Raw genomic sequence first — 117,781 nt, forward strand, 5'->3', positions numbered from 1 at the left:
TTCTTTGGCCAATCCTCGCCTACCAGGGAGCCCAGTTTGGGCCACAAGGCCATTTTCCCTAAAGCCATGCCCATTTCCTGCTACCACTGTGTGGGAGGATGGGGTTAAATCCTGCATTGGTCACATACTCCTGTTTCCAGCAGGGAACAGGCCTGCACAGCCAAGGCAGCAGGATCCAATCTCTGTTCATCAGCTGATGAGTGGGGCTGAAATTCTGATCAGTCTGGGATTTCAGAGGTTCAACCATGAGCAAGGGGCTGCCCAAAAGCCCTCTGCAAGAGCGCTTTCAAGAGGATTGTGCACGGACCCCTGTGCAGCCCACAGAGGAGTCAATCAGAGCTCCATGCTCTGGGTCAGAGAGAAGAGAACATTTTCGCATGCAGCCCTCAGGGGCTTTGATGCTGCAGGGAACTGCTTTTCAAGAGCCTTCCTGAAGACCCTGGACAAGCAGGACCTGCAGCAGCAAGCCCTCTGTTCTCAGCTGGAGTGTTTCCACACAACTGCCATTCCTTCTTCCTCCCTGCTCCCACCCCCCTGATTAAACATGTGATCAGGAAGGGCATGGTGCAAGAAAGGAGACTACTTTACAGAATCGTTTCCACCATTTTTTGATGGAGGCCACTGTTTCCCCACCCCAGTGCCCCAGAACAATGCCAGAGTTCAGGCCATTTCAGAAGATACAAAATGGGGGCCAGGCTGCCAACACAATCACTGACTGCCACTTGCCAGAGGTGTCATGTTACCTGCAGTGGCAGCAATCCCTCAACCCCCCCCCCCCACTAAAAAAACCCCACTTAGGAGGCACAAAAGAAAAGAGCTATGCTCCTGTCACTTCTAACGGTAAGCCTTAACACTGGGAAATGGTAGGATAATTTATCCTTCCCCTGAAGAAATCAGGTCTCCCTGATGTCTCTATCCTCAAGTAGGAGACTCTTGAGAAGCCATTTGTGCCCAGTGTATAGAGGGGTGTGCACATCAAAAGCATTGCATGTGGCATCCAAGTTTGGTAGAGGAAAGGTGCATGGGGGCCACCACTGATAAGCCTCTTATAGATAAATCTGCTAGAAAGGGTTCAGAGGGATCTGCATATGCTTCCGCACTCACATATTATCTGGTTGATATGTGGATAATATGTAATAAAGAGAATGCCCCCCCCAAATATACAACACCTAAAACTGATATGACATGCTAATGTGATATTCTGGACAGTGGAAATTTTTAAAAGGTAGCAGTAGATGGTATGGAACTTCAGAGGAGCTCACGTGTTGCAAGGGTCTATATTTGGCTGAGGTCCAATTGCCCACTCAGCCTTACTGCTAATGTTGGCCTACAAATACTTACAAGAAACTGATAGTAGTGGATGTTATATGGCTTTCGGAAATATTTCTCATCATCCCCGTAATAGAGACGTTCACATGCCGCATCATACTTCAATTCTCGCCATTCTCCGTTATAGACAGATTCACACTGGCCTCCATAGAATGCAGGATCGTACACTATCTGTGCCTCTTTTTGTGTAAGGATATTGTATCTTTCAGGAGCAAAAGAGACAGGAGCAGGAATGTAAGGAGAGTTTGCTAGTGCTCTTACACACACACACACACACACACACACAGAGAGAGAGAGAGAGAGAGAGAGAGAGAGAGAGACTCTCACTTTCATTCCATACAATCCTTCTTGTTTCCTTCTAGGCTCATCAATTGTAGTTTGAATATAACAAACCACAATTCCTGATCTGAATTTAATGCAGAGTGAGGGATCGTGGTTTGTTTTCTGCCAGCGCTCATGTGGAAGAGCAAAACAGGCACAATTTGCTCATGAGTTATAAGACAAAGTCCATGAAAATAAATAAACACATGGACTCCTATTTCTCTCCTTTATTTAAGAAGTTTTAAAACTTGGGAATTCTCTAAATTACACAACATAGCAAGTTAAAATTAAAGAGAACATTTTCCCAATGCTTAAATCATGTGTAAGAACCATAGTACTTGGGTATGGCAACTCACCCCTGTGCAACTTTACTGATCCCGGGGACTGGATCCAGATCATCGCAGAATCTTTCAGCATCCTCACAACTTGCCTCATCAGATTGATCTCTGCAGTCCGGTTCTCCATTGCATACAAGGTGGCGTTTAATGCAGCGACCTGCAGCGCAGATAAAGATTTGTTATCCATTTCTAGAATCCATGTTTGCTCTAGCTAGATAAGGCTGGACTTAATGGTTCACTTAAACCAAATCACAAAGATAATGTAGGACCTTGCTCAGGTTGTGCTGTTGTCACTTTCTGACTGGGCAGGAGGTCTTTGTGGAGAATACTCAAAGAGAAATACGTTTAGAACAGGAGTGGCTTTGTGCGTGTGGCATGGAATTTCCTTTCCTATTCAGACTTCCCAGTCAAATGCAACAAGATATCATGTACAAAATTGCACACGACTCCAGGTGTCTTTTTATATTGACAGCGAAAAGCACTTAGAATTTGAATTGTTATGTCTTTACAAGCTACAGTGGTACCTCGGGTTAAGTACTTAATTCGTTCCGGAGGTCCGTACTTAACCTGAAACTGTTCTTAACCTGAAGCACCACTTTAGCTAATGGGGCCTCCTGCTGCTGCCGCGCTGCCGGAGCATGATTTCTGTTCTCATCCTGAAGCAAAGTTCTTAATCTGAAGCACTATTTCTGGGTTAGCGGAGTCTGTAACCTGAAGCGTATGTAACCTGAAGCGTATGTAACCTGAGGTACCAGTGTACTCTGAAGTTAATGGGTTTTGTTTTGCAACCAGTTGCCAGTACCTCTCAAGGCTGGTCTCCTGACGGCAACAGAATGGTTAATCCATACCCAAACAACAGATGTTGCTTTTCAGGGAATAATAATAATAATAATAATATATTATTTAGATATATATTATTTATACCCCGCCCATCTGCCTGGGCTTACCCAGCTACTCTGGGCGGCTTCCAACAAAATATTTAAATACAGTAATGCATCAAACATTAAAAGCTTCCCTAAACAGGGCTGCCTTCAGATATCTTCTAAAAGTCTGGTAGTTGTTGTTCTCTTTGACATCTGGTGGGAGGGTGTTCCACAGGGCAGGTGCCACTACCAAGAAGGCCCTCTGCCTGGTTCCCTGTAACTTGGCTTCTCACAGTAAGTATAGGGTAAGGTTACCAGATTTTTTTTCAATGAATCCAGGGACACTTTCCAACTTCAGTCGGAATGGATGGATTTTGTCAAGGGACTGATTTGTAAATCTGGGGACTGTCCCTGGGAAACGGGAACGTCTGGTAACCTTACTATAGGAGCCCTTGTGCTACCTGATTATTTCTGGGCTAGAAGCTGCTGTAACACCTTTTAACCATACCTGCAAGGTATCACTGGGAGGAAGCAATGGGCAGAACACACCTTGCCATGCTGCAGGATGAAGCAACCATGAGAAGATAGGTGAAGTAGGAATGTGTGTTTGCAGCAAGGTTTTGAAAAGTGTTGGTCCTAGCAGAGGGGCAAATGTTTGGGCTCAGTTTCAGGCCTGCATTGGCAACTGGGCCTCACTTATTGGAGGCTGAGAGAGAGAGAGACCAGCCAGGAAACTAGACAATAACTTTCTTGTCTCCCTTAAACAAGAACAAAACAGCAACAGGAAACTTTAGACTCCATCCATAAACAAAGTACATATGAATGCAGGAAACTGCCTGATAAGGAACCAGGCCATTGCTTCATCCTGCTCAGTATGGTCTACATCAGCTTTTCTCAACCTTGGGTTCCCAGATGTTTTTGAACTACACCTCCCATCATCCCTGACCACTGGCCATGCTGGTTAAGAATGATGGTGGTTGTAGTCCAACAACATCTATGGAACCAATGTTGAGAGAGGTCTATACTAATTAACAGCATCAGGGTTTCAGGCAGGGTCCTCTCCCAACTCTACCAGGAGTTGCCAGAGATTGAACCTGTGATGTCCTGCATTCAAAAAAGATGCTCTACCACTGAACTACAGCCCCTCACCTGTGCCACCTAGGGAATAAACTATATAGTGACTGAATTTGTTGAGATTCCTGCATTGCAGGAATCTTTAGGATCCCTTCCAACTCTATGATTCAGTGAACTACACACTCATTACAAGAATCTCCTGTTCAAGACTCTGGTGCCCTTTACTGTATTCTTTATCATTCCAGACTTTGGAGATCTCTCTTTGTATGAATGAAGGAAAGCACATTGCTTCAAGGGTGATCCCAAAACTAGTTGCAGAAAGAATCCTGAAACTTTTCTTGTTCTCTGCCACTGCGGTAAGACAGGAAAAGCTTTAGCTGGGCACCTTTTCAGTTCTAAATAATGGATTATGAATAGACCGTGTGCTTCTCCTTGTCAGGTTCACTTTGTCAAAGCTCCCAGGATGCATTTGTTATCCCTGCTTATGGTTTTTAAAAGCAACTATAAGCCTAAAAGTCTCCTGCTGCTACTTTTTGGAGAAATGAACACTGTCAGCTTAAAGAATGGGCTGGCGCTGTGATGTTGCAGAATGTGCTCGAGAAATTTGTTTCAATAATGATGGCTAAGGCACGAACACTCAAGGAACATCCTTAAGAGTAGATTCCTGCCTTCTCCTGCTTTAACCAGCAGTGTGGGGAGTGTTCCTGAATAAAAAGGCAGGTGTGGCTTTTCACACTATAACAACAGCTTTGCCATACAGCACTCAACCTGAGTGAGGAGCAGACAAGAAAGTGAGGGCACCATTTGGGCCAAAGTCCAGGGTTAGCTTGGCCCTGCAGCTGCAGATTTGCAGATCTATTGTTGCAAGCACAAAATGTTACACATGTGGAGATTGGCACAAATGAGGATACAGTGCAGCTGGTCAGGCAGTCATTCCAGAATCTGCATGTGCAGCAGAGCACTCTCTGCACACATTGTCCTTTTGAACGCATGCAGGTAGGTACCTTTGGATCAAGCTCACCTCACGCTACTACATGATAGGGCTGGCTTTGGCAGATCCTTAGGTGATTCTTTCTTTCCCTAGATGTCACTGTGCCCCACTTTAACTTTATTGCATGGAACAGTAGATCAGTACCTTTTCCGCATTCATGAAATGGGTTAATGGTGTGAAGGAGTATCACTGCATCAGTTAATGGATCTGTAATGGCATCATACTCACCAGTCTCCTCACACCGAAAATCAGCTCCACAGTCTTGGCTCACAATACATTCTCCTGCTGACTGGCACGCAGCTTCATCCCAAAGGTGGCCGGTACATATGCTCCCCTTGTATTTGGCTGGCTGTTGCAAAGTTCGATATCTGTGCTATAATATGCATTTTTTAAAAAATAAAAATGGATATCTGCCATAAATTATATATATATACAAAACGATAAAATTTGAATTAAACATCAGGAGGCAATAAAAACAGATCTATACAATATTTTAACCTAGCAAGAGCAAGCATTAATTATTTAAGTATTAAAAATGTAAAACAAATTAAGGCTTTATCAGTACAGCTATGCCTGCCAAAACCAAAAAAATACTTAAAACACAATTTGAAGTTCATAGGGAAGAAATGTGAAGGGATGAAAAGGTTAACAACACAGCAGAAGTATTTGCAATTGACTTTTTCCATGCCTGTCAAATCATTCCCAATATCTTAAATGGAAGAGTCACTTCATTGGCTGATTGAAAGCTAATCCAGTCATGATAGAATGTCACATGACTGAGAGTTCTACTGTATGTGTCTACAGACTACTTGTCTGTGCAAGAGGCTTGCCCCGTGCACTCCATGTGTTTGTTGCCTTGCATATACGAAACTGTCTCCATTCTATCAGGGCTCTTCTTATATTCTTCATGGGCATCCTGCTTTGTTGAACTGCTGGTCACATAGGCCACACTCCATCTCTCAGCTTAGGCCCATTGGTTTTAATGGGCTTGGGTAAACATGCATCTGTTTTCAACTGTAAACCACTGGCTTGTATTCAGTATAGTGCTAAGTCACCATTCTACCAATGCAATGATTTTCACTTATGCAATGGGACACACTTCCCCTGATGAACCCCCCTCTCAAATCTGTTCCAGGGGTTCCCTAACCCTCTGGAGAAGATTTGGGGAAGGCATGAGTTGTACAAGGAAGAAGAGGTGGGAGGTCCCATTGTGCCTCTGGAAATTCTTGTGCCGATGGGACAGAGGTTGGATACTGCCCTTTGTGTTCAAAGTTTGTGTCTATTTTCACTACAGGCAGCTATAAAGAACGCTTGGATATATTTGAGTGGAGCCTTACTTTTCTTCCTTGACAAGGGAAACATTCGGTCCATCCTGACCACTGACTTAGGCGGCAATCGATGGGAGCAGGTGTTCCAGCTTGTCTTCTTGCTCTCCTGAGGAGAATAAAAGTGATTGGCAATGCTGAAAGTCCCTATATTGCACACTCCCTGTGGAAATCAGTTTCAGCAGGATACGCATGGCTGCAATAGATTTAATATCTACAGCTGAGGGGCCCCAAGATACCTTTTGAAAGGATCTTTCGCTGAGCACCTCTCAGACAGTCCTGCTTTAATACAGGCCTAAGCACTGACTACAGGAAGTGGGGTGGGGGATTTAGACAGGTTCCAGAGTGTGCCTAAGCCTTTTCCTCCTCTTTCCCTTCCCACTGAGAGAGAAAACAAGGAGAAACAGATGGAGAAGTAGAGCATTCCTCCACCCTCACCAGAGCCCAGCAGGATGTCCGGTAAAGAGGTGGTTAAACTAGCTTCAGTCTCTGCAGCCCCTATATCTTAGGACCACAGCCTTATTCTCAAGGCCCCCGGGCAGAGAACAACTTTTAAGAAATTAGACTCAGTTTATACACTTACACACACACACACACACACACACAGAGAGAGAGAGAGAGAGAGAGAGAGAGAGAGTCAATTTTACAGTGATAGAAGTTTATATGTGAGGTTTCAAATGGACTCCCATGACATATTAGTAAAGAAATGGTTGAAGTGTAATTATATGTGTTTTGATGAAAAGCTGTTATTTCTCAGCAGTCATAAGAGAAAGCACCAAATACTTGCAAATACCATATTTCACAATGCATATATGTGGGTGTCCTTTGTTGATGGTCACCAAATGTAAGAAAAATTAAATTCAGTCCCAATCCAGCAGAATAAATCTGTTTATGGAAGTAGACATCTCTTGGGGCAGCCAGTGTGATTGTCCCGCCTCTTAGGTGCATTCCCAACTGGGGCTACCTGGTGATGTACAGAGAAGCCTGATGCAATTAGAATTCTAATGGGAGTCTATTCACTGCCCTCCACCCTGTTGCATCCCCACCATCGAGCCACATTGCCACCCACATGTGGGAAGATGAACATCTGTGGACCTTGCTGTACATAGAGGCTTCTTGGGTGCTTTTGAAACCTGATCATGCAAAATGTTGCAGTGTGGAGTGATGCTGTTCAAGATTCCAGCCACTCCATCCCCCCACCCACACACTCCAAAAACAGCCCATGGACACTGAGCAACCTCGGGTCTCAGTGGGCTGTTTGAGGGTTCCCGTCTTCTTCTCTCCCTTCTGAAAGCCTTTTGAACGTCTGCACACCTTGGGGTTCATCCAAGCCTACTGATGTCACCCTCTAGTGCATGGCTGGTGCCCTTTTGGATATGTAAGGAATGACACACCTCTGAACATCAAAGTCAGATGGAGTGATAAGAAAGCAATGATAAGGTGGAGGCACCCAGTTCAAAAGCCAGCAAGTTCATCAGTACTTCTACAGAGCTCTCTCTAACCCCACTTCTCCTGCTGAAATGATAGTACATGGTAGGGTGATTACACCGTGTCCTCCCATTTCAGAAGGGATGGGTCAATGGATATCTAGACTGGAATGCCACCTTCACGTGTAACCCAAGAGTGAAGATGCAAAAATATTTCACAATACTAGCCCTGGTGTTCATCCAATGTTTATTGGATGGATTTCCCCCCTAAATTGATTTTTGAATTCTGACTTTATTGTTATTCACGTTTTATACTGTATTTTATGCTGTTTTTTGTTGCATCAATTAGGTGTTTTAAATTTGTTATTCACTGCCCTGAGCCCAGTTTTCTGAACCAGGAAGGGTGGGGTATAAATAAAAATTTATTATTATTATTATTATTATTACTGCTTCAAGAGCAACTTAAACTTGCACAGGTGGTAATGGGAGATCAATGTGTGTAAACATGCCTCTGCATGCGGGTTGCCCCTCAGTGGGTCAGAGACTATTATGTGCACAAATACATATGGATGTTACTGTGGGGTCCTATTATGTGTATAAATAATTCTGGATGTTAATTTCCTCCCCAGCACTAAGGGGAAAATATGACTCAGTTGTGTTAGGGGAAAGAGCAGCAAAACAACCTGAAGCACAGTGGAGAGCTGCCAAAAAAATTAGAAGGTTACAATCAAATCCTGTTTTTGGCTTCTTTCACAGCATCTCAGCACCAAAGTGCCAAGATAATGACATTTCCAAGTGCACGGCAGCCACTGCATTACAATAGCAAAATAAAATTAAACAGCAATTCACATTTGGATAATGCTTCAAAACATGTAGGTGAAATGAACACACATCAGTATGTGCATGATTTATGCTTCAAGGGATGAACTGCATGTCTACAATTTGCCTGCACACCTGAAATCAAAAGCAGTTCTTAGTATCGGGTTTGGGGCTGCATTAATTGTTTTGCTGTTAATCCTGCCCTATTGCATTCTCCATTGGTATAACTGGATAAGAGCAGGTGTCATCAGTATACGTATGAGATGCATGTGGTAAGCTGTTTGCTGTGATAAACCTTTAGAAGTTCTGTCAAAACTAGTTCGTTTTTGGTTTTTTCGACAATACACAGCTGGCTATTTGAGATTTTCCTTTTGCACACACTAAGGGTCTTCCCCTTAGTTCGTCTCATTTTGGAGATAGAAGATTACACAGCCCCAGCAATGGCTATATAGTTAAGGCAACTGGTATTTTCTGCATTCAATCATTTTAAAGCCCAGCTATTTTATTCCTTAAAAAATCAAGATGATTTGTCCCATCACAATATGCAATTGTCAAGGAAAAACTATTTAGCGAAAGTTGTAATCTGGTGAAAATTATCATGAGGGTGCTTTCGGTGCAGCAGTTTTAAAAATAGTCCTTTAAAGTGAAGACTTGACATTTTCCTTCTATATTTGTGACCATCCAAGTTTCCCCTTTTTGCCAGTTTATATTATGCCAAATGTCTAAGAGTATTGCTTTGGTCTCCCTTCTACTGGTCAGGTGAAAATACACTATGTATTCCTAAAGTTATGAGTTTTTAAAGTCAAGGCTTAGAAGTATGAATGCTGAAAAATTGTGTGAGGAGCACAAAGCACACAATGGATAGGTGACTTTCATGTTAAAAAAATGGAAGTGGTTTTACTGTGGGTTTCTATTGATGAAAAGATTGGGAAAGGCTGCACTCATCTATGAAAAACAAATGTTAAACTTTAGATTAGATTAGATTATTATATATGTGATGTTACAGAAAGCTGCCATAGTTGAGGTATTATTCCTAATTAAACCTCCAGTAGAGGCATCCCTCATCACAACCGGATCTTATGCAGCCCCCAAACCAAGGGCCTTGTACATCCCTGGGGCTAAGGTGGTGGAGAGACACTCTGCTTTCACCATCTCCATCTCCTCCTCCCTTCCCTTGCTGCCTGATCCTCCCATACCTTTCTGACATCTCCACATTTGCTCCAGGTGAACCCAACCCTATCTGGGGCTGCCTTGACCCAATGCAAGAGTCCTAATTTGGCCCAGATCATGCCCATTTGGTTTAGGATTTGCGATTTGGCCAGATACGTTGCACAGCCCTAGAATACCCTGCAAGTGTCCTGGAAAAACTGGGGCATCCTGTTTTTCCTTACAAGAGGACAGCAGCCATTTGGGGCACCATGATCTCATGTAATTCACGCTTTCTAGGGGGTGAAAGCACGTGAGAATGCAGCACCCAAAATGGCCATCATCCTCTCATGAGAAAAATCAGGAAGATGGCGTCCCAGAAATGGCATCCTGGGTTTTGCCTTTGATGTGTTATCTTTGATGTGTTGAACAACCCTACATCTTATGCCCATAAGATCCCAGTCTATTGCTCACAGATATTGTGATTGTGTATCAAAAGCTGGATTCTGTGTGTGGCAGTATGTGTACATTAGTAGGTGAATGAAGGCTGGGCATACATCGGAGTTTTACATAGCAACTATAGCTGGGAATGGCTGTGTGAATAGGCCCACATAAGCCTGTCCATGTAAAACAAAATTAACTGATTTCGTATTCCCATTGGTGAGGTATAATACAGAGTGCATTACTCACTCTGAATTCCTCCTGATCCTATAACAAATTCCATATAAAACCAGGAAGCATTAGGCATGAGCCCAAATTTAACATTCAGGGCTAAAATGGATAAAAATGCGTCAGAAATTCTCCATGAAAATATACTGTGTCCTGTGGGTTTCCTTTAAAGCTCAACAAAATCAATAATAAATTCCAATGCAAGCAGATTAAATGTGTAGATGCAGATGAATTAATCCATTCCAATCCAAGTAAAATAGGCTTTTAAAAACAGTGCCATCTGCAATACAAACAACTGTTGGGCAGTCTTTGTGGCTTCAAAAGCCAACAGTACAGTACTGTAGCTAGAATGCTGGACTTGGGCCTGAAAAGTTGGCCTGTGAATGGTCTTTGGAAAGTTACTATTTCCTGCCTTCCTCCCTTCTTCCCCTAAAACTGGTGGACTGGCAATCAGCTTCACAGGGCCCATACACAATACATGACATCAGCTGCTTTTGTTACCCACCCTGAGCTGAAAGGTAATTTCTAAGATAATGTTTGAAGCTCATGGATACACTTTTTAGAGTGATCTCTTGAGCCTTTCCATTACACGATAACTGCAACATTCTCCAGAGATATCCGACAGGATTGTGTCGGATCCTGTTCAACTCTGAAAAGGCAGGATGGGTGATTAATCCCCATTCAATCTTTTCAGATGAAGGTGCTCACACGATTCCTTTGAAATGCATGAGCCAAACATGACCCAAGACACAACCATTAATCTGGGCTATGGATTCAGCAAGTTAGATAGATAGCCTGAGAGACAGACAGACAGCATATCTGCTGGAAGGAGGGTGAAAATTTGGGACTTACCCAAATAACAATGCAGCTAGCACCATGAGCTGAGTTTTAATTATTTATTTTAAACATTTATAACCTTCTCTCCCTCATAAAAAAGTAAGGGAAGCTAGCAAAAAAGTCAAACCATAATTCAACTGTTTAAAATATCAGCTGCAAAAAACACTAAAGAGAACCATAAAAATAACAACACAGAAACAGCTGCAGTAAAAGTTATTCCAAAAGATGCAGATAAGAACTAATACAATAAAGCAGCGATCCACCCCAAAGAAGCCTTTAAAAGGATGTGTTTCTTTGGTTTTTTAGTAAGTTCTTGATGGCCATTGAAGGAGGAGTGTGGCTGTGTTTCCCCCAGAAACAACTGCCTGAGTGCAGGTGAAGCCATGGAAAATGCTTTCTCCCAGCCAAGTAAGTACTGGTACATTTCAGGGGATGCTGAAACTAGTGGCATGGGAGAGGTGTCCCCCCCCCCCATATTTCATTTAATGAGCAGCTACCTATTTCACAGTCCTCAAACCAATACATGAACTGAAACCCAAATATCCATTGCAAGTTGCACTTCTCTGAATTTTGTGATTCAGTTATCCAATGTGCACCAATATGCATACAGAAGTGAAAGTAACATGCAACATTGCATTACCTTAGGGGAAAGTGCTTCAAACAATGTGCATACCAGTCAAAAGTGCATACAAAAATGTGTTTATTAGTAGGAATTCACACTAAACTGCTAATGCATTTTTATGAGGAGATGGTAGATGATAGATAGATAGATAGATAGATAGATGATAGAGAATTGAATCTAAGAGTGGAAAAATGAGGAATTGAGAGAACTGAAACTGACAGATTCACCCATAGCTATTTAAGACATAAAGGTGGGCCTCACTGAATGGACTGACCTGAGCAGGTCATCTGTCCATGACCATGGAACTGTATCATGTTCCTCCACCCTCAGATTACCCTCATCCCATCCAGCACAAAGTCCAAATCTTGAGAGGGCACTACTGAAATTATCTGGGATAGACCCATGTTTGCCATGGCAGACATGAACTCCTGAGCTACCCCTGACAGAGAATTTTGGGCATGGAATATCAACATCCCCCAAAACAACCAGCCTGGGATTAGGACTTTGGTCTTGTGTTTCTTGAGCAGGAACAATGGCACTCTTATCTCCCCCTGCCCCTCCCCATGCTGCATCTTTGTATCTTGACAAGACTTAAAAAACACTGTGTGATGGGAGAGGTACATCCTCCATATGCTGCCCTTTACTAAGTCAAACCCACTAGTCCATCTCAGAACCAACCCACCCATGAGGCTGGGTGGGGCAGCCACCTCAGTCGGCATCCCCTCAAGGGGTGGCACACCTGTTCTGCTCCCCAGCTTTGCCACTGGTCTAGCCGACCTCTAAGGGCAGAGAGGGGCTGGTGGCAAAGCTCTGTGGAATGCCTTAGGGCAGAGAGGGGAGGCATTCCACCATCCCGCTTTGCCACTGTCTCTCACATAGAGAGACAGACAGACTGACACACTGGTGTGATGGGGCTTTGCACTGGTTTCTCTTGAAGGGAAGAGCTGGAGCAAAGCCCCGTTCCTGGGCAGGGGTGAGAGAACCTTAAAGGACAACCATCCCAGTGGGGAAGACTTGTTACAGAGTTTGTGCCCCCATCACAGGGTGGCAGTGGGGAGTTTCACCTCAGGTGCCTCTGGTCCATCAAGCTCAATATTGTCTACGTTGGCAGACAGCATCTTTCCAGGGTTTCAGACAGGCAATCTCTCCCAGCCTCTGCTGGAGATCCTGGCAACCAATGGGCTACTGCCCTTCCCCTAAACATCTTGGTTCAGGCCCTGGTGTCTCCATTTAAAAGGATTCAGTATTAGGTGATGGTGTGCCTGGGATCCCCAAGATCCACTGCTAGTCAAATTAGAGCAGGAATGGGGAACCTGTGGTCCTCACATCAGCCCCAGCTGGCAAGGCCAATGGTCACAGCTAATGGGAGTTATAGTCAAACATCATCTGGCTGGCCACAGTTTCTCCATCCCTGTAGTGGACAACATAGGGATGTATGGACAAGTAGTCTGATGTGATATAAGGCAGCTTCCTATGTTCCTATGACATAAGTAGCTTGCTGTTGGAAGGAGGAAGGGAGGGGGAAGAGGGCAAAAGTCCCAGTGAGCACAACTAAAGAAGCTCTTTGTATCTGTGGCCTTTGTGTTTCCTGCATTGAAATTCTGTCAAGTGACTAACAAGAGCCTGCAAGCTACAACAGTGCGAGGATGTGTCCCTTTGGGGTATATCCTCTAAAAGGAGCCTAGACGGAGAACAAAGCAAAATATGTATTTTCCCACTGTGAGACATAGCCATGATTTGCATCCTACATATTCCATAATAAGGAACACATCTAGTTTGATTATTCATTGATGGAGAAGGGGAGGAGATGGTCCCAGAATTACTTGTGATTGTTGAGTTTCTGACTAGAGCTCCATCATTATCGGTTATCATCTGTTAACGCCAACAAGCGGAACAAAACAGCAAAGACTCCTAGGGCACCTTAAAAACTGACACTTTATCCTGGCAGGAGTGAGGTGGTGTAGGCTAGAGCCTGTTTTGTCATGTGACAGACAGGCTGTTTTTTGCTTGAGAGGCTGTGTAATTTTTTTTCTTTTTCTTTTTGCAGGGTTATGGTAATTCTACTGATAATTAGAAGAGAGATTCATCAGAAGCTACAGAAGAAAGAACACTAAATGAAAAACTCAAATGCTCAAGAGATGAGCCTGTGGATACACATCAGTGTGTGTAGGATCAAATTGCAGGGTGTCTGTGGACAAGCAGCAGTCAAACAAAGAGAGAGGGGTGTAGGTGTGTGTGTGTGTGTGTGTACATATATTGTGGTGGTAGAAAGATGTGATGCCTCTATCCTTCAGCTTTCCGAAAAGTATTCAGTGAGTTCACCTTCACCTAGATTTAAAATGTGCCTCTTCATTATCCTGCTTTGTTTGATAACTTCGTCAAACATCAAAAATCTGTTCTTTATTTGGTTTCTGTAAGGATTACTAGAATAAGCCTTCATAATTAAATGTATCTTTTCTTTCCTCTGCCTCCCCCCTCCCTGCGTCTATATCCCAATTATTACTGATGCCACTTTTTGATCTTTCTACATTATATTTCCTTTGGTCCAGTTTGCAATTAGCAGCTTGGGGAAAGCCCCATAGAGCTTCCTTTAATACATGATTTAAATACATACAACCCAAACCCACACACAACATTATTATTTATTATTTATTATCCAATAAGATATTGAAAGAGAAGAAGAAAGAAGAAGCAGCATCTTGACATATTTTTCTCTCACGTTTGTCTGAATTACTTCATTATCACCGAAATAATATGAAATACCGTATCAGCTCATTGTGTTATGAAACAACGGCAGTTTAAAAGCTGCATATCAAATTAGAATATGTGAAAGATGAGAACGGAGGAATGAAATCTTCTTGAAGAAAAAATTGTAGTGCAGAAGGAAATGTATTAAAAAAGGTATAATTATAAGACATCAAAATGGTTCATGTTTCAGCCCTCTCACCATATTGTGATGGGACTATTGTATAAATCGTTTTCTGCTAGCTGCTTAAAAGTAATAGGACCCACATGCCTCATTCTCAGTCTGAATTGATGTACTGACCAGATAGACAGCAATTTCTATATGTAAGGCAGTATCTTAAATTACATGGAGATAGACTTACCTCTGGGATGGCAATCCTGTTAGCTTACTGTGTGCTGCAACTGTATCCTGACATGATAGTAGATAAGCTATCAAGAGAATCATAGGAGGAAAAAGCCTACTCAGATGGAACCACATTTTATTTTAATAAAAACAAATGCTTTTCATTTTTGGTTTGGAAACCTCCAGGTACCTGTTTTGGAGAGTGAGCTGTTTAAAAAAGAAGGTTGCACATTGAGCTCTCATAGTACTGTGAATCATTAACAAAAGGCCCAGACTATAATCTGAAGGACATCACTATTTTGGAAATAGATTCCCAAACATTGGGCAAAGGGGGAAATTGTTGTTTGCATGCTAAAGTCAATGCAAGCACTATCAGTGGAACTGAACTGAAACCCTCTGAGTAGTCATTAGGCAAAAATAGTTTCCTTTATAGAAAACTCCCTCTTGTTAAGGGAGCCACATTAAAAAATAAAGTTTTGGGTGCATGTGGTTAGTTATTGTTTGGTACTTTTTAAGCACACAAAAAAATCTAAAATTAGCAAATATGCTTGTGGGGGTCTGAACTGGTGGTGACTGACCAGGAATGACACCTTGGGGTTGTAGTATTTTTGAATTCAATTTAAGTTTATTGTTCTAGCCAAAGGCCATGACAAACCTGCAGCAACAGTACCAGCCAATAAAACAAGACAGATCACATACACCCATACTTCCATGATGTAAGAGAGCGGTTACCAGAGACGTTGACAAATTCAAATCCAGCTTGATTTCCAATTAAACCTCCAAATACCACCACAATTTATAGTGATTTTAACTCCTTTCTCCTAATTTCTTTTGCAGCCAGTGCATAGAGGGCTGCTCTCTGTGTTGAAATAAAAAAATTAAGGTCATATATATATATATGTCTCTCTCTCTCTCTCTCTCTCTCTCTCTCTCTCTCTCTCTGTGTGTGTGTGTGTGTGTGTGTGTGTGTGATAAATGTTCATAACTGCATATATAAACCACATGTCTGAAACCCCACAGAAAAAGTCCTGAAACCATTTTGTCCCTCCCAAATTGACCTCAAATATTTCTCTGCAAGGTCGAAGGAAAATGGCAAAGCCTCCCCTTTGTCTTTTCGTTCACAAATCCTGTCTTAAGGGTATGTCTGTGTATGAATAGGGTGAGCCTGGAACTAAGTATTTCTCAGGAACTAAGTATTTCTCAGGAACTAGAGTATTTCTCAGGAACTAGGAGCTAGGAACTCGGAGTCTCTAGGAACTAGGAGTATTTCTCAGGAACTAGGAGCTCAGGAACTAAGTATTTCTCATTACAAAAGATTGGCCAGGCTCCCCAGGGTATCCAATCAAGTGACCATTAACAGGTAACCTGCCAGACAGGAGATAAACAATGCGCTCAAATTTCTGTTGTAGACCGCCTTTTCTGTGATGTAGGTATGATGTTTGTGGGGGGTGGTCTTGGGTTACACCCCCTCTGTGATGTATGTATGATGTATGGAGGGGTGGTCTTGGGCTCCAGAGCAAGGAGTTTAAAATGTCTATATAAGGGCAGGCGCACCTTGGTTCTGGGTCCTCCTCCTTTCCTGTCTGTGAGGGGAGCACCCTGTTGCAACAGTTCAATAAAGATCAGGCTTACGAGCTGCTTTGCTTCTCAGTATTCTCTGGTTGGCCTCTGTTCTTTTTTTCTGACTGATGAAGAACCTACAAAGGACTCTACAAGGGCTCTTGTGTCCCCCATAAGAGAATAAGGGCAGATTTTTGTTTATTACAGAGTTAGGAAGCTATTGTTATCACTCAAAAGAAACGATAATTTCTGCTGGGGTCTGTCTGCTTGCTTGTGTGAACAAAGGTTTCAGAAAGCAATCTCTTGGGTAGGGGCAGGCTAACAGGTGACGAGTGATGTCTTCCACCTGAAGTTGACTGTGTACAGGACCTTGTCATAGCAGCCACCCAAGACTGCAGTGGGCGTCACTTGGAAATGCAGCTTTAGTTAAGAGAAAAGGTAAGAGGTGACATGAGTAAGAGATGACAGAGTGGCTGGGAAAACCCAGCCAGATGGGCAGGGTATAAATAATAACATTATTTCTTACTATTATTAGTGATGTTTGTAAACATTTGCATCACATGGAGCAAGTGGACAGAGAAAAGTTTTTTCTCACTCTCTCATAACATCCCATGGACATCCAATAAAGCGGAAAGTTGGAAGATTCGGGACAGATCAAAGAAAGCACTTCATAATGAAATGTACAGTTTAACTGTGGAACTCGCTGCCCCAGGAGGATGGCTTTAAAAGAGGATTAGACCAATTCATGGATGATAAAGGTACCAGATGCTGCTAGCCATGATGACTATGTTCTTCCTTCACAGCTGGAGACAGCAATGCTTTTGAAAAGCCGTTGCTGGAAACCACAGGAGGCAAGAGTGCTCTTGTGTTTGAGTCCTGCTTGTACATTTCCCCACAGGCATCTGACTGGACACTGTGAGAACAGGATTCTGGGCTAGATAGGCCATTGGCCTGATCCAGAAGTCTGTTCTTATGCACTCTGCATGTGTGAGGCTAAGAAAAGAGAAAGCAATGTTACCGTCTTTTGCATCCAGATACTAGAGGATTTGTTCTCATTTTTCTCCTTTCTACACTGAGCTTTTAACACGCTGACCACCTCCAGAGGCAGATGTTGCCTTTAACTATCATTAACTACCCTGAGTTGTCCAGGTTGGTTAGAAAAATCTGGCTGTATGTAGAAATCAATGCATGCAATCTCTACATATGTATGCTTTGGGAGCTTGGTGGAATGCAGTAATTGAGTAGCCTGAGCCATACAATTTAACAGTGCCAAGAGATCTGGTGCTGGTAGCATTGCTTCCTTTTCAGTCAGAAGCACTGAACCTCATCCTTGACACAATATCAAATTTACTCTAGCTTAGGCAGCTGGAGGTAGTTGCAGAGAAGAAAGTATAGCTTGATCTTTTAATGGCTTCGCATTCTGATTTAGGACACTGCCCAGGTTAGTGCTGTGGGCAGGGGGTACTTTTACACAACATAACTTCCCAAGACTGTTCTACAGTGGGTGGGCTGATGATCACGTAATCGCACAGCTGCCCTTGGTACACTCTGAACACTTGGCAGGAGAACGCTAAAGTCTTTCATGAGCTTCAATGAATTGGAATGGATCCTGAGGATCATCTAGTCCAGTGTTTCCCAAACTTGGGTCTCCAGCTGTTTTTGGACTACAGTTCCCATAATCCCTGACCACTAGTCCTGCTAGCTAGGGATGATGGGAGATGTAGTCCAAAAACCACTGGAGACCCAAGTTTGGGAAAGACTGATTTAATCCAACACCCTGAAATGCAGGAATATGCAGCTATCCCTTACGGGGATCAAACATGCAACCTTGGCGTTATCAACACCACGCTCTAGCCAACTGAGCTATCCAGCTGAGTTACCATTTGGCAAAGTTAAAGGTAAAGGGACCCCTGACCATTAGGTCCAGTCATGGCTGACTCTGGGGCTGTGGTGCTCATCTCTCTTTATTGGCCGAGGGAGCCGGCATACAGCTTCCGGGTCATGTGGCCAGCATGACTAAGCCGCTTCTGGTGAACTAGAGCGCACGGAAATGTCGTTTATCTTCCCGCTGGAGTGGTACCTATTTATCTACTTGCACTTTGATGTGCTTTTGAACTGCTAGGTTGGCAGGAGCAGGGACCGAGCAACGGGAGCTCACCCCGTCGCAGGGATTCGAACCGCCGACCTTCTGATTGGCAAGTCCTAGGCTCTGTGGTTTAACCCACAGTGCCACCCGCGTTACCCTTTGGTAAATGGCTGTCTGCTCATGTCATGGGAGCTGCTAACCAAGTATCAGGACACATGTCCACTGACTGATTAAAAAGTAGGGTGTGAGGGTCCAGTCTATGTCCACATCATTCCTGCTAAACCAGGAGGCTTGTCCTGTTTAAGCTCAGATGAGTCAGGAATGGAGAGTGATAAATAAGTTGCTGAGGTTGTCCTTTTTATTCCTTTGCAGCCAAGTCCTGACATTCAAACCGGTTCAGTGCTCAAGCCCTGGTGAAACCTGACTCATATGAAGCCAAGAATGTATTAAAATGCCAGTTTGTTGGCACTGGACATGGGTCATCCTGCTACAAAAATACAAAATGATTGCACACACCTTTAACACTTTAAACTAATCTAGGCCTCGTTGGACCTCTGCAAAGTCACCCACACTTACCACCTGGCAACCCAGGGATTGTCATGCGGGAGAGCTTTGCAAAATGGTGCACTGCATCTTACGGAAGAATTCACTTAGGAAAAACAAAATGTACACAGTACAGGGCCCTAAAGGAAATGGCAATTCATTTTTCCCCCATTGCCTGTCTCAATAAAAGAGTTTCTAGCATCCGAGGCAGAGTGAGTTATTGCTCAGCTCATAACAGCTGTCATGTTTGCCTACTCAGTCACTGCATCACTGGGATCTAAATCTTTGTTTTCTAAAGCAATTTGAGAGAAGAAAGCGGCAACTTAAAATATGAAATTCACCTTTAATTCTATATGCTGAGTGAACCCCAGCCGCTGAGAATCTCTCAAGTCCAAAGCCTGACCGACCTTTAATATAAATGGCTGCTTTGCGCAGTCAAATGCCTCCCTTCTCAGCATCTAGAGATATTATAGAAGCATTATATCCATTTTCCGCCTCCTGATAGCAGCATCAGAAACATACCACATGTGATTAAAGTTATTTGTGGATCTTCTTCTAGAAATAAGGCTGCGGACAGCCTTGTGCAATCAAGCACATCTCCAATTTCAGAGTGCTGGTAGGTAGGTCATTGTAGTGTGTGTGTGTTGCAGGGGGCAGGAGAGGGTTAGAGCGATTTAAGCAGCGGAGCAAATTGCGGGTAAAATATAACAAGTCTCCCCATTGCAAGGTGTTCCATATTGAAAATGATAGTTAAAAGTTATACTTCCACATACGTAGAAGAAAATGAGGAGCTGAACTAGCCTGAAATACTGGTTGGATATCCTGCTATCAATCTGGCTGGCTGGCTGGCACAATGACCTTCAAGAGACTGTCCTCCTAGCTCAGTTTCCCACACCAAATCCAAAAGGCATAAAAAGAATCCATGCATGGTCACAGATCACAAAATTGCCCCCATCTCGGAACAGAATGTCATAAAATAAGACCCGTACCTGGATGAAACTTCAGATGTATGAAAGGAACAAAAAGAGAGAAGGGTGCTAATTCTGTCACACTGGGCAGAGATCACGAGTCTCAGCACAATCCTGGTAGCCCTCTTACTGCAACCCTTTATTTGCAATAAGCATAAAAGGCAAACAACAGCTTTCAGTGGTAGCCATCAGTCACTAGTGGCACAGCCATAAAGAGCCTTATAGGATGGCAGGCAAGAGAAACAAATGGGCAATGACTGAGATGTGAGGCAGAAGGCTTGAAGCTACCTCCAGTGACTCATCAGAAATCTTGCATCCAAATGGCCCAGTTCTAATGCTGAATCCTGGGAACCAAATATCACACACACACACACACACACACACACACACACACACACACTTTGCTGTAGTTTGTGGAAATGCAATTCCTTTTGTTCAATGTGTGGATAAATGCTATTAGACAGGACTCATCCAGACTTCCTTTTGTGCTGCACTTTCCATTTACAGGTTTAAAGCTCTGTGTCTGAGCAGGGTCCCCTGCCCCCATGCTTTCCCTGGGGAAAAAAACAAACCATGGTTTACCACTGAATTGGAGCAAGTGGTGATCCATGGAAAACTCATTTGCCATTTGCTCCGATGTAGTGGTAAAACACGGGTTTTCGCAGGGGAAGCACCAGTACTATCCTCTATCTATCTATCTATCTATCTATCTATCTATCTAAATCTATCGTCTCACTCAGACACACAGCTTTAAAGCTCAGAGCTGTGCCTAGAAACAGAGTACAAAAGGAAGTCTGGATGAGCCCATCGTTATGTCATAAGAACACAGGAAGCCAATTTATATACTACATCAAACTCTTCATCCCTATAGTCCACATGGTCTACACTGACTGGCAAGGGCTCTCCAGATCCTAAGGCAGAGGTCATTCCTGGCATCTACTGCCCAATCCTTTGAGCCAGAAATGGCAGGAATTGAAACTTGGACCTTCTGCATGCACAACACGGGCTCTACAGCAGAGCAATGGACCCTTTCTCACAACCACAACTACCCATGTAACTGGGTGGTTCCACATGCTAGGCATGTTAGGCACACACCTAACCCTTGTGCTCATATTGTTCTCATTTGCAGGTTGACACTCTTGATTGACCTGGGTTGTGAAACTAAATGGTACAACAATGTCAAACTGCAGGAGAGATAGTTATTAAAAGTGGTGCGGGGAGAAGGGTCCTGCTTTTTTACCACCCCCCCCCCCATGGTTTATAGAGTATACTGGCACCTTTAGTGACACCTTTAGTTATCAGGTAGCAGAGGTGGGACTGTACCTTGAACCCATCAGGAGGCATTGCTAATCCGAACAGACAATACAAGGCTGGGTGAATCAGTAGGATGACTCATCAGAAGTTGCATTCCATTATGGAGAGTGGTATGACTCAGAGGAGCCAGATTCAAATGCTTCCTTTGCCTCTCCCCTCTGGCCTGTTCAGGAGACAAGAGAGGAAATAAAACCAGGATATTTAGGATTTGAGGTGCCTATTATAAAAATTGTGGGGTGGCTCAAGTTCATTGAGATTGTCCAGGGCAAACTTGGGAAAGGTTGTTATCTCAAGGACAGCCCCATCTATGGACACGGCGAGTGGCATATCAGAAGCATTTGGTCAGACATAGGGGAAATTCAGTGCAATTGACAGCCCAGAAAACACATTGCCATTTGTTTTGGTTTTTTCATTGTCCTGTTTGGCTAGAGCTCTCTTAAAAATTGCTGAGGGGAAAAATAATAGATGTGCAATAAATTTTATTGGTCTGGCAAATAATTTATAAGTTGGCCCAGTAAAAGTTTTCATTACCCACCTTGTCTGTGTTTAACTTAAGGATCAATAAGTGCTGCGGATATTCTCTCTCCCCCCCCCCCCTTCCTTCTTCAAATGCTGGAGGAATTACATCAAAGAAACCCAATATGGGTATCGCTAGCTTAGCTCACCCTCTAGTGGAGATTTGCAGCCAAACCCTTTTCAGACAACAATTTGAACATGACTGGCCATACCAAACTGGGATGAAAGGCACCTGCGGAAGGTTGGTGGAAAGCTGCAAGCGGGTCATAGGAGCCTGGTGTCCAATCCTGTGCCCCCTTCGGCAGCCATTCCCACTGAGCTCAATGAAACTTTCACTCAATAAAATATGCATATGATTAGACTGTAAAGGCCCTGACACTCACACAAAATAAAACAGTTCTTGCTTCAATGAGGTTTGTTATGTCCACATAAAATTTACATTCAACAAAACACTCATTCACTTGGTTTATTTATTGAGGGAACTCATAAAACTGCTTGATCAAAAGAAATTCTCCAAGCGGTGTGCAGACAGCATTATAAATAAATGAATGAAATGGCTAAAATACCTAAACCAATTAAATACAAATATGCCTAAAATCATCATTTATCACTAAAAGCAAAGGTAGAATCATCATTTATCATTTATCATTAAAAGCAAAGGTAGAATCAATAAGACATTGAGACAAATGCAAGTAACAAAATTAAACATCTGGATAGGCTTGCTGGAACAGACAGGTTTTCAGCAGGTGTCTAAAACAGAGCAAGCAAGCAAAAGGTGGCATGTTCAATTCCTGGCATATCCAGGTAGGGCTGGAAATGTTCCACACCTGAAGCCTTGGAGAGCCACTGCAGTCAGTGTAGACAATGCTAAAGGAAATGGGACAATGGTCTAATTTGGTATAAAACAGCTGGAGGGGTAATAGCGTGCCACCACACACGCCCTGTGTTCCTAGGATAAATCCAGGTGGATCTGTAATGCTTGTCTCAAAATAAAAGCAAATACTGCAAGAGCTAATCCCTTTCTCCAGTTAGGATTAAAGTGTCCCTCATCTCATTCCCCACATCAAATTATATATTGTGGGCTTTTGCCACTCTCATGAGATCGCTGTGTTTCAGGAATGACATTGATTGCTATTTTCAAAGGAGCACACAGCCTTGCTGAATCTTGTAGTAAGTCAGGCCTCAACAAGCTGATAAGTCAGTTTAGGAGTCCTTCCATAAAGCGAGAGGACAGAGCCATAGTTCAGCAGCAAACCATCTCAGAAGGTCCCAAGTATTATCTCCAGGTAGGGTGGGAAATGTCCCCTGTTTGAAATGCTGGAGAGCATCTGACAGTCAGGGTAGACAATCTTGAGCCAGAAGAGCCAATAGTCTGACTCAGTATGAGGCAACTTCCTATGCTACTCCCTTTCTTGAATTATGGGTCCTACTTTCCTTCCTTGACATTTCACATTCATTTCCTTGACATTTCAAGGTTGGATTGCTTTGACCGTTTGTTGGGGACTGGGCCATTCCAGCAGGGCAGGGGGGGGGGAGAGAATGTTTTAGAGGGTGGGGGTGATTAAAAAAACCCCAATCCTGCTGTCAGGCTAGGAATACGCCCCCCCAGTTTAGGATATTCCATCATTCTTTAGCAGAGTTTATTTTCTTTCAGCAAAGTAAGTGGCTCATGTATATGTCAAACAAAGCTTCAGTAATAATAAAACATTGTAACACAATTACATACTGTCTGAGAGAAACTAAAACAACATGAGGCATGAATGGCAGTTGGCCTCTCTAACTGAACTTAATTGAATACCCAAAGGGAGGAGCCAATTCCAGAGCACAACACAAAGCCCCGCCCACCAGATGCCAGACATTCTACTATTCAAATTAGGCCCCAGTGTTTTTCTAAGAGAATAGGTCTGTTTTTCAGAGAGAAGCAGAGCTGCAATCAGGTGATGAACCAGCTCCAGAATTTCAGATTAAAGTAACAAATGACTTTCCACGGCTGGGTTTCACTCTTCAAAGAGTTGGGCATCAGCACTATGAAATAAACTGCACAGCTCAGGTGATGATGGAACAGAAACATATTGTTGCATACCACCCTAATCTCCAAGCAGTGCGAGATTCCAGGGGTTCCAGGCACTTACCCAGGATTCAGTTTCCTGGGAACAAGGGACAGTGGAGACTTTATGATATATGGTTTATTTACACATATATACAACCTAAGTCTGTGATAGAAGGACTCACAGCATTAACACCCCAAGAGGGTCTTGCTTCTCTGATAGCCACAGCCTTGGATTCAAGCAGAAAGCAAGCATGGTTCTCATGCCCTGACCTCTTCCAATGGCCTACTTGCAGTTCAGCTCACACAAACAACTCAGCTCTGGTTATTGTCACTACCAGCCAAGTGAGGGAGGGGGCCCATCCATGGCCCTCCAGCACAAAGCAACTTCCTTTCTTTAGACTAATGACCCATCCACTAGGGCTCTTTAACTAGAAGCTGGCCTGGCTACTTCAACAATGGGATCCTCCATTAGATTTTAACCTTTGCTGGATCCAGAAATTAGAAGGGGTTTAGACATCATACAGCCTAATGCCTCCCCCCACAAAAAAAAACCCTTCGCACTCTATGGTTTCACTTCCCTTTCTCCAGCACAATTGTGATTGTGAAAACTCATTCTCAGATTTGCTGAATTCACAGCCCTGTGCTTATAAAGAATTATCCACTAGAGAGATATAAAGTAATTGCTATGTCCTGTCCTGGGGGGGGAAAGTGATAGGTCAGATTCCAACAAGCAGCTCACTAAAAAGCAGAAATGAGCAGCTTAATAGATTTTTTTTTTTTTAATAAGGCACCTTTCAGTGTACAAAGTGCTTTACAGTTCTATAGTTATTTACCCTTCCAATAATAACCCAGAAATGACTGTTTGGAACCCGACTCTGGGTCTCCCATTGTCCTGGCTCCCACTTTCAGACACAGGCTCTCGACTCAAGGATTCCCAAAGGCTTTATTCCAAAAGTCAGCACACAGTTCAAACACAGATCAAGATACAGGTTACGCAGCCTATATAGTTCAGAAGCAAGGTTTTGAGATACGCCGCTAGGAGTAAGCTAAGGCGTTGACTCCACACCTGACATGCCCACTTTGCTCACCTTTAGAAGAGTGGGATAGGCACAGTCATTCACGCGATTCTCATCTCGAGAAATGGAGCTGGTCAAGCAGGCAGGCACTCCTGCAAATAGCATGGGCCAGGTTGTGTTGGTGCATCCAACAGTGGGTCGTGGGAGGTGGGACCTGGGTCTGCTAGGCCAGCTCAGTGTCCTACTCAGGCTCCTGTACTTCCTCGGTTGCCAGGGCAACCTCACTCTCAGGAGGCAGGGGGATGACTTGCTTCCACAGTCCTCCCTCCTCTTCTGGAACATTCTTCAGCAGCAGGGAGGCGATATTTCCAAGCACACTGCTCTGACCTCCCCACCCCTCAGCCATCTCATCCCGTTCCTCCTCTCCCCTTGCCAGGATAGACCTTCCTTGCTTGCTGCCTCAGGACTCATGACACACATAACCAAACTTTGCTCTCTACCCACAACACCACACTGTGAAGTGTTGGGGGAGGGCTGTGTGTGGGAAGGAACGTACCGATCTCTGTTACCTGGCAATAAAAGCACAGCTCTTTTGCTCTGGGGAAGTGTCTCTTCCCATATCTTAACTTTGCATTTAGGCTTCAGGAAACCTGGTTGTACGGCGAGATTTATAGCAGAGAAAGCACTGCTTGTATGATGAAAGATGATAGCTGTCCCTCCTCAGGCTTACTGCTGGTAAAGAAGAAGAGAATGGCATTTAAAAAGACAGCCGCACATCAAGGGTCAGCGTAAGGATGGGGTGTTGACTTGGGGCTGAGTTATACGTTGCTGCCGCGTCGAGGCTGCTTTAAATTGCTCCATGTGGTAATTGTCAGCACGTGGTCTGCCATACACGAAACAAGGAAGGCCATTTTCACCCCAGGCATTCTGATTCCCCACCACCACCACAATAAAAGAACCTGGGACAATGTAGAAAAATCTCCCCATTCTCCTTGCATACAGAGTGGCTTAAAACTCCCTGCACTTGGAAGCTATAATGCAGGGATGGGAAACTTGTGGCCTCCAGGTGTTGTTGGATTACGACTGCCATCATACCTGGCCACAGACTATGCTGGCTGGGGCTGATGGGAGATTGATTATTTAATTTCCATAAAGCTTATTATATTTAAAAATAAGTGGTGTACAGAAAACCGAAACAACTGACAACTTACAAAAATTCACAATTACATTTAAAAATGCTGCATGAATGCAAAGTTACTAATCTATATAAATCAATATAAATTCATTTTCCTTCTGACACACCCTCCCTCCTGGCCTCTGGATTCTCACCCAGGGTCCAAACAAACTCTCAGCTCACCCACAAAAGTCTCACAATGAGAAGAGTTCCTGGAAATAGCAGCCATCACCCTAGTCTCTCACTGTGGACTTGATTTTTATGGGCGGGCCCAAGGTAGATGGTTCTTCCTCAGTCTGCCCTCACCTGTGTCCCATTCAGCTGCACTCTAGACACCCAGTTCCAAGTACAGCAGGTATGCAGTTTCCCAGGGGGTCCAAAGGGAGAGATAAGGGCCCCCCTCCATTCACAGTCCATCCTTCTTCATCTGCAGAGCTACAGGTTGGTTCCCCATTCCTGCTGCAATGCACAAACTAGCCTAGCCAACATTCATTTTTATCCTTTAATATACCTGTTGAATTATGTTAAGGATAGGTTTGTACCCTATTTCCCTGCTCAAATTGCTTGCTTCTTTCACACCTTTCCCTTTTCATCATTACTTCTTTTTCATCTAACTGATTTCCTCTCTTCTCTCCTTACTTTGTATCCCCAGTGGCTATAATTAGGTTTTTTTTATTTAATTTATTTTGTATCTCTTTAATGTCTTACAATGACTTCTCTGGCCTTTCCCCCTCAAAGTATGAAGACCTCTCTTCCTGAACATTTCTGTCTCCCAGCCATCTTTTCTCAACATGGAGAGGCTCACTGGTGCTAGCATCGGTTCAACAACAAAAAAATATCTATGGCTACATCAAGGCGGGGACATGTAAGTGAGGATGCACTTGATCGGCTTTGGAACTGAGGCCCACATGAAAGTAGCCCATGCTCCCTACTGCATTTCAGAGAAGCAGCATCTGAATTTTGTGTGAGTGTTTAGTTTGATTTCTTGCATCTCCACAGAGAGATATATAACCCAAACGACACCCAAATTATTGGCATAATTTATTTAGTCACAGAATCTGGGCTACATGAGTGCAAAACTAGTTTATGCAGCTGTGTGTATAGTGTGATCTCTGTTCCGAAATGCACAGCCTGCTCTGTACAGCCTTCCCCTCAAAATTCAAGGCCATGCAGCCGCAACCCACGATGACTATAGCATACCTTTGCTAGACTAACAGTTCTAGAAAGACTGACATTTCCTCCATGGGCATGCCTGGTTCTTGTGCAACAAAGGGGGAGATCTGTTTGCAGGTGAAGCAAGTCTGCCTTCTCTCTCTCTCTCTCTCTCTCTCTCTCTCTCTCTCCCGCTCACTGTGGGTTGGGTTAGGGAGGAGCCAAGTCCTTCAGCTCAGGTGTGATCCTTCTGTATATGCTCCACCTTAAACCCACTGGCTCTTGCTGCAGGATTACTCTGAGCTGCCAGGAAGGAAGTTCCTTAAACTCCTCTGCTCTGGGAGCAGACTACCCACACGCTCAAAAATGGGCTGCAACACTGAGCCACGTCAGAAGGAGGTATGAAAGCAAGAGAAAACATGGAAATGGTAACTACAAATGCTGCTCTGCTGCTTTTTTATGTGTCTTTCTGGGGCATTGCCTCTGTTTGCTGTTCAAACAGTTCTTCTTTAGCTTATCTTGTAACGTGGTGTGTAGCTCTACATGGATCACTGCAAAGAACAGGGAGCCGCTTCAACGCTGGGGGAGGTTACCTGATAGGGAGGCATAAATGCTTTCAGGATTTAGCTCCCTATTACTACTTTTGCTGGAAACTTCTTGTGCTGGTCTTGTGGGGCTAAGTTCCACCCCACCCTGTCCAGAGAAAAAAGCAACTTTTTGGAGATACCACGGTTGTGCTATAACGTTATGGGAATGTTCAGGGTTAAAAACCAAGGCAAGGGGACATCAGTGGTCCTTAGTTGCCATCAGCCCCAACCAGCATGGCCCGTGGGTCAGGTTTGATGGGAGCTGTAGTCCGGGAACCACTGGAGGTTCCCAATCAGTGGCTTAACCTGGCCACAAACACACCTCTTTACTTTCTAGTGTTATCCTTCTGAGGGAAACATGGGGTGCACAAAGTGCAGGATGATTTCTTGATGAAAGGTCATGGTTCTCACATGCCTGAAACTACCTGAAGTGCTTATAAAAGAGTAGCCGAGTGCAGCATGGAGCTGCCCCTTTCAGTAGTTCAGTAGTGTGTGTGTGTGTGTGTGTGTGTGTGTGTGTGTGTGTAAAAGAGAGAGACTGACTGACACACAGAGCGAAACTATACCTGTTGAACTCTTTCTTCTGCACATCTCTGCACTGCAGGAGCCCAGTCTTCCTCCTGTCAGTTTTACTTCTGTTTCTTGGTTTTTCCAATCTCCATGTTTCTGCAGCAGTTTGCAATTTGTTTATTTATTTTAAAATTCTTCTGCATTTTAGTACACATTTTTCCTAGTAAGTGCGATTTGTGCGCAGTTTTGACTAATGCACACATCTTTGCAAGCAATTTCTCCTAATATTATGCATTTTAGTGTGCTATTTTCGGGAATGTAATTCATTTTTATGCACCCTTTCGCCTTATCATATGCATTTTTTGTCAACATTGGTTGGTTGGAGAACTGCATTGTAACCTTCGGAGGAGCGTGAATTTCAAAGGATGGCAGGGTTTCAGCTTCGGAAACTATGAATTTGATAAATCTGACTTTAAATGCATCTAAATTGAACTTTCCCCCCATCCTTATTTCTGGATGCCTCCTTTTAAAGCCTTTCAGGGGGAGGGGGAGCAGAACATAACTTTTAATGATTCTTTGTAACCATTGAACCATTTGTAAACACCATAGTCCCTTTCTTATTTTAAGAGTTCGGGCTGCAATCCTTAATCTACTCACTGAGAAGTACACTGAACACAGTGGGATTAACTGCTGCGTAAATATGCCTAGGTTTGTACTGCTAAACTAACAGCCCCGATACACTCTTCTCTTTTCCCTCCCAAAGTCATTCTAGTGTCTTTGATTTGGCTATGAAACTACCTGGCTAACCTCTTTACATTTTAGTCTTTTGAGAAACTGTGGGTGGATTTGCAGGAAAACTTCCCTGAGTTTATACTTTCTGGATGTCATCAAACTTGATTGATGGTACCTGGAGCATGTGGCAAAATTCCAGCAATTGTGGCTGCTGTGGGTCAGAGTACTGTCTTGAGTAAACAAATGATATCTGCAGAATGTTCCTGTTGAGATTTACAAAGCCAATCAGTTCCATAAATAGGAACCATAAGAGATTCCTGTAAATGGCGCTTTGTGGAACTGGCAGATTACAGTCTTGTGCAAAGTATTAAAAAAAAAACCTAAAAAAAAACTGGGGAAGCTGATTTGTATCCTCCAAATAGTATCTGGTATGCCCATCCCACCATTAAGCTCACTGAGCAAACTTGAGCAAATCTCACCTACCTCACAGGGTTGCATATTGAGCATAATATAGACCTGGGCAAGCAGGGGTGGGGATGGGGGTGAGGTGCATGCTGCCTAGGCCTCTTTGGAAGGATGTGTGAAGAGTTGTTGCAAATGGAATCCCTGATCTGCATCCTTGATAGTGCAGAGTCAAAATTAATGCTCTCCACCACAAGTTTCAAAGAGCTTTTCTGCAGTCTTAAACCAGTTACAAAACAAACATTGCAAAATACAAAGTAACACATTGCTCTTAAACTAGCAATACAGTCCAGTCTTCCTAAAGACCTTAACTTTCCTCTCTCTATTCCCAGAGAGAAATCCTGTACAAGTAACCTGCTTGCTCCAGATCACTGAGCTCCTGCTGCTGCAGGCTCTATTTTCTGCTAAGAAGCTGAGTTCTCAGGTGCTCCAGAGATTAGTCATCACTTAGCTGGAACAGAAATTTCTAGTGCCTCCTTCCGCATTTCCTAGATGCTGCCTAATGCAAACCTCTTTTTTATTTCCGTGCATACGATCATCACATTTTATGCTCATTAAAGTTACATTGTTAACAGGAAAAATGAGATTAAAATGTAATAAATAATCTGGGAACTCATTCCAGAGCATACAAACCCAGCATTGAGTCCTTCATGCCTTTTAGAGCTGAAGTGGCAAGTTTATTGCTGTACAGACTTTTTCCCACTTACATGTAAACCGGGGACAGTGATCTGCCTGAGTGGCATAGCTTATGCCGCATAGGAGCCAACTTCTAGGGCCCAAGTTCCCTTTGGTCCCCCCCCCCCCATTGATGGGCATTGACATTCAAATGGTGTGCATGTACCACACATTTTGATAGATTATGCCGGGTGAGGCTTCCCTCCCCCAATTTTATTCAAGTTGCCATCCCTGCTGAGTGGTGATCTGCAAACTTGACATAAGCATGTGGCTTTTTTAAATGTTGGTAGCCCTGTTAATAGCTCCTACTTCCTGTTCTCTTCCCCTTTTTTTCCTGGGTGAGTTGTGGTTACAGCTGGTCAAGTGATCTGCTAGGAGCACACCACAGCACACCATTCAACCTCACAGCCATCCCAGATTATTGAATTCATTATTCCATTTCTTTGCAAGCCAGATTTAATGCTAAACTAGATGCCCCCTGACTTCTCAAGGCCTATTGTTTTCTCCCTCCCTCCCTCATCTGTAACATGAAAACACAGGGGGAGAAATGAATTAATGTTGGTTAGTGGATTTTAGTGGTGCCCAAATGGTAGACTGGCAGCTTATTTCACCCTTTTCATCATCAGCAGGCTCTGTGTTAAAAAGCAAACCACACTTCTTTGAGAGTTAGGTTATGTACACACCATCCCTTTAAAGCACATCCTGCTCTGCTCTGGGACCTGTACTTCACAGAGCTACAATTTGCAGCAACTACAGTTTGCAGCCTTCTTTGGGGGGTGAGTATGTGGGTTAGGTTCAGCAGCTGCATGGGGTTCAGCAAACTGAGCCTCAGCGTTGGCACAATCCCTAGTTTACTCTCTGTGCTACTCTCCACCCAGGCAGAAATAACTGGTAAATGATAAGTTGGAACAAATGAACTGAGAATGTCAAGGGCTTGGGTAGAACAGGACATTTTCAATGTTAAAATAATTAAATGGAACAGAGCAAAAACATCTGTCCTTGTTGTAAGTAAAAATAGTGAACTGAGGGAGATTGGAAACTTGAGCTTAAACTGCTACCAGTGGTAATATGTCCACATTATGGAAATGCTTCCATGGAAACAGTCAAGCACTTAATGCTTCTGGCATTCGGGGGTGAAGTACCCCAGCGAGCTCCTGGATGCACTGCCTGGGAAAGCAATAGCACCTGTGTTGCCGTTTCAGAAACAGGAAGAGCTCTCCAGGATTCAACTCTGTAGTTTTCAGCTGTGCTTTTAATGCATAATAAAATCACAAAGCAATTGTTACTTTAAAAGAAGAAGAAGCTTATCTCTAGTTAGGGGGTGGCAACCTGGCAAAGGTTTCGTTTTTCGTGGTGGCTTCTCTCTGCAGCTCTGACGAGGAATTCGGTAATAAAAGAAGCACCTGGTTTGCAGTAAAGCACCGTAAACAGTGCTGTGCATTTGAGCAGATCTTAAAGTCCGCCTGCAGATATTGCACCCATGCTGAAGGAACAATGGCATTTATTTTGCCTTGGCTTCCATTGGTTGTAGTCATAACTCAGTGTGACGTTTTGGATGAAGATCAGAGGGGTTTTGGTCTGTCTTTTCCTTTACGGAAATGTTAATTGCATATACATTCCAGACTGGGCTTGGGCATAGTACTGAGTTGTATCATACAGCTGGCTGCTCCAGTACAATTGGAGCAATTGAAACATCTCCTAGGTGCTTTGCATCATGCTGTGTAATGTGAAAATAATAGTGTTGACTAAAAGGGGTTATTCAGGAGAAACTGTTTTGTATTTAATAAGTTGGATGCAATTACGCAAAATTCAATAAAATCTCAGGACAAGGCTCTGCTGTGTTGCCTTCTCATTAAAGGCATCTGTGTCTCTTTTTCAGCATAATGGCGCTTCTGTCCAAGGTTGTCTTGTTTCACCTAATTTTCTGATCCAACAAGCTGTTGCAGGCGAGCACAGTTCTTTGCACAAGGCTGATCTGCATGGCTGCTGTTCCTCCTGCCGAGCAAGCACATTCAGATTTTTATAAGGCAGCTCACAATATACAGGTAGCTCCAAAAAGAGAGCGAGTAGGAAATGGCCACATTTCATGAACCGTGGAATTTGACATCCAGTGTCTAGTTTCTGAGGCTCCCAAGGTGTGCTGCGACATTTTAGATATGGGTGGGGTCACTATAGAGTAAACACTGTAGATGACGACGATCTTATATTCCAATAAATCACATCTGGACACTGGCTGGGGATGCTAAGCCCCTGAGATGGGCATCTGGACATGAAGCACCCCCCCCCCCCAAATTCTAGAAATTAAGCTTTGGTCCAATCTCATCCCACAGACACAGCTTCCTTGCGAAGTTGTCAGTACCCCAGCAGTGCCCATCACTCGCAATGTCCTGTGCTCCTCTTTGGGGGGGAAAGCGTCTGGGTCCATTTAAATTGCCCACACTGTCCCTGCGTGATGGAACCAGATGCTTGGCAATGAATTGGACAGATATGCCTAAATCTATTTTGTGTCATTTTCAATAGCAGTCAGTTTGTCTCATTTTTTGCAGCCTTAAGAAAGGGGCAGGCATGGAAAAATCTGCATGTAAACTGTATGCATTTTGTACACACATATCCTATAAAATACATACATTCAATGCATTTTCAACATAGGGAATATATATTTTATGTGCGCAACTTCAGCACAAAATCCACCGTGCATAATCTGGCAGTCATATTCCAATCCACAAGCACATTTGGGAACATTAAATAAGGCCAGCCCACTGTGAAAAGAGGACGAACCAATTCCTCTCTGTATCTAGTTGTGCACTGTCATCAGGTAAGCTACAAGAGGCCCACTGACATCAGAGGGGCCCCATCAGAATATACTTTTCACACAAACCTCCTCTATCCTGAATCCAGACTTGATTGCATAACCATCTCACCCAGTACTACACCAGTCTGGGTTCTTTCTCAATTTGGTTTAGAACTGCTTTGTTAAAAATATGATTGATAGTTGTCTCTTGTATTCTTGGCTATTTTAGGAAAGAGCTGGAGACTTCCGAGCACTTAGAGCAAAATTTCAGAATGATTCCAATTTTTCCAGTGCATTGCTCCAGCCTGTAAAGAGCCTTCCTGCAGAAACCCCCCCTCGGCAAAATACCGATGGCAGTCCCGCATCCCATCCTAAACCCAAGCCATTGTGCCGACGACAAATTCCAGATCCTGAGCAAAAGACAGTGCCCTTCAGTTATTTATCGCAGAAGTCTGAAATAGTACAAATCAAGCCTGTCGTGCTACCAAGGGCCCGGCTTCACGAACTGCCTGAAGTCAGGAAGAATGAAGACAGAAAAAGCAAAGACATTACGGAGACAGTTTGTGCAAGAGTTGTACTGGTGGAAGATTCACCAAAGCAACGTCCGGCATCTTATCATTGCCTTCAAGACACTGCACTGGCAAGCAATTCTTTCCGCAATACTCTGAACATCTGGGAAAGTGCTTTGTTGCAGAGTGACAAAAAGGGGTCCGAGACCCCTCCTCAGCGTTCCAACAGAACAACGTCTCTTCCCCAGCCCAAAACTGCGAATGTTGCTGTCACTCCAGAGGTTCCAGCAAAAGCAGCTGAAAATGAGCAAGCAGTAGTGCTTTCTGCACCAAGCACCCCTTCTCGCCTACAGGTCGAACCTGCTCCATTTCCCACAGTCTCGCCACCTGTTCCACCAAGAAATCATGCAAGCTCAGAGACACTGGCCCACGGTGCCATTAAAGTTGCTGATTCCACCCAAGACGCTAATGACTTAGACAGGCCAAGCAAGACCTCACAATGCTCAAACGGTAAGCCATGTTACCTGACTATACCGTATTTTTCGCACGATTGGACGCACCGGACCATAGGACGCACCTAGTTTTTTGGGGGGGAAATAAAGGAAAAAAATTTCCCCTTTATTTCCCCCCCAAAAGCAGGTCAGGGAAACCGAACCAGGTCGAGGAACAGCGGGATAGTGGCGCTGCGCCTCCCTGCTGTCCCCCGAGCTTGTGGGGCTGGCTGATGTCTGCCTAGCGCGCGGGGCGCTCTGCTTCAGGGCGCCCCACCCGCCGGGCGGCAGGCTGCTATCCGCAGCTTGGGGAGCCTTGCGGGGAACTGCTGCAGGGCTCCCCACGCTGCGGATGTATGCCTGGCGTGAGAGGCGCTCTGCTTCAGGGCGCCCCTCGCGCCGGGCGGCAGGCTGCTATCCGCAGCGTGGGGAGCCTTGCGGGGAACTCCTGCAAGGCTCTCCACGCAGCGGATGTGTTCCCGAAGCGCCGGGCGCTCTGCTTTCAGGGCGCCTGACGCTCCGGGAAGCAGGCTGCTATCCGCAGCTTGGGGAGCCTTGCGGGGAACTGCTGCAGGGCTCCCCAAGCTGCGGGTGTATGCCTGGCGCGAGGGGCGCTCTGCTTCAGGGCGCCCCACCCGCCGGGCGGCAGGCTGCTATCCGCCGCGTGGGGAGCCTTGTGGGGAACTCCTGCAAGGCTCTCCACGCAGCGGATGTGTTCCCGAAGCGCCGGGCGCTCTGCTTTCAGGGCGCCTGACGCTCCAGGAAGCAGGCTGCTATCCGCAGCTTGGGGAGCCTTGCGGGGAACTGCTGCAGGGCTCCCCAAGCTGCGGGTGTATGCCTGGCGCGAGGGGCGCTCTGCTTCAGGGCGCCCCACCCGCCGGGCGGCAGGCTGCTATCCGCAGCGTGGGGAGCCTTGCGGGGAACTCCTGCAAGGGTCCCCACGCTGCGGATGTGTTCCCGAAGCGCTGGGAGCTCTGCTTTCAGGGCGCCCGACGCTCCGGGAAGCAGGCTGCTATCCGCAGCTTGGGGAGCCTTGCGGGGAACTGCTGCAGGGCTCCCCAAGCTGCGGGTGTATGCCTGGCGCGAGGGGCGCTCTGCTTCAGGGCGCCCCACCCGCCGGGCGGCAGGCTGCTATCTGCAGCGTGGGGAGCCTTGCGGGGAACTCCTGCAAGGGTCCCCACGCTGCGGATGTGTTCCCGAAGCGCTGGGAGCTCTGCTTTCAGGGCGCCCGACGCTCCGGGAAGCAGGCTGCTATCCGCAGCTTGGGGAGCCTTGCGGGGAACTGCTGCAGGGCTCCCCAAGCTGCGGGTGTATGCCTGGCGCGAGGGGCGCTCTGCTTCAGGGCGCCCCACCCGCCGGGCGGCAGGCTGCTATCCGCCGCGTGGGGAGCCTTGCGGGGAACTCCTGCAAGGGTCCCCACGCTGTGGATGTGTTCCCGAAGCGCCGGGAGCTCTGCTTTCAGGGCGCCCGACGCTCCGGGAAGCAGGCTGCTATCCGCAGCCTAGACACGGCTAGCGGAGCGCTAATCCCGAAGCTTGGGGCGTGCGGAGCTCAGTGCGCCCCAAGCTTCTGGGTGCCGGCAAGGTCTCCGCTAGACGGCTAGCGGAGACCTTGCCGGCGCCCAGAAGCTTGGGGCACGCTGAGCTCCGCACGCCCCAAGCTTCGGGATTAGCGCAGTGGTCCGCTAGCCCTGGGAGAGCCGTGCGACGTCGCGGGGCTCTCCCAGGGCTAGCGGAGACCTTGCCGGCACCCAGAAGCTTGGGGCGCGCTGAGCTCTGCACGCCCCAAGCTTCGGGATTAATGCAGCGCTCCGCTAGCGGTGGGAGAGCTGGGTCTCCCACTGCTAGCGGATAGCTTCCTGAAGCCTGGAGAGCGAGAGGGGTCGGTGCGCACCGACCCCTCTCACTCTCCAGGCTTCAGCGAAAGCCTGCATTCGCTCCATAGGACGCACACACATTTTCCCTTGCTTTTTAGGAGGGAAAAAGTGCGTCCTATGGTGCGAAAAATACGGTATTTTGTAGCCTTAAGTCAGTAGTGGACAGCAATACTTTTGTGTTAAAGAACTTGCTTATGATGTTTCTAGTATCTAGCTAAAAGCCAGTCAGTTCAGGATAATGTGAGTAGGTTTTATATGCTTCCTAGACTTTCAGAACAGAACATGAAATGCACATGGGTAGTTCCTACGTTGTTTTGAGGAAAAAATACCCTCGCCGCTTAATTTTTCAGAAGGTGTGGCATGAAGAAGGGTAGTTGTCCAGCTGTGTTGTTTCAAAAAAACTCTGGAGAAATGTTTAAAATGTATTTTTGATCAATCTTCACAGCTGGAGAGGGTTTGCAGTAAAATAAACTGAGACGCTGCTAGGTTATTTTAATCAGTAGCCCCTCTTATAATTGCACAATAAGGGCAATGATAAGTGACCTCTTTCTTCCTCCTAATAATCAACTTATACTTGCAGGCACTGTGTAAACAATAGGCAATCTGAATGCATTCCTTATTTCTGCAATTTGACCAGTTCCCTGAAGTGAATGTACCTAGCTGCTAATCAATGTCCATTCTTTATAAATATTAACACTTGTCTGCTGTCATGGTAACTTTGGAGTAGACGTTTTGGGCCAGACCAGTACTTGGGAGTCCAAAATTGAGGCTGAAACTAATCTTTGCATTGCCTTTTTGCTAATTGAAGAAGAAGAAAAAACCTCCAGCCAGGAAGCTTCTGGTTTGACATGCTGTCTTTACAAAATCCAGGACCAATGCCAACTACAAAAAACATCTTTTTTTCTTTCTTTACTGGAACAAGCTGCCTTACAGGAACTTAGCATTCAGCAGCTGTTTTGCCAACTTACAATGAATTGCAGGTGACTAATAAGATAAGGTGTGTGTGTGTGTTCCATGATGCTGCTCTGGCTAACCTTTCTGTGCACTTTGCCAGCTTTGTACCATGCCAAAGGGCTCTTCCTATTAGTCATGAGTGCAGTTTAAATTGTTGCTATGTGACAGAACAGTATATTTGCCAATATGCACAGGTTTCCTTTTCTGATGGCTTTGACATGTAGAGCAAGGTGGTCCACAGAGACCCCCAGGAAGCCTATTACTTACACAGCCCTACTCTATTGGACTCCTATAGGTCAGTGAATGACAAACTCTGTAATTACTCTTGCCTACTGGGTTACAACTCTGCCAAGCATGCTCTGACAGGTGGGAAGGAAGTTCAGGCTTGTGGTTAGAATCCCTGTAGCTGGTTAAATTTTTTCTTTCTTTCTCAAAAGAGCAATTAATTTTGTGAATGCCGTGTCTTGCATCCAGGTTGTCGGTTCCCCCACTTGAGAAAAATAATAATAATAATCCAATATCTGCTGTGTGTGCACCTAAGCAATCAAGAACCCATTTCGACAGCCAAAGTGTCAATGTATGTCAATTCCATCATTTGGAAAGGGGCAACTGTATCTGCCAAAACTTGAAAAAAGGAACACCATGATTTTTGTTTGGTCTGTTTCACTCGGTACTTTTTTCTGGGGGGTATGCAGGGGTACACATACCCTTAACATTTTATGAACCTAAGTTTGACCTCATTGAGGGGCAGTATTTCAATATGAATAGGGGGAAAAGAGTACCTCTAAACATTTTTTTTAGAAGAAGAAAAAAGCACTAGTTTCACCCATTGCAAAATTCCAGCATGGAAGTTCATTTTCCCTACCAAAGGATTAATATGGTTTCTTCCCTCTGTTACAGAAAGATGGCATGAGGTTGAAAAAAGCCCAAAGCCCAAACCACTTCCTTCCATTATTTCACTTGGTCCTCCTCCAAAGAAACCACCAAGGCCTCCGAACGTCGACCTTGGTCCCTTCCAGAAGAACATTCCAGGTAAGGCATTCTCTGTTTGGATTTTAGGCATTGTTAAAGCAATGGCTGGTGGATGCTGACAAGAAATTGAGATAATTTCCAGTCAAGAACAGGAAGGAGCACTTATCTCAAATGCATGTCTTGGTGACTGAGAGGGAGTGTGTACATGGTTGGGTGGGCTACTTTGAAGAAGAAGAGGCATGATTTTTGTGTACATGCATCCCATCACTTGGTGGCTCTTGGTGGGAGTCAACCTAACCTACCCCTAGGTATGTCCTTGGGGACAAACGGAAGTGTAGACAAGCTCGAAGTCTGAAATCAGTCCTGTCCATTTACTGCCTGGGTTGTCTTCTCCACTGCAACAGGCTTGTTTGAATTCAACTTCTTCTGGGACTCTTGCTAGGATCAAGGAATGGAACCACCAGGACACTACATCACTAAATTTCACTCTGGCATACTGTGTGGTTGCAGTTATTGTTTCCTTTACATTACAAAAATTTGTTTTCAGATGCTGTGGATGATGCCTACATGACTCCTGAAACGTAAGTGCACCTCTCTTTATATTGCCTGAAAATCTAGACTCTTAAGCAGGTCACGCGGTCTCTTAGAACTTGCTTGGAAGTTTCTGGGAACCATGGCTCTCTAGATGTTGTTAGACTCCAACTTCCAGCAGCTCCAGTCTGTGTGATCAGTGATCAGGGGTGGTGGGAGTTATAGTCCAACCGCATCGGAAAGGCCACAGTTTCCCCATCCCTGCTTCAAGAAAGAATCACTAACTCTCTGGAAACCAGGAATGCAAGTTGTTTCATATTCAAAACCAAATAGCTAACACAGGAATCCGGCAAAAGAGACTTCATTTCATGTACTTTCTTCACTTTTCCTATTACAAGACTACAGACCCAGTTCTGCCTCATTCTCTTTTACATCTAGCTGTCTTTTGCTGGTACTCCTTTGAACCTGTGGTGAACATAAACGTATGTCTCTGTGCAGCGATGTACTTGCTTTTCCTCCCTCTTTAAAGAGATCTGCTCCCACACAGTGTTTTCCCTATCTCTTCCTTCTCTCTGGCTTGACATTTCTGAAGTTTGAAGCTTTGAGGCCTGTTCCTGTAAACACACACAAGCTAGTTTAATCCGCAGGTGCTGAGCACTAACTTTTATTGTTATCACTGGCTGTCAGCAGGCGAGAGTTTTGATTGCATTTGCTAATGTTTAGGCAGCAAGCGTGGGCTTAAGCTGCATAAGTTGTTGTCTGGTGGCCTTTGTTTAGACAGCCTTTCGAGAACGGCTTGTGTTTTTGGACCTTTCTCTCTGTGTGTATGTGTGTCTTGGATATCTGGTGCTGTGGGGAGCAGATAAAATGTGCCAAAACTAAATCTATACTGCTTGTATCAGTTCGGCAAGATGTGTAAGCTGGTGAATAAACTGGGGGATTGACTGCAGTGACATCTTGCAGCTTTGCTGAGGTTGGGGAGATGTGCTTCAACTTAGCCGGACTAAGCTTGGAGGAAAGACAAGTACCCAAGACCTAATAGTTGCATTCACACACCACACATTGCTTCTCTGTACAGTGGTACTTCTGGATACACACACCTCCGGTTGCGTATACTTCAAGATGTGAATGTGGCAAACCCGGAAGTATTTTCCCGGGTTTCACCGCTCTCGCATGCGCAGAAGTGCTCTACCACCGTGCGCGCATGCGCAGAAGCAGTCCCTCCAGTTGCAGAGACCTCGGGAGCTCTGGAACAGATCCTGTCTGCAACCGGAGATACTATTGTATACGATCCTGGGAACTGTAGCCTATGGCTCACAAAGCTACAATTCCCAGCACCCTTAACAAAATGCTGTTCCTATGGTTCTTTGGAGAATGGTGTGGACTTTAAATGTAAGATGTATATGCAAAGGTGCTGGGATGAGTGTACGTTAGTCCCAGGCAAGTTGCCATTTAGCAGCTGGTTCAGTTTCCATAGAAGCCTGGTTTTATTAGTTGGGTTAATGTATACATCAGAAACGCTGTCCTGGGCAACAAAAGTATCTTTTAAAAAAGACAAATGTTGGATGTAAGATTGCAAGCATTCCTGGCACCTGGTTGAATATTTGGCAGCTTCTTGTCTTTGGCCCAGCTGACCATCTGCAAACCTAACACTGTAATACTTACACACAACAAGATCATGTTGGCAATGCTACTTCATTGATAAACAAACTGAGCCGCCTGCTTTGGGACCTGCGCACGACACATTTGGCTCTGTCGAGTCCATCTTTTGAGATGATTTATGGAGAAATCAGTCAACAAATGTGCTCCTGGCTTGATGAGATAGAGGCGGGGATTTTTACCCCTTGGGTAGCTGGCAGATTCACTCATTTGCTTGCTTCAGTTTAATAGCATGCTCTTTAAAAATATGCCACTAAATGTGGTTTATTGTTGTTTGTTAGCATTTGTTAACAGTATGTTGGGAAAATAGCTCTTAGCAGGAGACAGGAGGCTGACTTGCCCCATTGGCACTGAACCACAGGAGATGCTCCCTAGTCATTGATGTCATCCTGCTTGCACCTTTCATGAAGCAGCCCCAGAAACTTCTCTAAGGCTGCCCTTTGGGCCAGTTTTCTCTCCAATGCCTTCTGCTGCACTTACCCCTTTTTAATGTCCCAACAGTGCTCCAAATGTCTGGCAAACAAAGTTTAGTCTTTATATGCAGGGCTGTATAGGCAGCCAGTAAGTAAGGTCCAGGGCCCAGTCTCTTAATAGATATGTGTTTTAGAAGTTTTTTGCTGTGTTGTGCATGCAGTTCTTAATATTTCAGAACTTACAGGGCAGTCATCCGCTGTTGTTACATATTCTCTCTCTCTCTCTCCCCCCCCCCTCTCTCCCTCTCTCCCTCTCTCCCTCTCCCTCCCTCCCTCGCTAAGCTTGTATGGTTCTGGTCAGTATCTGGATAGGAACTTTAAAGTCTGTCACTCTTTGAGGAAGGCACCTCTTCAGAGAGATTTTAATCCTTTCATCTCCCCCAAGAGAGTCTCCAAAACAATAATGCTTTCCCCTCATTTCTCTTAGTCCTGAAACAGAGGAACTAGGCACTTATGAAGAAACAATGTCCTACCTGAAGCTGCCAGAGAGTTCCACCAATGCTGCTCAAGAAATTACACATCGTAAGTCTATTAACAGTTGGTATGCTTATGCCATGCATGCTGTGTGGGCAGGCTTGGTACTGATGGCTGGCCAGGTCAGGCACCAGCTGGACCTTGCTGCACTGATATTCCCCATCTTCCTCTTCAAGTTCCCAGACACTTTTAAGGAGTGGGAGGGAGTGCCACTTTTGAATGGGAGCCAAGTTGGGTTCTGAACTGTGGTGGCCATATGCCATTTAAAGTTACTCAAAAGTCATTGCTTCTGTTTGTTGTTGTTGTTTGTTATTATTTTATTAATACCCTGCCCATATGGACGGCATCCGCCATACATAAAAACATAATAAAACATCAAACAATAACAACTTTTCAATAGCTGCCTTCAGATGTCTTCTGAAAGTTGTGTAGCATCCAGTTTGGTTAGTGTTGCAGTGAACCACCTTTGAAAAGTTAGCTATCCTCACACAACAAAAAACTCCTGGCTCTCTGCTTTGTCTGGAAGTCTTTGGTCTCTTGCTTTTGCGTAACTGGTGTCACAGTTCTTTATCCCTTGCTTGTTAACCTTTAACCCGTCTTTCTAGCTTTCTTCCCCCCCCCCCCCTTTTAACCTTTTATCTTTGTACCTGTATGGGAAATCTCAAACACTTCACTTGCGTAATTATCAGGATTTGAATGCAGGTGACAATAAACTATATCTCTAATTATACAAATAATGCATGGAGTCTTGCATGTGTAGCTGTCATTTAACAATAAATAAAGCTAGGACGCCTTTTGGTATACTAGGCTGGAGTTATATTGTGGGATGGTTCCATAGCTTATAGCAGCCCAGGTGAGAAATGTTGGGTAACCTACCATTGCAGCTTAAACTCCATATTATGATTAGTGGCTTTAATAATATTAAATGAAATGAAGATGGAACATACTAATCTTTACAAAAATATTTACTCTAGCTTCCAAGGCTGGGAAAAATGAGAATATCGAGGTATGTACTGTATTACCAAGTCTACTTAAATGGGCATAGTCACAACATAGGAGGTTTGGTACAGAGCTGAAGCTGCCTGTGACATTTTTTAAATCTTTTGCTAAGAGACCTGGCGACATGCTTCATCTATGTAAATGAAGAACACTGCCTGGGATCCAAAGGCCCACACACTGCCTTGCACATGGGGGCTTTTCAGCCATGCATTTCTCACCAGCTGACTGCCTCCCTCTGTGCAGACCCTTCAGAGTGGCAGACCCTTTGGAATGCTCATCAGTTTGTTCTCAGGGACTTAGTCCAGAAGGGGAAATTGGCAGGCATGCACACCTCTGTACGCACATGGAAACACACTGTTATTTAGTGTCGTCTTTGGATTCTGGCCATGTTTCATATTAAGTACGTGAAAGAACAGACGTAGATCAAGATATTTCTTGAGTAGACATGTTGCTTCAAGACAAACAACGCTGCATTGTTGCCTGATTGACCTGACTTTTCAGGCTGTGAAAGCTGAAGTTCTCTTCTTTGTGTTTTGCACAGAAACAAAGTTTTCTCCTTGCCACACCTAGGTAAGTGTACTTTCTGGAGTTTCATTTTATATTTTTGCCCTTGCTTTCTTAAAGTAAGATACCTGGAGCAACTGGATTTTAATTATTGATTTATTTGACTTAAAAGTGAAACTGAATAAGGAAGGTCTATCTGTAAATGTGTGTGAATTTAGAACCTAGGCCTACATACCACCAAGCATTCTGTAGTGTATCCAGGAAGGTAAAGGAGTTAGGCAGTGACCTTGGTGTAACACTACATTTCATCTTTTATTTCCTGACAGGAACCATTGTATGTTTGTTGCCTGACCAGCCCATCTAAACATTTTCCTGATCTCTGTGCCAAGTAGTGCTAGTCATAGAATCATAGAATTGTGGAGTTGGAAGGGACCCTGGGGGTCATTTAGTCCAGCCCCCTGGAATGCAGGAATCTCAAGTAAAGCACCCCTGACAGACCTCTGCTTTAAAACTTCCAAAGAATGAGAGTCCACCACCTTCTGAGGGAGTCCGTTCCACTGTCCGTTCCACTGTCAAGCAGCTCTTACTGTCAGAAAGTTATTCCTGTTGTTTAATCAGAGTCTTTTATTTTGTACCTTGAATCCATTGGTTCAAGTCCTACCCTCCAGAGCAGAAGAAAACAAGCTTGCTCCATCTTCCACGTGACAGTCCTTTAGATATTTGAAGATGGCTATCATATCTCCTCTTGGTTGTCTCTTTACCAGGCTAAACATACCCAGTTCCCTCAACCGTTCCTCATAAGGCTCGGTTTCCAGACCCTTCACCATCTTGGTTGCCCTCCTCTGCACATGTTCCAGCTTGTCAATAGCCTTATATTGTGGCACCCAATATCATTCCAATAACAGCCTCATTATAACAATGCTAATTTTACCCAATTAATACAATTATTAAAACCAATTATTTATATACTGAATTATACAATTAAGTTAAAGTGGCCTCCTCATGTGCTAGATTTGATGGGTTCCTTTTTTTATTATTTTCTGTGTTCCAAAATCTTAATAATTTCCATTACATCCCCTTCAAGATAATAATCCCTTATACAACAGCTACAATCTTATGGTTTCACTTCATATTGATTTATTAAGTAATTTATAAAGTTTCAAGTGAGTTACTCAGTCTGTAATCATTGTTCTTTCCTGTGTGTGGTATTCCCCAACTCCACCCTGTGATGTTGTCCCAACCATATATGGTGTTGTGTCCTTCATTCTTCCAACTGTTGATATTTCCTATCATGACTCGGGGGAAGCAGTTATCTCAGTTTTCCAAAAGCCTCTGTGTCACTTCATCCCATGATTCAAGAGCTTGTTAGAGATCCCTCTGTTCCAACAAATAAACTGTCCTTGCCATTTTTTTCAACCTAGGAAGAATGGTCTGATTCCAAACTCCAATGATTAATATGGAAACCTCTGACCTTGCAGCTGGCAGACTCCTTTCCTTCTTTCAGCTGAACATTTATAGCCAGTTATCCTTCCAGTTAGATTACATTCAAAATTGTCTCAGTCTCCTTCCCTTCCCTTTGAAAATAATGGAGAGCAGGGGTGTTTTCTTTCTATATTCCAACATAGTCCTTTCAAAGAGTGAAACTTCCCTCCCTTTCTCTCTCCCTCCATTCCACTCATACACGCAGTTCCAGTTTGATGCTAAATTCCATGATATTAATCCAGTTCCTTCCAACCTCACATTTTGTATTATATTTTAATGTTGCAATCCAAAGAGGGTTGCCAAATCAGAAATGTAGAAGAAAAACTTTGAAAAAACAACCGTGGAGTTCCCTCCCCCCCACTGTCTCTGGCACCGAATGAAACCTTATCTCAATTCCAACCTTTAAATCCTTGCAGCAGAAATGTTCTGCAGTTTGTCATATCACCACTCCTAGCATGCGCCTGTACTTTACTCCAATTAAAGCCCAGTTAGCAGGATTCCCTCTGTTTCCAGGAACGGATGGGGGGGGGGTCACAGCAGTCGGAGTGCTCCATGCACCCAGTGCCTTTGACTGCCCTCACATTCCATAGGGAGTGCCAGACTGCAGGGCAATCCACAGGTGAAAGCCCATACCTCTCCCACCTAGTGAAGAATTCAAAGAATGAGTTTTCCCCATCATTCTTTGTTTATCTCTGTCTGTATCTCCCTGAGATGTCAAGGAAGACCTCCATTCCCGGCACAGGCAGAAACAGGAAGCCTGGGTCGTAGTATTCAAATTATCCTTTTCTAAGTGCTCACAGACCAACTGTTCTAGGACCTTTCCTGGAATCAATGTCAAGCTCTCCGGTCAGTAGTTACCTGGGCCTTCTTTCCCCCCTTTTTGAAGAAAGGGACAATATTTGCCTGCCTCCAGACTGTTCTCCAAGAATTCTCAAAGATTATAGACAGAGGCTCTGAGATTACACCCACAAGCTCCTTTAGTACCCTTGGGTACCCTTTAGTACCCATCAGGCCCTGGAAATTTGAATTTAAAGGAGCTAGGTGTTCCCTAACCACCTCCTTTCATATCTTGGGCTGCAGCTCCTTCCTTGCATCATTTATTCAGTTACCTCTAGGTCGGGCACTGCATGTTCTTTCTCTTGTTTCAAATCTAGCCAAAGAAACCGTTATTATTATTTTTAACCTCTTTTGCAAGCCTAAGATCATTCTGAGCTTTGGTCTGCCCAACCATCTCCCTGCAACTGTTGGCTACTTATGCATACTCTTCCTTCATGGTTTTCCCTTTCTTCTATTTCTTATACATTCCTTTCTTACATCTCAGCTCATCTGGATGCTCCTTATGCAGCCACACGTTGCTTTAGGTGTCTCTCATTTTTCTTTCTTGTTGGAATTCTGAAGGCCCTTGTGCCTTCAATATTTCACCTTTAAGAATCTTCCATCCATTTTGGACTCCTTCTCTTTGAGCATTTCTGACCATGGGACTTCGATCCGTAGTTACTTAAGCTCTTAAAGTCCATAGTGCCTTCTTAAAGTCCATAGTGCATGTCCAACTACATTCAACTTTCTCTTATCTGTGTATAATGAAACCCAAGAGATCACTATCATTTTCTCCCAATGTTCCCTGTAGTTTCACCATCAATCAGTTCCTCCCTGTTGGTGAGGACCAGATCCAAGAGAGGTGGTCCCCTTGATGCTTTTTCCACCTTCTGTGGAATGTTATTGTCAGTGAGGCTATTGAGGAATTTGTTGGACTTTATATTATTGGCAAAGTTTGAGTTTCAATAGATATCAAGGTAGCTGATCAATAGAAATCAATAGATATCAATAGATATCAGGGCCCTGTGACTACTACATCTTTCCTTTTGGAATGTTTGGTAAACTGCTCTAGACATACTTGCATGGCACAAAAATAACAGTGGTGCCAAATCACTGTAAAAATGATCCTCCCAAATTTAAGCACATTTGGTGGTATTCAGGCAAGTTTTAATTAGAGTAGCAACATTGATATAGATTAACATGACTAAGTTAGATCCATTAATTTCAGTTCTACTACTCTGAGTAAAACTTGGTTTACTATCGCTCATTAATTTCCATCACTTTTGAACAAGTGAACTTGATTGTCAGCAATAGACATAAGTGAGATCAACAAAGGCAGAACTGGCTTGACTGCGTCCACTGATGATGGTGGGCTTGCTGGTTCCTTTTTGGGTGTGTGGCAGATGTTGCTGGGGACATTTAGAAGCCTCTTGCTGAGCCCCTGATAAAATCTGTTGCCATGAGGGAGTGCTGCCACGAGGGAGGCAGATCAAAGGAGTAATCTACAGGTATCTTCTGAGTTTGTTGGAGAACTGAATAGATTTCACCCTCATTCTGTCAAAGAACTAGTTCACCTAATGCAAATCTGGAGCATTATAAATTAAAATAGGTTCTGTGAGTCAAAATACACTGGTTAACAGCATGCGGGAACAAACCGCCTGTAGGCAAAAGTTTCTGGTTTTGCCCTCTATGAGATGCTGCTATTTCAGTGCTAGAGCATATAGCCTAGAACAGGGGTTGGCAAGGTTTACCTCACCTGGGCTGGTTCACTCCAGCAGAGATCCTTCTGTGGGCCGGATCACGCATGAGGACACACGACCGCGATTTCTGGCATCTGCGCAGACACGATTTCCAGAGTCTGAGCATGCACAGACACGATTTCCGGCACTACGGAAGCGAGTCCCCGTGCCACGCTGCGCTGGTTTAGTGCAGCGTGTGGGGACTCACTGAGCGGGCAGCTTGGTTTGGGGATGGCTCAGGGGCCAGTTAAATGACCCCCATGGGGTTGCCTACCCCATGGCTATGCTACATAATGGTGTGCATGCAACCTTATTGAACTGTCAATGAGTTTTGTCTCCTAATAATGGACAAAGCAGAATGAAACTACTGTGGAACACGTTACAGAGTTAGTCCACTTGATTACTCATCAGACTTTGTATTTTCATATATTTTTGTGCTTCAACTCATTACCACCTGTTTTTATCAATACTAATTTTTACAGCTGAAACCCTAGAAAAATGGTATTCTATATCAACTTAACCTGGGTGTTTCAGAGGCTAATGCCTTTGTGAGGAAAAGACAGTGGTGGCTTTGACAGGTCACTGAAGGAGGTGTGTACGTGTGAGCAAGGGCCAACAGGAAAAGGAGTAGCTGCCACAAGAAGGCCCAGTGGGGTATTGGCCGAATAGCAGGTGATAAGACAGCACCGCAGTTCAAACAAACTATATGAATTGTTTTGAAAGTTGCAAGATAAATGTAAACTCCAATACACAGCTGCTCTGAGGAATATGTATGTCTCTTGATCACTCCCACCATTTTGCAGTCCAGACAAAATTCCCAAACAGGAATGTGTATCTGTTGTACTGAATAGGATTGAAGATATATGTATAGTCTTATTCTAAGGCTACCTTAGATGTCCACTGAAATATATTTTGCATCTGTGTTAATGCAGACCTCCATATTATATTTATAATATTGTGGCATGAGTTAAAATATATGTTCAAATTTCAGCTCTAAAACAGAGGATACAGAAGAGAGAGGACCACCCTGGAATCATGAAACGACAAAACGCCAACAAGCTAAAGAATCAGCCAAGGTATATTTAAATAGAAGTACATAAGGGAATACCCTGTGGTGGTGCTACTCTTTTAGGCCTTAAAGTACATGTGCATAGCAAACATCAAGTATGACTCTTAAAAATTAGTCAGTGGAAATGCTAATGATCTTTCGTTAGCTCAGGAATAACCATAGTGGACCCCAACCTTTTCCATATTCCCTTTATGTTGGTCTGTAGAGCAACCACCACCATCAGATGATTTCTCAAACCTTCTCACAGCCTTGATTTTGAAGCTGGAAGAAAGGTGGGATGCAAACAAGCACAGATAATGACTGCCATGTCATTGTTTGATATAGCAAGAATCGGGGAAGGAATGTCTTGAAAAGGCTATAACCTGAGTTTCACAATGTTTGCTGTTAGATTTGTGCCCCAGGAGCTATGCTCGCTAAACCAAAAATCACTGGAGAATATAGAGGTGAGAAGGGCATACTTCAAGAGGAGACAACACCATCTTTCCCTAGGGTACAGCTGGCAAAAGATGGAAACGGTGAGTTACTTCTTGCTACTACTTTAATTTAATCTGAGTTCAGTACAGTTTACACTGTGCAGTTACAGCCCCCTGGGAAATATGGAGAGGATGATTCTGATTTTGTCTTATGGGGTTGTTGTAACAATCACAGCTAGATAATTCATGCTTTAATTGCTCCATAAGGTGCAATATATATTTTTTCCATGAGAACAGTTGGAGAAGAACCCAGAACTTGTATTAAATAGATAAATGGGGTACATGGCTGTAATTCCCCCCCCCCCCTCCATCAGGTTTGTCTGATCAGCTAAGAATAGAACAAGACCTTGTTTTCTAAATTATTCCAGTCCTGCTGTGCAATGACTTTAGTTTGAGCTTGTCTTGTCACTCAAACAATGAGCCCCCTCTCTCTTATGCATGCGGATTCTCTTGGCAAAAAGTTGGTGCTGCCTTTAAATGTTGTGATGACACGTGTGCTGTTTGTGAATCTTCTCTGACAGCTTCCCTAATGTAACCTGTTCTGCTTTCAAATATAAAAGAGCCTCGCCACAGTGTTTGTGAGCTGGAAGCTGGGCTCGTTTCATGCTGTTACATCTTTTCCAAGTATAAACACTGCTGTGTTAAAGCTTAATCCAGCCGTTAGATGCATTTGCGACTCCCACAGAAAGCCATTAGCCTGCCTCAGCAGGGTTTGTATGATAGCAGAGAGAAAACAGAATGGAATAGTTTGGGTGGGTGTGGGTAGGGTTTGAATGCTCAAGGGCCAAATGTGGCTCTACCTGAAGAAGATGAATGGAGAAGCGCTTTAAATTATGTTTCGCTCCCTTTCAAGGAAAATATGAAACATATCCTTTTTTCCAGTTTGTTATCATCATTTCTATTCTTTTCAAGTTGCTGTCTTCCAGAGAACAACATATTCGGATTAAAAACTTGGAAACTAAAGAATGCACTTTTTCTTTCTTTTCATAATAAATGACCTCTTGTTGAGTATTATCTGCCCCAGTAGTTCTCCACCTTTGCAAGTATTGAATATGCCCTCCATGCTAATTGTCACCATTTTAGGCTCTTTTAATTGAAAAAACACATAATGGCAAACAACTATTATGACCTCAATAATGCTTTTCAATTAATTTGTAAATGTGCCAAAATCAAAGGAGGTGGCAAAAAATATTTATTTATTCCCCCAATGTACCCCACCAATTAGCAATTCAAGCAATTAATTCTAAGAGGTATTCAATATAAACTTGTTCATAACTATAAATTCATTCATTTCCCCAATGTACCCACCAATCAACCCTATCAGTCAATTGCTAAATGTATAGAATATATTTTTATTTATAATTGGAAATTTATTCATTTCCCCAGTACACCCAATGATAAACAACCCAACTAATCAATCAAATTGCAACTAAATACAAATTTATTTATATCCAACTGAACTTAAATGCAATCCATTTGAAGTAATCCTCAAATGAATTCAAATGCAAACTTTCATAGTTACAAATGTAGCATATTCTGTACAGAATCAGAACCATCACTTGTATACTCCAGTGAAATCCCTAATCTCTGTAAATAAAGCTATTTATATATACAGTTCATTTAATAATCTGTTATATATATTTATTATTTTATTTATTTTCATTTTTTAAATAAGCTAGTGGGCATGAGTAGCAAATCCTAAAACAGTCTCCAAAGATCTGCCCCTAAAACTTACCTAATCCAGTCCCCCACCCAAAAATTAGGCAACCCTCGTCCACAGAATTTATTCCCACAGAGTACTAGAAATACTCCCTGATAATGTCAAAACTCAGGCGCCCGAATGAAATCAGTAATTAGGATGAATGAAGCCCATCAATGGTCCACAGTATGTAGTCCGCTAAAATCCAATGAAGGGCCTTCAATCCACCATGCCATGTATTCTACCTCCCGCCAATAAGTCCTATGTGTAGTGCAGTATCAAAGTCCAGAAAAACCTAGGCACAACATACCTCTGCAGACAAACCAGCAGAAGCATGGAGGGCAAGGTCAAAACTTGCTGTTTCCATGCCTTGCCACCACTTGTTCTTTTAAATGCACCTCACACTAACTACCAACCAAGAAATAACAGCAGGGAAACCAGGCAAAAGCCACTCAGTGGCAATCTTGTGCTTGCCAATGGTCATAAATGCCTCAGCGATAACACAGCGCTCCTAGAGATGTGAAGCAGAAGAGGACAGCAGAGGAAATGATCGAGCCATTTAGAGGAACATTCTTTGTGGACGGACCCCATGGGTAACTCCACATCCCTTCCCAGTGGCCAGTGTCTCCTAGGTTGGGAACCACTGCTCTACACATCCATCCTCAAGGTTGTGCTTTTGTTGTTGTTGTTGTTACCACAGATCCCACCCAAAGTCACCCTTTTGATTAGCTACTGTAACATTATGGTCAAACCTTAGGAGAGAAATGAGATACAAAACTGGATGTTGTTAAACATCAGTATGCTGTAGCTTCTCAAACACTATTGAGTCCTAAGAAGGCTGGAAGCATAGCAGGCAGTAAGGACTGAGAATGTTGGTTGGCTGTAGATTTTTGAGGAGGCATGCATGGAGAGGTTGATACACTCATGATAGTCCTACCTGAGAAACGCAGGATTCTGCTTTGCGATTGCAGCATTAAGAAGTTTAGGTAATGCATCAATTTTGTATAGGCTCGGGAAAGCTTGTAAGCAGGAATTTTGCTCTAGTTTCAGATGATTATGTGTGCCTGGAAGCCTTGAAAACAGATGAAGAGAATTCAAGTCTGGCTCCAAGGACTCCCAAAGTGGTGCAAGTTCATGAGGAAGTGTATGATGACGTGGAAGGAATACAGAGAGAATTGTGAGTACTAACAGAGTGTCCAGGTGTAGATGTAAGTTTTGGAAATGTCTTTCGAAATCTGAAGCACATATTCATCACAACTCTTTTTAAAATTGTTTCTGTTGCAGTCAAACTTCTGATGCCCACAGCTCACTGACTTCAGATACCTGTAAGTGTGAAAGTAACACTATCCTTTTTCTTTAAAAAAAAAAAGTTATTAAACAAGTATAACAAGGGTTATAATAGATAGGTGGAAATAGCATGTATAGAATGCTTTTTTAAAAGCATTATAATCCTAGTTCAGAACACCTTTGCCAATCCAAATTTGTGGTCTCCTGATAACCTCTGGTTGATGAGTAATGTACAAAATAGGAATTGGTGTTCAGTCTATTTTCTTATTGTACAGGATAAAACCTTCTAGGAATCAGAAATAACGCTTTCTTCTCCATCCATTAAATCTCTTGAGGCTGCATGGCAGGAACAAGGGCCTTGTAGCCCTCCAGATGTTGCTGGGACTACAACTCCCACTATTCCTGACTATCAGCTATGCTGGCTACGGCTCATGGGAGTTTAATCCAGCAACATCTAGGAGGACACAAGTTCTGCATCCATGCTGTATGGAGTTGTTATGATGTGACTTCCGAGTCTGAAGCATGTCTAGTCCCCGCTAATATGATGCACACTACATTCTGCCAGATCCCTTTGGGGCTGTCTTCAATGTTTTCTTAATCTGCTTATGCACATGTTCAGTGATTTGAGAGGTTCTTGTTCACCGTTATTTTGATGGGACCTTTATTATATAGCTTTTTGTATTACTACAGTTTTTTACTGAAAGAGCTCAAGGCAGCATACCCCCTACCCTTGCTTTCCTAAGTTAGGCCAAGTGATCATATGGATCCATCACAAAAGTTTACTGAGTGACTTTGGGTCAGTTATTATCATACTTTGAACAGGCCCACTGAAATCAATGGGGCTTAAAGTTAGTGGCTAACTATCTCCAACTATGCATGAGTCAAACCCCTTGTGAGTGAGCAGATTCAATTTGCCTGCTTAACTATATTTGAAGCAACTGCATTTAAAATGTTCAGGGGTTATAATCGTACTGTCAGGGACAAAAATGGCCCTTTTATGAGAGACTGATTAGCCCACAATAATACTTAACAGCAGCCATTCCGTGTGTGATGGTGGAAGTCATAGTTATCCCTGTTTTTTAAATGTGTCTTTATGTTGAGGTTTAGTTGAGGGGAAAGTGCTAGTTTCTAATCTGGTCTTCTGGTTCAGTTATTTTATAGACTTCTCTTTTTTTGCTCTGGGAGTATATGGGCTGTATAGTATTAGCAAAGCTTATTAAAATAAGTTGGTATTTTAAAGACACTAGTTAAAGCACCATATAGGTATAGCTCATTTAACATGTCCTCATGTAGAGGTTTATAGGTTGAATAATTCAATGCTTATTGACCTTCCAATAGTGCCTTTCTTTTATGTGGAAGTAGTCCTGTGGGTTATTCCCCTTGTAAGATGTGCTGAATTTGAAATTCACTTGACCCTTCCTTCTCCTTCACAACAATTTACAAGGCAATCCATACACACAGACCAATCTGCCATGCTGGAAGGGGTTTGGATGAGGCAGAGGTATCCCTCCGTCCAGCCCTGCTCTGTCACTGCTTCTGAGGAGTGTCCCACTTCTCCATACCCAAACAGTAGGCCAGCAGAAGCTACCACAGGTGGTAGATAGTGGACTCCCCACCCCCATGCCCAAACAGGGCATTTCAGGGGAGAGGATGGAGCTAGGCACTGTTGGAACAGAGATGTCCCTGTGCCATCATGTGATGGCAACAGGTCTGATCCAAGTGTCTTTCCTTTACCAGTTGGGGAGCTGGTGCAGGGAAGAGGCATTTTTCTTGCCCTCCATCTGCCCTGGCCAGCTTGAGCACCGTACAGGCAGCAACCATTTTGCACAGGTGTCCCCCCACATAAGCCCCCCTATTCTGCTCTCCCCACCCCATTCTGCCCTCTCCCAGGCCCCAAAGGACCTGCAAATCAGCAATTGTGTATCAGTTGGACATGCAGAAAATTGTTGCCATCTATAGTACTGTAGTAGCAATGTGGATGCAGCGGTGGCTGGCCACCGAGTTTGGATTGCAGAGGGGGTTTCTGCTTAAGGCTTCAAAGAAATGCTTGTGCTATGTTAATAAGGTATAATAAAAGGTCTGTTGTACATTAAACTTCGTTGCTACATCCCTTAACATCTCCGAGCATTTGACTTTATGTTCAGATAATAATTCACTGCTGGGAATTGTGGTATTAAAGAGATCTAAATGTATATCAAGTTTCAGAGTATGCCTGTGAAGAAACCTATGAGGATGTTCGAAGTGAAGGCTATAGTTCAACCAAGTCAGAGTGAGTGCTTTGTTTCCTGTCTTTTACCTCAGAACTGGCAGCTTAAGTAGGTTTTCACACACTATGAAGGCAAAAACCTATGAATTTTCACTTTTGAACACCATTGGTGAAAAGGAAAGATACTCATTTAAATAAATAAACAGTATCTAGTAGTCCCTCAGAACACCCATGTTCCATTTAGACCTCTATACCATGGATTTGTCTAATCCCTTTCAAATACCTCTTAGGTTAGTAGAAATGACTACTGTCAGGGGTTCAGGGAGAGAGGCACAGATGAGGGAGGAGACTGAGAGCGAGGGGGAAGAATCCAGGAACGAGGAGGAGGAGGATGACAATGACTTGAGGGCTTCCATGAGTCTCTCAAGTGAATCGGAGGATTCCCAAAAGGGGGCGCCCCTGGTCAGGCCAAGGGGAGCCACAGGGGGGACTCGTCAGGAGCAGGGGAGCAGCAGGGAAACCCCGAGTGGGAGTGGGAGATCGGGGCCGGCTTCCCAGCCGGAACGGAGTGAAGAGGGTGGAGTTCCCAGTGTGACACACGGAGCAGAGCAGGAAGCAGAGAGGGGAAGGAGATCGGGGCAAGGCGTCCTGCCGGAAGGGGCGGAGAGTAGTACAGAGAGTAGTATAACTGTCAAGAGGAAGGTCAGGGGTAGCGAACGCGCGCCAAGTTCAAATGTGGAGGCGCGCGGAAATGCGGAGAGCCCGGAGGAGGAGCCTGGTCCCAAAGCACGGAGGAGGGGGGAGCAGGCGTCTGGGGACTCAGCGTCAGGGGAAAGCAGGAGGGAAGGAACCCAGGGGGGCAGAAAGACCCTGCGGAAAAGGAAGGACAGGAAGAGGTGGACCAGCACAAGCCTCTTAAACTGGTGTAGAGGCGGGACTGATTCAGAGGGGACTTCAGCGGTCTAAGCGTAACAGACGTGGGGCTGCGCGCCTCGGCTGTGGAACAAACAATGTACTTCAATAAAGACTTTTGTAAATAAAGTGGACTTGGCGTTGGTCTCTTGTGAGCTGGGACCTGAGGCGGCCCTGACAACTACATATTGTGGTATTGAATTCCAGACATTAATTACGAATCTGCCGTGCTCAGAATGATTGCCTTTTGCTAGTCTTAACCTTATTGCCAATCAACTTCACATTCATAAATGGTGATAAAGGATGAATGTGCATAACTTCCCAGTTAATCTGATGTTTTAATCTGATGGTTTAATCTGATGTTTTTAACCTTCTCTTTACCTAGTGATGTCAAAGAAAAGTTAAAGGGACTTGGGAAATTTTTCAAAAAAGGAAAATTCAAAATGAAGAATTCACACTTAAAAGAGAATTCGCGGTATGTAGTCGTAATTTAAATCAACAGCTGCCCTTTATCCTGAAAACAAAGTAATTTTCCTTGATTTACTAGCGGGCTTCATGTGCATGTGACTATAAAGCTGCCTGGAGCCCAGGACTGTGTCTGTACTGAAAAGGTGTCAGCCCCCAATTCTGGCATTTGGAGAGAGGAAAGGGCAGCTGATAATGTCAAATGCTTGCCAATACTCAACAGATAATTACATTTTATCTATTTTTGTATCTCTTTGGGATCAAAACACGGGGGAATATAGGAAGCTGGCTGAGAGAGACCATTACTCTATCTAGTTCAGTATTGCCTATACAAGTGTTTCCCAAACTTGGGCCTCCAGCTGGTTTTGGACTACAACTCCCATCAGCTCTAGCCATCAGGACCAGTGGTCGGGGATGATGGGAGTTGTAGTCCAAAAACAGTTGGAAACCCATGTATGGGAAACACTAGTCTATACTGATTGGCAGTAGCTCTCCAAGGCTTCAGACCAGAATCTGTCCCAGCCCTACCGCAACATGCTGGGGACTGAACCAGGGACCTTCTGCACATAGGGCAAATGCTCTAGCTACAGACCTTCCCTCTCCCCACCCTTGCCAGGATTCTCAAGAAAATGATTATGTAACTTGTAATTCCAGGATCTGTTGTGCAACCTGCCAAAGGAATTCTAACACCTTGAACAGTTGTTTCATGCTCAGCTGCTCACTAGTGCTTGCATACATTTCAGCTGGCTTCCTTCTGCATCAGCCTCTCTGCATAGCTGGCTCACCTTAGAATAGTGTAGTCATGTTAGGCTCTCTTCTTTGCCCACTCTTCTTCCACTGGTCCTATGATCTTGTTGCTGCTCAAGTCAGTAGGAGCTCTATTGGACAAAACACCCCCAGGACTTTACAAATGTAACTCTTATAATTACGTACCTGCTGTTAGTTACAAAATGGTGTTTGCCATGATGGATATATGGATACGTAAGGATCCCCAGTAGTGATATATGGAAGTGAGAGCTGGACCATAAAGAAGGCTGATCGCCAAAGAATTGATGCTTTTGAATTATGATGCTGGAAGAGACTCTTGAGAGTCCCATGGACTTCAAGAAGATCAAACCTATCCATTCTGAAGGAAATCAGCCCTCAGTGTTCACTGCAAGGACAGATCCTGAAGCTGAGGCTCCTGAAGATCCTGAAGATTGAGGGCACAAGGAGAAGGGGACAGCAGAGGACGAGATGGTTGGATAGTGTTCTCGAAGCTACCAGCATGAGTTTGACCAAACTGTGGGAGGCAGTGGAAGACAGGAGTGCCTGGCGTGCTCTGGTCCATGGGGTCACAAAGAGTCGGACACAACTAAACGACTAAACAACAACAAAGGATTTTTTAAAATGAGTTTTAAAAGAGTTGGGTTCAAAAGGAGTGTATGGCACAGATGGAGAGACCGCAGCCCTCTGGGTTGGACTCCAACTCCCATAATCTCTGATTAACACTGGTTAAGACTGATAAGAAACAGAGTCCTATGTGTAGAAGTCAAATAGCTCATAAACTCTTGAGGCCACTTTTCTCCTTGTCTTTTCATATATTCTATTCCTCCCTGCAGCATTGATTTATTCTCGGTGTTACTTAGCCATGTTAGCATAATACTGTAAACAGGACTGGATATGGTTAGGTAGCAGATGTCTAACAATTTGTTCTAATGTTCATCCAAAATGTAAGTGTGATGAGAAAGTGGATGTGTGCATGCAAAAGCCTTCTTCAAAGTCTTTAATTGCATACAACCAGTACTGAAATTTATGAACCATGTTGGAAACACACAACTTAGATTTTGCTTTGTTTTTCTCCTCAGCATCCTTTCCAGTTCTGCACCAAATCTGGGTAAGCTGATGTGTCCCATACTGGAAACTGCCTCCCTTTTTGAACACATTGGGGTTGTGGAGGTGAGGTGTCTCTGACACTGAGGATGGAGAAGTAGACAGGTCACGAGATGTAATTGCTGGTTTTTATAACCCAGCCTATAATTTACATCATAACAATTGTTTACAACTAAATGCAGCCCAGACATATTTTCATGCACCTACTGCCACTGATCTTGCAGGATGAATCTGCCTTTGTGTGCACTGAAAACCCACAGAGCTATATTTCATACAAACCAGAATGTTATTTTCAAAGGTTACTGCTTGCTTAGCAATTTTAAGGCTTATTATACAGGTGCTGGGAAGGCAAATGACCCTCATGCCACAAGCAAGTTGCCTAGGATTTGAGAGGGGGCAATTTCCCTGATTTGAAGAGCAGGTTATCCACTTTCTGGATTTTTGAACAATTAGACGCTTTGTGAATTGATTTAGATGTTGAGGCAGGTTTAATTTCCGATGTGTGCATTAAATGGCTTGTAGAAGAGAAACAGGAGCTGGAGTCCAGCAGTGCCCCTGGATTACAGTATTGTTTGTAACTGAGTTAACTGTTGCAATGCTGAAACTTTAATGGACAGTTGCTCATCTGTGTGTGTTTCCCTTTTCTCCCATGTCCTGCTCCAGATCAGAGCCGTAGCTAGGTGATCTTGCGCCCCTGGCAGAACCATCCAGATTGCACCCCATCCATGGACAAATTAGTTCTTCTTTCCCTTCTCCTCAAACCCCTTCCTCCACCCATTCATTTCACCCAATTTTAAAAACCTTTTCTTATGAGGCAATAATCAATATTTTTATTTATAGACATATTTATGGACATATTTTAGCTGATTTGGCACCCCCACTCTCACCTGTGCCCCTGGCGGGGCCCACACCCCCCCCCCCTACCTATGGCCCTGCTCCAGATCACTTTGTCTCCTTTTGTGTCATGTCTATGAGATTATAAACCTGTAGGCAGGGGATGTGGCCTGTTTAAAAATCTTTGTACAGCACTTAGGAAAGTTTAGGTACACTGTAAATGACAGATAATAACATCCACATGTGCTTTTGACAACAGATGTTATGGCCCCAGAAAGCATGGTGTATGACAACATCGACGCAGAACAAAATGATACAAAGTAGGTAAAAACTGTGATAAATGACATTTTGCTCTCATAACCAAAATTCTATTGCCAGCAGTAGTGTTATGTAAATGATTCTGCTGCTCTGAAAATGGACCTCCCGGTATGCTTGCTTAATACATAGTCCACAGTGAATTTATTTGAGCACGAATACCGCCAGTACTCCATTTTGAGCCACACCATCTGCCTCGGAATATGAAGGATATGCATTTGGTTTTATTTATGCTACAGTCTCAGCAGATCTTAAGAGCATCCCCTTTGTGCAAAGGGAGCTAGCGATTTCTGAAAATTATTGGCATTCTCCCCAAGCAACACATTTCTAGCAATCTTTGGAGGGGCCATGATAGCACGACAAAAACAAAACAGGTTTGCAGCATAGATGTACCCCATAGACTGCTTTTCGTGTGGATCCAGGATCACACACACACACACACACACACACACACACACCCAGTTTGTGAATTGTGGCAATGGCTTAACAGATGTGATGACAAGCTTGAGTCTTGAATCCATGGTGGGGTGTGTGTGTGTGTGTGTGTGTGCGCGTGTGTGTGTGCGTGCTGGCTGCTGGCACCTGTGGTCACATCCTGCCTAGGAGGCCTCCCCATGTGGAGCTCTGCAGCCCATCCCCCACAACCTCCCACACCACATGTAAGCTTGAAAAAGCCTCCTATTGAATGCAATAGGAGACTTTTCTCAAGCCTAAATACAGAGCCAGGGGGCATTTTGGAGGGGAAGACTTGCAGCTTGGGAAGGAAGGGTTAACCCTCCTGTCATCATGCACAGTGACACCCCCCCCAAACAAAACCACCCCCTGCCTCAATTAGATTGCAAATAAGCTTCAAGTTTTCAAGTTTAATTACAGTTGGATGAGGTGGGGAGGTTATAGAAAGTGTGTGGATGTGTGTGTGAATGTTAGTGAGAATGAATGGGTGTGTGCACTGCATGTCTATATGAATGTATGTATGTGTGCAGTGTGAGAATGTGTGTCGGAGATAGAGATGGTGCAAATGAGCATGATAAAAACGAATTAGTTTTTCAGCAGCATGAGAATAATTGACTACTAAATGTATAACTGTCTCTTCGTGGGGTAGAAAGCCATGGAGATGAAATTCATGCGGCATTCGAAGGAAATTTTAATTTTTGACATCTGTTCTATGTTTACATTTTTTATATATATAAAAAATCCCTTTCAGCTCTATAGCTGAATAAAACTGCTTGGTTCTCCACTTGCAACCTATTGAACTGCAAGTCTGTGTACTGCTGTAACTACATGATTCCTATTGGAAAATGTTTTTGTGATTCAGTGGTGCATGAAATGAGGCCTGTTTGTGTGGGGTATTGTGGTTGATCTCGCTGATACTCATTGTCTCTCTTTGGAGCATCAGCATTTTTTGCAGCATGTGTGCCATTAGGAAACCTGGTGTTTCCCCTTTTCTCTGGAGAGAAAAATGAGATTCATAAAATGGGAAGTTAAAGTTCTTCAAGTCAAAAGAGAAGGGTTGGTGGAGAAATGTTGACGGCCCCAAAATGCCATGAAAAGGTGTATTTGTCATTATTTCCTATTTGCTTCAGGAAGCTATGGGAATCTATCCTGAAATAAAGCTACTCTCTTTGCTCCTCACTAAATATTAGTAATGGAAAGCCTTGAAGCAACTGTAGTTGATCCCCCGCTCCACAAACTATAATTAGTGAAAATAAATCGGGTTCTGAAACCATGCTTGTTCTCTCACTAATTGTAGTTTAAGCAAACTGGATGTTCCTGTGTTTGGACATCAAGGGAACCATGGTTGGTTTGAAATCATGTTTGATAGAAGAGAGGGAACACAAGCCCAAGGCTCTCCAAGGCTCACTTCTGTAGCAACAAATCATGGTTTCTCATTGCCTCCAAACTAGGCTGTAATTTTTTATTTCTCTAATATTTGCTAGTGTCCTTTTGTTCTTCTGTCCTTTTGGTATTTAAAAAGTTTACGTGCATACGTAGACACAATTCCTGTATTGTAAAGCTAACATTTAGAGATGCAGGATAGAAGTAATTTAAATTGGATATAAAGTCTATGTTGACTAGAAAATACATTTGGCTTAATAAATTTTCTCCCTTAATAACTTTTACAAATGATATCTTCTAGATTAATTGGCATTCTTACAACAGACTCCTATGCATGTTATTCTGAATTATGTTCAGTGAGATTTGTGACATTTTCCTTTTCATGTCTATGCAGAAGTAAGTTCCATTGAGTTCAGTGGGACTTGCTTCCAGATAATTATACTCAACAGGGATGCTTTCTTCTCACTTGTGAAAAGTGCTCTTATATGTCTCCATCTTATTCCAATACCATCCCACTTTTGTTCTGAATTGCTTACATTGAGTTGCTGGTTTATCATATGTATATTCTTTCTTCATAGGCCTTCCTCAAGAAATTTCTTCAAAGTCAAGAAACATGCTTTAGAGAAGAATAGCAAGATGACAAAAGAAGAAAAGCAGTTTAGAGAGAAGTTCATGGTAGGTTTCCTTATTCTGTTTTTGCAAAAAGCTTGGAATATGTTGGCATGGTTACCTGCAATACAGAGTCAACTCTTGCATGTGTATGGTGCATGAAAGTCTATTGCACAATCTGTCACCTCCTGTCATGTACAGAACTGTGAGCTGCAACGTTCCAGAAAACTGTTCTGTTTAAATTATTTTGTCATTAGTTGCATAGGTAATTTTTCAGCAGTTTGCCAAGGATTCTGGGCGTTGGTTCAGATAGAAACCTGCGAGCTGCAAAGTATAGAAGAACCTGAAGAATTGTAGGCTGCAGAACGCAGCAATCATTATGGCACATGTTTGCTAGAAACATACTAAAATAGGGCTCCAATACAAGGAAATGTTTTCTAGATCTGATGCTGATTTTTCAAATCAGCTGCTTGAACCCAGTCAGGAGTATTTCCAGCTACTTATATGATGTCTCTGGTAAGCCAGGACATAAACCTCCTAAGAGGTTATCCCAGTTTTGATGCTTGACACTTTCCAGCAGCTGAACACCGTCAGGAACTGTTTGTATGATCTTTATAGTGTTTTAGGTGGTGATGGTTAGGATTTACGATGCTGGAGACAGCACTTGTTACATGTTTCTAGCTGTCCCCTCCTAATGTTTTCCATAGTTTATTATTTAATGGAGTTGAACTGAAACAGTCTAATTTTTTTTAAAAAATCTAGTGTTCATTTTCATTTTAAATCTGCTTCTGAGACTTTGGGGAAATCAACCTTGCTGCTGCTATATTTTGGGAGCCCTAATACCTGGTAAACGGCATTTCCATGCGCTGCTCTGGTTTCGCCAGAAGCGGCTTAGTCATGCTGGCCACATGACCCAGAAAAACTGTCTGCGGACAAACGCCAGCTCCCTCGGCCAGTAAAGCAAGATGAGCACCGCAACCCCAGAGTCGTTCGCGACTGGTCTTAACCATCAGGGGTCCTTTACCTTTACCTTTAATACCTGGTGGGTTGGATACTAGGATTATTTTTAAACAAACAAAACCAAACAAACCGTAGGCATCATTCATATATTTCAAGGTCTATTCAGAAGGCTGCAGATCCTCTCTAATAGTGATTAGAAATGTTCAAACTCATGATATAGCCTGAAATCCAAATAATAATACAACTAGTTCTTTCTTCTGCATGGCCAATGAAGGTTTGGCCTTGTATTTCTCAAACATTCATCCATATGCTCAGCCATCCCGATGCTGTGTGGCAGCCTACTTCTGAAACATGAGACTTTGCAAAGCAGCTTGCGATGTAAGTTTGTGTATATCTTTTGTTCAAAGAACCATTCAGGTTGCCCAAGCCCTTTTGGCTATCCATGCTTAATTGAAAGTAACCCCATTATTTTCAATGGGTCTTTTTCCAGTAAGTGTACTTTGGATTGCATCTATATTTATTTTCTTATTCCCTTCTCTCAGTATGATAAGGAGATTGGGGTAATCAATACCGCAGTTGCACACTGCTCAAATACTTTGACCAAAGGAAAACTTGACTTGAGGATCACGGCAGGCGAGCAACTTGAAGTCATTGATATTACGGAAGGGAACCAATTGATATGTCGGAATTCTGAAGGCAAATGTAAGTTTTCCGAGTGGTGTTAAATGGAACGGCCACGTTTTAAGCAGAGCGTAAACAAAACAGTTTACAACAAAACAAAACAAAACAGGGACGCGGATGGCACTGTGGGTAAAAGCCTCAGCGCCTAGGGCTTGCCGATCAAAAGGTCGGCGGTTCGAATCCCCGCGGCGGGGTGCGCTCCCACTGCTCGGTCCCAGCGCCTGCCAACCTAGCAGTTCAAAAGCATCCTCGGGTGCAAGTAGATAAATAGGGACTGCTTAATGGCGGGAAGGTAAACGGTGTTTCCGTGTGCTGCGCTGGTGCTGGCTCGCCAGATGCAGCTTTGTCACGCTGGCCACGTGACCCCGAAGTGTCTCCGGACAGCGCTGGCCCCCGGCCTCTTAAGTGAGATGGGCGCACAAGACTGGCCCGTACGGGCAGGGGTACCTTTACCTTTAAACAAAACAGTATGGGTGGGTGAGAGGATAGTTGGCAGTCTCGATTATCACAAACTGGGCATTGGGTATTGCAAGGAAGCAATCTGAATGTGTAAGTAGCTCAAATGAAATTCTGGGCTCCCCAGACCCTTCTACAGCTGAGAACCAGACTCCCTTTTCTCCAGAAACCAAAACTCTGCTACCAATGATGGGCTATGGATTGTTTACTTGGATCAGTATTTGACTCTGGCAGTTTGAATTAGGAAAACTTATTCTTGGCTTATCTTTGACTATTCACCAGTTTTAAGGCATTTACCGTATTTATCCGTGTATGACTAGGTCTTTTTCCTTAAAAATGTCAAAGGTTAGGGGGCATCTTATACACAGATACATCTTCTCCCATTTTCTTAAATCTGAGTCCCCCCAAATAAGGGGCATCATAGATGGAAAAATACGGTATGTTTGGAGGATTTTGCATATGCCTAAAATATTAAGATTTATGAATATAATTTATTTTATTCTTTCCTAGATGGATTTGTGCTACTAGAACACTTGAATTTCAGGTAGGTTTTGTGTATTTTTTATCCCGATGTTAAGAGAACAATTTCATAAGCATTTTTGCTTGAGGTTTAGTGTGGCAGGATCTGGTAGTTTTGTATGTTCTTTGAGACAATTAAAGTAAGAGGCTCCTTTATAATTTTATTTTGGGAATGATTTGTGTTCTTACATAGCTGCATTGTTTTATACTTTCTGGATGCTCCATGATCATATTTTAAAGTTGCTGAGTTCTAAGTCAAACACTAAGGGAGTTGCTTCTTTTGTTTCCCAATGTATTTATCACCGATAAATAAATACCCATGTGCAAAGCTGGGATAAACTTGTGCCTTTTCTTTTGTAGCAGACATTAGTACTGTACATCTGCAGCACAACTGTTTCCTATGAAGTGATGATGTATCGATGGCATCCACCGAAAATAAGCACCAGTAAGAAACTTCTTTGCGTGGGAAGAAATAGAATTGAGTTGTCGATGGCAAACTGAATGCTAAGCTTGAATTCTTCAGTAGCTCACAGTTAACAGCTGCCACTTGCTTGAATGATAGACAAGGAGTTGAGCATGGTTGCTTTCCAATATTGCAAGTTCAAAATTGTTTTTCAAGTTCATGCTGTGCCATTTGTGTGACTTGATAATTTAGATTCTAGCTAACTGCAGGGATCCCAAGACCCTAGCGCACATAGTTAATGAACCTGCATATGTATAGGAGGCTTTCGTCGGATTTTGTTTCCAGCTCCCATCCCCTCCTGAACAAGAGGATTTTCAGTTATGACAGATGGAGAACATGTAAACTTCCTGTGCGTGTGCAGAAATCACCTTGGTTCCTTGGATCATGGCCAGCATACTTACCATTTTGTGTGTGAAACAGCTGGTCTGTGTGTGTGTTGTCAATGATGAAAATGTAAGCCTTGGCATTTGTCCTGTATGCTCCTATATTAAGTCTGCATCAATCCCTGTACATATTAGATGTGCTGTTGGCATACTTGAAACATTCCTTGTAGATGTAAATAAAATGAAGTATGAATTGACATTTAATAGATTGTTTTTGAAGGCGATGCTGCTTAAAACTTGGCTTCCTGTTTTTATTTAACTTAATCTGTAAGTAGCTTAAATAAAAGAAGGAAAGTAGCTTTGAGTTAAGAACAAATGGCCTTGGGGGGGGGGGACCTAGTTCAAAGATGAGAGGCCTTGACACACATGCATGTTGGCCTCTTCTTCTGGTTTTGTGGTAAATGGGCTAGTTTCCCTCTAGATTTACAGTATCATCACAGCCAGGCATCCCTTGGTAAACTGTGCAAAGAAGGGTTGAATGGGAGTATGTGCAATGAGTATCTGAACTTACTGTAGAAGAGGGTCTCCCTTGAAAAGACCCTTTTCCAGGGTCTCCCTGAAAAAGACCCTGATGTTGGGAAAGATGGAGGGCACAAGGAGAAGGGGACGACAGAGGACAAGATGGTTGGACAGTGTTCTTGAAGCTACCAGCATGAGTTTGACCAAACTGCGGGAGGCAGTAGAAGTCAGGAGTGCCTGGCATGCTCTGGTCCATGGGGTCACAAAGAGTTGGACATGACTAAACGACTAAACAACAACAACAACATTCTAGAAGACTCACTAAACAAAGCAAAACTAGTGCAGATTGGTAAAAATAGGCACCTTGTGCACAGAGACCTTGAAAACTGCATTGTTTCAAGTTTGCACAATCAAATTAGAGTTTCTGTTTATTTCAAGATGTTGTTAAGAGATTTTATATCAACTGATTGGCTTTGTTAGAAAACATGATTCATTATGGAAAGCCAATTGTAGAAATGGCACTTGTTACAATGACCAGATAGTACAGCATGGTGGGGGAAATCTGAATAAAAGCCAAATCCCAGTCTCAAGCAAGAACTTCTTTAGAATTTGATACCCTGGAGTTTTGATTTTCTAACATGTGGACAGAATTAAGTGTGCTGACATGCACACTTGCTTTCAAAGTGGCTTAAGCCTACAAAACACAGGTTTGTCAGCACAAAATATTGAACTTCCATAATCTCAGGAGAAAACTCAGAAGAAATGTGGATTTGTGTAAATCAACAGTTTCCACGTTAGATAAACTTATCGTTAATTACTTTGACTTGGCTTGTCAGTCTCTTTGATATGCAACCACCGGAGCTGGATTGTAGGAATGAAAAATTGATTATTTTGATGGCAAAAATTGAGATATTTCCTTGATAGTCATGTCAGTTAGCTGAATTTCCCTACACCGTGCTACAATCTGGGACTTTTTTTTTTTTTTTTTTTAGCAGAAAACCTATTTCAGGCCCTGTACCTTTACATGGGTGCCTGAAGTAGTTGTTGTTGGGGAAAATACCATTAAATAATATGTGGGAACAAATTCTAGCTTTCTGTCCCTATTTCTAGTGGGCAATACTATGTGGGAACAAATTCTAGCTTTCTGTCCTTATTTCTAGTGGGCTTTCCTTAATATTGTGCCTGCCTTTGTGCCACCCCGTGATTATTTTTCACTTTTAATGGCAATTCTCTGGAAGCTCGCGTTTTCTGATAACTTGCTAAGCATTTTCTTCCCCACGCTGCTCCCTGGTAATTCAAGACATACCTCACTTTGCTATAAGCAGACAGAAGGTATCTTAAGTCCTTTGATTTTATCACAAGAACAGCTCAAGCATGTAGCATTTTGTAAGATTCTCATCTCTTTATTAAAGTGCAAATGTCAACCATGGAGTAATAATCACAAACAGTGTGGTACAATAAAAGGGGAGGGGGAAAATCAACACCAAAATAGGTCAGTGAAACTGCAGCCACCCAACCTTCATTTTCTGCTTAAGTTACAAAACTAAATGGGCAGGGAGTAGTGCCTTCCCTGCAACACTGTCATATATGCAAAACACTGATCGGTTTTAAGATCATCCAGACTTGCTTTCCTATCTGAACAGGGATGCCAGCTCAGATTGGATTTGGACATGAATGTCTGAGAAGCAAGTTTGAATTAAAATTTGAGCCATAAGATTCTTAGGCTTCTCACCCAGCTCTTGCAGTCCACAGAAGACCTTTCCCCTAGCTCCTGCTCCCCAAAACTGAATCCTCTCTACTTTTCAGGCAGAAGTGGTAGCGTGCTAGGGCCCTTCCTCCTTTTCCTTTTTCTCTCTATTCCTCCTGTACTGATAAGCAGCATCCTGGAAGCTCCAGGGAAACATGAAATATATTATTTCTCTCAAGGACCAAAAGGAAAGGGGAAGTCAGTTTCAGGAAAGTGGGCTAGCAGGTATGGCATCTGGGAACTCTGAAAACTGGCTGGACTGGGAGCATTCTTTTGAGCCCTCAGACTAGCTCTAAATATAATAATTTGGGACAACAATTGGGAGATCAAAGTTAATCCACAGGTACGTTTGAGAGAGCTTGCCTATCTCCACTTTTGTCAGCTAATGAAGGTTGGGTATCCAGAGTTCTTGGCATTGCTCCATTTTTACATAAGAGAAGCTGCATGACAAAGGCTTCCCTGCTATTACCCAAGTTACAAGTAGTTCAAGGACACAGTTGTCAGGTGGCTTGCAGTTTTGTTGTGCACACCGAAGAAGAAAATGCTGCTAGATTTACAAAATATACATACAAAGGTTTCTTAACACAGAAAAACTGGGTTCACTTCCGAAGAAAGAATAAACACTACTGTATCATTGGTATTCATTTCAGAGCTTTGTGAAAACTACATTCACCACTTAGGGAGAAAAATGCATGAATGAACACGGAGACACCAAATAAATAAATTACATAAATAAGTTTGATCAGTTAAGGCATTTTCAGCAGGAGATTCAAGGCTTTTTGAGGGGAGAATATACTTTATCTGAACCCAAGGGTAATAAAGAATTAGAAGATTTAATATTGTGACCAGGTTTCTTGTCTAGTAAATGTGTGTAAAGAAATATTGCTGTTCAATGCATAGAAGACTGCATTTACTAAGGGTTTAAATGCTTAATTTTACAGTAACTTAGAATTTCCACAACCAGAAAAATCAGCACATTGCAATTTGCCGCATAACTTATGACGTTCTTGAGTCAAAGTCACTTGCGTGCAAGTAAGAGAAATTACATTTGGGATATTAATTCTTCCTGAAAGCAGCTGTTACTCCTGAAGAGAGCAAGATGTTTTGAACTGAGTAATGGCTTGCCTTTTCGGGCATGGGAGCTGCTTTGGAGAAACATCAAGGAAAGGCATAAGAGCATTGACTGTTACTTTTTGCTTGTATGCCGACTTGCTTGTAGTGTAAGCCATAGCCTGGTACCTGATCTAGTGTGCATAGGGGAAGTTCTCCTGCCCACAAACGTTTTCTTGCTCACTTCAATGGAAGGGCAGCCCTACATGTGCAAAGAGCTGTGCCTGTGGACCTGCTGCTTGCTTTGAAGTGAATGGGGCATCCTTCAGAATCTCCTCCTGTACATTGTACGTGGTGGATTGGGACACACTTTAGCTTCCTATAAAAGCATGACAAATCTTAATAGCAAATATGTTAAACATTGGATGGCATGAACTTGAAGCCCAAATAAGTCACGGATAACCTGGGGCTGGAAAAGAAAGGAGTGACAAATTATTTTTAAAAAACGGCTGGATAAAAAAAATGTTAGGGTAGGTGCCACAGCATTCAGCCTCAAGACCTAGGAAGCTGCCTTATACTGAGTCAGAAAATACTGGCTCAAATAACTGTGTATTAACTACACTGAGTGACAGCAGCTCCACAGAGCTTCAGTCAGTCATCTTTCCAAACCCTATGCTGGGGATTGACCTCTGGGCCTTTTGCATATAAAAAGCATGAGCGCAAATACTGACCTATATGGCTCTTCCACAATGGCATCCCAGCTGCTGCTCTACAGGAGGTTTCCAAAAAGAGGTTTTATCCCATGCAAGTGAAAACACTGAGGCAAAGTGAGAACACAGCAAGCACACTTCAAGTATTTTAAAAATCTGCACCTAGGGTACTGAAGGCAGCGCACTAAAATGAGTGGAAATGAATCATTTGTGATTTTTAGCAGCTGATATGAGAAGGCACGGTTTTGTATTCTCTAGCTCAGGCTGATCTTCCTCCTAAAAACAATATACTACCACTGATAATAAACGGCAAATTGCCTAGACTTACTAAGCTACGCCTGTAAATTACGTCATATGACTCAGTATGTGGTGATGCGAAGAAATTGGTGTGATTCTACCACAGGTGCAGCAGGGACCACTGGGGGAAAAATTCGTGCAAGGTTAGTACCCTTACTGGAAACATAAGTTTAAAGACTACAGAATTTATGCTGTATTATATTGTGCTACCTTAAATCCTTACTCATCCCAGTGTTCCTTCTAGAAAATAGCTAGTGGTTTCTTATCTGCAACACGCCATTAAACCAGCAGCTGAAAATTGTGCTTTAGTGCTCAGCTTTGCATAAATGCATCTATTCTGCTTGCTCAAATACATATTTGCACGTGTGTGTTGGCTATCTGCATACATTCCCTTGTCTTACTGGAATTAGGCTTGAAAGAAGTCTTCTCTTGTAGTGTGGTGTGTGGATGGTGCCCACAATGATTTGCCCACATGGCAAGTGTTCACGGACCCCAAAAGGTTAGCACAGCCTTTTTAAGGGCAGAATAGCGATTAGTCTTTAATGTTGGTGATCACTTTGGCAGATGTTTTGAAGCACCTGACACTCAGATGCTTCTAAATTGTAGTTCTAATTCTTGCCACAGTGGAAGTATGACAATGAGGATGTAGCCACACGAGATGTGGCTTTTTACTATTGGCAAGCAACGTCTGTGGTGCCAGATCTGGGCCAATGCTCCCAGATGCGACTGACATTACAAATAATTTATAACCACTCAGAAATACTAATAAAACTATTCTCCGTCTCTAGCCTGTGGTAGTATCAAATTATTTATTTAAAAAGTAGCACTGATTCTCCCCCCCTCCCCCGCTCCCAATATTAGTAGTGTCTTTCTTAAAAGGAGGTAAAGTGCAATAAAAGTGCTAAATTTAAAAGTAGCAATTTAAGAATTTATGTCTGTCATGTAATTAAGGGTTAAGAGTTGGCCAAGGAAACCTGTTCCTATACACTATGCCTGGGAAATATTTTAACAGCCCAGGAAAAGACAATGACATTCCACTCAACTGGTAGTGGAAATAGTTATATTGCTAACTCTTCCCTAATGCTACCTTTCTTCTCCCAACTATTTCCTTCGGCCAAACTGATGGGCTCCCTATATGGAGTGAGCTTCTGCTTTCAGAGCATTTCAAGATGAAGAATTGGGGGGCTAATTCAAAGAAGCAGAATTGCACAGAATATAGCCTGTATTTCATGTATTAGTCATGTGAAGGGGTTCTGTGAGATTAGCCCCTGATACTGCACAGCTTACCCACACTGGCATCCACACACTGAGCACAGGTGGGGTGCTTGGGGGAGCCTACACATGTAGAGATGTACGCACAGAGGCTTCCCCACTTACATGCATGTGTTCAGTGTCTGGGACAGGAAAGCTGTGCAATGTTGGGTGAGTGGGGCCAGCCGTACAGCCTGCTACTCCTTCAGTCAAGGCGAGTCCTTTCCTATGACTGTGTGAAGTAAGCCATAGTGCCTCCTAGGAAAATGAATATCCTGCAGTAGTTCAGAACAAACGGGAAACTGAAAAACAGTTTTGATAAAACGATGCTGTAACAATGATGGAGAAGACTTGTTTGGCAAATGTTTTCCTACAGAGGCTTTTGACTAAAGCTGTGCCAACTGTTCTCCCATTATTATTATTATTATTTATTTATTTTTAATAACTGTTTATGGCCCCAGTGTAGTTTTTTGGCCCACTTGTCTTGACTTGGAGCCTATTCTGCTTCCTTTTATCGGGCAATTGATATCAAGCCCACTATAAAATTAAACAAAAGCAGCTAATACTTATTGAGAGAAAAGGGACATAAAAATCCACACACCCCCAAAATGTTACTGAAACATCCCACACAAGCTATAGCTTTGTCATCCTAAAAGCAAGGTTTTTACCCTTTAAAAATGGCATGTTATTGCAAATTTAGTAAACCTGATTCCTTCAGCTATCCTGCAGAAAAGGAACAATAAAACACAAGTTATTCCTGCTTTATCAGTATATCAGTAGAGGTCACAGTCAATTAAGCTTTGGAGGTACATTGAAGCCCTGAGGTCTGGAACAGTATTGTCAAATTTACATTCCAGCTTTCATGAAACAGCACATGGAAGGGATTCTATCCGCTCTTATATTAGAAAGGTAAATTTGGCTGCTGTCCTGTTTTGGGGGGAATAGCCAGCGTCTTTGTCACTAGGAAGAACATTCAAAATGAAATGCAAAACTCAAACAAACTCCTTAGACCTCAAGGGCACTGGCCTGTACCATGCAGGGAACCCCACATGAGGCTGCCAAAATATATTTTGGTCAACGTAATGACAAGTCTGTCCGGTGCAGCCTCCCTCTGTATTATAAATTCTCATTCAGTTGTGACACAATGACCATGAGCACCTGTGTTTTGTGGAGTATGAAATACCTTTCTTTCTTTTTGCCTAATGAAACAGCACATTATATTATATTTACCACTGTGAAGGGCTACTTCAGGGCCAACCGTACGCCATTTGTGAAGAAAGTGCATCCTGAGATGGCAACCCAATGTTGGGTCAGCATGGCTGATGCACTGCAACATTCAAGACTGATTATCTGCCAGCTGCCCTACTGCAGAATGCACACTACACGCGGTCAGAAAACATTCAAGACACAAAGCTTGTCCCACTGCAGCTCTATGTTGGACTAGCTTTGGCTCAGTCATTAGGAAGAAGGAAAGCGGAAACTGATGTGTTTATAATTCAACAGAAGTCTGAATAGAGGAAAAGGTCACAGAGGGCGAGGTATGGAAACAATGAGACGCATGTCTTATTTTTTGCAGATGTGAAGAGCTGGTTGGAAGCAACAAGGTGAATTGAGAAAGAAGGGGGGAAAGACGATCTAACTGTAGAGAGAAAAGGAGAAGACTGGGAAACACTCCTGACTCCTAGTAAATTTTCAGATCTTGGGGATTACAGAAGCCTGACCCAAGTCCCAAAGTACACACCTTGAGGGGTTGAGTCCACTGTGGATTCCTAGTTATCTCTCTTAGGATATTAACATATTTCAAAAGACAATAGGGCCCGCAAGCAAGTGAGCACTGAATGCTTGGTCTTCATCAGTGGGAAACAGATTGTCTAGCCTTTATGGCAAGCACAATCTGCCCTGCTCTTGCTCCCACAGCTGGCTGTGTAGCGGAATGCCGACTAGCTGGGCCTTGTGACAAGAAATGCACTCCTGTGTCTGAATTTTTAAAAACTTATTTGGTTTGGTTTTTAAAGTCCTGGATTAAACACTTTTAAAGCCCTTTTTTATGATTGTCAGTTATATACATTTCAATAGATTTACAATTATTCTAACATTTCAAAACTCAACTTCCTTCCTCCTCTTTCGGAGATTCCTTAATTTTATTTCTATCATTCCCTGCATATTCTAAGTTAACTTCTTCTTTTACTCATCTACTTTAAATATATACTCTTATGAAACTGCAGGTTATTACAATAATCCTGCCAATGCCCTTATCTGTTTACAATTAAGAAGTCATTTCTTGAAGAGGTTATGCTGATGAAGATCTGTGTTGGAATCAGGATCAAGCAGATATGGTAAAAAAAGAGGAATGAAGCCACAGCAGAAAAAAAAAACCCAGGCTCAGTCCTGAACGGAGGTCCATTCATCTTGCGAGCCAGGATAGTCTTCATTTGATTCTTTACCTTAATGCTCCTAATTTTATCCATTACCTCTTTCCTGCTGTATTGCTGAATACACTCTCTAATTATCTTGCTTTATGCTGGTGAACAAGGGTGTTATCAAAGGACCTCACTCCTGAAGAAAGATATAATTTTTTTCTCCCCCATCCCACTATTATGAGTTTTACATAGATGGTTACAGCAATCTTTATCTGCTCTACAGCTGCCATGGGGTTAATGATTGCTCCTCATTTAAATATACAGGCCTTGCGCTTTGATATTTCTGGTACAAGGCAGGGGCTGCAATGATTGATGGAAGACTAATAATGTGATTAAGAGCAGGCTGCGAGTATTGCGTATGGGATATAGTAGGTGGTCTGAGCTTAACAAGCCCAGGACAATGAACAGCAGTGAGCACAAAACGGTTATGAAAAGCTGTAGTGGAAAGAATTCCTTTGGAGGGAACAGAAACTCCCAAATGCAAAACTTTAATTAAAGCTGTGAAAAAATGTTGCTGTGGGATGTTTACTAAATGAGATGGTAGCCCTGTGCAACCATGTCACAAAAGGCTTTTTCCAGCATTCAAGTGCTGACTGACTTCTGGTGATCTCCAGCTAGGAGATTCAGTATCCGAAGAGGGGAGAGCAAAGGATACATGTACACACATCCATCAGTCACTTCTGGGCAGCAAGAGAGGAGGCGAGGTGGGTCTGGTACATGCACTGCAGGCATATATTATAGGTGTGTGTGTGTGTATACACACACAAAATGGTGTGTCCTTTTGGGCACCTTGTTAGCACTGTTGCTGTATAATTACAGCCTTGCACTCTGCATACTGACCCATCTCTTTCATTCTAACAGATTTGTCTTTTGAGGATGTACAGCAGGGGTGGCTAACCTGTAGTCCTCCACCTTTTGTTTGTTTGTTTGGGTCAACAGGTCTCCCTCATTCCCAGTCACAGCAATTAGGGCTGGAGTCCAACAACATCTGGAAGGCCTCAGGTTAGCCACCCATTATCTACAAGTCTCTACAAGGGTGTGAAACACCCTAGCCGTAACCAAAACTATGTTAAGAGTGTGCAGAATTCAGAAAAGGACTAAATCAAAGGATATATTGGATGGAGAACTGCCTGTGCATTGTTCCTCAATGGTAATACCCGATTCTCTCTTATTTTGCCACAATATGACAATAATATAATAGAGTCAGGCCACTGTTGTTGACTATAACGGTCAGCAGAATTTAAATCCTGCTCTCCACTGTTTTAGGAAATTGTGGATTTTTCCTGCTGCGGTGCATTACTTTACATTAAGTGTGCTTAGAATGGAGGAATGCACTTGTAGGCTACAGCTGTTCATTCATATGAACCTATGAGCAGGGAACAAGATTCCTGTTGACTTCTGAACATTCAAAGAGCGCTTCCATGAGGCGGGGAGTGGGGAAGGGAGAGAGAATGTTACACTGCAGCTTGGCCACAGAGGCTTGTCATCAACTGTTTCCTAGCCAGAGATGCCTGAGACTAAAACCTGTAAATATTTGATATGTGGGATTGAAAACATTCAAAAATTGCACTTCTCATCGAGCTACGGTCCTTCTACAAAAGGTGATTTTACATGTTACAGTAGGTGAAAGAACAGCAAAGGTGAAAATTTCTTCCACGTGCGTAAAGTGAAAATCAACCCCGTCAGAAGGATAAAGTGTACATTTTCTGAAATCATTTTTTTCAGAATCCTTTGGAGAAATACTCAAGTATTCAGGAACATTATTGCACTGATATGTTTACAATGGCAGGGGCACTGTGGATTCTGTGACTGGAGACATTTTTCAGATTTTTGGCAGACGTTGCTGTTTCCTGCATAATTGAAGCTTAGCGTGGCAAGCGATGAGACTGGACAGTGACCAGCTGTTGGACAACGGGCCCAAAGCCCTCCTCCACTGCTTTCTACCTCCACTTCTACCACAACTTCTATCACAACTATTCCAAATTCCTTGCAAAAAGAATGAAGCAAATTCTGCAATAAGGATTACATAAAATCGAACACATTTGCCTACTTCCCTTAATATACATAATATATTCTGGGTACCGAATCTGGGATTTCTACCTCAAGGATTAGGTTTCTCGCTGCACGTGCCCAAATGATCCTTTGACATGCAGCTTTTGCAAAGAAATCAAGCTTCTGAATGATACCTGTCAGCGAGCCAGCGCCATGATGAGACTGGCACACATTTCAAAGAAATCCATGGTGTGGCTACCGAGACGAGGTGTCACAGAGGTCATGCTCCCGGTCAAGGAGCCCATGAGAGACCCAGGAAGCGACTGGCAATCGGCGGTGGCGGAATCGAGACTCAGCCTCGGTCTGTGCAAGCGGGCTGCGGAGCAGGAGCGCTGAGGTGTAGAAGAGCCTGACCTTTGCTCCATGACATCATCTTGAAGGCACAAACAGAAAACAAAGGTTTTAAACATCTGCTCAGGCTGATAGGAGGCTACTGTTCCTTTCTCCGGCAACTGACTTTGCTCCTATGCCTTTATGGCAGTCTCTCTTCAGAAGGTGTGGCTTGCAAGAAGAGACTGAGATAAGCTTGATATGCGGAAGACATTTCAGGATACATATAAGAAACTACAGCGAAACCCATGCAACCATTGCTCCCCCATCTCCCCCACGGCTCTCTCATATTAAGTTTGGGGAGCGGGAATGAGCCACAAAGCAGGAGTTCCTGTGCCACAAAGATCACATGAGAAGTTTAGGATCATAAAATTGTAGAGTTGGAAGGGACCCCAAGAGACATTTAGTCCACCCCCCTGCAATGCAGGAATCTCAGCTAAAGCATCCATGACAGATGGCCATCCAACCTCTGCTTAAAGACCTCCAAGGAGAGTCCACCACCTCTCATGGGGGTCTGTTCCACTGCCTAACAGCTCTTACTGTCAGAAAGTTCTTCCTGACGTTTAGTTGGAATCTTCTTTTTTGTAACTTGAATCTATTGGTTTGGTTCCGAGCCTCTGAACCAGGAGAAAACAAGCCATTTCTGCCTATCTCCTTCAAACCACACTTTCTCTGCAAACTCTTGACGAAGACAGCCGTTGCATCTCCTTTTGTGCTCTGTACACTGCCAGCTGACTCTCCCTCTTGCTACATCTTTTTAAATATTCTTAATCAAGCCTAAGACTATCCTTTCACTTTGTTTCATCTGCCTCTCTTGTGTCCCTAAGGTTGTAGCCTATTTCAATGGAATTTACTGCTCTTCAAGCTTCCATCCTGCTGGCTTTAAAAGGACGCTGCTGTTGGACAGCTGTGTTCCATGTGTATTCACTCAGAAGTAAGTCCCACTGTGTTAAATGGGCCTTGCTCCCAACCAAGTATGTATATGATTGCAGCCTAAACTGCACATTAACTTGGGGAAGGGGAATCTGTGGCCTTCCAGATGTTGGATTTGAATCCCCACTAGCCCAGCCATCATAGCCAAAGAGCAGGTGGGAGTTGCAGACTTTTTCTTTGGAATGCACACTTAATAGTTCATATTTGCATCGTTTTATTGAATATTTAAGGCCCTTTGTATTTTGCTGTAAATCGCTTTGGGATGCCTCTGTAAGTGGGAAGCAATTAGAAATATAATAAACATATAGAGAGCCATGTCGTGTTGAAATGTGTAGCTTTGATGAAGAAGAACCTTACGTAAAACAGCTAAGAAAATTGCATAAACATCTACAGTATTATTTTGGACACAATGAATAACTGAAGTGATTCTTAGCTGTAATGAAAGTGAAATTTACTGTACTGTAAGACTGCAATGCCCCCAGTGGCGCAATGGGTCAGTGCATCCGGCTGCTAACCAGAAGGTTGGTGGTTTGAGCCCACCCAGGGATGGCTGTGGGCAGGATTTCTGCATTACATGGGGTCGGACTAGATGACCCTTAGGGTACCTTCCAACTCTACAATTCTATGATTTTATGAATTCTTAACTGGGTAAAAGTCCTGTTGAACTCCATGGGGCTTACTTCTGAGTATGTAAGGGACTGCACTGTAAAAAAAAATATTGTGTCTCAACTAGTAGCAGCAATTGTAACAACTCTACAGAGGTGGGGAAGAATTTCACCGCAAAAGTTCATTATTTGGAACTCCAAAATGGTTTATGGTCAGAAAAGGTTTGCAACAGAATTATCCATTTAAGGGTTATTGTGAATCCTGCTAGGAGTAGAATTCTCTCTTAACCTACCCAACTGCAATTAAATTGTCACAGTTAAGATTAGAGGTGACAAAAAGATTAAGGTAGTACTGCTGGAACAGCAGTCCTCACTAGGAGATATCATAAAGTAAAATAAAAAATAAAAAGAGTAGATGGGGAAAGCGGGTTTAAAACAACAAGAAAAAAACTTCCTTCGCGCTTGTGGTTTTATTCTACAACATTTCCTGCTTACCATCAATGCTTTTAAAGTCCAACAGATAGCTGCGATTGTCAACCTGATAAAGCTGCAAACTCATTTTCACGTAATTTCCCGTCACTGGATTCTTTCTGCGGACTCTAAGATGATAGGCATTCACCACCTAAAACATGTAATTGTCTTTCAGGAAAAATGGGTTTATGGCACAGGAGAAACAGTCTTTTTTCTTTCTTTCTTTTTTTGCAATTTCACATTTCAAGAAAACAACTCTGCCTTAAGCATAGGCTGGCAGTGCAATCCTACACAGGTTTGCTCCCAGGTTTGGAGGTCAACTGATGGCATTCCAACAAAGGTTTACTCAAGAGTAGACCCACAGAAATTCATGAACATGACTATGTTAGGTCTACTCAGAATAAACCTTAGTTGACTATTACCCTCAGTGTCCTTTAAGAAAAGAAAACATATTTTCTAAACACTTCATAACCACCTATCATACCCAGAAATGCTTTTTGTGCAAGGATATAAAATGCAACCCCTCTTTCCACTTCTGGATAATCAAGGTTAGGTTTGTCTCACCTAATACACATTTGCAGACTGGGGGGGGGGGGGGCAGGCTGGACACCAGTCTAGCCCACTTCAGTTCTGTTCTGTGATGACCCGTTTATAGCTACTCCAGTTTATAAGAGACCTGCAAATCCTCCCTTCAATACAATGGTTTTGTTCATTCATGGAATTGTCTTTACCTCCTTGTTACGAAGCATGCGTGAGTTCAGATTACAAAGGCTCCATTAAATAAACAAATATTTGGCCCTGAAGTCAGCCCCAAAGCAATCACTTGGTTAAATAAGCCTATATGAATAACGGGCCCTAACTACAGACACAGACTTTTAAGTTTTCCAGTAATGCAGTATTACTACAAAACGAACAGAAAGGAAGTAAAATGCCAGATCGATTAAGGTGTTGCCTTCTGGGTGACTGTGATTGTGTGTAGGTAGACAGTGGAGTCTACCTGCCGGCCCCTCCCCACTACCCCTTCCCCATCACAGAGGATGGAGCCTATACACGTGCACTCGGATCCCTCTTTAGAAACATTTCTCTCCATCATACCACACTGTTCAGATGGGGCACGAACCTCAGGGGTGTAGCTAGCAGGCTTTCTATTCAGAAAGTCCAAACTGGACTCCTGCATCACATACTAAACCCTTGTTATGTTCAGGCACGAATGGATAACCTGCAGCCCTTTGAATGTAGTTGGAGTGTAAATCCCCTAAGCCCCAGCCAGCATAGCAGGGCCCTTAATGTGCTAGTTAACCCATCCCACTCTCTGATGCTGGTTCTTAGTTTTAAAAGAGACCTTCTCTGAGGGGAAGGCATTCCTGGAAAAGCTCAGGCATGGAACACGGCAGGCTGTTATAGACTCTCTTCCACCTGCTCCATTCCTTCCTGTGTTTTTCTTCTAAATATCCTTCATGGAAACTCTTCTCAAGCCTTCTTCCCTCCATCATGAAAGAGAGGGTTTTCAACATGAGGAGTCAGGTAATCAGAGCAGCAGTCCTAGTCCTGCCATCCATAATATAATATATAATAATATTTATTATTTATACCCCGCCCATCTGGCTGAGTTTCCCCAGCCACTCTGGGCGGCTCCCAATCGAGTATTAAAAACAATACAGCATTAAATATTAAAAACTTCCCTAAACAGGGCTGCCTTCAGATGTCTTTTAAAAATAGGATAGTTGCTTATTTTTTTGATATCTGATGGGAGGGTGTTCCACAGGGTGGGCACCACTACCAAGAAGGCCCTCTGTCTGGTTCCCTGTAACCTCACTTCTCACAATGAGGGAACCACCAGAAGGCCCTCGGCGCTGGACCTCAGTGTCCGGGCAGAACGATGGGGGTGAAAACAACTACAAGCTTCTCTCCTATTGGGCTTCTAGTTAGGAGGGCTTTGTATTAGTGAACGAGAAAACCAACTGTACAAATGCGGAAACTGGCATTGACCACATTATTTGGGGGGTGGGGGCAGTGTCCCACTGACTATTTCTATAAGCAACAAGTTTCTAGTCATTATGGCTCTAACAACAGACAACGTATGGGACAGCTGAATTGCGATGATTAGGAGGCAAGGTTTTCTCTACCTACATAGTTCTGTGCCCTAACAATGACTAGAAGTATTATTCCAAATAAGCAAATTGTTAGATTATTTCAAAATAAGCAAAGACATGCAATTTTGGCTTCGTTTTAAAATGTATAGGTCACAGAATTCTCTTTCCTTGGCATGGAATGTTGGTTCAGTTTGTACAGGATATTGGAAGCAATCCTATGTACACGTACCTGGGAGTGAGCCCAACTGAAGACAGTGAGACTTACTTTCAAGGGTACATACAGAGGATTCGCTGAACATTTATTCATTTTAGAACACCTGTACCTTGCTTTTCTCATTCAGCAACAGGCAAAGCAGCCAAGAGAAACAAAGACTCAAAATGCACACGTAATAAAGGCAATAACAAAACAGCAGCAGCAGGGAAATAATCAACATCTAAGCAAGCAGAACAGGCAAGGAGCACAGGTTCCTTAAATTAAAAATTGTATGTATTTATCTTTAGTGCATACGCGGTTTGTTTTCTAAGCAGCTGCTTCAGTAAACATATCGAATGTAGCATATGTCAGTAAGCAAGGCAGCAGAAGACTGCGTTTCCACTTCTTACTGAGGACTTGAAGTTAAATCAGAACAATGAAAGAAAGTGAATCTAATGATGCCTCAACACTAATTCTTGCTCATAAAGCACTAGCTCAAAAAGGTGGGGTGAAGGAAAACAGAAAACCTCACGAAGATAACCATTAATCCTCAAGATCAAGCTCCCCCCCCCCCCCAAATGTGGCTGGAAGTGACTGACATTAAGATTGTGAAATGAAGGCGCCTTATGTACAGGGAAATACTGTGGAAACCAGCAACTACCACAATTCTGTGGCAAAAAGAAGACTCAGCTAATACCAAGTTATTTAAGATAGATTTAAGGGAACAATATTGCATTTTCACCTCTGACCATACGGTTCTTGGATACCATGTAGAAATAACATCTATTTATTAGGAGCTTTCAGTAAGATTATTTACCCAGAAGGGAATTAGCTACTATAATTAGAAATGTGGAGCTCCTGTTATCCCTACCACTGTGCAAGGCAGAATTATCTGCCTATCCTCAAGCTTAGGAAGCTTAAAAAAGAAAGTATGTTTTGTCCCCCGCCCCCTTTAGGTCAGTAATTAAAAATATACATTATTTAACCGCTTTGAAGGTGCTAATATTCACAAAGAGGATGATGTCAGAGTAAGCTAATAATAATTAACGAAGAGACGTGGCGAATACTATCATGGCCATTAGAAGACTCTTCATCTATAGTGCAATTCTAACTCCCAGCTGCTGATGGCTGGAAGAGGCTAGAATGGCTTTCGGATGCTTCACTGCCAGCCACTGAACCAGAGGTTCCAGCTGTGCTGGGCAGAAAGCTGCGGACAGCAGTTGTCCCAGTGGCGGTGAGGCGGCCAGATCCAAAGTCCTGCACAGACCCAGAGGGGACCTAACCTCAGGCCCCTCTGCTGCACCAGCCTGGGTCTGAAGTACAGAGAAAGTAAGAAAATGAAAAACCGTGTGTGTTTGTGTGTAAACCATGTGTGTGTGTGTGTGTGTGTGTGTGTGTAGGCCTTCCACCTTGAGCAGCGTGAGCTAGAAAGGCTTGGGTTGCAGTGGTAGATCTGCAGCTCCACTTCTCCTCCTCAACCCCATTTAGGATTGCTATGCCTGTTATTATTAATACAGCTGGGGACCTGGAGAGTGCCTACTTGCCCATGTTCTGATAGTTGCTGGAGGCCCTCTTCCAGGTGTCCCCACCACCAGGTGAGGCAGGTGGTCACTGGGCCTCCTTGTTTGTCATGCCCCAGTCCTGAAACTGCCTCCCTGGGCAGTCTGGCCTGGTGCCTATTCTGCTGTCCTTTCTGCACCAGGCGAAGACCTTTACACTCTACCAGGCTGCGAACCTTTTAACTCTGATTGAATCTCCCTGTTCACTTTATCCACTGTTTAAATTCCTTAAATATTTCTTGTGCATTTTATTTGCCCTGTTCTCTTGATCTAAGCTGCTCTGAGAATTATTATATTGAGGGGGCAGCATTTGAATGCATTAGCAAATACATAAACAAAGCCAGTTAACTGAGAACTTACCGGAGGTGTTAATTTATTAATGCATTATTAAATATAATAATGCATCAATGCAAAATTAATTAATGCATTGTTTAATCTGAATGTCATTTAATGCCAAAATAGGCTTCTAAGTTGTTTACAAAGTATTAAAAAACCTGGTATGCAGATAGTAAAATATAAACTTCCATTATCAAACGTTGAATAGCATTCAAAGAATTCATATTCCTTACCTTCCACTCAAAATCAAGCTGTTTCATAGCACGGTACACTTCAGCCATGATGTCATAAGGCCTGCTTTGACTCCGTATTCCTAAATGCCACTTGGCTTTTTTCACAGTCAACGGCTTTGGCTTAGTGGTATTCAGTGCATCCAAGGGACACTTTCCTTTGGGAGTATCTGCTACGAGAGGAGGCATCCGTTCCGGGTGGGGCTTCACCCCCGGAGGGATGTGCATAGTGTCATCCATGAAGGAGCCACTGGGAGGGCTGGAAGCAAGGTAGAACTCACTGGCTTGGTTCATGATTCTCCGATTGTCAATAATAAGGTGATAAGCAACCGCAAGCTGGTCTTGAGGATCCCCACTGTACAGGCTGGTCATCACCTCTGACTCAGTGCACTCGAATTTTTCACAAACTTCCCGCACGGCATCGTCGTCGATGACATTGGCGTCGTAAGAAGGATCCTCTGGAAACAAGTAACTGGGCAGTTCTTGTTTGAACCACTCGTGTTCTCTAAAAAGAATCGTTTCTCTAATGAATAATAATACTGTTTATGCAACATCCTAGATGTGACTCATCATAAAAGACCAAGCATGACACTAAAAGGTTAAATGATAAGTGTCAAGCTGGTGTATGTATTCCTCTTTAACCCTTCTGAGTTCAAAGGGCTGAGGTTTCGAAATGCGCTGCTCTGAGAAACTACGGACCCTGAGAGTTTAGTAGGAGTAAAACAAGCTGATTAAAGGAGGAACTATAAATTATTTGTCCCTTACAGCACATGGTGTGGTGACCTATGTGCTATAAGGGACAAAGCAGTCTCAACCACATTCTTTAGTCATATACTACACTGAATGTTCACACAATGTCACCCAAGGCTTCATGATATGGCATTCCTGGTGATATTGGGATGAGCTGGAAACAGGAGATGAAAGAAACACAGACAATGCTATGGTGGGTTGTAATTTTGGACCCTATAAATAGTTTGACGTGTACTGCTTAGTTGAGGGATTTTGGCCATCCTTGTGACACTTCTGATTATTCAAATGCTATGCATATCTCTTGCTATTTCAACAACCGAGGTTGCATTAGGTGATGTTTCACCATGCTTTCTCCCAGTCACTCCTTATGAAATACTGTAAAGAACATAGCAATAAAGAGAACGTAGCAATAATGTAAGCTGGTTAGATTAGATGTTTTCCAGCCTGTCAGCTCCATTCCCAGTTCAGCCAATTTCCTTTTTTAAAATTATTATGTCTAAAGGACATATTGGCTGATTTTCTCTGATGATCTTCTCAGAGATCATCAAAAAAATATTAGTAAGGGACGAGTTGTAATTTTGGCACCAGACCTTACCGGATGTCCTTGATGGTTGCTCGTTTGAGTGGATCCACCTGCAACATGTGCATAAGGAGGGTGGCAACTGAACGGTTGAGGTATTCGGGAATGTAGAAGACACCTCCACGGATCTTTTTAAAGAGGGTTGGGACATGCTCATCGTCAAAAGGAAGAGTCCCACAGAGGAGAGCATAGAGAATAACACCACAGCTCCAGATATCAACCTCTGGGCCAGCATACAATCTGAACAAAAGGAAGGTGCCATTAACCAGTTCCTTAAGACATTGCAGTATCTTGCCTGAAGTTCCAAAGGACACCCTAAGTAGCTGGGAGAGGGAAAAAGGAAGCAATGCTAAACAGTCGCCTTGAATCCAAGTGACAACTGGAAGAGCATCTGATTACAATAACATCCTCCCTGAACTTTGTTCATAGCTTGTTCACCATTCCGGAACGGCTCAAGCCTCTTCTCTTTGATTGCTCTCCCCTACATTCTCCAAAAATCCTTAACATTTCTCTCGAGTGTTGCTTAGAAGTGTCTGCTCTCTTTGGACTTGCCTTGGTGCAGTCAACAGAAATAACCTCGGTAGTCAATTCCTGGTATCTACTTTAAATCCTTTTGGTGCTATTGTTTCTTGCTTAAAAACAAACTGTGCAACCAGAAGGACAGAACGCTGCCATACGAACATTACCTAAGCACATATAAATGACCACAAACTACTCAGCTATATGAATGAATCCCATGTCAAAAACATGCCTCTGATCAAAGGGTATCCATTGGTCTTTAATGTTCTACCTTCCAGAGATGACTTCTGGTGCTGCATAGTTGGGTGAGCCACAGCTGGTTCGCAGGAATTCGCCATCTGACATCATGTTGGACAGTCCTAAAAGGTTGTGGAAGGGAGAGAGAAAGAGAGAGACTCATTTGTTGGCATTGCTAGACGAGAGAGAAGGGTTTTTGTGTGTGAAATAGCAAGGGAGGCAGAAGGGAAAGATATAGATTAAAAAAATTTTAAAGGCTCTTAGAACTGTGTTGCATTATTTGCTTAAGAAACAATTTCTTACAGGTAGAAAGGTCTTTGTAAAGATCTACTTCAAACTGAAAACTAGATTCTCAAAGCTTATTCTAAGCATTTCCCCTGGAGAGAATTCAGTGGACCATCTTTCCTCAGGTTCCTTCATCTAGGTTACTCAAGAGCTAGAGTAAACTCTGTGCAATGGAGGCCTAGAGAGGGAAGGCATCTGTACGCCCCAAGGGGAAGAGAGGAGGACCTCATGTTTCTATATGTCTAGCATGAAGCTGAATATCAGTGCTATACAATCAGTCCTGTCCTGCCTGCTTTAAGGGGCAGTATTATGGTCAATGGGACAAAATAAATAAATGAAACCTGATAGTATAAGAAGCCACATGGAACTGCATGAAATATTGAGAGGAAATGTTAAAAGTGGCAAAGATCCAAAATAATTTTGTAAATATGATTTCTATTATATATCTATATTCATACTGACAACACCATAACAAGAAAAACCTGCTTTCCCTAGAGGTGATAAGTGAACGCATGAATTGTATTGTTTTAGTCTGCAGGTGAAGGTTCATATGGCTGAGTGTTCCACCATATAAGATAAAGAAAAAGATGTAGAAAACTAGATGCCAGGGAAATGGCAAGGCTAGGACCCTTCTCCCTGAAATCAACTTATTATGTGCCAGGATTTTTAAAAAACTTTTGAATATGGAGAAGCATCCAGTTATGTAAGCGTCCACCTTCAGGTTTAATACTCAGTGAAGACGAGACTAATGTTTTCAACTTGGGAAGTTTTTCACAGTAGCAAAGAAACTGATAATGGTGATGAAAACTGATGCTGGGTTCTTTGAAGGATGTTAGCCCTGAGACAGTTCAGCAATTGGCATAGAGCTGGTCACATTTCTGGAATGCTGCTGGGGTCACATACCAAAATCAGCTATCTTGGCATTCATGTTTGCATCCAGCAGCACATTCTCTGGTTTCAGGTCTCTGTGAACTACCATATGCCGATGACAGTAATCTACAGCTGACAGAATTTGCTGGAAAAGACGCCTGGCTTCGGCCTCTTCAACCTAGAAAAATGCACAGGAAAGGAAACAAGGCTCAATGCTTTTGTTTTTTTGTCCTGAAAGGATACTCAGCGAGGCAAAATGTGCCTCCTTAATGGGCCACAAGAGACAGAATTACAGTAAGCAACACTAAACAAACAAGTAAACAGTGGTGAGCCATCCCAAGGAGACATTCCATTGCACTATTCTCTTATAATTAAGTGTGTCAAATAATTAAAGGCCATTTAAGCTTTAAAACTGTGCTTCCTTGAGCAATCAATTGTTCAGCTCATTACTCTGAAAAATTTCTCTGCTACAGACTGCAACCCATGGCAGTAATTTTCCAAAGGCCTCTGCAAACTGAAGAAACTAGATTGCCCTTGTTACTTTTGCCTTCTACTCCTTGACTTCACCCAATTTGGTAAAACCAAACATGGGGACCAGAGACAGCAAAGTAGAAGGCCCTGCCTTCTCATCTCACACTTTTGAAATCAGGACTGACCTCTAAAGGTGGCCATATTTGGGCATCGGCCAAAGCCCAAAACTTGGCCCTGTTGTTGCTCCTCTCCACCACTGCAACTGGCTTGTTTGTTTACTTTTCATTTTGGACTGGAGGGGGCTGAGGAAATAAGTGATGGTGGCAGTAATAATTAGGATCAGCAGGTGCTGCCACCTGCTTGCTAGCTCTTTTACTGGCAAGTCAGCAACAGTAACAAAGCCCACTCAAGGAAACTTGCCCAGGCACAGTTTAAGATCTGCTCCCCAGCCCCATGCTATTGGGGATGGATCTACAGTAGAATGAAATAGGAATGTGCCAGAGTGGGGTCACATTTTCACCTTGTCCCACAGCTCCATATCGTACAGTGTACCTCAGGTTACAGACGTTTCAGGTTACAGACTCCGCTAACCCAGAAACAGTACCTCGGGTTAAGAACTTTGCTTCAGGATGAGAACAGAAATCATGCTCCAGCGGTGCGGCAGCAGCAGGAGCAGGAGGCCCCATTAGCTAAAGTGGTACCTCAGGTTAGCAACGGACCTCCAGAATGAATTAAGTTCTTAACCCGAGGTACCACTGTACTAGTGTTGTTGAAATGAGCCTCATGGTCCCCTGCCCCTATCCCTCATGCATATGAGGAGAGCACCAACTAACTACAGTTTCCTGTCATGCCTGAAGTTGAGAAACTATGGTTTATTCAAACTATGGTTTGTTAACAAAGCAGGATATCATATCATGGTATGAATCTGGTTTGTTTAAACTAAACACAGAACAAATCACAGTTCCTTCAGTTCAGACATCACAAACTAAAGCAAAAGTGGAAGTTTTTAATCTCTTCTTCTTTGTGCATATCTTAAGGGAAAGAGAGTAGAATGAGCTATACCAGACCAAGTGAGGGAGATCGTATTTTTTATGGCACCTACCAGGGCCGGATTTAGGTTTGATGAGGCCCTAAGCTACTGAAGGTAATGGGGCCCTTTATATGGCCAGCTGTCCTTTGTCAACAACAAATTGTCGCTGTTTTTTGTGTTGAATATATGCTATATGGTAATTTATGGACCTAATAGGTATCTAAAGCCATTTGCACATGTTGCCACGCAACCAGTCCATGCAGAATCTAGGCACCCTATATATAGAAATGAGCAAATCAGTGATATTTTAGGGAGCAGGCTAGCAGGCGGGGCCCATTACTTACAACATAGGAGCCTACACAACACAAAACACTGTTGCTGTATGTAGGTTTTAATTTATTTATTTTTTATCTTATACTTTGGAAATGTACATCCAATTGTTGTTGTTTTTCCTTTAATTTTTTTTTTTTGGGGGGGGGCCAAGAGAGTGGGGCCCTAAGCTATAGCTTGTTTAGCTTATATGTAAATCCGGCACTGGCACCTACCGATACATCCCACAAGGAAAAAAACCCTAGGACAACAAGGACTATTCCAGGCTAGACTCTTCCTGATGTCCTAGTTTTTATACTTGCAGGAAAGTCTCCCCCTCCCCACTAGAGAGCATTCAAAAATGGCACCCCTAGCTGCAGTCTCAGTCTGCAAGATCCTAGCAGTTGTTGTGAAACAGCCTGAGTTGACTAGGTCTGTTAATAGAAACTCTATTTTTAAACTGAATTCAGGCCATTAATGGATGCGCCTCACCAGTTAATCATAGTGGTAAAACAATGGTAATGATAGTACATGCTTAACATTTTACATATTTCTATAACAAGTATAATTATATAGCAGATTATAATACCCTCTCAATAAATTATGAACAAGGGATCAAATTAGGAAATATTATGACTACAGGGTACAAAAATTCAAATACTGAATTTTATGCAGTCCAAGTGGTGAGGTGACAATCACATAGCATGCAGCAGGGAGCATTTCAATTCTGCTAATAGCTTCCGAAGGATTAAAGAAAAAATAGATATGAGATCCTCTCTAACCTGTGAATTGGCGCTATGGAAAGAGCACAATCCTAAGCACGTCTATTCAGAACTAAGTCCTGCTGAGTTAAAATAGACTTATGTACATGTGTACAGGAGTGCAGTCAAAATCTGTTTATTATTACTGCTTTTGCATAGAATTTAGATTCTATGTTTTAAAAAACATTTAATAATTTCTATTTCAGGGAAAATCTGGGCAACAAAAATAAAACACTGTTCAACCATGAATTGTGCTGATTGGCTGTAAAATGTAAATTTACAGAGGCAAGCACTTCTGTCTTGCTTCTGAGCTTGAACTATCACCTACACTCTAGGAAATTCTGTGGCTCATTGTCTTTTCTGGGCAATTATATAGTAAACTGATGGTTATCACTAAATTATACTGCAACGGCAAATGAATGCTCAGCATCGTCTGAAACGGCTGTTCTACCAGTGCAATGTCACCCAAAAAATTGCACCACCACTACAAGCACACACGTCAGAACATATTTAGGACTGGATCACTATCACCAAACTGCTTTCATTTGCCAGAACGCATTCAAATATAAAGAGCCAGGAAGCTGCTACTGGTTATTGCCTTGCTTCTTACATGTTTATTCAAATGATATGCAATTCAAGGCAAGATGGATCAGCAAAATGTTTGCACTGTAAGACTGTGTAGGACACTGCAGTGCCATCAGGCCAGTTGCAAGTCATTCCAGATAGGTCTGTGATGAAGCCAGTTCTATTTTTGGCCTTAATAACCTTAAAAAGAACCCTAATTTAGCAAAGATATTATAGATCGGTAGAATTCACTTCCCTCCCGCCCACACATTTATCCTTAATGGAAAAAGTCACTTACATGTCCATTTTTACAGATGTAATCAAACAATTCCCCACCAGACACATATTCCATTACCATGAAAAAATCTGTTGGTGTGCTGATGACCTGGTACCTAAGAAAAAGACACACAAAAATTATGTTGTTTTTTATCTGCATCTTTTTCAATAGTGAGACAAGAGCTGGTGCTTACTTAATCTTACTAAATTAACATTTTCCTTAAAATTAGCACTTCACGCATAACTGCTTTCCACTTCTGAAGGTGAATTTTATTATATTCTTTATGATAAAAGCAGATATAAACTGTTTCTGGGCTCTGACAGATTTACCTTTCTTCTTCCGTAAGCTTATTGAATCTCTTGGAATCTTTGCACAATAATTATACCTCACTTATGACTAACCCTCTTTTCAAATTTCCATTGTGGCTACAGATGTTCAAGAATGTTTGAAAAGATGGGAGATAATACTCAGACTCGAGTAATATGGTAAAACTCAATCGTAGTGGCAAGAGGATAGGGAAGTCCAAGTATAATAGTCAAAATATTTTACTTTTCAGAAATCCATTTTTGCACAGAACCACAATATCCCAGAGAGTGAGATGCACATCTAACAAGCAGACTCAGTTGCTTCGCCCAAGAAATTGCTCAAATGCGCATCAAACCCTTCCATAAAATCCAGGAATTTACTTCAAATCCATCAGCTAGTCCGAGTTTTATTTCTGTTCCTCAGTGAGCACAGAGTATAATCCAGCCATTGTATGTTACTATCACAAGCTCCCAGATGACGAGATGAACGTTTTACAACAATATTTTATAACTTTCCCTCTGCTCTAATCTGGTAGTCATAAATTAACAGAATCCCAATAGAGATCCTGCTTACTGTGGTTCAGAAAAGCAAAGGCTGTAGTTCTAAGTATAAGTAAAGGTAAAGGGACCCCTGACCATTAGGTCCAGTCGTGGCCAACTCTGGGGTTGCGGCGCTCATCTCGCTTTACTGGTCGAGGGAGCCGGCGTACAGCTTCCAGGTCATGTGGCCAGCATGATTAAACCGCTTCTGGCGAACCAGAGCAGCGTACAGAAACGATGTTTACCTTCCCGCCGGAGCGGTACCTATTTATCTACTTGCACTTTGATGTGCTTTCGAACTGCTAGGTTGGCAGGAGCAGGGACCGAGCAACGGGAGCTCACCCCATCGCGGGGATTCGAACTGCCGACCTTCTGATCGGCAAGTCCTAGGCTCTGTGGTTTAACCCACAGAGCCACCCGTGTCTAGGAAGTAAACTCAGTGGAGTTCAGTGGAATTTACTCCAGAATAAATGTGCCTGGAATTGCATTGCAGGTTACCCTTGAAAATATTAATACAACACACAGTAAAATAACAGGAGCACACAGGGTCCCTGAGGGCAGTATCCCCATTTCATGCAACACACAACAATGGGAGTAGTGGCAGCAGTACTTACAATTTGATAATATGGGGGTGTCGGAAAAGCTTCAGATTTTGGATTTCTCGTTTGATCTTTCCAACCACATCCAAGCTGCGAATTTTTTGCCTATTTAAAATTTTGACCGCTACTTTGTGCCGGGTGAGCTGGTGTTCTCCAACTAAAAGAAAGAAAGAAAAGTTTCATGTTTTATTGAAGTACGTACAGTACATACTGTAGGGACGTGGGTGGTGCTGTGGGTTAAACCACAGAGCCTACGCCTTGCCAATCAGAAGATTGGCGGTCCGAATCCCCATGACATGGTGAGCTCCCATTCCTCGGTCCCTGCTCCTACCAACCTAGCAGTTCGAAAGCATGTCAAAGTGCAAGTAGATAAATAGGTATTGCTCCGGCGGGGAGGTAAACGGCGTTTCCTTGCACTGCTCTGGTTCTCCAGAAGCGGCTTAGTCATGCTGGCCACATGACCCGGAAGCTGTACGCTGGTTCCCTCGGCCAATAAAGCGAGATGAGCGCCGCAACCCCAGAGTCGGTCACGACTGGACCTAATGGTCAGGGGTCCCTTTACCTTTTTTTATAATGTATACTGGATAACAACAACAGACTATCATGAGGGGGTATTTGGCCCTGAACAGAAACAAAAATAACAAAAGGTAATAATATAATTTTAAGTCTAAGGTGAAATGTTCTCCCCACCCCAATTTCATCATCCTCTTTGTGAAGAGGGATGTTAGCTGCCAGTGATTTAATTTTTTGTTTTTATTTTTGCCAACAAGGGCAAACGGTTCACTCCAGTGAGCAAATATGCTCCCACTGCAGTTGAAAGCCACTTTCTCTCTCTTTTCTCACAAGACACAAAGTTGAGATAAGAAATGGCACTATTTCAACCTCACAGAATACAGTGGTACCTTGGGTTAAGTACTTAATTCGTTCCGGAGGTCTGTACTTAACCTGAAACTGTTCTTAACCTGAAGCACCACTTTAGCTAATGGGGCCTCCTGCTGCTGCTGCGCCGCCGGAGCACGATTTCTGTTCTCATCCTGAAGCAAAGTTCTTAACCTGAAGCACTATTTCTGGGTTAGTGGAGTCTGTAACCTGAAGCGTATGTAACCCGAGGTACCACTGTATGTGTCTGTGACATTAGAATGGCCATCTTGGGGGCAGAGGAACTTTAAAGGGAGACTGCAACTTGAAACAGTTGGATTACAATGCATCAAGAGTTCAGTGCTATTATTTATGGACTGCATTAAGACAAAGGGGTGTGTTTTTTTTAGTAAAGTCATGTGTTAATTGGCATACAAATGCCAGCATGTCTGAATTAACATTTTATGAATCACTGCTGCTAATTACGTAATTATCACTGTCTGTGCTTTTCTGCATTTCATTTCCTCTGACCTTACTGTTTACAGCCCTCCCTGCAAACATATCTGTAACTCAGAAAAGTGTGTGTCATGTTGCAAGAGACCAACATGGCCACTCCCTCTGGAAACGAAAAACAAACAAATGGGAGTTTTACAGAACGTCCCAAGCTGTATGGTTCTAGCAGAAGCCATTATGCTTGTTACAGCAAACAATGAAATGCCATTTAGGATACAATTCACTGAACTCTCACACAGCTTAGCATTCTAATTTAAAAGTCATGGAATGTTAAAACTAGGCAAGAGACTATCTGTGACAGTGACTGTGGCCCCGACTAAAGAACGGAGAAGAGTGGTAAATGCAGTAGCTGTATAGGGTGAGCAAGTCGCTATTATTAGCAGAGATAAGAGCAGTCTGGAATTCTTTCCTCAATATGAGTGTTCTAAAAATAAAGTGCTTTGCCACACTTCCAAATAAAAACACTTGGGCTTGTTTCCTTTTTATGTACTCGGCTAGGCTAGGAAATGTTAACAGGATGCTATGCTCTGCATCGCACAAGTGTATTTATTTATTTTACAGATCAACCATATTTTTATCCTGCCCTAATAATGAAGTAAAATACAAAGCGTAGATTAAAATTCATATAACAAAAAGATTTCAGCAACAAGAAATAAATGAATCAGGTTTTAGATTTAAAAATCAAGAGGTTACATTTTTTTCCACCTGTCACCAAAAAGACTGCAAGCCTCTCTGCAGAGAGCATTCCACAGCTGGGGTGCCACTGAAAAAGGGTTTTTCCTCTAGCTATATGACTTATGGGGCAGTGAGCATTTATTCTGATTTGTTTGCAGGGAGGCTAGACAATGGTACATGAAGGTAGCATTATCCACCCTTTCTAGTGCATTTCCCCATCACATTCCTTTTTGCAAGAAGTCTGATATTTGGGGAAGAGGGTTTGTTTCACAAAGGCACTAAATCAAACCAACCATAACTGTGCAACATTAATATGCCTGTATATGGTTGAATCCCACTTGACAATGGGCGCCTCTAGTGAAAATCTATGGCTCTATCTCGACCTTTCTCTAGCAAACATAAACCCTAGGAAATGTTCCCAACCGATTGCTGTGAAACGACAGGAGGGCTAAATAAGAATTATCATTCCTTTTCCTGTTATGGAAATTCACTCTGCTCCATATCCCTCGATTGCCTGCTGCAGCCACTATGTGGTTTCATAAACAGCCAAACACAGAGTGAAACCAAGTCCTTCAATATGTTTCTGTGCAAACTTGAGGCATTTGCTTCAGCAAAATGGGTGCACATCATATAGCTTTTCATGCTTTGGGTGACCAAGTGTGAAAGAGGATTTGGTTTTTGTGCTTTATGCAGCTGCATAAAAGGGGGGGGGGGAGAATCTTTTCTTACCATTGCTGCAATATGATGCAGATGCCAAAAATAAGAATATTTTTCTTATATCTACACAAACACTAAAACATGCAGGGCCATGTCAGCTTTAGCATCTGGTCACCCCTTCATATTCCAGGTTGTAACGATGCTCCCAGGATCCTAGCAAACCCATGTTTAGTAACTTTTGTTTCAGCACCCTATTGCAGTGCCACAGCCAAAAAAATATGGGCCACAAATTAGTCTAGTAAGAGTTATCCTAGTTTGATAATTCCTATATCTCTAGCAGCAACTTGTTCTGCATACATTAGCAGGCGATAATGCGTTCATCTTGAGTCTCTAAAAATCTTTACCTGCGACTTCCTGAATGCTGCGTTTGTATTGTACAGGAGCAAAGCACGACATGTTTCCTGACAATTGTACTGCTAATATTTTGCTCTGGGAGATGAAACAACAAAGATGCCAGCTGTATATACACATGCATGAAATAATCTGGGCCTTAGAAGTAGTGGCAACAGCACTCACTGAGTTCACAGCTTGCTCCTGCAGCTGAACTCACACACATTACACGTCCTTTTGAGGATGCAGCTAAGGCTTGTGTTTTTATACATGGGGAGGGGGCAGAGTGAGGGCCTAATCATCCCTTGATATTTTAGGGAATAACTGAGTGGGAAAGAGACTAAGCACAAGATAGCAATGCTGCTGATCACTGAGTGAATGGGTCATAGCCAACGTTAGTCATACTCAAAGTAGACCTATTGAAATCAGCAAGCAAATTACTTAAACCTATTGGATTTCAGTGGGACTACTCTATAACTAAGGCTGAATATCACCCAGCGGGTATGAAACATCCTTGAAATTGGAATTTTCTCTCTGCTATTTCTGTCAGAAGGAAGTCTATCATCTTATGCCAGTGTGGTGTAATGGTTAGAGTATTGGGCTACGACCTGGGAGAGCAGGGTTCAAATCACAACTCAGCCATGAAGCTCACTGGGTGACCTTGGGCCAGTCACCATCCCATGGTTGTGATGAGGACGAAATGGGCGGGAGGGAACCACGTACACCACATTAAGATCCTTGGAAGATAAAAGGTAGTACTGTATATAAATGTAATAAATAAATGCTTATCTGGCATCTCCCAGATCAACAATGCAAATATGTTCCAATGGGACAAAGTCCCAGTTGTATGCTTTGGTGACCACTTTGGGATGATCTATTCTACGACCTGCTGTAGTTCACACAGAACATTTGCTAAACTCCAAACCAGCAAAGCAAACAAACCAAAGTATTAAGCTGCAACTGAGTAGCCCATCTTTCATTTGTTATCAATAAAAAAACAACCTACATGTGTCTGTTTGTGGTTTTCTTAGTGCCGATACATTAATAATTAATAATAAACAAGTCTGCTTTGTAATCCATCATTTGCTTACAGCAAGGAACTGATACAGAGATATTATTGTTTCGCTCCCTTGGGACTTGTTAAGACTACTTGAATGTCTTAAGAGATGCAGGCAAGAGAGACAGTGTTATTTGTTGCGTAGTGCGGTAACTCAGGTTCCTAATATAACCACGAAGCAGAGGCACAACAACTCCCTATGATACACTATTTAACACATTACTCTGTGTGTGTGTGTGTGTGTGTGTGTGTGTGTGTGTGTACGCATCTGTGTTTTAATTAAATGGCATAAGGCAGGAATGCTGAAAGACAGTATTTCCTTCTGAGTAGGTCTACTCAGAGGGTGACCTTAGCAACATTATAGGAAATGGTTCAGCTCAATTATTACAATGGTCCTTAAGAAAGTTAGATACTAGCTACTGTGTGCTGCGCCCTAACCTTTCATACCCACTGAAAAACAATTTTTTTCAACCTTGCAAATAAGCCCATTAAAGTTACTAGCCCTAAAAAAAGTTTTACTAGCCCACCCACATTAGTAGTCTGTAGCACACTAAGGAATGATGACAACAATCCTATACATACTTATTTAAGACTAAGCCTCACTGAGCTCATTTCTGAGTAAAATATGCATAGGATCAGGCTGTTAAGGGGGAAAGAATAAAAATAATTTCCTGCTTGGGATCAAATCTTGCTCCCTACAAGCAACTTGGCAAGTGGCAGTTGACAAGCCTGGAATTTACTTTGCAATGATTGGGATATGATTTGGGCAGAGTATGACAGATGGAAGGGTCTGTGTGATTAAGAAATCAGTGTGGTTCTGGACTTAAACTGAGGAAACTCAGGTTCAATCCTCACGCAGCGACTGGGTGGCCTTGGCCAGTTCACTACTTTTCCACTTCAAGCTTTTTGCGACGATAAAATGGGTAGAATGAACCATGTATGTCACCTGAGCTCCTTAAAAAAAATGTAACAAATATGGCTGCAAGTGTGTATTTACCTGGGAGTAAACCCAACCGAACACAAAGGGACTTATAGCTGAATAAATATGCATAGAATTGTGTTGCATTAACTTCATGCTAACCTTGGAAAAAAATACTTCACGATGTGAAGATTCTCCATGGATTTGCAAAGAATCAGACTCATGTATGAGTGACATTTTCTGCAATTCAACACTGGAAAATAACTCACATATATCTCACAACAACAACTTCATAAATAGTAATAATAATAGAAATAGCTTCTAATAGCTTAGCATCTCTTCCTGAATTAGCCTTTGGTGATAAAACAAGCTTTTGTGGACTACAGTTCACTTCAGCTTTAACACCTCAAAGTCTGTTGAATTTATAACAGCATAAGCTTTCATGAAGTACAGTCCATTTCAACTGATGATGCCATAATTAAACTGTTAGCCAAGAGTTTTGTGACCTAACACAGCTATTCCTCTTGAAACTGTTTCTTTGGTGACAGCATGCCCATGAAGTTTATTCTAAAAGGCTACTTCAGGGCAGCCAAAGACCAAGGTTATGTGAGTTGAAGATGTCCAATGTTGTTGCACCTTGTGCAAATGCTGGAGGGAGCAAGATGTGTACATCCCAGAGCAGCCAGAGGCAGGGCTCACAATGCATTGCACATCTTACAGGAAGGAAGGGCGGAAAGGCTGTGTGATTCATTAACTGGAGGCCAAACAGTGTGGGTAACCGCATTCGGCTTGCACACATTTTGCCTCTATTTATCCCCTCCTGTCCTTTCCACAGTGTCACGTTCCCTTCTCATCAGGGCAGAGACCCCTCTCCCGGACACTTTTATTTTGCTAAAGCATATATACACAGCTCATGTGTACTGTCAGCGCTGACTGAAAGAGAAAAGAGGAAGGTATGTGTGCTGGATGCTTGCCAGGTGCTCCCAATTTCAAGCCCAGAGCTTTTTGTCTTCTAACGCTAGGAGAACTTCCAAATACCTCAGTTGGTAGAGCATGAGATGCTTAATCTCAGTGTTGGCCAAAAGATTCCTGCATTTCAAGGGGCTGGACAAGATGACCCTCGTGGTCCCTTCCCATTCTACAATTCATGACTCTTAGAAAAAGACCCTGACTCTCTAAGCCCCTGTCATCATTCCCCAGCATCCTATTGTGGGTTTCTGAAGGCTGCGGGGAGGAGAGTGCAAAGGTGTTTATGGGAGGAGCTGAGGGGAAATTGCTGGACTGGGTGCCAGACTGAATGGAGGGTCAGATGGAAATGTAAAGCAGGGGTGCCAACTTGAATGAAATATTGGGGGGGGGGGCAGGTAAGCCCTGCCACACATAACTGATCACATTCCATGACATAATTGATCACATATACACGTGTGTGTGTGTGTGTGTGTGTGTGTGTGGCATTACCAGGGGTGCCAACTTGACTAAAATATTGGGGGGCCTAGGTAAGCCCCACATAACCGATCACATGACATGCATGCCATTTGAAGGGCAATGCCCATGAACTTTGAAACGGGGGGGGGGGGGGCTCAAACATTTTATTGTGAGTTGGCTCCTATGCCAGTGGTTGCCTCAGATAAAAAGGGATATACTGTGGGGTGGGGGGGGCACCGGGGTGGGGGAGGTGTTCGCTTCAGGGGGTGGGGAGGAAAGGTGCAGGGTGGAGACGCAGGGATAACTGAGCGCGGGGCTGTCGCCTGGTGCCTGCGGCGCGTGTGCGTATATTGGGGGGGGGGGGGTGCGCGCTGCGCCTTGGAGAGGCGCTTCCTCGCGCGCGCGCTCCATCTCTCCCTCTCTCCCTCCCCTCCTCGGCTGCAGCCCCGAGCCCGCCCCTCCCGCGCCCCATACTCAGCTCTTGACTTTGCCGAAGGTCCCGACCCCCAGCGTGTCCCCCAGCACGTAGTGGCCGATCTTCACCCGCCCGTCGTGCTTCTGCGGCTGCTTCTCAGCCATCTTCGCTCGGCGCTGCCGCCGCCGCCGCCGGCCGGGCCGGACCACAATGCAGCAGGGCAGGGCCGGGAGGGGAGGCGAGGCGAGGCGGAGGCAGGCAGGCTGGCAGGCAGGCAGGCGGCGCGGAGAGGGAGGGCAGGAGAGGGAGGGGGCCAGGTAAGGGACGGGGGGCGCTGAGCTTCTGGAGGCGCCGGGTGGCCCCCAAGGGAAGGAACTTATTCTATAAAATAGCATCGAAAGGAGAAAGGGCTCGTGCCCCCACAAACCCCGGCAAGCTTCGCTGGACCAGACTGTGGGTACGGCGTTGCACTCGGCACATGCTCAGAGACAGTCTTGCGGTTTTAGGTTCTTTACAGATCGTAGAAGCGCAGAACTCAGGGTCATCTAAGTCCACCCCCCACCCCCCTTGCAGTGCAGGGATATGCGGCTGCGTTATCAGCACCACGCTCTAGTCTAACCAAGTGAGCTATCCAGGCTCTCCCTTCCTTATCTTACGGTTACTGTTTTATTTTCGTAAGCCGCCTTGTGAAAGAATCATAGAATTGGAAAGGAGCACAGTGATCATCTAGTCCAGCCCCCTACCATGCAGGAATCTTTGGCACAATGTGACCCTGAGATTGAGTCTCTCATGCTCTACCTACTGAAAGGTCTATCAATATGTCACCGATATTGCAGAAGGAACATTTTGTCCACCTTGATCTTGTGCAAGGGAACACAAGCAGAGCTGTCCTTCCGTTGTTCCTTGAATAATTGCCAAAGGAGGAGCTCATTCTAAGTCTCCATGCTTGTGTGTTTTTCTTTTCTCAATAACTTCCTGAGCTGAAACTTCGCAATGCAAACCGTTTTAGGCTGCAATCCAGTTATACACACTTAAATGGAAGTAAGTCCCGTTGAACTAAAAAGAGACCTATTTCTGGGTAGACGTGTGTAGCATTGCTCTGTTAGACCCTCACAGTAACCCTTGACCAGAAGAACAGTGGTATGTATATATAGTTTTACCACCTTTTGGAAAATATGTTTGTCACGCTGCTGGAGTGGAGTTGGTGGCTGCCAAATGTGTGGTTTTGGAAGTATCCATAGGAAGTTGAGTGAGACGGCTTCTGGCGGGGGAAAGGCAAGCTGGCGGAAGTAGATAAAAATCTGAAACGACATTAAATGTGCCAGGCATCTATTTTCGTTCCTCAGGTTTGCTAGTTTTTAGCATTGGTGATCAAGGACGATGGTTGGCTGCATTTCAAAATTTCATTTTTCATTTTCATTTCACTTTTAATTTGTATACCGTCTTTCTATTTCACAGTACCCAAGGCGGTTTCCAAGCTGAAGAAACAAAGAATGTACACCTTATAACAATCTAATCCAATACAAAAATGTGATAATAAAAAAGCTTTAAAATAAGCAACTTACGGTATATCAAATAAAGTAATATTCAAAAATCCATTAGAATAGCATAGAATATTAAATATCAGCATATAAAAATTGGAAAGTATTATAATTAAGAGTGGATTTCTGTTTAAACTAATCAATAAAACAAAGGCAAGTTACAGTGCATAAAATAATACAGTACAATACAAACTGAGAAGCAGAGACTGGAGGGTGGGGCAAGGCAGGTGGAAGAAGGCCTTGCCTGATGAAGACTTTCCCCTCACAGTTCTAGATTCAAAAATTGTTCAGAATCTCATTCTTCAGTAGAGGAAACATATAGGCTTGTCTGAAGGCAGCAGTTGATACCCTGTCATTTAGAAAAATGGGATAAAAGCTTAATTGGTTGGTTGGGGGGGCAGCAGTAAGAGTAAGTGAAGCAGCAAGGGAGTGTAAATGGCAATAAATGTCAGCCCTCCCGAGTTAGTATTAAGCACAGGGACTTTGCAATTTAGAAAGAATGACGGCTACTTGTTGGGATATTGTTAAACACTCTGGTCTAGAGGGAAATAGTAGGTAGCAGAAGACAACTGTGTGTTCTCAGTTTGCCTATTTTGGCTCTGTTGCCTATTTGGGCACTCAACACCTGAATTCACTATTATGGGTAGTGCTATCAGATGACTTGCTTGGAGCACAAAGTTCTTAGACAAATGAATAGAGGGAAAGGTCAGGTGGCTAAGCAGAGTTGGTGCCTTTCCTTTTTTTAAAAAACAGCTTTGCCTACAGGCATGCGATGTTGTTGGTTACCAAATATCCTCTTTTAATCAAGGGAGAGTTTAATATTTCTTTATTTATTTTCCAGCTACCTAGCACCCACGACTCGTAAGTTGCAATTGAACAGAAGTCTGTCTGTTACAATGCAAGGGGTCATAAGTATATTGGCAATATAAGGTGCATTAATTTTTTTAAACACTGTTTCCAGTTCAGCCTGAAACCAAATTCAGATTAAATACATAACTTTCTTCCTCAAATATAACTTCAACGCATTTTTCGGGTTCTTTGCCTTAAACGTTTTAGGTTTGATTGTTCCTTCTTATACTCCCATCAAGATCTTGTCACTATCTCTTCACACACTTTTTGCTAGTTCCTTGAATAGATTTCCTCGTAGATGATCTTATGCAGAGGTTGTTTTATGCCCCCACCATTTTCAGTTATTCTCTTGAAGAATGCTGATCCATCTTCATAAATAATTCTTTGACATGTCCAGAATGCACAGTGACACACATCTTATTCTTTGATTACTTCATAACCTATTTGTATTGTTTACATTTTTATCCCACCTTTCATCCAAGAATTCCAAGGTGATGTACATTGTTCTCTTCCTCTGTGAAGTATGTTAGCTGAGTGATTGTGATTGACCCAAGGTCACCCAGGAAGTGTCGTGGCTGAGTGGGGATTTGAATCCTTATCTCCCAGCTGCCAGTCCAGCACTCTAACCATGTTTTAATTTTTGTGAAGCACCTTGAAGCCATTGATACAAGCCAGTATATAAATAATTCTGAAGGGAAGGGAACAAATGCTTTGTAACAATGCCTTCTATCCCAAACTACTATACTTGCAGGGGCAGACTTTGGTAATATGGTACCCTGAGCAAAGACAAATCCCCACCCCCACCCCAATATTTCTCATTTTCACAATAATTCATTTTTGCATATTTGAATTTTTTATGGATCTTCTCAGTAGGTACCCATATATATATAGGGTGAGTGGTTGGTTGGTGCCCCCTCTTCTCAGCACCATGTGCAGGGGAACCACCCACATTGCCCTAAATCTGACAATTATACTTGCACCTCCTTTTAAGAGACATAAGGGGGTTGTGAATAACCAGCTACTAAACTTTCAGTCCAGGTTCTTATCTATTGTTTTCCAGAAAGGCAGTGTATGTTACTGATGTATTATCTTGGTTCACACACAATTAAGGCACAGGTAACCCACAAAAATTGCAACGGTTTCATTTTTTTCCTGGTCCTTCTGCTGCCGCACTACCTATAGCTAGGGACGTGGGTGGCGCTGTGGTCTAAACCACTCAGCCACTTGGGCTTGCCAATCAGAAAGTCGGCGGTTCAAATCTCCGCAATGGGGTGAGCTCCCATTGCTCTGTCCCAGCTCCTGCCAACCTAGCAGTTCGAAAGCATGCCAGTGCTAGTAGATAAATAGGTACCACTGCTGCGGGAAGGTAAACAGCGTTTCCATGCGCTCTGGTTTCCGTCACAGTGTCCTGTTGCCCCAGAAGCAGTTTAGCCATTCTGGCCACATGACCTGGAAAGCTGTCTGCAGACAAACGCTGGCTCCCTTGGCCTGAAGCGAGATGAGCACCACACCCCATAGTCGCCTTTGACTGGACTTAACCGTCCAGGGGTCCTTTACCTTTTTTTACCTTACCTATAGCTAAGCCATCATTTGGCTTAGCAGTATGTCTGAACCGGGGATTGTGGTTTATCTTACTCCAGACAAACTACAAACTATAGCCACCATCTATAGGTTTTGTTATTTGTTTCTTAAAAGATGACCTTAACAGATTGGAGAACTGGGCGCAAACTAACAAAATGAGTTTCCATAGGGAAAAATGTAAAGTTCTACACTTAGGCAGGAAGAACCAGTTGATTAAGGGGTGTAATAGTCCCACTGTGGTCTGCCTTGGTCAAACCACACCTGGAATACTGTGCCCAGTTCTGGGTGCCACAATTTAAGAAGGATGTTGACAAGCTGCAATATGTGCAGAGGAGGGCAACCAAGGTACTAAAGGGTCTGGAAACCAAGCCTTATGAGGAACAGTTGAGGGAGTTGGGTATGTTTAATCTGGAAAAGAGGAAACAGAGGAGGAGATCTGATAGCTTTCTTCAGATATCTAAAGGGCTGTCACATGGAGGATGGAGCAGGTTTGTTTCCCTCCTGCTCCAGAGGGTCGGACCCAAACCAATGGCTTCAAAGTACAAGAAGGGAGATTCTGACTGAACATCAAGAAGAATCTTTTGATGCAAGAGCTCTTTGACATTGGAACAGACTCCCCTGGAACGTGAGAGATGCGTATAAAATTATGAACGCATTTTAAAAGGGATTAAACAACTTCATGGAGGATAAAGCTATCAGTGACCACGATGGCTATGTTTTACCTCCCGCTGTCAGAGGAGTATGCCTACAAGTACCTGTTGCTTGGAAGCACAACTGAAAAAGTGCTGTTGCATTCATGTCATGTTTGTGGGCTTCCCATAGGCATCTGGTTGAACACCATGAGGCAAGGATGCTGGACTAGAGGGCTTCTGGTTCCGCTCTGCCTTAATGGAGGCAGCACCCATGACGGCGGGATATCATTGGCAAAGGAAAAACAAGAATGATTGTGGGTAATCATCCTTACAAATTCCCCCCAGGGATGGGGGGGGGGGAATGGGCTTCACTCACAGTTTGTCTCGGTACCTGGCTCTTGCTTTGGCATGGAATGGGGCGGGGGGAGGCGCTGAGTGCAAAAGCACATTGCCTGTTGAAAACCTTCCAATGCCTCCATTCAGAAGCAGAGGTTCTCCTGTTAATTAGAGCTTAATTGGGCTAAAGTACAGGTGTGTGCTTGAAGAGATGAGGTCAAAAACTGCAGAACAAACTTAACTGCAAGGACTTTTAGGTTTGAACTTGAGATAAGATTTCATTAGGTGCAAAATATGGTTGGAGGGAGGGGAGCCTATGGTTTATTTAAAGTTTTCTTCTCTACATTTATGATTTTGTAACCCTCCTCTGAATGTTAGTTCAAATTATATTTGTACAAGCGAGTATGGAAGAAATGGGATTATAAAAATGGAATATAACATCAAATGGAACTGTGTGTAAAAAAAGGAAAAAGGAAGGGAAGCTCTATTTTGCAAAAGGTTAATGATGGAAACTTAGAGCTGACTCTTCCCCAGCCTTTATTATTTACGAAGTGACCTGAATAACACTAAGAAGACTTGGAATTTAATTTAATTAGAAGTATAATTGCTCATATATGTTCAGCTGGATGGAAGGATGAAAGGAGTCTGTGAACTGCCAAGGAACTGAAGGTTCTTTATCGAGTCATTCTTCCCAGGCTGAGAGGGAAAATGGTGGCAACAGTTTATTTACTGGGACAGAGTGACTTTTGCAGATGTTGTTAAAGTTCTTGGTGCAAAACAACAAAGCACAGGACGGAGTGATGGAGAAATTTCTGAAGCAAAAATGGGATATCGGCTCCACCCAAAGTATGACAGATAACAGTAACAATTGGGGGAAAGACATAACATCTTACAAGGACAGGACGAAACACCACGGACAGAATAATTGCCACACACAAGAAGAACAAAGATATAGTTTGAGTTCCTCACTTTCAGTTTTATAAATCATTTAAAGTGTCAACACAAATAGAAGTTACGATATTAATATTGCAGTTGTATAAGGGATTACTATTATGACCTGAATGTAATTGAAACTAATAAGATTTTGGGATGCAGAAATAAAATCATCAAACCGTCAAATCTAGCACGTGGGAGGTCACTCTTAACTAAATTATATAATTTGGTATTTGAATGATTGGTATTCATAATTGTATTATGAATTGGTATTGCTATAATGATGCTTATTATTGGACTGTCATTGAAAACTAACAAAAATTTCTTACAAAAAAAAGGATGCTGGACTAGATGAGCCTTTGATCTGGTCCAGCAGAGATCTTATGCTCTATGTTCTTGTATCAACATTGACTAAATATTAAGCGAAAGCCCAGTGACTATTCAAGATCACAATTTGCAAAGTAGAATTTTGGAGAGCTTTTTTTGGGGGGGGGGACAACTTCATTTCACCAAAAGTTTATAGCAAAAAAATTCTCCCACATTTTTAAAAATACAGTTGTGGGAGCAGGGCAAGTGTTTATCCCCTACCCACTATCACCCATTCAAACAGCATGCACTGTCTCATATTTCCTTCTCTTTCGGATTAATACAAAAAGAAGGAGCACACATGTTCACCACAAACTGAAACCTGTTTTATAGCCATTCCCTCTTCACAGGGAGGCCTGCGGACTGACATTCTGTGAGAGGTGCTGTCAACAAAGAATTATCCGCCCTCTTGCCAAATGACAACTCCTGGGTTTCTTTGAGGGAAGCCGTTGCAGTTAAACTGGTAATAAAAATCAATAAATATTTGTAATAGAGATCTGCCCCGAAAGTACAGGAAGTCTTGTACAATGTCTATCTTAGGCGTTTCAGAAAGGGAGTGGGGTGGGAATATTCTTAGGAAATAATCTTGTGAACAGGGCCGGATTTAGGTTTGATGAAGCCCTAAGCTACTGAAGGTAATGGGGCCCTTTATATGTCCAGCTGTCCTTTGTCAACAACAAATTGTCACTGTTTTTTGTGTTGAATATATGCTATACGGTAATTTATGGACCTAATAGGTATCGAAAGCCATTTGCACATAACTAAATATGTATTTTATCAAAGTAATTGATGTAGAAATGAGCAAACCAGTGATATTTTAGGGAGCAGGCTAGCAGGCGGGGCCCATTACTTACATCATAGGAGCCTACACAACACCAAACACTGTTTCTGTATGTAGGTTTTATTTTATTTTTATCTTATATTTTGGAAATGTACATCCAGGTTTTCCCTTTAAATTTTTTTGGAGCCCCCCAGAGAGTGGGGCTCTAAGCTATAGCTTGTTTAGCTTATAGGTAAATCCAGCACTGCTTGTGAACATACCTTAACTGGTTCACACCTACCTTATTTAAACTTTTTTCTTTTTCTTTTGTGATGCTAAATTCAATTGTCTTGTAACACCCTATTTCAAGCTGATTTAGCCAACTCAAATTACTGTTTGTTAGCTGTTGATTGTCTGGATCTGTTTCATTTTTTGCCCCAGCACAATTGTGACACTGCTTTCTGTAGTAAAAAAAAAAATTAACTTTTTTTTAATGAGCCCTTTTAAATGCAGTGTCTCTCTTCTGATTATTATAAGTGCCATTCCCCCTTACCCTCTCAGCAGAAGTAGTTCTTTAAAAAAAAAAAAGTTCACCTTTAGTCAATGGAGTGAAAAAGGATTTATGAATTAAATAAAAATAATGCGCATTCCTCCTGGAAAGACACATTCCAACTTTTCCCTCTTTGCTCAATAAAGCAGCATTTTTGTGGCAGAATGCCAGCATTTTTATGAATAGAAGCCTTACTTTCTTCATCTGCAAGGAACAGCTCTGAAATATTAATTAAAATGAAAGCCCCACATGAGACGCTCCATAGCTGTGCTATTTTTAGTCAAGGAGAAGGCGTTTTTGCAATGCGAGTATTTCTTTGAATGATTTCTTCCAAATATATTTTTTTTAAATACAGGAAAATTGAAGTATAATTTACAGTAATATGCTTACTATTGTTCTCATTATTTCTGGTATCAACACAACCCCCTCAAAGGATTGTTCTCACAGCAGCCGATATAAAGAACATTAGTTGCCTGTTTAAATCCTCAGTGAATATTTCACAGCTCAAGTGAATGGAGGGGGTGCAGGGAAGCAAGCAATAAACATGTCAGTCTAGAAACTAGCTTTTTAAATAAAAAGGTTGAATATAGTGGCATTCAGCAGACTGGAAATGGGTGGGAAGATTGTTTTCATATGTAAACAATTCCCAGCAACCTTTTATTCTGTATGACAGTGTATTCACTATCTTACATTGGAAGACATTGTAGCATCAATTCTTAGTAAAATTGTAGTTTCTCTTATAGGATTTGGAACAGATACCTACATTATTACTCTTCCCTCTGCATCAATAATAACCACGTGCAAGAAACCACTGTTTTCAAGGCAAGATTTCTCAAGCGCAACATTATCTTTCCAACAGTGAAGAAACCATGTGATGACACAACTTGGCTTCCTGTTTTCCACTTTTTATTTTTAAAGGTTGCTTGATTTATCACCGATAGTACATATAGGATAGCAAAATGATATTTTTTTTAATTTTTTTTTAAAGGAACCCTGTTAAACCATTTGAAACAAACATACCTAAATAAGAACAACTCAACAAAAATTAGAGAATGGAATGCAGTAAGGAGAGGTATGAGGAGGTTGGGAAAGTAATTTTCACGAACATAAGGGAATGAAGTTATACATGTGGTTTTTGTTTGTTTTCTGATTTTTTGTATGTATTTTTGATTTTTTTTTGTGTGTCTTTTTTGTGTGATGTTTATGTTTTATAAAACTTGTGGAAATGCTAATAAATATCTTATATATATAAAAAAAGAACAACTCAACAAAGTAACTACATGCACTAAAGAGATTATGTACAAGTGTGTGCATTGGTTTATCAGCTTAACGAAACCCTAGCCTACTTGGTGGCAAGTCAACATGTCAAGTCCCCAGTCCAGGATCAATCCACATGTCCAAAGTTCAGCAGAGAACCTGGCTCATCCAAGCTGAGGACCACCAATGGGCAGTTGAGCAGACACAGCATCTCAGCTCAGCTGCCCTGTTGTACATTGCAAGCTGATTGCTGCATCTGGGCCTGACCCTCACCTGTTTGGAGCCTACTCAAAGTGAGGAATCACAAACCTCCTCACCAAACTAGTGATCCCCAGCTGGCCAGCTAGGGAGCTGGGCTGTGGACCTTTGCCTGCCTCAGCCTCCTAAAGCAACCCCTCTCGCTGCTCCCTATGCCTCAGAGCCTGCTGTGTTTGTGGAGACAGGGGCCCTTCTGGCTCTGGTGATGGGTCCTGCTTTTCTGGTTCCTGTGCACTGACCTCCATCCCCTCACCATCCTCTGTCACCCCATGAGTACTTCCTACACCAACCCAGTCCCCAGCTTGCCCCGGTGTGTTTCAGTCCCGGCTAAACCCCATGCCAGGATCCTCTTCCTTCTCTTCCAACTCCCCGTCATCCTGCCAGTTCAGGGCATGCAACTTATATTTCTCCTATATCCTGCTGCAGTCTTCTTGTGACAGATTTCACAGAAAGCCCAGTCTGCAATGAATTCTACCTCGCAGTCTGACTTTCCTGTGCTAGGTTTATATGCCCTTGCTTTCTCAGTTCTGCCTTGTCTCTCCTGTGGTTGCTTAGCATGATTTTTTAATTAAGAAGATTTTATGTAGTTTGATTGCAGTCATCATATGTATTTAATATGATCACCCATCAATAAATGTACCCTGGGTAGCTTACAAAGAATACAAGATAGAATATAAAATACAATTCTAAGCCTCCTATTTTATACACAACAACCTTCCCCAGCCTCATGCTCTCCCAAAGTTTTGTACTATATATCTCATCACCACACTATCAACGCCAGCCAACATAGCTATCCTGGCTGGGGTTGCTGTGAGATGAAGTCTGAAACATCAGGAGGGCACCAGGTTGGGGAATATTGCTACAGCCAGCTACCATTGAACTCAAGGGGATTTCTTGCATAGGGTTGCACTGTGAATGCCACTTGATGATAATAAATGAAATATTTGATTAAGGTTCCTTGATTTAATGCCTTTTTTCCCCTTCAAAAGATGGTGACTATTGATTTTTTTTAAAGAAACAGGCTGTCTATCTCCTCAACAGCTCATAAATCATAACAGGGTATATTTGGACAGTGTAGTTATTGTGCCCTAATAGGAAAGGGAGAGCCTATTATCTCTGACACTTGGTGTTAGCTGACATGAATGGAAAAAGAGGATGGTTGTTTTGTTTCCCCCCTGTAAGCAAGAGTGACTAAGGAGGACTAAAAGACAGCAACTTGTCTTACTGCAAAGTCAAGGACAGCTGTGTCACTCTGGATTCGCAGCCTTCATGCTGCACAAGATTGATGTGTCCTGACATTCCAGAGATAAATGAGTATACACTTACATTATCTCAAGCATCTGTACAGCAATTCTGGACAAACGTTCGTGCTCTGATAGAATTCTTTGACTCATTGAAACTTGCATCATAGTGAACATGTTACTGAACCATGAATGATGAACACTAGATGGAGCACCCCCCACACTATAATTTACAAGAGCCTGAATAGAGTATTTTGGGTGGATTTAATTTGTAAAAGCATGCCTAATGTAACAGAAGAATGCATCCTGTCCCCCCACCTTTTGCCCGACTGCGCCATCAACATCTGTCCCTTGCTGTCTTAGGTTTTTCAGTTCCGTTTTCCACATTTCCACATCAATTTTCAATTTTTAAAAAGTTGTCATGTAAATTCACCAGCTTTTTAGTTTGAACTTTGCCTAATGTGCACATTTGTGCAAAGCAATTTCCATATATATATATATATATATATATATATATATATATGCATTTGAATGCATACTTTATTCCCCGCCCCCAGTATATCCATTTTTCTATACAGTGGTACCTTGGGTTACATACGCTTCAGGTTACATACGCTTCAGGTTACATACGCTTCAGGTTACAGACTCCGCTAACCCAGAAATAGTGCTTCAGGTTAAGAACGTTGCTTCAGGATGAGAACAGAAATCGTGCGGCGGTGGCACGGCAGCAGCGGGAGGCCCCATTAGCTAAAGTGGTGCTTCAGGTTAAGAACAGTTTCAGGTTAAGAACGGACCTCTGGAACGAATTAAGTACGTAACCAGAGGTACCACTGTACTTTGTGCAACCACAGAATTGCATTGCCAAATCTGGAGAAATATTAGGTGCCATGGGAAATTAATTTCCCATGGTTCCTAGTTGTCCTGGATGTCAGCACACCTGCATCTAGGGCTTAATAGAAGCCCCATCATGAGCCTCTGCTGCCATGTAAAGGAAGGGGAAATATGATGGGGGCAGTGCTGTCAATGGAGAGGGTTCATGCCAGGTCAGCCTAGAGGCAGTTTGCTTTTTTGACTCTGCCCTGAAGTCAACAATTCTCTATAAACATTTAAACTTACCAAAAATTCCTGCTGCTTGTGTGCATGGGAGATCACAGCTCATACAGTATATGTGCAGTACTAGGAAAGATAGTTGGTGGAGACTGACCTGGTCTTGAAGCAGGTACAAACTATAGGCTGGTTTATTTTTTAAGACCAAGGTAAGGCATCACATCACAAGGTAAGGGACGCGGGTGGCGCTGTGGGTTAAACCACAGAGCCTAATACACAGATCAGAAGGTTGGCGGTTCGAATCCCCGTGACGGGGTAAGCTCCCGTTCCTCGTCCCTGCTCCTGCCACCCTACCAGTTTGAAAGAATGTCAAAGTGCAAGTAGATAAATAGGTACTGCTCTAGCGGGAAGGTAAATGGCGTTTCCGTGCACTGCTCCGGTTTGCCAGAAGCAGCTTAGTCATGCTGGCTACATGACCCGGAAGCTGCACGCCGGCTCCCTCGGCCAATAAAGCGAGATGAGCGCCGCAACCCCAGAGTCGGCCACGACTGGACCTAATGGTCAGGGGTCCCTTTACCTTGAAGGCATCACATAGCAAAGCACTGCTTCAAGTCTCGTCATTCCCCCACCCCAATGTTGCAAGAGAGATGCATAACTTGGAGAGTTACTTCCACAGTCTAGCATACAGCACTCCACCTAGGGCCTTTACTGAACTGAGATTGCAGACAAAACCATCTCAATATCTATCTGGTCATTACTCTGAGGTTCCAGTAAACCAACATTTTATGTTTGGGGGAGATATCTGTCATTATTTGTTTCATTGCTCTATTTATTCAGCCCCAATGATACATGTGTTGTCAGGTCTGCTAGTGAGAACAGCAGAGGCAAATGACTTTTTGAGGAAAGTAAACCATCTGTTGTGCAACCATGGAAAATAGATTACCTATAGGGGAGCTCAATTTGCTACTGCAGCACAAAAGCTGAGAAGAGCCTTTATAAGGGGGGGAGGGGGAGGGGGGGTGTCACGAAGATTGACTTTCTTCTATTTATGTTACCACTGCCTACCATTTCCATGGTATTTCTAGTCTTATTTTCCCGATTTCTGTTTTAAGTGAAACTCTTGCAATGGCTGTGCTTCAACTTTTCTTTCTTTTTTTGCTATTATTAATGATGTCACCCATCTGTTTAAAAAATAAAAGTGAGCTGCCTGATAGAATGGTTCTGAAGACACATTACCTGCTAATGTGCTATAGAAACAATGGCTCTGAAATTAGCAAATCGGAATTCTGCAGACTCAGCTTGCAGTGGGCACTATAACTAGAGGAATACACCAGGGATATATAATTCAATCTGGGATGCCTTTAAATCTCAGGCTTCTTAAAGCACAGCCAGAGGCACATGCGTTTTGGTTGCATGCCCTGAGTAGCATGGAGTTGGAAAAGGAGTTAGCCCTTCACAAATTGGAAAGGATTCCAGCAGTTCTTTTCACCATGATTGGGGAGTTGGATTTGGCTGGTGGGCCAGATACTTATCTCCCTGCACCTGTTGTTGTTGTTGTTGTTGTTTAGTCGTTTAGTCGTGTCCGACTCTTCGTGACCCCATGGACCAGAGCACGCCAGGCACTCCTGTCTTCCACCGCCTCCCTGCACCTGCCATAGACCAAACATGGCAGGTGGTTGGGGTCGCCCACCTGTCAATCATGCAGTGATGTCAGGTGGCCTGTTTTTGCCTGCAGCAGCCATCAGCTGACCATCTGCACTTGGAAGCTTTGTGTGTAGAACTCTGCAAGCCTCAACAATCAGCTGCTTGTCAGAGCTTGGGTGCTTTGCACACAGAGCTGCCAGCTGAACATTGGGACTGTGGAGTCTTGAAAGCTAAACATCCAGAACCAATTCTTGTTCTGCTTTTCTTTGACAGCTTCCTATGAGGTATGGTCACCTATTTAAAACCACTGCTCCTATACATTGTGTCTCCTGCCCCTATAGAAATAATTGATAGAGGAGGTGGCATTGTCAGCACAGGATTGGGCAGTCTTTAGAAACCCTAAAGACCTATTGGTGTAAATATTGTACATATAAATTCCTTCAGTAGAAAGTAACTAGTGAAGCAGCACTGCTTTGTGGGAGAGCCATAGCTCTGAGCTACACTGGTAGAGAAAATCAGGACATTCCAGGATCAGATCAGAAGCCAGGATGGCTTTTGTAATTCTGGGACTGTCTCTGGAAAATTGGGACACTTGGAGAGTACAGTGGTACCTCGGGTTACAGACGCTTCAGGTTACATATGCTTCAGGTTACAGACTCCGCTAACCCAGAAATATTACCTCAGGTTAAGAACTTTGCTTCAGGATGAGAACAGAAAATGTGCTCCAGCGGCGCGGCAGCAGCAGGAAGCCCCATTAGCTAAAGTGGTGCTTCAGGTTAAGAACAGTTTCAGGTTAAGAACGGACCTCCGGAACGAATTAAGTATTTAACCCAAGGTACCACTGTATGTCCTTTTGGAGGTGTTGGCATTGGCCAGTTTGATGTTTTAATTAGGGACTAAAAAGCTGCCTTATACCAAGTCAGACCAGTGCTGGATTAAACCCTGTGGAAGTCCCTAGGTAGTCAAAATCTTGGAGGCCCCCTTGCAAATTATCTCAAATATTATACTAGGATCTGGAGTCGGCAGGAACTCACGTCCCTCTAACTCAAAGAAAGCTTCGTATCTGGAGCTTTCATGTGCGCTCGCTCTAGTGGAATAATATTGAACTAAGAAAGCTCGATTGGAATTTTCTTTCAAGAGAAAATCAATATTATTTTGATGTATTGTTGTGGGGCCCCTAAAAGGCATGGGGGCCCATAGGCCAAGGCTTACTCTGCCTATTTGGTAATCCAGAACTGAATCAGATCTTTGGTCCAGCTAGCTCAGTATGGTGTACACTGACTGGCAAGCAGGGTTTCATACGGGAAGAAGAGTTTGGATTTGATACCCCGCTTTATCACTACCCAAAGGAGTCTCAAAGCGGCTAACATTCTCCTTTTCCCTTCCTCCCCCACAATAAACACTCTGTGAGGTGAGTGGGGATGAGAGCCTTCAGAGAAGTGTGACTAGCCCAAGCAGCTGCATGTGGAGGAGCGGAGACGCGAACCCGGTTCACCAGATTACGAATCTACCACTCTTAACCACTACACCACACTGGCTCTCCCAGAGACATTCCCAGCCCTGCTTGTCCAATGTGAGGGACTGAACCTTCTACATGCACAGCAGATGTTCTACCTCTGAGCTGCAGCCCTCTAGTAAAGTCTGTTTTCAAACAATTCCCTGGCAAGATTGCAAGGTACCAGGCTATCCTTACAGTGACCTGAAAATGCGGCCTCCGCATCCCACTTTACTCGCTTTCCAAACTTTACTCCTGGAAACCGGCCAGCCTGTAGCACAAAGTCGGAATTTACCAGCCTTTATATAGACTCTTGCACACATACTATTTCTTTCATTGCCAGCTTACTCCAAAAATGCCTGCTTTGTGTACATAACACATAGGGTAGTATACACACAGCTCTCTAAGGTGAGCTACAGCCACATGAAAAAGAGTTTGAAAATATATACATATGGCAATGTTGTGATTTTGAAATACTGTTGTTTATCTTCTGCTGGAATGTCTAATAATTACTCTCCTTTTTGCTTTACTTAATAGCCTGCCACACTTACTCTAATTTTGCTCCAGACACTTACATTTGACAGTTAAGCCATTTTGGAAGCCACAAGATAATAATTTCAACTTTTATATCCCATCTTTCTATCAACGTTGAAGCTCAAGTTGTATATATAACTTTAGGTGATTTAAGTCTGCATTTATGAAGAACTGCTAAGACCTACTGTTAAAGTCTGCTGTTATATATATATAACAAATCAAACTTTCCCAGATATTCAAAAGCTATGCTCAAACCACACATTTGCCAAAATAAATATATTTTAACCCTAGTCTAGCTTGAGTGTGAGGATTTGAATCAAACAGAATTTAGAAGCACAAGGCTAGGGAAAATGGCAAGAGATTATTTAAGGGCAGGGTAGGGAATTTGCAGTCCTCTAGAGGTTTTGGGGATTCCCAGCTCCCAACACCCCCAGCCAGCCAGCCTAATATTCAGGGATGATAGGAGCCATAGCTTGGGAAAGAGGAGACTAAAAGAATATATGATAGCCATCTTCCAGTAACTCAAGGGCTGTCACATGGAAGATGGAGCAAGCTTGTTTTCTCCTGTTCTGGAGGGTAGGACACGAACCAATGGCTTCAAGTTCAAAATAGATTCCAGCTAAACACCGGGAAGAACTTTCTTTTTTTTTTTTTTTTAAATATATTTATTAAAATTTTCACATAAAACATGCATTAGAAAAACACAACTCATCATTGTCCATTTAACATCTCTCAGTTATTACATAGGACTCCCCCACACCTCCCGTGTACACTTGCATCATTATTAACTTAATTTCAAACAAATTATCATTTTACTCATAATCTTAATTTTGGTTAGCATATAATTCATCCTTAAATCTAATTTAGTGATAGACAGTTATTTTCTGCTCTGGCATCCGGTTCAACACTCAACCAAATTACAATACTTTTGTAAGTAAATCTTAAATTTCTTCCAGTCTTCTTCCATCCTTTCTTCTCCCTGGTCTCGAATTCTGCCGGTCATCTCGGCTAGCTTTCTGACAGTAAGAATTGTTTGACCATGAAACAGACTCCCTCAGGAGGTTGTGGACTCGCTTTCCTTGGAGGTTTTTAAGGAAAGATTGGGTGGCCCATCTGTCAGGGATGATTTAGCTGAGATTCCTGCATTGCAGGGCGTTGCACTAGATAACACTCAGAGACCCTTCCGACTCTACAATTCTATGATTCTAATATCTGGAGGGCCACAGTTTCCCCACCCTTGATTGAATGCCAACTATTATTTACTATTTCAATGGCTTTCAAAGCAGGAGGCTCACATTCTGAGCTGACACCTCTCATTTAGAATCCTAAAGTCATGAATAAACATGCAAAGGTTTCATTATATGGCCCACATCTCCTCTGGTCCTGTCAACATCCCTCTCAGCTGTTGAAATGAACGGACGCCTCAGCAGGCAGGGACTGAGAGAAGGTGATGGAGCTGAGAAAGGATCAAGAACAATACTTGCTTTCTTTTATTAATAACAAATGCGGATACTTTCACAGGTCTGATGCCCTACATTTTATGGAGGTGGAAAGATTCTTCACTTTTTCCAATATTATCTCATGCTTGAGCAGCTTGAAGATTGTCTGTAGCAGGGATGGGAAACCTGTGTACCCCTCCCCAGGAGTTATTGGGCTACAACTCCCATCGTCTCTGACCATTAGGCATGCTGGTTGGGGCTGATGGGAGTCCAGATTTGGTTCCCCACCGCTGACATGTAGCAGGAACTCCATGCACAACTGCCTACATCCCAAATATTCTTTCCTGTTCTTCACTTAAAGCTCCCACCCTGCTTTTCCCTGATTGGTGTGTGTAGATGTGCTGTGCTGTGCACAACAGTTTACACATGCAGATTCACACACACACAACCTGCTGAGATTTCAAAACGTGCGTTTGAAATTAATATGCACATGAAGCCACTCATCTGGAGTTTGTTTTTAATCAGAAGGATACAGACAGAAAACACAGTATCCCATAGCATTGAAAACCTGAGCACACCATTGTACCGGCATGAAAAAGCATAATACATTTTACAAGATTAGGTTCCGTATGTTCGAAAACCCTTAACATTTTGTTTGATTGCAATACTTGCCAAAGGCACTAGGTGGTAGCATCTGCTTCTGTTTGAAAATGCAGAAACCTCAACCCTCTAAGAAAGCAGAATCAAATCTGATTCACTTTGTCAAGCAGATTATCAGGGAAACAGCTCAATAACTTTCCAATTACCTAACTATTTATGAAGAGTCATTTTTCACATTGCTAACCCTACAGGCAGCTTGGCTATCTTTCTGGTAACAATAGCTGTGCTTTGCTGCACTTCGACAAACTTTAAAAATAAAATGTACAAAGGACACCAGTAAAATGTTATTTCAGTTTTTTTGAGGAGAGGACAGCATTGGCATCTGGGTGCTGTTCTATCGATGTGACGTCAGAAGATGGCAGACAAAGATATTCCTTGCAAGTCTGGCCTCCCTAGAGCAGAGAAAGGAAAACTGCAGGTCACTAGGTGTTGTTGGACTACAATCCCCATCAGCCAGTGCAATCCATGATCGGGGATGATAGGGGCTTTCATCCAACATTATCCAGAGGGCCACAGGTTCCCTAACGCTGCTTAGAGGATACTAAATCTTCTTTGCAATTTCTGAGCATGTGCAGTAACAGCTTCCATTAAAAAGAGCAGATCTGAACAAGTGGAAATTGGATTGATTTGTCCAGGCATGGTTGTAAATCTCTAATCCTATCCAAATTCTCTCAGATTTAATGCTAATTGGGTAGTAATTCCTACTGGACTGCGGGACTTACTTCTGAATAAACACAAGCATGCTGCGAGTCCCACTTTCTTCACAAGCCTTTGCTCCGTGTAAGTTTGCCTAGGGTTACAGCCGTGTAGCATGGTCCCACACATGGGATTTACGTCCAAGCAAATATTACGAGTTCCATAGGATTTTACTTACTAGTGAGATTGGGACTGCAGAGGGTCTGATCAACTGCCCACTTACTGGGCCAGTAGCCACAGCAGAGGACGTAAATCCCAATGAAAACAGCAACTGGATTAAACATTTTGGGTTAACGCAAATTGTGCCAACAGCACAAGGATTCCTTCTTTTACAATGGAAAATCCTCTCCCGTGGGTCCTAAATCTCTTCTGGGTTTTCCCCAAAGCAGATTTTAACCAGCAATGGCAACAGTTGTTGCCAGTGTCCTTCTGGTCCTAATTTAATGTGCTGGTAGTGATGGCTTTCTAATCCCTAAATTGTTGCAACCAGGTTAGTTAAAGGACAACATACTTTCATATACGCCAGGCTGTAACTTGAAGACTGTTTGGAACCCCTGTTGAGATGCCCAACTAGTGACGGAAGTTAGGCGCGGGCTTAGAGTTTTGTTTTTCTGTCTGTGGTCCCACAATTGTGGAATATGATCCCATGGGCCACCACACCACATCTCTTTTGCCTTTATGACACCTGTTGAAGGCTTTCCTCTTTCAGCTAATTGTTTTATATCTAATTCTGCTGGTTTTGTCTAATTGCATTAGATATTTTCATCATTGTATTGCAAATCGCTTTGAGATGCCACAGAAGAAATGATTCATAAATGATATAAATGATTCATCACTTTCTATAATTCTATAGCAGGCTGCATCCCAGAATATCTTCAAATAGGCATTAAGAACTAAGGATTGAACCCAGCGTTTGACTTACTCAGAGTAGACTCCCAGGAAAGTAGGTATTCATTTGTGATCAGAGCCCTGCATTTTTCTGTTGTTGTTTTCTGTAGAAAGGGAGAGGAGGGCATTGTTTCAATAAGAATCCAGGACAAATACAAATGGAAGCCTCAACTCACAGGGAGCCCTAACCTTTGATTCAGAATCAGTTGTGGACTGTCACTCATCTAACATTCAGTGTGATGCAGGATTGACTCTTAGGTAGAGGACGTCCACCCCGTTCTTTCAGACTAAACATGGTGGACGTTGGCTTTGCTGACAAGGGTGAAACTTGCATTACCTTCAAAGGGAATGCAAGCCCAGCAGAAATTCAGAGCCTGCCATGTGGATCGGAGAACAAGATTTTCATGTATGAACATGCTATGGCACAGAAAGACATATTATAGGGAAGAGTGGCAGCAGCTGCTTCCTTAGGTTCAAGTCCATTCTTTCCCAACAATCTCTTATTTCCTTGATAGTAAGATTTTTATTTTATTTTTAAAAACAAGAATTAGTACTCCATACCAGAAATGAGTGAAGGAGAAATGGATCTGCAGAACCACTCTATTGACATTCCATTGGGCTCTGTCCTCTCTTGCTCAGTTATCTAACAGCAGCCATTCCATCAAGCTGTGGCAAAGGGAAAGATGGGACATGGGTGAAATGAACATGGGAAAGCTCATTGTTTCTCCACTGAGCTATTGTAGTGTTTATACAGATTCAGTGCCACCCTGCCTGAAGTTCTGAAAGCATGAGGGTCCCCTAGATGACTTGTCCATCAGATTAGGATGAATCCTGAGTCAAACTGGGTAACTTCATTGGCGTTGGGTGGATTTTATAGGCAGGATAGGATATATTTTACAATTTTTCTTTCCCATTACTCACATATGTGAGCAGAACATTTAAACTTAGTTAGCAGAGTTTAAAATGCCATCTCCTGCAGCACTGAAGTGGAAACTTTGGGACTAGGCTATGTAGTAGTGTTATTACAATTAATACAGGCTGTGGTAAGAGAGTGATTTCTGAGGTAGGGGGAAGTAGAAAGGCTTAAACCCATTTTGTCTTTTTTCAGGTCAGAAAACTCAAGGGAAGTGACATCACACAGTGCCCTCTTTAGTCATCTTGAACTCTCCACCCCTTCATATTCTTATTTAGCAAACATGCATTGTTAGATTTTGGCGGCAAAATATATACAATGAATGGATGACAGAGAGCTACATGGGATTTGTTGCATTTTACTAGACAGAAAGGGAGGAGGGTCAGGAGTTGGCACCAGACAGCTGTTTTACAGTGGCAGACATATGTCAGTCATCGCTGTGATAGAGAATTGTGTAAAACAGGGTGGGTGAGCATATGCACGAGAGAAGGGCTATATAGAGCCAGAGAAGACATTAATATTAGTCATACCCATAGCAGACTCAGTGAAATCCATGGGTCTTCTGTGACTATGACTAATGTTGGATATGAGTGTGACTAATATTAAATATCACCCTTAATTCTTTACAAATATTTCCTGACATAAAGAGGGGTTTTTTCTGCAGGGAGGAAAGAGGGTCAATCACTGGTGTTTCCCTAGAACTCTTGCCCAACTCACTTTCACACTAATGATGCTTAAATACAAGATGCTATAGAACCCTTTGTGTGTGATCAACTCTCGTTCGTATGGGGGGGGGGCTTTTCCCTGTGTATTGACACAAGGATGCATAAAATCACTGCAGGATTCTGTTCTGTTCTCTAAAGACATAATTATACTTTTTGAGTTTGTGCATTTTAAAATTTCTCAGTTGAACTGGACATTGCAATCCCAAAGAGTTTTTGCAAATGCAAGCATCACAACTTCCTTTGTCGGCTTTGGTTTTTTCCTCTTCAAGGACAGGTAAACCACTTCTTTTCCCGTTGTTGTGATCATAACAAGAGTTTTTAAACAAAACATAATAAAAAGGCAATTGAATGTAACCTATCACGGCTTTAAGTACTAGAATTGGCAGAAGCTGGAACATCTGGAAGTCAAATATGAATCACCATAGATAGCTCTGCTGGTTCAGCATGAGCTTCTTAATCTCAGGGTCTGAGACCCACATAGGACAAAAAATTCCTGCATTGCAGGGGGTAGGACTAGATGACTCTCATGACCCCTTCCAAATCTATGATCCCATACCCACAATTCCGTAAGGGGCAGCACCAACTGGATAATCCAGCAAAGTGGATCTCTAAACCCTTTCCTCTACCTACAGACTACAGTTTGAGCCCCAAAGTTAGTCACATCCATTTTCTCCAAGTATGCATGAAAAGGAGTGGCCTGATCCAGTATATTCATGATCCAGAAGCCTTTCCCATTCATTTCAATGAAAGGGGCTGATCTTTTTGAATGAAGACAGATCTCTCCACAGGCACACAAAACCTGTGTGTGAATTTGAGTACATACAGATCAGTGCCAATATTAATGATTGCACCAACACATACTACATTATGCAAACCATCTGACATACCTCATCCTGGAGCTTCCATAACTACTGTACAATGGTACCTCGGGTTGCATATGCTTCAGGTTACAGACTCCGCTAACCCAGAAATATTACCTCGGGTTAAGAACTTTGCTTCAGGGTGAGAACAGAAATCGTACTCCCGCAGCACGGCAGCAGCAGGAGGCCCCATTAGCTAAAGTGGTGCTTCAGGTTCAGAACAGTTTCAGGTTAAGAACGGACCTCTGGAACGAATTAAGTACTTAACCCGAGGTACCACTGTATCTGTCTGGCAAGCGCAGGATGTTCTGATTTCCCTGGTTACTTGGACTTACCTCTCTAATTTGTGCTGAATTCTGAAATTCCAAGTTTTAGCAATTTAGAAACATGATCATTTATGATGATGACAACAACAACAACAACAACAACATGGCAGTACCTGTCTTCCCCAACTTGATAGCACTCTCCAGCTGCCTTGAAGCCCAACTCCCATCAGCCCCAGCCCCAGTGCCGGATTACCAGAGTAGGCACTGGCCTTTTAGGGGACCTGCAACAACGGGTTGAAATAATATTGATTTGATCGTGAAAGAAAATTACAATCAAGTTTCCTTAGTTCAATGTTATCCCACTAGAGCACACACACAAGGGCCCCTCTAAGATTTTGACTGCCTAGGGGCCTCCACAGGGTTTAATCCAGCACTGCCCAGCCAGCATAGCCAATGGTCAGAAGCAAAGGGAGTTGCTGTCCTTCAGTATCTGAAAGGCCCCAACTCAAGGAAGGTTGGTCGGTGCACATCTTTGGCACTTATAAGGTTGGCTCATGCAAAAAAGGTTGGTTCATGGGAAAACCCACACTATTTATTTATTTAGGCTTGTGGTGGGAAAATCCCCCATTCCTGTACCAATGATGCAAACAGTTGTATTCCTTAAAAATTCAAAGCCAACACATAAGTGGTAAGTTACACGGAAGCAGAGTGAATATAATGATAAGGGGATTAAAAAAAAATATCAAAAAAATCTCTGTAATTTCCCAATAACTGATAAAAGCTGTTCCAGGACAAAAGATAAATACCGTAAATAAATCACATATTAACAGTCTCAAGCTATCACAGCATTAGGGAAGTGTTCCTGTTAATAACCCCACTGTTATAATAATCAATCATTCATGCAGCATTTACAAGGTATTTATAGAGTCCCAGTTGTGGTCCTCTTGTTAAGGAAGGGCGAATCAAGGCCGACCCACCCATGAGGCAAGGTGAGGAGGCCACCTCAGGTGGCTGGAGAACCACAGGGGTAGAAGATCCTGAGGTAAATATTTATCCCCCACCCTT

At 43.0% G+C, this 117,781-nt stretch overlaps 3 protein-coding genes across 5 annotated transcripts in view; 1 reads left to right on the plus strand and 2 right to left on the minus strand.

Annotated features, from left to right (window-relative positions):
* C8A (complement C8 alpha chain) overlaps positions 1-15,065 on the minus strand; it is a 28,931-nt gene extending 13,866 nt beyond the window's left edge. Inside the window, exons 1-5 of the mRNA XM_028733344.2 lie at positions 14,869-15,065; positions 6,254-6,350; positions 5,145-5,289; positions 2,007-2,145; positions 1,342-1,531 (exon numbers count right to left, since the gene is read on the minus strand). Of these exons, the coding sequence (XP_028589177.2) occupies positions 1,342-1,531; positions 2,007-2,145; positions 5,145-5,289; positions 6,254-6,350; positions 14,869-14,984 (687 nt within the window). The 5' untranslated portion in view covers positions 14,985-15,065. The remainder of the gene's footprint in view (positions 1-1,341; positions 1,532-2,006; positions 2,146-5,144; positions 5,290-6,253; positions 6,351-14,868) is intronic.
* A 12,419-nt stretch (positions 15,066-27,484) lies between these two features.
* On the plus strand, positions 27,485-63,700 carry FYB2 (FYN binding protein 2). Its single transcript, XM_028733346.2, is given in 20 exon segments — positions 27,485-27,524; positions 27,527-27,627; positions 33,215-34,004; positions 37,716-37,847; positions 38,335-38,368; positions 40,878-40,972; positions 41,899-41,930; positions 42,465-42,493; positions 47,456-47,540; positions 47,922-48,048; positions 50,750-50,882; positions 50,990-51,030; positions 53,192-53,261; positions 54,496-54,585; positions 56,423-56,451; positions 57,541-57,601; positions 60,011-60,107; positions 61,544-61,703; positions 62,649-62,682; positions 63,018-63,700. Coding segments are annotated over 20 exon segments (2,190 nt in total). The 3' UTR covers positions 63,028-63,700.
* A 1,642-nt stretch (positions 63,701-65,342) lies between these two features.
* Positions 65,343-95,466, minus strand: PRKAA2 (protein kinase AMP-activated catalytic subunit alpha 2). Of its 3 annotated transcripts, XM_028733351.2 has the most exons (9): positions 95,310-95,466; positions 88,352-88,493; positions 86,914-87,007; positions 83,514-83,658; positions 82,360-82,447; positions 81,585-81,809; positions 80,243-80,744; positions 75,853-75,979; positions 65,343-73,862 (listed from the first exon to the last, which is right to left on the minus strand). In XM_028733351.2, exons 1-9 carry the CDS (start codon positions 95,407-95,409, stop codon positions 73,627-73,629), a joined length of 1,659 nt encoding a protein of 552 aa, XP_028589184.1. In that variant the 5' UTR covers positions 95,410-95,466; the 3' UTR covers positions 65,343-73,626. The 3 variants fall into 3 exon arrangements, with proteins under 3 accessions (XP_028589184.1, XP_077784830.1, XP_028589185.2); XM_028733352.2 differs by lacking the exons at positions 65,343-73,862; positions 75,853-75,979 and having other exon boundaries at positions 80,459-80,744; positions 81,585-81,892; XM_077928704.1 differs by lacking the exons at positions 83,514-83,658; positions 86,914-87,007; positions 88,352-88,493; positions 95,310-95,466 and having other exon boundaries at positions 81,585-81,892; positions 82,360-82,446.
* Positions 95,467-117,781: the final 22,315 nt, after the last annotated feature.

Source organism: Podarcis muralis, chromosome 5 (genome assembly GCF_964188315.1).
Source record: "Podarcis muralis chromosome 5, rPodMur119.hap1.1, whole genome shotgun sequence".
Classification (NCBI taxonomy): Eukaryota; Metazoa; Chordata; class Lepidosauria; order Squamata; family Lacertidae; genus Podarcis; species Podarcis muralis.

Coding starts and splice junctions, on each gene's coding strand:
- PRKAA2 (XM_028733351.2), bottom strand. CDS start 95,409: ATGGCTGAGAAGCAGCCGCAGAAGCACGACGGGCGGGTGAAGATCGGC. Junction 87,008..88,351: donor CACCCCCATATTATCAAATT/GTAAGTACTGCT, acceptor TCTTTTTCTTAG/GTACCAGGTCATCAGCACAC. Junction 83,659..86,913: donor ACATCTGTAAAAATGGACAT/GTAAGTGACTTT, acceptor GCATTTTTCTAG/GTTGAAGAGGCCGAAGCCAG.